At 42.0% G+C, this 132,041-nt stretch overlaps 1 protein-coding gene across 5 annotated transcripts; it reads left to right on the top strand.

Annotated features, from left to right (window-relative positions):
* Positions 1-56,047: 56,047 nt before the first annotated feature.
* Positions 56,048-120,245, top strand: irf2b (interferon regulatory factor 2b). 5 transcript variants are annotated; one of them, XM_060835202.1, is made up of 10 exons: positions 56,052-56,333; positions 74,323-74,432; positions 93,357-93,449; positions 99,782-99,881; positions 107,657-107,833; positions 110,287-110,333; positions 111,195-111,321; positions 112,945-113,109; positions 116,394-116,437; positions 119,085-120,242. In XM_060835202.1, the coding sequence occupies exons 3-10, from the start codon at positions 93,363-93,365 to the stop codon at positions 119,406-119,408; spliced, it is 1,071 nt and encodes a 356-aa protein (XP_060691185.1). In that variant the 5' UTR covers positions 56,052-56,333; positions 74,323-74,432; positions 93,357-93,362; the 3' UTR covers positions 119,409-120,242. The 5 variants fall into 5 exon arrangements, with proteins under 5 accessions (XP_060691201.1, XP_060691185.1, XP_060691166.1 ...); XM_060835183.1 differs by having other exon boundaries at positions 74,320-74,432; XM_060835194.1 differs by lacking the exon at positions 56,052-56,333 and adding an exon at positions 57,455-57,829 and having other exon boundaries at positions 74,320-74,432.
* The last annotated feature ends 11,796 nt before the right edge of the window (positions 120,246-132,041 follow it).

The raw sequence follows: 132,041 nt of genomic DNA, 5'->3' as shown, positions 1-132,041 counted from the left end.
CTGGTTTAAACCCACCCGAATAGCACCAGCAAATTTCCCACTCAGATATTAGTACCCCTCAGGTTCAAGTGAAGACCATCCTGTTTGTAGAGGTCCCACCTTCCCCAGAATGAGCCCCAATTATCCAAGCACCTGAAACCCTCCCTCCTGCACCATCCTTGCAGCCACGTGTTCAGCAGATATCCCTCCCTATTCCTTGCCTCGCTATCACGTGGCACGGGTAACAAACCAGAGATAACAACTTTGTTTGTTCTAACTCTCAGCTTCCACCCTAGCTCCCTGAAATCCTGCCTTCCATCCCTATCCCTCTTTCTAACTATGTCGTTGGTACCTACATAGACCACAACTTGAGGCTGGTCACTCTCTCCCTTCAGGACCCCAAAGATACGATCCGAGACGTCATGGAACCTGGCACCTGGGAGGCAACACACGAACTGTGAGTCTTGTTCGTTCCCAAAGGGTTCTGACCCTTTAACTATTGAGTCCCCAATGACCAACACTCTCATCCTTTCCCTCCTTCCTTCTGTGCAACAGGGACAAGCTCTGTGCCAAGACCTGGACCCCACTGCATATCCTGGGTAAGTCGTCCCCTGCAACAGTATCCAAAATGGTATACATGTTTTTCAGGGGAACAATCACAGGGGATTCCTCCACTGACTGTTTTTCCCCCTTCGAACAGTCACCTAGCTTTCTTCATGCCTAGGAGTAACTACATCCCTGTAACTCTTATCTATCACAACTATTCCACGTGACAGTAAGGCAAGGAATAGGGAGAGAGTGCAGTTGAACATGTGGCTGCAAGGATGGTGTAGGAGGGAGGGTTTCAGGTATTTGGACAATTGGACTGCATTCTGGGGAAGGTGTGACCTGTACAAGCAGGACGGGTTGCACCTGAACCAGAAGGGAACCAATATCCTGGGAGGTAAGTTTGCTAGCACTCTTCGGGGGGGTTTAAACTAATTTGGCAGGGGGATGGGATCCTGACTTGTAGTCCAGCAAGTAGGTTAGCTGTTTTTCAGGATGTCCAAGAATGTAGGGAGGCTGTGGAGAAGGTAGCACTGACAGGGAATACTTGCGGACACAGAGATGGGTTCAAGTGTGTACACTTCAAAGCAAGGAGTATCAGAAATAAGGTGGGTGAACGTAAGGCGTAGATTGGTACTTGAGACCATGACGTTGTGGCCATCATGGAAACGTGGATAGAAGAAGAACAGGAATGGTTGTTGGAGGTTCCTGGTTACAGATGTTTCAGTAAGATTAGGGTGGGGTGGTAAAAAAGGAGGGAGTGTGGCGTTGCTAATTAGAAATGGTATAACGGCTGCAGAAAGGCAGTTCGAGGGGGATCTGCCTTTGGAGGTAGTATGGGCTGAAGTCAGAAATAGGAAAGGAGCAGTCACCTTGTTGGGTGTTTACTATAGGCCCCCCCAATAGCAGCAGAGATGTGGAGAAACAGATTGGGAAACAGATTTTGGAAAGGTGCAGAAGCCACAGGGTAGTAGTCATGAGCGATTTCAACTTCCCAAATATTGATTGGAAGCTCTTTAGATCAAGTAGATTAGACGGGGTGGTGTTTGTGCAGTGTGTCTAGGACACACTTTTCTAACTCAGTATGTAGATTGTCCGACCAGAGGGGAGGCCATATTGGATTTGGTAGTTGGTAACTTGTTAATGGGTGAGCATTTTGGTGATGGTGACAACAATTCTGTGACTTTCACCTTGGTTATGGAGAGAGATAGGTGCGTGCAACAGGGCAGGTTTTACAATTGGGGGAAGGGTAAATGTGATGCTGCAAGTCAGGATCTGAAGAGCATACATTAGGAGCATAGGCTGTCAGGGAAGGATGTCGTTGAAATGTGGAACTTTTTCAAGGAACAGATACGACGTGTCCTTGATATGTATGTACCTGTCAGGCAGGAAAGAGATGGTTGTGTGAGGGAACCTTGGTTGACGAGGGAGGTTGAATGTTTAGTAAAGAGGAAGAAGGAGGCTTACATAAGGTTGAGGAAACAAGGTTCAGACAGAGCATTGGAGGGATACAGGATAGCCAGGAGGGAGCTGAAGAAAGGGATTAGGAGAGCTAAGAGAGGGCATGAAAAATCTTTGGCGGGTAGGATCAAGGGTAACCCCAAGACCTTTTATGCGTATGTGAGAAATATGAGAATGACAAGAATGAGGGTAGTCCGATCAAGGACAGTAGTGGGAGACTGTGTAATGAGTCGGAAGAGATAGGAGAGGTCTTGAATGAGTACTTTACTTCAGTATTTACAAATGAGAGGGACCGTATTGTTGAAGAGGAGAGTATGAAACGGACCAGTAAGCTCGAGGAGATACTTGTTAGGAAGGGAGATGTGTTGGGCATTTTGAAAAACTTGAGGATAGACAAGTCTCCCGGGCCTGACGGGATATATCCTAGGATTATGTGGGAAGCAAGAGAGTAAATTGCAGAGCTGTTGGCAATGATCTTTTCATCTTCACTGTCAACGGGGGTGGTACCAGGGGACTGGAGAGTGGCAAATGTTGTGCCCCTGTTCAAAAAAGGGAATAGGGATAACCCCGGGAATTACAGGCCAGGTAGTCTTACTTCGGTGATAGGCAAAGTAATGGAAAGGGTACTGAGGGATAGGATTTATGAGTATCTGGAAAGACACTGCTTGATTAGGGACAGCCAGCACAGATTTCTGAGGGATAGGTCTTGCCTTACAAGTCTTATTGAATTCTTTGAGGAGGTGACCAAGATGTGGATGAGGTTAGAGCAGTGGATGTAGTGTATATGGATTTTAGTAAGGCACTTGATAAGGTTCCCCATGGTAGGCTTATGCAGAAAGTCAGGAGGCATGGGATAGTGGAAATTTGGCTAGTTGGATAGAGAACTGGCTAACTGGTCGAAGTCAGAGAGTGGTGGTAGATGGTAAATATTCAGCCTGGAGCCCAGTTACAAGTGGAGTTCAGCAGGGATCAGTTCTGGGTCCTCTGCTGTTTGTAATTTTTATTAATGACTTGGAAGAGGGAGTCGAAGGGTGGGTCAGTAAATTTGCAGACGATACGAAGATTGGTGGAGCTGTGGGTAGTGAGGAGGGCTGTTGTTGGCTGCAAAGGGACTTAGATATGATGCAGAGCTGGGCTGAAGAGTGGCAGATGGAACTCAACCCTGTCAAGTGTGAGGTTGTCCATTTTGGAAGGACAACTAAGAATGCGGAATACAGGGTTAACGGTAGGGTTCTTAGTCAGGTGGAGGAGCAGAGGGATCTTGGGGTCTATGTTCATAGCTCTTTGAAAGTTGCCACTCAGGTGGATAGAGCTTGTAAGAAGGCCTATGGGGTATTAGCATTCATTAGCAGTGGAATTGAATTCAAGAGTCATGAGGTGACGTTGCAGCTGGACAGGACCTTGGTAAGGCCACATTTGGAGTACTGTGTGCAGTTCTGGTCGCCTCACTTTAGGAAAGATATGGAAGCTTTGGAGAGGGTGCTCCTGCCCCACCGAACTCATCTCCGCGTACCTCGACACGGTTCTGTCCCCTTTAGTCCAAGAACTCCCCACCTACGTTCGGGACACCACCCACGCCCTCCACCTCCTCCATGATTTTCGCTTCCCTGGTCCCCAACGCCTTATCTTCACGATAGACATCCAGTCCCTGTACACCTCCGTCCCCCATCACGAAGGACTCAAAGCCCTCCGCTTCTTCCTTTCCTGCCGCACCAACCAGTACCCTTCCACTGACACCTTCCTTCGACTGACTGAACTGGTCCTCACCCTGAATAACTTCTCTTTCCAATCCTCCCACTTCCTCCAAACTAAAGGAGTTGCCATGGGCACCCGCATGGGCCCCAGCTATGCCTGTCTCTTTGTAGGATATGTGGAACAGTCCATCTTCCGCAACTACACTGGCACCACCCCCCACCTTTTCCTCCGCTACATCGATGACTGTATCGGCGCTGCCTCGTGCTCCCACGAGGAGGTTGAACAGTTCATCAACTTTACCAACACCTTCCATCCCGACCTGAAATTCACCTGGACTGTCTCAGACTCCTCCCTCCCCTTCCTAGACCTTTCCATTTCTATCTCGGACGACCGACGCAACACAGACATGTACTATAAACCGACTGACTCCCACAGCTACCTGGACTACACCTCCTCCCACCCTGCCCCCTGTAAAAACTCCATCCCATATTCCCAATTCCTTCGTTTCCGTTGCATCTGCTCCCAGGAGGACCAGTTCCAATACCGTACAGCCCAGATGGCCTCCTTCTTCAAGGACCACAGATTCCCCCCAGACGTGATCGACGATGCCCTCCACCGCATCTCCCCCACTTCCCGCTCCTCCGCCCTTAAGCCCTGCCCCTCCAACCGCCACCAAGACAGAACCCCACTGGTTCTCACCTACCACCCCACCAACCTCCGTATACAGCGTATCATCCGCCGTCATTTCCACCAACTCCAAACGATCCCACCACCAGGGATATATTTCCCTCCCCACCCCTATCAGCGTTCCGCAAAGACCACTCCCTTCGTGACTCCCTCGTCAGGTCCACACCCCCCACCAACCCAACCTCCACCCCCGGCACCTTCCCCTGCAACCGCAGGAAATGCAAAACTTGCGCCCACACCTCCTCCCTTACTTCTCTCCAAGGCCCCAAGGGATCCTTCCATATCCGCCACAAATTCACCTGCACCTTCACACACATCATCTATTGCATCTGCTGCACCCGATATGGCCTCCTCTATATTGGGGAGACGGGCCGCCTAATTGCAGAACGCTTCAGGGAACACCTCTGGGACGCCCGGACCAACCAATCCAACCACCCCGTGGCACAACACTTTAACTCTCCCTCCCACTCCACCGAAGACAAGCATGTCCTTGGACTCCTCCATCGCCAGACCATAACAACATGACGGTTGGAGGAAGAGCGCCTCATCTTCCACCTGGGAACCCTCCAACACAAGGGATGAACTCAGATTTCTCCAGTTTCCTCATTTCCCCTCCCCCCACCTTGTCTCAGTCGATTCCCTTGAGCTCAGCACCACCCTCCTAACCTGTGGTCCTCTTCCTGACCTCTCCGCCCCCACCCCAATCTGGCCTATCACCCTCGCCTTGACCTCCTTCCACCTATCGCATCTCCATCGCCCCTCACCCGGGTCCCTCCTCCCTACCTTTTATTTTAGCCTGCCTGGCACCCTCTCCTCATTCCTGATGAAGGGCTCTGGCCCGACACGTCAAATTTCCTGTTCCTTGGATGCTGCCTGACCTGCTGTGCTTTAACCAGCGACACGTTTTCTGCAGAAGAGATTTACCAGGATGTTGCCTGGAATGGAGAATAGGTCATACGAGGATAGGTTGAGAGTGCTAGGCCTTTTCTCATTGGAACGGCGAAGGATGAGGGGTTACTTGATAAAGGTTTATAAAATGATCAGGGGAATAGATAGAGTAGACAGTCAGAGACTTTTTCCCTGGGTACAACAGAGTATTACAAGGGGACATAAATTTAAGGTGAAGGGTGGAAGTTATAGGGGGGATGTCAGGGGTAGGTTCTTTACCCAGAGAGTGGTGGGGGCATGGAATGCGCTGCCTGTGGGAGTGGCAGAGTCAGAATCATTGGTGACCTTTAAGCGGCAATTGGATAGGTACATGGATAGGTGCTTAAGCCAGGACAAATGTTCAGCACAACATCATGGGCCGAAGGGCCTGTTATGTGCTGTATTGTTCTATGTTCTATGTTCGTTGCCTCCCGGATGATCCGAAGTTCATCCAGCTCCTGCTCCAGTTCCCTAACACGGTCTTGGAGGAGTGAGAGTTGGGTGCACTTCCTGCAGATGTACTTGGATGGGACACTAATGGCATCCCTTACCTCAAACATCATGCAGGAGGGACATTCCTCTTCCTGCACTGCCGTCCCTGCTAGTCCCCTTATCACAAAGTGAAAAAAGAAGAGAAGCTTACCTGATGTGTCCCTGGTCTTTAAGGTTAGAGGAGGTGGTTGGGTGGGAGGCCCTACAAAGGTAGGGTCTCGGGTTTAGAAAACACTGGCTTATATAGCTGGATGGAAATAAAAAGAAGAAGTTCCTCCTTTCCCAGAAACCTCTGCTCTCTGATTTCAAATATAAAAGCTCAAGTCAGTGACTCCCCACTCCCGGTATTCCCCTGGTCCAAGCTCCCGCCCTTCGAGTAGCTGCTGCCACTGAAAAACAAAATGCTGCAACTTGCACATTTCCCTCTGAGTTGCTCTCTTGCATGTGGGTCTTAAAGGATTAATACTGAGGAGTGGCATCAGAACCATCCTCACTGATGTCACAAGGACTTGTAGAAAAATATAGCATCGGATTTCAAAGAAGCAAGATTAAACATCTGGTTGTCCTCATAGTCTTCATATCATGTCCATGATTTGGAGGTGCTGGTGTTGGACTGGGGTGTACAAAGTTATACAACACCAGGTTGTAGTCTAACAGGTTTATTTGGAAGCACTAGCTTTCAGAGCACCGTTCCTTCATCAGGTGATTGTGGAACAGAAGATTGTAAGACGTAGAGTTTATAGCAAAAGTTTACAGTGTGATGTTACTGAAATTATATGTTGAAAAAGACCTTGATTATTTGTTAAGTTTCTCATCTTTTAGAATGACCATGTTGGTTTCAGTTCTTTCATATGAAAATCCCAGAACTTTTTTTTAAAGTTACATTCTCAAGTGAAGAGGTGCCATGACAGCTTAGATAATGCATTGAAGATGTGAGGTGCCCCGTGTGAGACTGTGCCCCAATGTTCAGACTGCCTCTAGTCTAATAAAGGGATTTACAGAGTCTTGCATGGATTAATGCAGTTTTTGAGCAAAATAGAATGTAATTCTGTCAAGTACAAATCCACCCCATAAACCTCTAAGTGAATGTGTGTGCATGTTATGGGGGTATGAATGTCTGTGAGAGAGTGTGTATATGTGTGAGTGCAAAGGGGTATAGGTCTGTGAGAGGAAATGTGTGTGAGTGTGGGATTGTATGTGTGTGTATGAGAGAGAGCTTCCGTACAAGAGAGTGACTGTGTGACTGTAGGGGCCTGTTGTGTGTGTGTGTGTGTGTGTGTGTGTGTGTGTGTGTGTGTGTGTGTGTACATGTGCAGTACAGTGGGGTAACGTGTAGTGTGACATGAACCCAAGGTCCCATTTGAGACCATTCCCTTGGGTACCAAACTCGGCTGTCAGCCTCTGCTCCGTCACTTTGTGTAGTTGCCTGTCCCGAAGTCCGCACCAAAGGTCCGAGGTTGATTGTCCCAGACCGCGAAAGTGTACTCTGACTGGGAGGGAACACTCCTGGCTGTTGATTGTTGTGTGATGTCCATTCATCTGTTGCAGTAACCCCTGCTCGGTCTCACCAACGTACCATGCTTCAGGGCATCCTTGCCTGCTGTGTATGAGATAGACAACATTGGCCGAGTCACATGAATAGCTGCCATGTACATGATGGGAGGTGTCCCCACATGTAATTATGATATCCGTGTTGACATTCTGACAGTACTTGCAGCTTCTGCCATGACAGGGTTATGTGGTTTTGTCCTGAAAGCTGGCCAGTTTGCTCCGAATAATGATCTGTTTGAGATTTGGTGGTTGTTTGAAGGGGAGAAGTGGAGGCGTGGGGAAGGTCTTGGCGAAGTGCTCATCCTCATTGATAATGTGTTGCAGACTGCGAAGAACATGGTGTAGTTTTTCAGCTCCTGGGAAGTACTGCAGAATGAAGGAAGCCCTGTTGGTTATAGCTCATGTCTGTCTCCTAACGAGATCATTACAGTTTCTCACTGTGGCACGTCGGAACTGGCAGTCAATGAATTGAACGTCGTACCCTGTTTTTATGAGGGCGTCCTTGGGTACTTCCAAGTGCCAGTCACGTTCCTCCTCATCTGAACAGATCCTGTGTATGCATCGGGCTTGGCCGTAAGGGATGGTTGTTTTAGTATGTTTTGGATGAAAGCTGGAGAAGTGTAGCATCGTGAGGTTATTCGTGGGTTTGCGCTAGAGTGAGTTACTGAGGTACCTATCCTTGATGGAGATGCATGTGTCCAAGAATGAGAAAGATACTAAAGAGTAGTCCATGGTGAGTTTGATGTTGGGATGAAACTCATTGAAAGCTGTTTTGTTGTTTCAGTAATGATTAGGAGGTGCCAGTGTTGGACAAAGTTAAAAAATCTCACAACACCAGGTTATAGTCCAACAGGATAACATATTATAACATAGAAAAGATAAGTGGGAAAACGGAGGACTGGGAAGCTTTTAAAGAACAACAGAGGATTTCTAAGAAGGAAATACGCAGAGAAAAAATGAGGTACAAAGGTAAACTGGCCAAAAATATAAAGGAGGATAGTTAAAGCTTTTTTAGGTATGTGAAAGGCAAAAAAATGGTTAAGACTAAAATTGGGCCCTGGAAGACAGAAACAGGGGAATATATTATAGGGAACAAAGAAATGGCAGAAGAATTGAATTGGTACTTCAGATCTGTGTTCACAGGGGAAGACACAAGCAATCTCCCTGAGATAACAGTGGCTGAAGGACCTGAACTTAAGGGAATTTATATTTGCCAGGAATTGGTGTTGGAGAGACTGTTAGGTCTGAAGGTTGATAAGTCCCCAGGGCCTGATGGTCTACATCCCAGGGTACTGAAGGAGGTGGCTCGAGAAATCGTGGATGCGTTGGTGATTATTTTCCAGTGTTCAATAGATTCAGGATCAGTTCCTGCGGATTGGAGGGTGGCTAATGTTGTACCACTTTTTAATAAAGGTGGGAGATAGAAAGCAGAAAATTATAGACCAGTTAGTCTGACCTCAGTGTGGGAAAGATGCTGGAGTCTATTATAAAGGATGAAATTACAACACATCTGGATAGTAATAACAGGATAGGTCAGAGTCAGCATGGATTTATGAAGGGGAAATCATGCTTGACTAATCTTCTGGAATGTTTTGAGGAAGTAACTCTGAAGATGGACGAGGGAGATCCAGTAGATGTTGTGTACCTGGACTTTCAGAAAGTTTTTGATAAAGTCCCACATAGGAGGTTAGTGAGCAAAATTAGGGCGCATAGGGTATTGGGGGTAAAGTACTAACTTGGATTGAAAGTTGGTTGGCTGACAGGAAACAAAGAGTAGTGATAAGCGGCTCCATTTCAGAATGGCAGGCAGTGACCAGTGGGATACCGCAGGGATCAGTACTGGGACCGCAGCTTTTTACAATATATATTAATGATATAGAAGATGGTATTAGTAATAACGTTAGCAAATTTGCTGATGATACTAAGGTGGGTGGAAAGGTGAAATGTGAGGAGGATGTTAGGAGATTACAGGGTGACCTGGACAGTTTAGGTGAGTGGTCAGATGCATGGCAGATGCAGTTTAATGTGAATAAATGTATGGTTATCCACTTTGGTGGCAAGAACAGGAAGGCAGATTACTATCTAAATGGAATCAACTTAGGTAAAGGGACAGTACAAAGAGATCTGGGTGTTCTTGTACACCAGTCAATGAAGGTAAGCAGGTACAGCAGGTAGTGAAGAAGGCTAATAGCATGTTGGCCTTCATAACAAGAGGAATTAAGTATAGAAGCAAAAAGGTTCTTCTGCAGCTGTACAGAGCCCCGGTGAAAGCACACCTGGAGTACTGTGTGCAGTTCTGGTCTCCAAATTTGCGGAAAGACATTCTGGCTATTGAGGGAGTGCAGCGTAGGTTCACGAGGTCAATTCCTGGAATGGCGGGATTACCTTACACTGAAAGACTGGAGCGACTGGGCTTGTATACCCTTGAGTTTAGAAGACTGAGAGGGGATCTGATTGAGACATACAAGATTATTAAAAGGATTGGACACTCTGGAGGCAGGAAACATGTTTCCGCTGATGGGTGAGTGCCGAACCAGAGGACACAGCTTAAAAATACGGGGTAGACCATTTAGGACAGAGATGAGGAGAAACTTCTTCACCCAGAGAGTGGTGGCTGTGTGGAATGCTCTGCCCCAGAGGGCAGTGGAGGCCCAGTCTCTGGATTCATTTAAGAAAGAGTTGGATGAGCTCTCAAGGATAGTGGAATCAAGGGTTATGGAGATAAGGCAGGAACAGGATACTGATTAAGGATGATCAGCCATGATCATATTGAATGGTGGTGCAGGCTCGAAGGGCAGAATGGCCTACTCCTGCACCTATTGTCTATTGTTTATTTGGAAGCACTAGCCTTTGGAGTGCTGTTCCTTCATCAGATGGTTGTGGAGTATAATGAAAATGAGAGACTCAACAGGTCTTTTTCAAAATATAATTTCAGTTGCATCACACTGTAAACGTTTGCTAGAAATTCTGTCTTACAATCTTAACTCTACAATTATCATGTCCATCACATCAATGTAACTAGTTGCTAACATTAAATAATCTATATCCTGTTAACCACATGGAATTCTTCTAATTAGACCAGGAAATGGTTTTCCTCTACCACATTAGACTAAGCAGGCTCTGCAGATTCTTACACTTAAAATAGATGATATAGATAACCTTTCTCATGACCAGGAGCAGAGTAAATTGGTAAGCCCATACTATGCACCATCCTAATTTAGAACTGTATCATTGTTCCTTTACTGTCAAAATTCTGGAACTTTCTTCTTAACAGCACTCTGGTTGTTTCTATAATGGGCTGCAGTGGTTCAGGAAAGCAGCTTATCCTCACCTTCTCGAGACCAATAAATGTTGGTCTAGCCAACGCACCCTGTGTCCTCTGAATGAAAAAAGAAATTCTCTCATTCCTGTTGTGGCATATTGCCATACATAAATTAACTGATATACTTCCCAAGTTACAACAGTGACTATATTTCAAATGTATACTATTGGTGTTGGGTCATCCTCAAGTAATTATTTATTCACATGGAAACTTGAAATTCACTAATGCATGAAAGTAGAAGTGGTTTGATCAATTGCACATTGACATCATAAGAAGCACATAACAGGCTGTGAAGTACTTTGTAAAGAGTCATAGAGTCATAGAAATGTACAGCATGGAAACAGACCCTTCGGTTCAACCCATCCATGCCGACCAGATATCCTAACCCAATCTAGTCCCACTTGCCAGCACCCGGCCCATATCCCTCCAAACCCTCCCTTTTCATATACCCATCCAAATGCCTCTTAAATGTTGCAATTGTATCAGCCTCCACCACTTCCTCTGGCAGCTCATTCCATACACATACCACCCTCTGCATGAAAAAGTTGCCCCTTAGGTCTCTTTTATATCTTTCCCCTCTCACCCTAAGCCTATGCCCTCTAGTTCTGGATTCCCCAACCCCAGGGAAAAGACTTTGTCTATTTATCCTATCCATGCCCCTCATAATTTTGTCACCCCTCAGCCTCCAATGCTTCAGGGAAAACAGCTCCAGCCTGTTCAGCCTCTCCCTATAGCTCAAATCCTCCAACCCTGGCAACATCTTGTAAGTCTTTTCTGAACCATTTCAAGTTTCACAACATCTTTCCGATAGGAAGGAGACCAGAATTGCATGCAATATTTTAAAAGTGGCCTAACCAATGTCCTGTACAGCCACAACAGGGCCTCCCAACTCCTGTACTCAATACTCTGACCAATAAAGGAAAGCATACCAAAACGCCTTCTTCACTATCCTATCTACCTGCGACTCCACTTTCAAGGAGCTACGAACCAGCTCTCCAAGGTCTCTTTGTTCAGCAACACTCCCTAGGATCTTACCATGAAGTGTATAAGTCCTGCTAAGATATGCTTTCCCAAAATGCAGCACCTCACATTTATCTGAATTAAACTCCATCTGCCATTTCTCAGCCCATTGGCCCATCTGGTCAAGATCCTGTTGTAATCTGGGGTAACCCTCTTCGCTGTCCACTACACCTCCAACTTTGGTGTCATTTGCAAACTTACTAACTGTACCTCTTGTGCTCGCATCCAAATCATTTATGTAAATGACAAAAAGTAGAGGACCCAGCACAGATCCTTGTGGCACTCCACTGGTCACAGGCCTCCAGTCTGAAAAACAGCCCTCCATCACTATCCTTTGTCTTCTACCTTTGAGCTAATTCTGTATCCAAATGGCTAGTTCTCCCTGTATTCCATGAGATTTAACCTTGCTAATCAGTCTCCCATGGGGAACCCTGTTGAATGCCTTACTGAAGTCCATATAGAGCACATCTACTGCTCTGCCCTCATCAATGCTCTTTGTTACTTCTTCAAGAAACTCAATCAAGTTTGTGAGACATGATCTCCCACGCACAAAGCCATGTTGACTATCGCTAATCAGTCCTGCCTTTCCAAATATGTGTACATCCTGTCCCTCAGGATTCCCTCCAATAAGTTGCCCACCACTGAGGTCAAGCTCCCTGGTCTACAGTTCCCTGGCTCGTCTTTACCGCCCTTTTTAAACAGTGGCACCACGATCGCCAACGTCCAGCAAATATCTCAGCAAGAGGCCCATCTCTAGCTTCCCACAGAGTTCTAGGGTACACCTGATCAGGTCCTGCAGATTTATCCACCTTTAACCGTTTCAAGACATCCAGCACTTCCTCCTCTGTTATCTGGACATTTTGTAAGATGTCACCATCTATTTCCCTACAGTCTATATCTTCCATATCCTTTTCCACAGTAAATATCGATGCAAAATAATCATTAAGTATCTCCCCCATTTTCTGTGGCTCCACACAAAGGCTGCCTTGCTGATCTTTGAGGGGCGCTATTTTCTCCCACTTACCCTTTTATCCTTAATGTATTTGTAAGAACCCTTGGGATTCTCCTTAATTCTATTTGCCAAAGCTATCTCATGTCCCCGTTTTGCCCTCCTGATTTCCTTCTTAAGTATACTCCTACTTCCTTTATACTCTTCCAAAGATTCACTTAATCTATTCTGTCTATAACTGACATATGCTTCCTTCTTTTTCTTAACCAAACCCTCAATTTCTTTAGTCATCCAGCATTCCCTATACCTACCAGCCTTTCCATTCACCCTGACAGGAATATACTTTCTCTGGATTCTTGTTATCTCATTTCTGAAGGCTTCCCATTTTCCAGCCATCCCTTTACCTGTGAGCATCTGCCTCCAATCAGCATTTGAAAGTTCTTGCCTAATACTGTCAAAATTGTCCTTTCTCCAATTTAGAACTTCAACTTTTAGATCTGGCCTATCCTTTTCCATCACTGGCCCAAAAGTGCTCCCCCAATGACACTTCAGTCACCTGTCCTGCCTTGTTTCCCAAGAGTAGGTCAGGTTTTGCATCTCCTCTAGTAGGTACATCCACATACTGAATCAGAAAATTGTCTTGTACGCACTTAAGAAATTCCTCTCCATCTAAACTTTTAACACTATGGCAGTCCCAGTCTATGTTTGGAAAGTTAAAATCCCCTACCATAACCACCCTATTATTCTTACAGATAGCTGAGATCTCCTTACAAGTTTGTTTCTCAGTTTTGCTCTGACTATTAGGGGATCTATAATACAATCCCAATAAAGTGATCATCTCTTTCTTATTTCTCAGTTCCATCCAAATAACTTCCCTGGATGTATTTCTGGGAAAATCCTCCCTCAGCACAGCTGTAATGCTATCCCTTATCAAAAATGCCACTCCCCCTCCTCTCTTACCTCCCTTTCTATCCTTCCTGTGGCATTTGTATCCTGAAACATTAAGCTGCCAGTCCTGCCCATCCCTGAGAACATTCTGCACCCTCTCTGAGACATCCTTGATCCTGGCACCAGGGAAACAACACACCATTCTGCTTTTACTCTGCTGGCCACAGAAACGTCTCAGACTACAGAATCCCCTAACACAATTGATCTCTTGGAAGCCGACGTACCCCTCGTTGCATTAGAGCCAGTCTCAATAACAGGTGCTACACTCCCTGAGAATCCATCACCCCCTACATTTTCCAAAACAGCATACCTGTTTGAACTGGGTATATCGACAAAAGACTCCTGCCCTAGGTGCCTACCTCTCTTACCCTTCCTGGAGTTAACCCATCTATGTGACTGTATCTAAGGCATTCCCCCCCCCTTCCTATAACAGCCATCCATCACATACTGTTGATGTTGCAAAGGCCTGAGATTGTCAAATAAATTCTTATCTTTGTGTTGTATATTGGCTGAATATTTTAAGTAATACAACGTGTCCTTTTTTAACCAATTCAACCACAAGGTGGCACCAGAACTTCTCATCCCGAATCAAACCGTGAAGCAGTGAAGGAAATCCACAAATTACTGTCATTTTGATCTTGACACTTTCATTTGCTGTGGAAAATTCAAATTGCGCTAAGATCCACACTGGCAAAAAACAAATTTCTCATATTATAAAACTTAAAATCTGTGAATTTTGCTCTCTGTGTAATGGATTGCTTCTATTATTACTCCCCACTTCAAAAATGTGCTTATCAGCAAATGCACGATTCTAGGGCTGCCCCAAAAATTTGAGATTTAATCAAAAACCCACAAAGTCCCAATTTTCCTGTCCGATGGAATCAAGTTAACAGAAAACATTGACAGAGATCATGTTTTTAACAAGAAGTGCCATTTATTACAATAAATAAATGCTAATCACAAGTAAACAGTTTTGAACTATCTGCATCTGGTTCTACTAGTTAAAACTGATCCAAATTTTAAACCCCCCGGATGACATGTAAGTAGACAGACCAAGAAAAGGCCATCAATTTTATGGGTGGATGGAAAGATACCGCAGCTCAATAGCATCAATTCCTTCCAGAATCCTTGGTTTTAAAACTTTTGAACTTTGTCCGTGCCAGTCCAAGGTCAGCACCTCCACATCACGGTTTTGAAATAGTCCATTTTACAATTAAACCAGATTCAAAACTGTAGGAAATAAACTACCATCAACAAAATAATCTTGCATTTATATAGTGAATTTTATGATCATTGGCTGAGAATGCTTTAAAGTTTATGAAGTTCTTTTTGAAGTACAGTTGCTTTGTGATATTGACATGTGATCATGGTTAATAGTCTGTTAAAGATAAATATCAGGCAGGACATTAAGGATAACTCCCCTGCTCTACATTTAAATGGTGCAATGGGATCTTTTCCATCCACCAGAGCAGGCAGTTTAACCTCCCATCTGAAAGATGGTATGTCCAAAATAATGACACTGTCTCAGTTCTGCACTGGAGTATCAGGCTTGAGTTTTGTGCTCAGGCCATGAAGTTTTGTTTTAACCCAAAACCTTATGACTCAGAGATAAAAGTGGCAGGGCAGCCACAGTAACACTGCCATTTGGGAAAGTATGTTGGCTCTACATGTCGTAGAGTCATAGAGATGCACAGCACGGAAACAGACCCTTCGGTCCAACCCGTCCATGCCAACCAGATTTCCCAACCCAATCTAGTCCCACCTGCCCACAGGTGGCCCAAAGCCCTCCAAACTATTCCTATTCATAATACCCATCCAAATGCCTCTTAAATGTTGCAATTGTACCAGCCTCCACCACATCTTCTGGCAGCTTATTCTATAAACGTATCACCCTCTGCGTGAAAACGTTGTCCCTTAGGTCTCTTTTATATCTTTCCCCTCTCATCTTCAGCCTATTCCCTCTAGTTCTGGACATCCCCACCACAGGGAAAAGACTTTGTCCGTTTATCCTATCCATGCCCCTCATGATTTTATAAACCTTGACAAGGTCACCCCTCAGCCTCTGACGCTGCAGAGAAAACAGCCCCAACCTGTTCAACCTCTCCCCATAGCTCAAATCCTCTAACCCTGGCAACGTGCTTGTAAATCATTTTCTGAACCCTTCCAATAGGAAGGAGACCGGAATTTCACACAATATTCCAAAAGTGGCCTAATCAATGTCTTGTACAGCCGCAACATCACCTCCCAACTCATGCACTCAATACTCTGACCAATAAAGAAAAGCATACCAAACATCTGCTTCACTATCCTATCTACCTGCGACTCTACTTTTACTCCAAGGTCTCTTTGTTCAGCCACATTCCCAGGACTTTACCATTAAGGGTATATGTTTTGCTAAGAGTTGCTTTCCCAAAATGCAGCACCTCGCATTTATCTAAATTAAACTCCATCTGCCACTCCATAGTCCATTGGCCCATTTGTTCAAGGCCCCTTTGTACTCTGAGGTAACCTTCTTCACTGTCCACTATACCTCCAATTTTGGTTTCATCTGCAAACTTACTAACTGTACCTCTTATGCTCGCATCCAAATCATTTATGTAAATAACAAAAAGTAGTAAACCCAGCACCAACCCTTGTGGCACTCCACTGGACACAGGCTTCCAATCCGAAAAGCAACCCTCCACCACCACCCTCTGTCTTCTACCTTTGAGCCAGTTCTGTATCCAAATGGCTAGTTCTCCCTGTATTCCATAAGATCTAACCTTGCTAAGCAGTCTCCCAGGGGAACCTTGTTGAATGCCTTACTGAAGTCCATATAGATCATGTTCACCGTTCTGCCCTCATCAATCCTCTTCTTTACTTCTTCAAAAAACTCAATCAAGTTTGTGAGACATGATTTCCCACGCACAAAGCCATGTTGACTATCCCTAATCAGTCCTTGCCTTTCCAAATATGTGTACATCCTGTCCCTCAGGATTCCCTCCAATAAGTTGCCCACCACTGAGGTCAGGCTTACCAGTCTATAGTACCCTGGTTTGTCCTTACCAAGTTTCTTAAATAGTGGTACCACAGTAGCCAACCTCCAGTCTTCCGGCACCTCACCTGTGACTATCAATGACATAAATATTTCAGCAAAGGGTCACTCACAGAATTGCTGCCCCTCATGTGATGTACGTGCACCCACACTGTTGTTAGAGCTGGAGTTCCTGAATTTAGATCTAGTGACAATGAAGGAACTGTGATTTAGTTTCAAGTCAGGATGCAGCATGCTTTGAAGGTGAATTTTCAGGTAGTAGTGTTTCAATGTGCCTGTTGGCCTTTTTCTTATAGATGGTAGGAGTCAATATTTGGAAGATGGTAATGAAATAGTACTGGAGAATTGTTACAGTGCCAATTATGGATACCACTCATTAGGTTGAATCTTTTTGAAGATGGGTAGAGTGGAAGGGCTAGTTGGAACTAATAAAATGTTGTATGAGACCTGCCTGCCCGAATCTGTCTGTCATTTTACACAGACTGCGGAGGAGTTGGGCAGCATCCATTCTGTGGGTTGAGGAAGGCCCTTAAGTAACCAGGTAATGTCTGCTTGACTGTTTCCGTCAGCCTCTGCCCCATTTTAGATCACAGCAGAGGGAGTCCTGTACGAAGTGTATACACATTTTATTAAGAGAATTGGTGAGAGACATCAGGGAGCCTCTTTGGTGAGTTCCTATCAGAGATTGTCATTCTTCACTCTCTCTCCTCCCTCCTCACTTGGGCCTGGCCAGCTAGGTTCCCCCACACCCCTCCCCCCAAACCCGGGCTCACACAAATCTGACCTTCATGATCGCAAACCTTCCCCAGCAGGAACAACCACTCGAACCTGGTGTTGATCGGGCTCAGGAGCTGCGAGGTAATCTGATTGTCCAGCAACTCTCTATAACATTCCAGTCAGGGGTGGAAGTCTTGCCCTGAGCTAATTAACGCTCCAACAAGTCTAAACAGGCTGTGGGCAGTTGGGGCTTTTTCATGTGTTTGCCCCAGGTTGTCCATTTATTAGAGAAGGGGTGGGTGTGGGACAGGGATCATGATATCTTGCAACTTAAAGCTCATTGTTTTGACTGTGTATGAATGATTTTTAGGGTGTTAGATGGGTCACAAATCATATGGGCTCTTTTATCTTGGATGGTGTTAAATTTCTTGAGTACCGTTGAAGCTGGAATCATACAGGGATTCCAACCTGTGTCTTGTGGAGATGTCAGACAGGATTGGGCGTCAGGAGCTGGGTTACTCGCCTTGGCATACCCAGCCAGCAGGTACAGCAAGTAAATAGGAAAGTGAATAAATGTTATCAATTATCACATTGGGAATGGAACACAAAAAGAAGGAGAACTAAATTATGGTGAGACCACTTCTGGAGTATTGTGCACAGTATTGGTCACCTTATTTAAGATGTAAATACATTGGAGGCAGTACAGAGAAGGTTTACCTGAAATGGGCAGTTTGACTTATGAGGAAAGCTTGGATAGTGTAGGCTTGTATCCACTGGAGTTTAGCAGAATAAGAATTGTCTTGATTGAAACACACAAAATCCTGAAAGATCTTGAGAGCGTAGATGTGGACAGAATGCTTCCTTTATTTGAGAGAATCTAGCAATGCGCATCACATTTTTAAAAACAAGGTTTGTCCATTTGCAGTAGCTATTAGGAAAAATCTTTTCTCCGAGAGGGTCAAGGGTTGTTGTTACAAAACATTTTCCTTTGCTATAACTATGTATCTTTTAAATTAGAAATGTTCTAATAGTAGGAAGTTGAAGAAAGAAAGCCAATAGGAAAAGTGAGGGCAAGACACTAAAAGAATCGTAGGCCGATGATGGAAATGTGTGTAAGCACCACAGATATTTTTATACACTTGAGATCACTATGTATTGCCATCTCTTTACAAATTTGACATGTTCAAAAGGATACTGAAGGGTATTGCAGCTTCTATAATTAAATACACTTAGACATTTTTGTGACAGTCAGTTGCAGAAAATTAATAGCAAAAATATATTGTGTTCAAAGTTCCAAGACTCTAATATTCCGACCCCTCTCCCATCATTGCTCTAGGTGTTTCCCCAATAGCTTGAGCCACTCTGTGTTCCACCAGATAAATCAGATATTCATCATATAACAGACAAATCAGATGGAAAGAACCAAAACTTGTTGCACTCCGTAGGGTCAGGTCTCGAATAACAATGGAACTATAAAAGAATAAAACAAAAGTATGCCATCGTCTATGTGATGAGGCAATCCCTATATACCTTTCTTTGGAGGTTTCATTTTAAAACACACATACTCAGTCACAATGGAAACTACCGATGAGTTAAAGTAAATACACCTGGGGTCAATGTTTGAATTTATACATTATTTCCAACAGTATACTATTACAACTGTGTGCTTTATAAGATGAGGATGTTTTAGGACTGTATCTTTTCAATTATGAGATTATCATAGTTTGGTCCTGGATTTTAAAATGTAGGTTGAATTGAAGGCATCCTGTGACCTATGCTGGTGGTATATCTGACAGTAAATGGTTCAGTTGCTAATGATCAAGTGAAAGGCACAAAATGTTTAATTAAAAGGGAAGAATCAAAACTTTATACCTCGGGACAATGCCATTTCATTCTAAATCCACAAAGACCCTAAATCCCAGATATTGTTACACTTTCCAGGGACTCCAATAATTTTTGAACTTCCAGTCATTAGCAGAAATGTTGACAAGTCAAGATAAGTTGAAATAACTTTACTGTGTCGAGGGTTCCCCTCCAAGCAACTCACCAACCTGACTTGGAATTTTACTACTTGTTCCTTCACTGTCATGGGATTAAAATGCTGGAACTCTCTCCCTAACAGCTTTGTGGGTGTCTCTAAACTACAAGGAATACAATGGTTCAAGAAGGCAACTTATCACCAACTTCTCAAAGACAATTAGGGTTGGGCAATAAAAACTACTCAGCCAGTGGATTCATATATTTCATGAACAAATTGTTCAAAAAAAAGTATTTATGAGAAAAAATTAATTTCAAGTTCAACCAGAATTAAGAAAATATTGTAAAAAAATGTCACTCTGTATGTTGCTATGACAGGTTATAATCGCAGCAGGCTTCTATTTGAGCTTTATATTGAACAGGAATACACAATTAATTCACACATGTTTGAGGAAAATTCTGATATAGGGAAATAGACACCATAAGGAGGCTCCACTTTACCAGATTTGAAAGCCAACTCATAGAATCTTTATACTTGTGTGTAATGTCATTGTAGATTCATTCAAGCACATTCATGTGATTTCAGTGTTGCCACAATGCCACCTCAACAGTCCCTCCCTCCTGGCTTCATTAACAGGAAATGTGTTGAGATGGACAGCAAGTCTTAGCAGCTGATTAAAGCACAAAGGAAAAAAAAATTTACGATCGTCAGTTTTTTTTTGAAATGTCATTTATCTACCACTTCCAGTGAAACTGATACTGTTTATGTTAAATGGGGCATGCCAAACAGTTAACATTTTAGGTGTTAAAATGACACGATTCATTTATGGAAATACATGTTTCCAGATGTGCAGTTACAAGAAAACTGGTGAATGTAATCACAGGGGAATTTTTAAACTGACTTATTTTGGTCAGCCTGACTTCACACTGAGAATTCTTGTGCATGGCAGTTTGGAAGAAATGTTTTTAAACATCTAAAAACGGTGAACCTTCATGGGTTAATTTGGTGCTATGTGAAGCCACCCACGAGTGCAGGAATATGCTGGCATTTTGCCCAAACATTAAAGATAGTACCAGCTTAAAGACAGAGCCTTCACCTCACCCCTAGCTTAGTGAAAGATCAACCCCCAAGGAATACGTATTCATGAATCATAGGAGCCAAAAAAATCACACAACAATATAGTAATGAAGACCACCATCTGGCCCATCATGCCTCTTCAAAACAGCCATCCCTTCTTTTGACAATTGCTTTGAAAGTACAAACCTCTGGAAACAGACCTCCTTATTTACTGGGTGATGGTCATGCTACACAACTAATAATCCAGAGGCTTGAACTATTGAGACAAAAACCCCGGACAGATAACCCTTACCGTGATGTGGGCAATGGCACCCCAGTTGGGAAAACACAGCAAGAATAAAAAAAATTTGAACCTCAGCACTGAGAAGAAAATGTGCCCAATTTATCCATTAAGCTTTGAAAGGCCACTTAAAAATCGTGCTATTGAGGATGACAACCCTACTTCGATGCTATTGAATCTCTTTATTAGCCTGCCTCACCTCATTTCTGCACCCTTTCCAATTCTGCTCTCCTTTCCTGAGAAGCTAGACAGCACAAATGTAAACCAGATTGGATCACCAAGCAAAGAAGAAAAGACAAAGTGAGCAATAATAGTTGTACGGAGACAAGGCATATATGTACAGTTAGTCCTAATGTCAAAATATCATGAAAAGCAAGATAAAACACCGAGTAAGGTGGACAGGGGACGTGTTGGAGGAGAGGGTGGTGATCAGTATTAAATTGAGTTTGTGGTCTGTTGATGTTGTAAATGGTCCTAGCGGCGACACATGGCTGCTGCAGCGGAGGTGAGTTTGGGTTCCAGGCAGGTGTCTGCTTCCAGTGCAGATTCGTGGAGGTGTGGTCGAGATGAATTTGGACCCAGTAGAAGACCCGACAACGTGAGCAGTGGCTGCATCGGCAAGGTGGGCCCAAAGCAGACTCAGGGCATTGGTGGAGTCAAGTTTGGGACATTTCGGTATCTGGCAGTATCAGTGGTGTCTGCGTTGGCGAGGTCCAGTAAGGACTTGTAGTGATGAGGTGTTGGTGGAAGAGACATGGTACCAAAGAGTGGTGATTTTCGCTCCAGGAGAGATGCTGCATCTAAGGAGACTTATGCCTGGCCACCATGGATGGGAGCACTTAACAAGAAGGACTGTAAAGTTGGACACTCGCTTTACTTCTTCATTTTCTGTCTTTATATTCTATGTTTTGATTTGTTTGTCTATATCTTAAGATGGCGCCAGAGAATGCCGACACCATACATCAATATTCACTCTATTTTGTAACAAATAAATAATTGATTTATTTACTTGACAATAAATAAGTCAAGTAAATAAATCAATGTCAAGTCCAGATGACTATGAAGTGTTTAAATGTCATTTGAAGTATTGTTCCTCATTGCTTTGGGCAACATTAATAATATTAAGGTAAACAGGAATAGCACAGGAATTGGTGTTGAAGTAAATAACAGCCGTGACATAAAATGGCGAAACAGACGCAAGAGGCCACATAGTCTACTCTAGCTCTTATTTCACTCACACAGCAGCATTCTTTTTCCTGAGGTGGTATTCTCAGTTATTCAAGGGTCATTGAATCATGGATTATTCTATGATTCTACTACAGGACAGGACAAGGATCTCAGTCCTGAGTCTACCTCAGCCACAGCAGGGATCAAAGCCCCATTCTATTGTCAGAATTCTGAACCAAACATAAGTTGTTTATTGAGCCAATTCCTCTGACACAGCAATAAGCAATAAATAATTGCAGCTGTAACAGTGAAAATATTGTAGTTTGGAGCACTTTATTTTTCATGTAGACTGGACTGATCAAATTGGCAAAAGTTGTCTGGATGATAAGTTAGATGTATGCTACTGTATTAGTTGCCTGGAGCATTATGTTGTGGGACATGTCCGCTTAAATTTAGCATTGTGCAAACTGGCAGGTTTAATTAGTCATCTCATGGTAATCTCAAGATGGGGATCACCGCAAACTAAATTTTAACCGGATCAGCCACTTATATGCTCTAGTGCTGGTCCGAGGCTGGGAAATTTATTCAATTGACTCACTTCCTGAGCAATGTTTCTTCTATTTTCTGTTTGCACTGCATAGCATGCTTGTACAGTGAGATAGACGTGGTGTTTTAACATGTTTTAACATGCACTTGTTATAAAAGCAATGTTGGCTGTGCACTGCCTGTAAATTCCAGGTTACACTTTAGCTACACATTTGTGAAACTTCAAGGTAACATTGCTCCTGACTCCTAAAGCCCATCCAACATCTACAAGATACAAGTCTGAAGTAGGAAGGAATACTCCTCACTTGCCTGGATAAATGCAGCTCCAATAACATTCAAGAAACTCATCACCCATCCAGGACAAAGCAATCGGTTTGACTGACACCCTATCAATTACATTGGAACATGTAAGCAGAGTAAATGGGAACAGAAGTAGACCATTTGACTCTTCGAGGCAGCATCCGAGGAGCAGGAAAATCAATGTTTCGGGCAGGAGCCCCTCATCAGGAATTTTTGCCCAAAACATTGATTTTCCTGCTCCACGGATGCTGCCTGACCTGCTGTGCTTTTCCAGCACCACTCTGATCTAAACTCTGGTTTCCAGGATCTGCAGTCCTCACTTTTGCCCATTTGACGCTTTGAGCCTGTTCCAGCATTCAATATGATCATGACTGATCATCCAACTCAATGCACTCTGCTTTCTCTTACCCTTTGATCCCTTTAGCTCTAAGAACTATATCTCATCCCTTCTTGAAAACATTCAATGTTTTGGCCTCAACTGCTTTCGTTGCAGAGAATTCCACACATTCACCACTCTTCTAGGAGATGAAATTTATCCTCATCTCAGTCCTAAAGTCCTACCTGGAGTACTGCAGTGAATAACCTACCTTCTTACTCCCCAAAGCCTGTCCACCTTCAACAATGCACAAATCAGGAGTGTAATAGAATACTCCCACTTGCCTGGACAAGTGCAGTTCCAACAACACTCAAGAGCTTGACACTATCCAGGATAAAGCAGCCTATTTGACTGGTACCACATCCACAAGTGTCCACTCCCTCCAGAACCGACATTTAGTGGCAGCAGTGTGTACAAGCTGCACAGCAGAAATTCGAGAAAGATCCTTAGACAGCATCTTTCAAACCCGCAACCATTTCCATCTAGAAGGACAAGGGTAGCAGGTACATGGGAACACTAATATCTGCAAGTTTCCATTCAGGCCCCTCACCATCCTGACTTAGAACATAGAATATAGAACATTACAGTGCAGTATAGACCCTTCAGCCCTCGATGTTGTACCGATCTGTGGAACTAATCTGAAACCCATCTAACCTACACTATTCCATTCTCACTCATATGCCTATCCAATGACCATTTAAATGCCCTTAAAGTTGGTGAGTGCATTCACACCCCTACTACTCTCTGAGTAAAGAAACTACCTCTTCAAAGTTTGGGAGAAGATTTGTTGCTCGGGTGCTCGTTGTTGTGGTTCTGTTCGCCGAGCTGGGAATTTGTGTTGCAGACGTTTCATCCCCTGTCTAGGTGACATCCTCAGTGCTTGGGAGCCTCCTGTGAAGCGTTTCTGTGATGTTTCCTTCGGCATTTATAGTGATTTGTATCTGCTTCCGGTTGTCAGTTCCAGCTGTCCGTTGCAGTGGCTGGTATATAAGGTCCAGGTCGATGTGCTTATTGATTGAATCTGTGGATGAGTGCCATGCCTCTAGGAATTCCCTGGCTGTTCTCTGTTTGGCTTGTCCTATAATAGTAGTGTTGTCTCAGTCGAACTCATGTTGCTTGTCATCTGAGTGTGTGGCTACTAAGGATAGCTGGTCGTGTCGTTTCCTGGCTAGTTGGTGTTCATGGATGCGGATCGTTAGCTGTCTTCCTGTTTGTCCTATGTAGTGTTTTGTGCAGTTCTTGCATGGGATTTTGTACACTACATAAGTTTTGTTCATGTTGGGTATCGGGTCCTTCGTCCCGGTGAGTTGTTGTCTGAGAGTGGCTGTTGGTTTGTGTGCTTGTATGAGTCCTAGTGGTTGCAGTAGTCTGGCTGTCAGTTCAGAAATGTTTTTGATGTATGTTAGTGTGGCTAGTCCTTTGGGATGTGGCATGTCTTCATTCCGTTGTCTTTCCCTTAGGCATCTGTTGATGAAATTGCAGGGGTATCCGTTTTTGGCAAATAATTGTATAGGTGTTCTTCTTCCTCTTTTTGCAGTTCTGGTGTACTGCAGTGTGTTGTGGCCTTTTTGAACAGTGTCTTGATGCAACTTCTTTTGTGTGTGTTGGGATGGTTGCTTTCGTAGTCTAGGACTTGGTCTGTGAGTGTGTGGCTTTCCTGTATACCTTTGTGGCGAATTCTCCATTCAGTGTTCTCTGTACCATCACATCTAGGAATGGGAGTTGGTTGTCCTTTTCTTCCTCTCTAGTGAATCTGATTCCTGTAAGTGTGGCATTGATGATCTGGTGTGTGTTTTCTATTTCTGTGGTTTTTAATGATTACAAAGGTGTCATCCACATATCTGACCCAGAGTTTGGGTTGAATTTGTGGTAAGACTGTTTGTTTTAATCTTTGCATTACAGCTTCTGCTGTGAGTCCAGAGATGGGTGAGCCCATGGGTGTGCCGTTGATTTGTTCACATAAATGTCTTGCAAGCAATACAGACAAATCCATAGTTAAGTAGCATAAATAAGTAAGTAATAGTAAGTAATTGCCAGGGTGGGATGGATTTTGAGAATGCTGGCAGCCTTTCTTTGACAGCGGGCCTAGTAACTGGATTCTATAAATGGGAGCTTGACTTTTGTGATGGTCCGGGCCAGGTTCACCACTCTCTGTAACTGTCTCTGATCTTGAATGGTACAGTTGCCATACCAGGTAGTGACACATCCCAATAGAATGCACTTGATGGCACGTCAGGCAGGTGTCTTATGGGGTTGGAAGCATTTTGTGTTGGTTCTCCTTCCTGAGGCAGGTCTCTTGGGTCCCTCCATTTTCTGCAGGCCCCAACCCTGGGGCTCGCGTAAGCTGCCTCCAGCTGGCCTGGCCGCCTTCCTGGTTGGTCGGATGGGTTGTGGGCACCATGTGGTTTGCTGCCTTCACCCAGTAAGTTGGCTTTGAGGATCAGAGGAGCTTCAAACCTGTGAGTTTAGATAAAACATAGTTATTAGTAATTTTTAAAAGTATGCTATTCAGTTTAAAGAGTGTTGAACGATTTTAGGAAATAGGAAACTTAGCTCTGCATGCAGGACCTCGCAAGAAGTCAACCATATCCGGAGCCATCTTGCAGGGAACAAGGAAGTTGTGCATCAAGGGAATTCCTTCAGTAAAAATTGAAAGAACTATGGATGCTGTAAATCAGAGACAAAAATAGAAATTGCTCAAAAGGTTCAGCAAGTCTGGCAGCACCTGTGGAGAGAACGCTGATTTCTCTTCACAGATGCTGCCAGACCTGCTGAGCTTCTCCACCAATTTCTATTTTTCTATCGGAATTCTTTTAGTCATTGGTGGAGGAGAATGAAGAAGAAGGGCTAATTGAGGGTAACTTGTAGTCAATTCCACTCGACACAACTCAGACCTCAAGTCAGTCATCTTTATTCTACACATACAGTACTATCCGTATAACACAATACAACAGACCGATAGTCATCATGTTCTCCATTGCAATCAACTGTTCCTCAGCCACAAGGCATGTCCATTACCTGCTAGTTTGACCTCACCACATTCAAGAGGAAGTTCAGGACTAAATTGATGTCAATTTATTTTCTCGAAGTATTATGGTGGTTCCCTCATGGCTCTCTTTAATGACAAAATTAAAAATCACACAAAACCAACAGGTTTAGTGTGATTAGTATTTCAGATTATAGTCCAACAGGTTTATTTGGAAGCACTAGCTTTTGGAGCACTGCTCCCTAATCAGGTAGCTGACAGTGGGCAACATGTGTTTGTCTTCTACCACCTGATGTATTCTAGATAATTTTGCAAAGTCTTCTGGATTATCCAGGCATCTTTCACAATGGGTGATTGGCTGTCAGGCTCTGCGGGTGGTAATACGGGTGAAGTATCCCTTCTATACAAGATTTGCAGATGAATGGTACTTTAGCTGTCACAACCTTCTGTCAATCTGCAATACCTGGTCCCATTTGGCTGCACTTACAACAATGGTGATGAAGAACCTGCTGTGGAATGCAGTGTATAAGAGAAACATTATAGCGATGGAAGTTTGAACTATAAATTATTTAAATATATTAAAGTTTAGTGCAAATATTATGAACTGAGTATGACACAAAGACAAAGCAGGATCTTCTTTAGTCGACAACATAAAATATGAACTCTGGAGAAATGCTTGAAAAATGAACAAAACTATAAAATTTATGGGAAAATATAATTTTGTTTGAGTTAAGTTAAAGTTAATAAAGATAATTGTACATTTGTGTGTTACATTTTAAACTCAAAACCATGACTGGGCCCTTCAAAACAAGGAGGGATTAAATATGCTAAAACATGAGGAGAAGAGAATAGATTTCAACAAAAACAACCTTCTTTCTCTACACGGGAGGGTTGTTACTCAATTCAGTTTAACCTGTGCTCCTCAAGGTCAAGGGCAGACACTCTAACATTATCAGAGTCAAACATTATGGTGCTGGAAAAGCACAGCCGATCAGGCAGCATCTAAGGAACAGGAGAGTTGATGTTTCGAGCATAATCCCTTCATCAGGAATGGGGGGGTGGTCCAAGGAGGCTAAGAGATAAATTGGAAGGGGATGAGGCTGGGGGCTAGGTAGCTGGAAATGCATTTGGTAGATGAAGGTGGGGGTGAAGGTAATAGGTTGGAGAGGAGGATGGAGCGGATAGGTGGAAGGAAGATGGACAGGTAGGACAGTTCAAGGGCACGGTGCCGAGTTGGAAGGTTGCACCTGGAATAAGGTATCTGGAACATAAATTGTTTTGTTTAATTAAAATGAAAATAGTACCATTTACTTCAATATCAGTTTTTGGCAGTAATAATTTAATATTTGGAAAATTCAATAACCTCTTTCCTTCTTTTTATACAACCTAAAAGATGTTAGTGCTTTGCTAATATTTTGGTTCCACTAAGTAAGCATTGGTTTTAAAATATATTATGAAATTATATGAATGATCTGCATTAGCACCTTCTGGTCAGATAAGGCCATATTAATATTGTAAGTTTCAAAAGTTTATAGGCAATAAAAATCTGCAATAAAAGTTGTACAACAAGCAGAAATAGCCAATGACAGTTACATGAAATTTATTTAGAAGTCTGGTACAATATTTGTCTTGCAACAAATGCAAAAGCACAAGTGGCTAAAATAGTTTAAGAATGGAAAACATATGCAAATACATGTTCGAACTCAAGGCATATTTGGAGGTTGAAAGAATGTGCAACGAACCAGAGTTATGTTCTGAGGCTTGCAGATGTTCATTATTTACTCATTGGATGATTGTGTGCAAAATAGCATTAGCAGGCCTGATGACTATCTTAAAGGTTGATTTTCGGAACTTGCTCATTCAGTGGGGAGGTCAAACTCAAAGAAAATGAGCTTGGATCATGAAAGTTTAGGTTGTTAACCCTACAAAAGTTTGTGAGAAGCACAGTCACGTCTAATTGATTAAAAGCAAAATACTGCAGATGTTGGAAATCTAAATTAAACACAGAAAATGCAAGAGAAACTAAGCAGATCTGGCAACATCTGTGGAGTGAGAAACAGAATTAACGGTTCAAGTCCAGTATGACTCTTTTTTTCAGTTAACTCTGTGTGTCTTTCCACCGATGCTGCCAGACCTGCTGAGTTTCTCAAGCGTTCTCTATGTTTGCGTCTAATTAGACGTTGTTTACCTCTGCAGGTTGCAGGGTAAGCCAAATTAAATGAATACTGGTGAGCTCATGTGCCAGGTAATGAATGGGAGCTTATCATTGGGAACTAGTTGCTGTTACTAGAGGCTTACAGCAGCTAAATATGATAGTGTCAGCAAAGGTGGTTTTGGAAGTAAACCTGAAATGTCTATCACCTCCATGGGCTCACTGATGGTTATGTAGAAATCCTTCTTGATGAAGCATGGTGGAAGGAGTTGGTACTATTTAGTAAAGAATGCAGCAGTAGCATAGCAGTAGAGCAGAAGGTGGCTCGGGGCACTTGTTGCAATCCAACTATCTCAGGCATGACATCTCTGTATCAGATAAGAATTACTCACTGTACCAGTAAAAACCAGGGAAGCAGGGTTAACCATATTTTTAAGGGCCAGAGTTAGCATTTTGCAATAGAGAAACAGGCCATTCAGGCTAAAAGATCGATGCCAAATCTATTTATGTTCAACATGAGTCTCATCCTACTGTACTTTAACTCACTCGATGAGCACAATCTTTCTGATCCTTTCTCCTTCATGTACTTATTCAGTTTCCTGTCATTAAAACATGTCCCTTATAGTGGGTTGCCTACTGCATTATACTAATGAGTTTATATTGCTTACCATCAACGTCAGGAGCTGCACAATGCAAGTTTGACCCTGCCTTTAATCTGGAGGTCTTACTTGGCTCATAGCCCTGCTTATATACAAAATAGTAGCAGGAGTAGGTCATGTGGCCCTTTGAGCTGTGCCACCATTCAATATGACCATGGCTGATCACACAATTTCAGTATCCCACTCCCTTTCTCTCCCCATATCCCTTGATCCCTTAAGCAGCAAAGGCCACGTCCAGCTCTCTCCTGAATACATCTAATGAACTGAACCCAACAGCTTCTTGTGGTAGAGAACTCCACAGGTTCACAACTCTGAGCGAAGGAATTCTTCCTTATCTCAGTCCTGAATGGCTTACCCCTTATTCTTAGACTGTGACCCCTGGTTCAGGACTTCCCCAATATCGGAAACATTCTTCCCACATCTAGCCTGTCTTGTTGTTTCAGGATTTTATATGTTTCTATGCGATCCCCCCTCATTCTTCTAAATTCCAGTGAGTAAAAGCCCAGTCAATTCAACCTTTCCTCATATGTCAGTCCTGCCATCCCAGGGACCAATTCGCTGGATTCACTCAATAGCAAGATTAGCTCTTTCATTTTATTTCTTTCATTGAAAGGACATGTATTTGCGTGCTCCATGTAATGGACATCAGACTTGTTATCTGCATGCTCTTTCTTGGGTTTCATTGCATTTCTTTGGTCTCTTTATTCTTTCTCCTAAAAAAAACCTCAACCCTTCTATCCTTATATATTACAACTGCATCTCTAACCTCCCTTTTCTTCAATGTCCTTCACCATTTTGTCACCTCCCATCCTTCCCAAAATCCCATAGGTTGAATTGTATTGGGTACTGTGGTCTTTGTCCCTCAGCTGAAAGGTTGGTGTTGGAGAAGGTGGGGCTGAGGGGGACATGATCCTGACAGATGCCTTGCAACTATTAAACACTGAAACCAGCATTAGTTGCTTTAAAAAAGGGTTGCGTCCCTTCTTTTGCCAACCTTAGAGACGGTAAGCATGCCATAAGCCTTCTTCACCTTATCTACTGTGTTGCCACTTGCAAGGAGCTATGGACTTGTATGTAAAGATCCCCCTGTATATCAATGCTCCTTAGGGTCCAGCCATTTACTGCATACTTGCCTCTTGCATTTGACCTCCCAAAATCTGTCACCTTACTCTTGTCCAGATTAAACTCCATCCAATTTTCTAATTGATTTATATCCCGCTGTATCCTTTGGCAACCTTCCTCATTATGCATAACTCCACCAATTTTTATGTTGTCTACAAACATATTAATTAGACCCAGTTTTGACACGGTTAACCACAATATTCTCTCAACGGCTCTCCAGTCTTGTTCAGTTGCTCTCATTGAATCATAGAATCCGTATAGTGTAGGCCATTCAGCCCATTGCATCCACACTGACCCTCTGAAAAGCATCCTGCCCAAATCCACACTCCTACCCTACCCAAAGGTGTGCAGCTCAGGTGAATTGGCCATACTAAATTGCCCATAATGTTAGGTGCTTTAGTCAGGGGTCAATATAGGGACTGGGTCTGGGTGGGTTACTCCATGGAGGGTCGGTGTGGACTTATTGGGCTGAAGGGCCCGTTTCCATACTGTAGGGGATCTAATCTAATCTACAACCAGACATTTCCCATTGCCTTAACCTGCACACCTTTGGGCTGTGGGAGGAAAGCGAAGCACCCGGAAGAAACCCATGCAGATGCGGAGGAATGTGCAAACTCCATACAGATCGTTACCAGAATCAAACCCTGTGAGGTAGCAGTGCTAATCACTGAGTCACTGTGCCATTGTGATGAAAGGTTGGACTTATACATAATGTTATCATTTTTAAAAAATATTTGGCTTTCAAACTTATGGCATATGGGTGTTGGTCTATTTGTTTTCCATAAAGGGATTTAATAATTAACTTTTTAGAACTGTTTTTAAAGAATCATTCATGCTGGGTCTATCAGCATTTATTGCCCATCTCTAGTTCTCCTTGAGAAGGTGGTGAGCTGCCTCCTTTAACTGCTGTAGTCCATTTGGCCAAGTAGACCTACAATACTAGTAGGAAGAGAGTTCCAACATTTTGACTAGTTGAGTGAAGAAAACCTGGAAAGACAGGGTAAAGGCGAACAGAGACTAATGGAAAGTGAGAAGAGAGAGAAAGAAAGACTAATGGACAAAAAGATGGAATTAACTAAGCCAAAACTCCAAAGGGATAAGGAAATTGGACAACATTTGGAAAAAGAAGAAGTGAGTAAAGAAGGAAGAGGCACAAGCTTTGATGATTAATTTGATGCTAATTATGGATTTGATTTAACCAAGATACTATACATACTGACTAAATTTACGGAGAATGGATTTGAAAAGTATTTCACTTCATTTGAGGAGTTGGCTGGACAAATGAAGTGGCCAAAATGTGTTTCAAAGCATTATGACAGGTCCAGCTATTATATCTACGCACGTTTGGTAAAAAAAAGTCTTCAGATCGTGAGACTGTTAAAAAGGCAATACCCAATGCTTATGAGCTTGCCCCTGATTCTTATCAATTCAAGCTTAGGACTTCAAAAAAGGAACCTCAGCAGACGTTTGTAGAATTACAAGGGAAAAGGAAATGCGATAGGACAAGTGTTTTCAATGACTAAAGTTAGCAAAAATAAATCAGAACGTTGAGCTATGTTATGATCATGGATTAATTTAGAAACAGCATTTCTGCAAACTTTAAAATGTATTTATGAACATCATGATCCATAGATCAGCAAAGCAGCAGATACTTGTGATACCCATTCAGACAACTACAGGTGGGGAGAAGGTCATATCGGAATCCATGGTGAAACTGGGGCAATCGGAAATTTGAGAGCGGAAAAGTAGCTAATTTTAGACAACAAACAGAAGGATGCAAAATTGATAAAGGAAAAAGGCTAGAACGAAGAAATGGTATAATGAAAATGTCATGCTTCCAATATAATAAGTCAGGACATAACGAAGCTAATTACAAACAACAAAGGACAAAGAAAATTTACAGCCCAGGAACAGGCCCTTCGGCCCTCCAAGCCTGAGATGATCAAAATGTACTGTCTAAACCTGTCGGTCAATTCCTAAGCATCTGTATCCCTCTACTCCCCACCTACTCATGCATTTATCCAGACACATTTTAAATGAATTTACCATGCCTGTCTCTACCACCACTGCTGGCAACGCGTTCCAAATGCCCACCACCCTCTGCTTAAAGTACTTGCCGCGTGTATCCCCCTTAAACTTTCCACCTCTCACCTTGAAAGCGTGACCTCTCATTATCGAATCCTTCACCCTGGGAAAAAGCTTGTCTCTATCCACCCTGTCTATACCCTTCATGATTTTCTAAACTTCAATCAAGTCCCCCCTCAATCTCCTTTTTTCTAATGAAAATAAACCTAACCTACTCAACCTTTCTTCATAGCTTATTGCTGGAAGTTAAATCAGAATCTAAGTACTGTAGTAGAAACATCTAAAGGATCCTCAGGAAAAGGCAACATTAGAAAAGAATATAGGTATTAAAACTGTAGTGGTAGTACAAAGGTTACATTTTCTTATTTACTACTAGAGTGGGGATGACTCACAGAAATTCTTCTTCAAATGTTGGCAAAATGTTAGGAAAGTTTTTATTTCTCACTTATGGGATATGGATGTCACTGGCTGGCTGACATTTATTGCCTTTGAGAAGGTGGTGATGAGCTTGAACCATTGTGGATTTCCAGGATATTGATCCAGAAACGATGAAGGAATGGCAATACATATTTCCAAGTCAAGATGGTGAGTGGCTTGGAGGTGAATGTACAGGTGGTGGTGTTCTCATGTATCTGTTGCCCTTGTTCTTCTAGACGGAAGTAGTCATGGATTTGGAAGGTGCTGTCTGAGGATCTTTGCTGAATTTTGACAGTGCATCTTGTAGATAGTACACATTGCTGCTACTGAGCATTGGTTGTTCAAGAAGTGTATTCTTGTTAATATAGTGCCAATCAAGTAGGCTATTTTGTCGTGGATGATGTCAAGTTTTTGATTGTTGTTGGAGCTGCACCCATCCAGTATTCCTATCTTGTGCCTTGTAGATGGTGGACAGGCTTTGGGGAGTCAGGAAATGAGTTACTCACTGCAATATTCTTTGCCTCTTACCTACTCTTGTAACCATTGTATTTATATAGCCAGTTCAGTTGGGTTTTGTGCCAATGGTAATCCCTATGAAGAGTAAGGAAGGGTATTCAGTGATGGTAACACCATTGACTGTTAAGGGGCAGGGGTTAGATTTTCTCTTGGATGGCTATTACCTGTATTTATGTGAGCAGAAGACAAAGGAGCAGATGTAGGCCATTCAGTCCATCAAGTTTATTCTGCCATTCTATTATGTTTCTCAACTCCATTCTTTGCCTTCTTCCTGTAACTCTTGATCACTTTATCAACCAAAAACATATCTATAACTGCCCTAAATGCACTCAAAGACTTGGTCTCCTCAACCTTCTGTGCCAATGAGTTCCATACATTCACCACAGAAGGCTGAAGAAATTCCTCCCTAAAGGGCCTTCCCTTCTCTCTGAGGCTGTGCCCTCATATTGTAGTCTCTCTTACTAGTGGAAACATCTTCTCCATATCCACTCTCCAGGCCTCTTATTATTCTCACTCCCTCATCCTTCTAAATTTCATCGACCACAGACCCAAAGTCCATAACTACTCTTCTTATAACAAGCCCTTCATCTCCAGGATCTCTCTTGTAAACATCCTCTCATCCCCTGTAACACCAGCACAGTCTTCCTTAGATACAGGGTACAAATTTGCTCACAACATCCCTATATTGTAGGAAGCAGATGACCTATTATATTATCTGGACTGTTAATCCAGAGTTCCAGGTAATATTCTGGGAACCTGGGTTGGATTCCCACTGCGGCAGATGATGGAGTTTGAATTCAATTAAAATCTCAAAATAAGAGTCTGATGATGACCATAAATCCATTGCTGAGTGTTGGAAAAACCCATCTGATTCACTAATGTCATTTAGAGAGGGAAACTGCCAAACTTACTGGTCTGGTCTATTTTTGACTCCAGATCCACAGCAACGTGGTTGACTCCTAATTGTGCTCAGGGCAATTAGGGTTGGGTAATGAATGCTGGCCTAACCAGTGACACCCTCATTCTATGAATAAATTAAAACAAAGTGTGGTCTGACCAGAGCCTAACCCAGCTATTGCATTCTAGCCCTTTTGAAATGAAGGCCTACATGGCGTTTGCCTGCCTAACTTGAAAGTTAACCTGAAGAGAATCCAGAACTAGGATTCCCAAGTGTCCTTGTGCTTCAGATTTCCAAAGCCTTTCCCGTTTAGAAAATAGTTTAAACTTCTACTCTTCCCATCAAAGTGCAAAATCTCATACTTTTCCACATTGCATTCCATCTGCCACTTCTTTGTCCACTCTCCTAGCTTGTCCAAGTCCTTCCATGGTGGGAATATTACTTGTCACTTGCCAGTCCAAGCCTGGAAATTATTCATATCTTGTTGTATTTAATATGAGGAGTCATCTGAGGAAAGTGATTGGACTTAAATGCTCACAGGTCTCCAGATGATCTGCATGTTTTTATTTGTTCATGGGATATAGACATCACTGTCTGGGCCAGTGTTATTACTGGTTAAGAGTCAGCCATACAGCAGTGGGTCTGGAGTCACGTGCAGGGCACACTAGGTTAGGAGGGCAGATTTCTCAAGTGCTAGGCTGGTGAAATCACTACTATGTCACTATCCTCCTAAAGTGGGAGTTACTGGCTAAGCCAGCATTTACTGCCCATCAATAATTGCCTAGACATTAGTTAAGAGTCTCGAGTTACATGTAGGCCAGACATGGATGGCACAAATCGTTCTCTAAACAGCATTTGTGAACTAATTGTGTTTTATAAAAATAATTGGCATTTCTAAAAACGGCAGCTTTTTTATAAAGTGAACTCATATTTGACAATTTACTAAGGATGGAGTTTGAACCCCATATCCCTTGGGCATTAGCCTGAAGTTTAATGTTTTATTGCATTTAGTGACACTACCACTACCCCACTGCCTCCCCCAGCACTGCAGAGGCTCTTAAAAGAAGTGCTTGCACAGAAAGTAGATGCATTGGTTCCAATTGGTTTTTGTGTTCTTAACCTACCCTTTGTGAAGGCATTTCAAGACCAAATACTATCTCCAATACATATATGAAAATCCAGACTTGAACAAGTTACATACGAATGTGACTAAAGTTATAATTTTGTGACCATATGGTAACATTTGAGCCTCTTTCGTTTCTCAATTCTTTATTTGGTTTCGTTTTCTGTCAGAACTTTGCTATTTACCATACATTTGGATCCCACATTTTTACAAGCTCTATATGTTTATTTATTGACATCAGATTTTCTGATAACGTGCTTCAGTTGAGTACAGTACAGAACTTCCTGTGGTTGTGCGCAGGAAACATGCACATAGGTCTGTGCAGGCATGAAGCCTGTCTACTCACATTGAAACATTTTCACTAATCAAATGACTAACCATATGGTACAGCATCTGTCACTGTGTTTCTGGTCACCCAAGAGCTCAAACTCGACAAAGGTGCACCAATAGCCTGGCACATTTTGTGCTGACAATATGCAATGGGACAATTATCCAGTGACGCTTTATCTAATTGTAACTAGTGCACTTTGAGTGCATATTGAGCCATGCACGGGGAGTACGCTTTCTGTGCAGCAACAGAAATGTGCTCAAGCACCTGCCATAAATGGCACCTGCACATACTGTTGTTGGCAAAGATCGAAACTGAGCATTCTCTGCCTTGTTTGATGAGGCACAAATGTAGGCAGTGATGTGGCAGAGGATAAAGGTAGGCAGGGCAACCAAGGTCAAGTGGTAAGAATTTAAATTCAACAGAAGAGAACTAGAGTAAAACCTCCAATCTAAGATTACAATAGCAAGGAATCAGAAACAGTATATTAAGTCCTGATCTTATCACTGCTTCACACTATCAGTTGCAATAGTTTTAGACTTATTGCTGGTTGTTATGGAGATACAATACTCTGGCTCAGAGGCAAGGTGGAAGGTGTTGGGCAGCAAGGACAAATTGCTACAATTCTTCATGCCAGAATGAACTGTAAGCCTTCTAAGTCTACAAAAAAGCCACACCAGAAACCCTGGTGCAAGTGTCAGTCCAGATGTGGAGTTTGAGATTATAATGGTGATCTTCATAGAGTCCCTACAGTGTGGAAACAGTCGATTTGGCCCAACAAATCCACACTGACCCCTGAAGAGTATCCCACCCAGACCCATTCCCCTACCGTATTATTCTACATTTCCCCTGACTAATGCAACTAGCTTACATATCCCTGAACACTATGGGCAATTTAGCATAGCCAAGCTACCTAACCCACACATCTTTGGACGGTGGGAGGAAACCAGAGCACCTGGAGGAACCCCATGCAGACACGGACAGAATGTGCAAACTCTGCACAGACAGTCGCCCAAGGCTGGAATTGAATTCGGGTCCCTGCTGCTGTGAGGCAGTATTGCTAACCACTGAGCCATTATTGAAAATGTGTTGCTGGTTAAAGCACAGCAGGTTAGGCAGCATCCAAGGAACAGGAAATTCAATGTTTCGGGCATAAGCCCTTCATCAGGAATGAGGAGAGGGTGCCAGGTAGGCTAAGATAAAAGGTAGGGAGGAGGGATTTGAGGAAGGAGCGATGGAGATGTGATAGGTGGAAGGAGGTCAAGGTGAGGGTGATAGGCCGGAGTGGGGTGGGGGCGGAGAGGTTAGGAAGAAGATTGCAGGTTAGGAGGGCGGTGCTGAGTTGAGGGAGCCGACTGAGACAAGGTGGGGGGAGGGGAAATGAGGAAACTGGAGAAATCTGAGTTCATCCCTTGTGGTTGGAGGGTTCCCAGGCGGAAGATGAGGCGTTCTTCCTCCAACCGTCGTGTTGTTATGTTTTGCCGGTGGAGGAGTCCAAGGACCTGCATGTCCTCGGTGGAGTGGGAGGGAGAGTTAAAGTGTTGAGCCACGGGGTGGTTGGGTTGGTTGGTCCGGGCGTCCCTGAGGTGTTCTCTGAAGCGTTCCGCAAGTAAGCGGTCCGTCTCCCCAATGTAGAGGAGGCCACATCGAATGCAGCGGATGCACTGAGCCATTATGCCAATACCCTCCTCTCTGCTCAATGTTGGCTGCAGACTGTTGCTAGAGGCAACCTTCAAATCCAGATAGAAGTGAAGGCCAATGAGGCAGATACCTAATGCTGGATAACTGAGTGAGGAGGAAACATTTAGAAAACATAGCAGTGGATTCTCCTGACCTCGGGCTGAGGTCTGCCAGTCTCTATTGAAGGGTTTTCCCTGTGGTACTGAGATTTCTAGAGCTTGGCCTGTGTGGAAAGAGCTGTAATGAGGCAGGCATTTTCTGCATGGGGGAGTGGAGAAGCATTGTAACATTCTTACCTTCTGCCTCAGTTTCTGCATAACGTTGGCTTGTTACTGCAAAGATGGCCTTTCTTTGCTAACTGAAGTGTCTGTGATGTATTTCCCTTTGTAAAGGTCACAACTTCCTGCATTTTATTTTGCTGGTACTAAGTTCCACTGGAAGAAAGGAAGGAGGGAGGGAGGCTGCTCCCAGACTACCAGGGCCACTTAAGACAGGAAGTCTCAGTGACAGCTGGGCCAGATGGGCAGCACATAAAACCTCTTCTCTGGATCCTCACGTTTTTGAAGAACAACACAAGTGACCCTATCAGAGATAAAATACTGAGTAAAAGAGAAACAATGAGACTTTGATTTGATTTGTTATTATCCCATGTACCTGGGCTAGGTGTAAAGTTTTGTTTTGCATGCAGTACAGGCAGATCATACAAAGTGTATGTGGGTAACAGAACAGAGCAAAGAATACAATGTTGTGGCCGCAGAGAAGGCGCACAAAGCGTGAAATCAACATTAAATTTAAGATTTGAGAGGCCCATTCAGCATTTTCTCTCTTGGTTTCAGATTCCAGCATCCGCAGTAATTTGCTTTTATAAAGTTAGGAGGTATGGGATACAGGGAGATTTGGCTCTCTGGATTCAGAATTGGTTGGCTGACAGAAGGCAGAGAGTGGTTGTAGATTGAAAGTGTTCTACCTGCAGGTCAGGGGTGAATGGTATCCTGCAGGGCTCTGTTCTTGGGCCTCTGCTCTTTGTAGTTCTTATAATGTACTTGGCTGAAGAGGTTGGGGGGCACCTGACAACCACCTGATGAAGGAGCAACGCTCTGAAAGGAGTGCTTCCAAATAAACATGTTGGACTATAACCTGGTTTTGTGTGATTTTTAAGGTTGAGGGGTGGGTTAGTAAGTTGTTGATGACACAAAGGTTGGAGGTGCCACTGATAGTATCGAGGGCTGTTGCAGGCTGCAGTGCGACATTGACAAGATGCAGAGCTGGGCTGAAAAATGGTAGATGGAGTTCAACCTGGATAAATGCAAAGTGATGCATTTTGGAAGGTCAAACTTGAATGCTAAATATAGAATTAAAGACAGGATTCTTGGCAGAGTGGAGGAACAGCGGGATCTTGGTGTTCAAGTGCATAGATCCCTCAAAGTTGCCACCCAAGTGGATAGGGTTGTTAAAAATGCATATGATGTTTTGGCTTTTATTAACAGAGGAATTGAGTTTAAGAGCCGTGAGGTTTTGCTGCAGCTCTACAAAACCCTGGTGAGACCACACTTGGAGTATTGTGTCCGGTTCTTGTTGCCCTATTATAGGAAAGATACGGAGGCTTTGGAGAGGGTGCAAAGGATGTTTACCAGCATGCTGCTTGGACTGGAGGGTTTGTCTTACGAGGAGAGGTTGACTGAGCTCAGACTTTTCTCTCTGGAGAGACCTGATCGAGGTGTACAAGGTAATGAGAGGCATGGATAGAGTTGATAGCCAGAGACTTTTCCCCAGGGCAGGATTGACTGCCATGAGGGGTCATAGCTTTAAGGTGATAGGAGGAACATATAGAGGAGATGTCAGAGGTAGGTTCTTCACACACAGAGTCATGAGCACATGGAATACGTTGCCAGCGGTAATGGTGGAAACAGAGCCACTAGGGACATTTAAGCGACTGCTGGACATGCACATGGACAGCAGTGAATTGAGGGGAGTGTAGGATAGGTTATTTTATTTTGGATTAGGATTAATCCTTGGCACAACATAGTGGGCCGAATTGTCTGTACGTTCTACATTCTAAGTTCTATTATCAAAACACAGGATGAGGAAACATGGGTACCAATGTATTATAAATAGAAGTTTAGGATTTATATTGGGGAGCGCTAGTTCAGGCAAAATGGTTAATATGCAGGAGTGGTCTCTTGATGAGCCAGAATTACTCTGGAATGTTCTACAGAAGAACATGCTAACTAAGTGAATACACTCACTTATCTATAGCTACTTTCGCTTTGTTTATGGGCCAGTCTTTTAAGAAGCCTGAAATTTTAAGACATTTTAGCATATAAAACACATAGGGAGATTTACAATAAAACTTTGTGCCATCTGATGCCAAACCTTAAAACACAATGATGCTGATATGGTAACAAAAACAGGAACTGCTGGAGAAACTCAAGAGGTCTGGCAGCTAATATGGAGAGAACGCAGTTAACTTTTCAGGTCCATTGACTTTTTTTTCAGAATTGAAGAGTTGAGATGTTCTTTGTTTTATACATGATTGAAGTCTTCAGTGATAACCTTCGAAGTGCACAGCACAACTTGAACTGCTGCAATTAATAAATTAAATAGTAGATCAAAGTTTTAATCTAAGTGCAAAAACTACAGAAATTAGAAAATGTAGGTGTCACAGCACAGGAACGGGTGCAATCTTTTGAAATATTAATGTGATTCTTGCTCAGTGAAAATATGGTTTTAAGGCTTATATTTCACATTTGTAGAGAAATAGTTACTCAGAAACATGTCTTGATCAATGATCTAATGGTTTGCAATGTTGAAATACACTTTCACAAGGAGGTCTTGCATGCCAAAATGCTTAAGTAGTATTTGGTTTGTGTTACAAGTACAGCCACAAGTAATTTTTTCCAAATAACAAGCTAGTGAGGGAATAAAAACGTATAAATACAGGAAATGTTGTACATAAATATTACACTAATGTAAAATGAATCAACGTACCATTGTGAGCTTTATGTGGTACTGAACAATACATCATGGACCTTTTCGCTCATACTCACTACATTTACAGGACAACACATGCATAACTAGTTTTGTTGCTAGGTGGCAAATAATCTTTGGGTGAACATCCCCTATATACTATCATCATCCCTCAGTACTCTCTTGCCTGTGTGTCCAAACTTTACATTACTGAATGTACGGGATAAGAAAAAAGTGCTATGGATTTACAGGACAATGCAAAATAATAAAAGCCCCTTTCATGAAAGTCTGGTGGCGCAGTGGTAGCAGCCCCACCTCTGGGCCAGAAACTGCAGATTCAAGATTCCATCAGGACTTACAGGACATGGAAGGAATATCTCTACATATAACTAATCAATCTGGTCAGAGATGTTATTACACACCCCTGTAGCAGACAAGATTTGAAACTTGTTTTTCCTAGTTTAGAGGACATTACAACTGCACCATGAGCATCCTTGGAAGGAGGGTCTATGAGATGGTCCAACAGGCTTACATTTAGCCCATGAATCCTCTACCACATCAGCCCACAGCGGAGTGTGTGTGTGTGTGTAAGAGAGGGACACTCCAGTCCAGTTTCAACCATCATGTAAGTTATTTTCACCCCTGAATGGTGGGGTTAGACACAAAGTTAAAGCAATAGAAGTTTCAAGCATGATCACAAGCTGTCTCCAACACATCCAATCCTGGGATTAACCTAGCTAAATTAAGTCTGGTGAGCCAAATGTTCTGCTCTTACAATTAATTAATGGGCTCTGGGCGTCCCATTTGTTGGCCATCCCAAATTGTCCTCAAGTGAGTGATACTGGTTCCCTCTTTGAACATCATTGTCCATGTGGTGTGGGGCGGTGGCAGGGGTGGGGGGCACTAGGAAAATATATAAGGAAGACCATATACTCCTGCTGTGCTGTGATCACAAATTGCACAACAGAAAACAAAAATACGTGGGAGTATTACAAAAGGGAAACTTGCACAAGGCAGGGATTCACAAGAGAGGGGCCATACAAGAGAGACAGGTACATGAGAAGTATACAATGGAGAAGGGCCCATAAGAGAGAGGTGGACTAAACAGAAATGCGGATAACAGGGGAAACACTAGCAACATGTGCACAAAAAAAACTGCACATAGAGGTGCACAAGCAAAGGGGAGATGCACAAGGCAGAAGGAGGTGAACTAGAGAAAGGAGCACTAGAGAGTATTGCACTATAGAGAGAGGTGCACTAGACAGAGGTGCACAAGGCTGAGGTACATAAAAAAAAGAGAAAAAAGAGTGGTTTTGTGTGTACGCAACCAAATGAAGAGCATTTCCTCCATTCCCATTGATCCCTTTAGTGCTCAGAATCATACCTAACTCTTTCTTGAAAACACTCAGTATTTTGGCCTCAATCATTTTCTGCGGCAGAAAATTCCCCAGCCTCACCACTCTCTGGTTGAAGAAACTTTTGCTATAAAGAATGGAAATTTAACTGTGGAAAATTGTGTAAATTAACAATTTACAATACTATGGTTAAAATCCAATTGTAATAATCACACTTAGCAGAAGTGGTACAAAGAACCCTCTTTGGAGACTGGCTGCTCATGTCTGTACCTGACTGTGGAGATGCTTTTGGATTTAGACCTCTGAAGTTTGGAGCTTTGGTTGACAAAAACCCACACAACGACAGACTCAGACATTAGAAGATGAGGCAGCATCTCAGCGTTGGCAAGTGGACACTGGGAGTGGGATGGGACATGTATCCTGTGAGAAGAAGTACCTTCTTTCACCATGGACAAGTATCAAATTAGTTATAAACTAGCATAGTGCAGATCAATGAGACATTGTAAGGCAATGGATGAAATGGCTGCCTTCCTACTTAAGACAAAAGACTTCTCCTGAGCTGTTGTGATGAATTCATTTCCTTGAAGTTTCATAAATGTTCTCCTGATGGTATATGTCCTTACCCATGCCAATTAGAGTCATAGAGAGGTACAGCACGGAAACAGACCCATTGGTCCAACTCGTCCATGCTGACCAGATAGCCCAACCCAATCTAGTTGCACCTTCCAGCACCCAGCCCCATCCCTCCAAACCCTTCCTATTCATACACCCATCCAGACGCCTTTTAAATGCTGTAATCATACTAGCCTCCACCACTTAGTCTCGCAGCTCATTCCACACATGTGCCACCCTCTGAGTGAAAAAGTTGCCCCTCAGGTCTCTATTATATCTTTCCCCTCTCACCCTAAACCTATGCCCTCTAGTTCTGGACTCCCCCACCCCAGGGAAGAGACTTTGTCTATTTATCTTATCCATGCCCCTTGCAATTTTATAAACCCCTATAAGGTCAGCTCTCTTGGATTCCTCTATTCTCTCAGCTAATCCTTTGGCATGCCTGTTAATACCTCCAAACACTGGTGGTGCATTTCTACATTCTGTTTCTTAATGGGGATCCTGGATTTATTATCAGTGTCCAGCTGAGTACTGCTGGAGCAGGGTGCACCGGTGATGTCAACTCTCCACTGCTGCTCATGCAATATGTGCGCACTTGTGACTTGTGAATCAACATGTGGAACCTTAACCCTAACTTACTTCTTATGATAGTCTAAGCTCAGGAGAAATAACATACTCTGGTGAATCATCGTCAGGCAGGTCTGGAGATTTTTGATGCAAATAGAAGGCCTTCTCCTGAGTAAGTGCCATCTCAACAGCATTCCTGGGTACCTAAGGCTCGATGAGTAAGGAAATAGATTCAGTGTGCATGCGTTTAGAGATTTTTCTAATTCTGTCACTATTTAGTTGTGAGTTCCCAATGTCTCCTTCTCCAATTCACAGGGCCATAGTTGTCTCATGCATCTCCATGTCTTCTTCCTCTGCATCTGTTCACTATATAATTGGAGATGAACCACCTCCAGTTCTCTCCAACTCCCTCACATTTTACGCTCTCTTCTAAAATTGGCAGAAGAAGACCAATGAGTTTTCATCCAGATAAGACAGTGCATTCCATGATGATGAGTAGCCAACAGATACAAGGGCAGTTGAGGAAGTGTGTTAAGAGACAGATGCTGATGAAACTTAGGTGGGTGATGAAATGGAAAACATTTGGGAAAACAGAATAAAGTGGGGGGGCTGGTGTTATCACAAAGTGCCGATGGATCAGCAAATGTATGACTATTCATGACCTGGGCAGATTGTGAAACCAATTCCTGGATTTCAAAGAGTACAGAGCATCATCTTCCAGTTGCTATCCTCCTCAGCCATGTCTTCTTGGAGCAGGTTTTTCTTCCTCCTAAGGCTAGGGAAAATCATGTCTCTCTTGCTCCAACTGCACCCAGCAATAATTCAAGAGAAGAATCCTTGAAGTTGGATGCTGGTCTTTATGAATCGATGATGAAAATCTCTTGGCTCTTTCTCAACTAATTTTTGCTATGATCCGTAAATACTTCAGATTGCATCATGCGGGTGTGTGCATTGCACCCATTGTGGCTCAGAATCCAAATGAAATATTTAATGATTCAATCAAGTCTCAGTGAGACACTCAAGGTTGTTCAAAGAATTCACATTAACAAATCTCCCCCACTGCAAATAATCCACTTTCCATTAACACCATCCTGGTGTGATTGTGTTTGATGCTTTAAGACAAGACATTAAGTGAAAATTGTATATTATTAATATGAAAATGTCAAACTTGAAGATAAGTAATTTTGATCCTTGTCTGTTTAAATTTGCTTTGCATTGTCCTCATAAGTTTTTTTCTGGCTTGTATGCCAAGTCTGGATTTATGCCAAAACAGGATTAATCTAAAACTGTGCAACTCCTTTCCGAATTCTAGCAGATTCACAGTAAGTTAGCCAGTGGTGGAACAAACAAGAATATTTCAAAGGACAGCTCCTAGGCATTCACAGCACAGAAGAAGGCCATTTGGCCCATCCTGTCCTTGCTGGTCAACACAGTCCTGATGACATTAACTTCTTTTTCCTGCTTTCGGCCCATAGCTTTGGAGGTGATGGCAACACTAGTAAATTTTAAATACTGCTTAAAAGTTACGTGAATTTCAGATTGATCCTAATTTGTGGTCAATAATGTTGAAAATTGTACAGGCTAAAGACTATCCTTCAAACTATGCAAACTGATCCCCATCATATCCCTGTTGATAGCTATACTGCAACTATTGGTGTAATTTCAGAAAAGGCTTTTTGAATAATGAAATCAGGCCATTTATATTATACTAGCCATTCTTACTGCTTTCAACTCAGGTGAAGCACTTTCATTTAAAAATTGCAATGATCTTTGCTGATCACCCTTTTAGTCTTATTCTGTATGAGTTCTTAAATTATGGGCATTATTGACAAGTTTTCCCTAATTTTCCAGTGAGCCATTTTCTTGTACTGTTACTCTTCATTGGTGAAGATAGTTCCACATTGCTGTAAGTTAGGGAAGTCTAAGACCTTGATTCAGGGTCACTGCAGAATATCCAATCTATGACTCGTACTTTTCACTTTTCTCTCTTTCTCCCCTCCTTTCATTTATCTTGCTCTTCCTTTTCACTTTCACTCTTCCTTTCTATCCTCCCTCTCTTTTCATTTTCTCTCTCTCTCCATTCTATTCCATCTCTCTACTGCTCTTTTTTCTTATCAAGTCCTCTTCTTCCCTCTCCTCTTTGCTTTCCACCTTACTGTCTCTTTTTCACTTCTCCCGTCTGCTGTGTTTTCCAGCTACTGTGTGGAATCCTGAAATAATGTGGCCAGGTGAGAAGGGATTTCTGGAAAATTCTATAGAAAGTGGGGGAAATCACTGGGAAAATCAGATGATGCAAATTGAGGGTATCCTGAAAAAGAACTGGGTCAGTAAATGAGCAAGGGATTGCTGGAAAAATCTGATTAACTGGGAGAATCCCGGGGGAAAGATTTTGGTGACTGGCAGGTGTGTAATTCAAGTTCAATCAAATTTTCAAGATTGTAAGGAACAGGAACTGGTCACAGCTCGTCAATCAGAGAACGAACCCAATATCCCCAGTCGCTGTTTCCTGCTCATGAGTTTATTCTTTATCCAAGTCCATATACCACCTCCAACACTGTGGGCTGTGACTTGGCCTTTTGTGGTATGTTGTCAAACACCATCTGTAAGTAAATACAGCACATTTACTGGTTCCCATTTTATTCACTCTGGTTGAGACTGCTGAAAATACTGTAATAAATTAGTCAACACAATATCCCTTTCATGAAGCCACACTGACCCTGCCCATAGTTATCTGCTTGTGCCTCTCTCCCTTCTTGATTATGGGTGTCACATTTGTAGTTTCCCAGTTCTCTGGTACTTCTCCAAAATCCCACGATTTTTGGAAAATAAATTCCAATATATCCATTATCTCTGCAGCTACATCTTTTGGGATTCTAGAATGCAAGCCATCTGGGACAAAAGACTTATTGGACTTTCGTCTAATATTTTATCTAATATTACTTCTATAGTGATAGTGATGACACTTAATTCCTCCCACATGTTCTTTAGTAATGGTTCTTTTGAAATATCTTCCACCATAAAGACTGATGCAAAGTCTCTGTTTTACTCCTCTGTCATTTTCTCGTTTCCCATAACTATATCCCCAGATTGGTTTTATAAAGCGTATTAGCCAGCATCAGGGTTTGGGGGAATCGTAGTTTGCAAGGGTCAGAGTTTGGGAGTCAGGGGTTCAGAGGCCCAGGTAATGTTCTGGGGTACCAAGTTCAAATCCTACCATGGCAGATAGTGGATTTTGAATTCAATTAAAAAAAAATTTGTAATTAAGTGTCTAATGATACTGTGAAGCCATTGTCAATTGTCTGAACAAAACCATTGGTTCACTAATTCCTTCAGGGAAGGAAACTGCCACCCTCACCTGGTATGGCCTACATGTGACTTCAGACCCATAGCAATGTGGTTGTCCTGCCAGATGGGCAATAAAGGCTGGTCTCACCAGTGATGCCCTCATTCTGCAAAAGAATGATAAAAAGAAAATAAATCCACCAAATTTTCCAATTTAAGGGACTTTGTTGGTGGATTCAGATTTGCCAATTGGAAAATTCAATTTCCTTGGCCATTCCCAAGGAATCTGCTGCATTGGGGAGTTTCCATGATCCTGACACAGAACTCCAGTCTACACTGCTCCATCATGGCTCTCCAGACATTGGAATATCTGGGCCCATCATCATTTTGCCATTCCCTTCAAAGCAGTACTGCTAAGAGCAGGATGCACATGTACCTTAAAGGTTGGCACTTCTGACTCTAACTCCTTGGTGGAAGGTCCAAATATTCTCTCATAGAAATGCTTGGATTTCAAATTCAGATATAGGCTGTTCCAGCCCTATCAATCCTTGCTGGTGTTTACCAAACAGGCCTAATCACTCTCATCTTCCCTGTTCCTGCATTCATTTCTCCTGCTTCCTTCATTCACCTATCGAATCCAAAATATTTATTGCGTTTATGTCTTGATCATTCAGCCTAGAAATTAATTCCACACTTCCTCTATGTTTCTCATGCTCCAAATGTAGTTGCATTTAATCTCTCACGTGAGGTCACTTATTCTGGATCCATCAGTGACAGGTAATTCTTCTGCCATGCGATGGTTGCGTTCTTGTGCAAGCCCATGTTATAGAAAAATCACGCTTTAGAAACAGCACTTCAAGTGTTGGTGGTGTAATTGTGTTACAGCCAACACATTTCAAAAATTCATACTTCAGAAATGGTGTCCTTAATTCGTCAATCATGTTAAAGCGAGTTTGCAATAATGAAATGTGCGTTATACCAGAACTACCTGTAATTGAAACAGTACGTTATTTCATACTTTGTACAAAGTCACTTTGTAATTTGTATTGCTCTATTAAGAAGCCCAGAAAAGTTCATGTGAATTTTCTCCATAGGACAATATTGCAGAAAATCAGCCTTGTACTCACTCAAAATTCTTCTTATAATAGGGAGCTCAACGTGAAGTTGCTTGAGGCTTTATATAGTTCTGTAAAATTTCAAATTAATGAGGCATGAATACCTTGACATGTTAAGGTCCACTTCCATTCCTCTAATCTCTTGGTGATTTCTTTAACAAAGGATCCTGCACAGGACTAGATAAGACATGACATATCTATGGCCCACTAATGGGCTATTCCTGAGGACTGTACACATTGCTGACCTCCTTATCTTTGGTAAGGAATGTTCCTTTTAAAATAAATCTTCATGTTTGTTTTGACTTCCCAGCATTGCAGTTAATGATCAACTCTATTTTTCTGGTTACCTTTAAACTGAAACTTCCATTTGAGAACATTTTTCATAGTGTAGGACTCTATGACAACATAATTTTTTTTAACCACAAAGAATTTTCATAATTCACCAGTAGTTGGAAAGCAACAAAGAATGCTTTTTGTCTGCTTGGATGACCAGAATTGTGCTAGCCTTTCTAAGTATTGAGGCACTTATTATTATTGCATTTCTAGCCATGTTTTGATAATTCCTCCATACACCCTCCTCAAGTCACCCTTTGATTTTTTAATATCATTCATATGTATTTGTTGGTCTTGCCCAGTGACCTCCTCACAGGAAGCTAAAAGCTAATCCTTTAGACAGTAACTAATTCCTCTGGCCACTCCTGTTCTAATCATTCCTTTCTATCTCTCCTTATTATTTGGCTAGTCACTAGTTAATCTTTTCATTATAATTAAACAAGAACTATGGATGCTGGAGGTCTGTAACAAACAAAAACAGAAATTGCTGGAGAAACTCAACAGGCCTGGCTACATCTGTGGAGAGAGAAATAGAGTTAACATATCAAGTACAGTGACTTGAAATGGTAACTTTGATTTCTCCCCACAGATGCTGAGTTTCTCCAGCAATTTTACACAATTCTTCGAGTCATAGAGTCATAGAGTCATAGAGATGTACAGCACAGAAACAGACCCTTCGATCCAACCAGATGCTGACCAGATATCTTACACTAATCCAGTCCAATTTGCCAGCACTTGGCCCATATCCCTCTAAATCTTTCCTAGTCATGTGTCCATCCAAATGCCTTTTGAATGTTGTAATTGTTCAAGCCTTCACCACTTCCTCTGGCAACTCATTCCATACATGCACCACCCTCTGCGTGAAAAAGTTGCCACTTAGGTCCCTTTTAAATTTTTCCCCTCTCACCTTAAATCTATGCCCTCTAGGTATGGACTCCTCCACCCCAAGGAAAGGACCTTGTCTATTAGCTCTATCCATGTCCCTCATGATGTTATCAGGTCACACCTCATCTTCAATGCTTCAGGGAAAACAGCCCCAACCTCTCCCTATAGCTCAAACTTTCCAACCCTGGCAACAACCTTGTAAATCCTAATCCCCTTACCAAGAACCTAACTATCTCTGTCTTAAGTACAATGACACAGCCTCCACAGCCCTCTGCATCAATGAGTTCCACAGATTAATTACTGACTAGCTGAAGAAACCCCCCCCTCCCCATCTCAGTTCTAAAGGGTTGTCCGTTCACTCTGAGACTGTGTCCTCAGGTCTTCATCTCTCATACTAAAGGAAACACTCACTCTTATCCAAGCCTCTCCTTAAAGGAGGTGGAATGTAAATATTGGATGCATTGCTTGTCATCTTTCTAACTTCTCTGGTATCTGGAACTGGCATTTTGAAGGGTGGGAAATGTAACCCCACTATTTTAGAAAAGGAGAGAGGAACAAACCAAGAATTACAGACCAGTTAGCCTGATAGCAGTTATCAGGAAATTGCTGGAGACTATTAGAAATAGTGTGAGGATGTGATAACAGACACTTAGAAACTAGTGCGATTGCACACAGTCGGCATGGATTTGTGAAAGGGAGATCATGTTTGACAAACTTGCTGGAGTTTTTTGAGGATGTAATGAGTAGAACTGTTGAGGGGAAACAAGTATATGTGGTATACTTGGAGTTTCAATGAAGTTATATCTCATATTTCTAAACTCCATCGAGTACAGACCCCGAATCTTCAATTGCTACTCATATGACAAGTGAATCTATCCATATTTGCCCACTCATTCAACTTGTTTAACTCACCCTGAAGCCTCATGACAACCTCCTCATCACTCACAAACCAACCTAGTTTTGTGTTGTTAGCAAAACTGGAAAACTACATTTGATTCTCTTATCAAAATAATTGAAACATGTGAAAAGCTAGGACCTGAATACTGATCATGCGGGTACTCCGATCATCAATGTCTTCCACTCTGCAAACAACCCATTATTCTTACATTCTGGTTCCTGTCTGCTAACCAGTTCTGAATCCATGCCAGAATATTACCACCAATCCCATGTACTTTGATTTTGCACAATAACCTTTAATGTAGAACAAATCAAAAGATCTCTGAAAATCCAAATATACCACATCTAATTGTTTTGCTTCAACAATTCTATTTGTTACATCCTCAAAAAACTCCAGTAAGTTTGTCAGACATGATCTCCCTTTCATAAATCCATGCTGACTGTGTGCAATCTCACTATTTTTAAGTGCGTGTCATCACATCCTCTCATAATTTCTAATAGTCTCCAACATTTTTATGATAACTGCTATCAGGCTAACTGGTCTGTAATTCCTGGTTTGTCCCTCTCTCCTTTCCTAAAATAGTGGAGTTACATTTGCCACTCTTCAATCTGCCAGGACTGTTCCAGATTCCATAGAAGTTTGAAAGATGGCATCCACTATTTCCATGCCACTTCCATTAATACCCTGGCATATAGATTATCAGACTGTGGAAGGATATTAGCATTCAGGCCCATTAATTTCTCCATCAATTTTTAAGAAATAATTCCTTGAATTTCTCTTTCGCAATAGACCCTTATTTCCCTAGCATTTCTATGAAATTACTTGTGCCTTCTTCTGCAAAGACAGCACTCATGCAATTGTTGAATTGCTCTGCCATTTCCTTGTTCTCCATTATCAGTACTCCTGTATCAGACTGTAAGGGGCCAACATTTGTCTGCGTTATTCTATTTTTTAATATACTGAATTTGCAATTAGTATTAGCTTTGCCAGTGATGCTCTCATCCGGTGAATGAACAAATAAAACAATCTAATTAATATCCAGCCAGTGACTTACTGACAGTTAAATGCCCCCTACCTTGCAGTAAGTTAAATTTAAATCAAGACTTAAATGCAGATCAGTGAAAAGCACAATTCCTGCACTATTTGTCCTCAGATCACGTTTTTACATTTCAAAGGTAAATGATTTGTGATATCCCAGGTTTTATTGAGTCCCACATCCCAAAGTCCCACAGAAGTCCATTCTTAACACCCAGTCCGACCTCAATCCATTATCATCTCACATTCATAAAAAAGGACTTCAGCTGCTCCACATTCCTAAGAAGTCAACCATATTGTAATTCATTTTAAATGTGCAAATTTAAACGTGCACCATCTTTGTTCAACATAAAAATGATTAAACTTTTATAAAACATTAGTGAGACTACTTCATGTTACTAGGAACTTCACTGACACAGAAAGAGACTGGAATATGCCCTAAAAGCAGAAGAGATTAGCAGGAGCACTGAGAAGGGTTTTGAAAGAGTAAATACAGAGAAACTGTTTCTAGCAGAAGAGAGTTGCTGACCAGACGACACCGTTTGAAGATGATTAACAAAAATAGCAGAGGCCAAATGAGGAAGCATTGTTTTAAACAGAAACTTTAGGCAATTTGGAATGCACTGTGTGAGAGAATAGTCAGAGTCAGAGAGGTCTATCACACAGAACAAAGGCCCATAGAATCTGTGATTGTCCAAAACTTTCAGAGATTTAATGGTAACTTTTAAAAGGAAGTTAGATAAATAAGGAGGAAAGAAAAAGTAAGGCTAAAGCGTAATAGCAACCTTTAGGAATTGGCTAGTCCTATCAAAGAGCTGGAACAGATGTGGTGGGTTGAATGGCCTCTTTCTGCCCTAGAACATTTTCTTTCTATAGCAGTACATTTATCCATTAAACTTTTGAGGAGCCTTTGAAAATATAGTGCTATCTTTCCAAAACAATGTATCTGTGAACATGTGGCAGTGCTCTACATCATTGAGAAGGGATTTGGAGGGGGTGGGGGGGCAGGGGGTAGCGGAAGAAGTAACATAGAGGGTAATACAAGCAACAGACTTGTGAGGAAAGTATAGGATCATGGAATAAACACAACAGCCTCAGCGTGACTTGAGGGACAGGAAACCGAGTCATGATTAATGGGTATTTTTCAGGCTGGAAGAAGGCTTGTAGTGGAATTCCCCAAGGGTCTGGACAGTTGTTTTTCATTACAAATGATCCATTGGTGTGCAAGGGACAATTTTAAAGCTTGCGGATGACACAAAACTTGGCAAAATAGTAAACTGTGAGCATAGTGTAGAACTTCAAAGGATATTGATAAGTTGATGGAGTGGGCAGTTAGGTGATGTAAAGTTCGATGTGGAGAAATGTGAGGTGATTCACTTGATTCAAACAAGATGGAGAGACAAAACAAGATATAGTATTGTACTAAGTAGTGTGCAGGTGCATGGCAATCTCAGTATATATGTAAATAATTCATTACAGGTGGTAGGACAGGTTGAGAGAACTATTAATAAAGTACAAAGTATTCTAGCTATCACTAACAGAGGCAAAGAACATAAGTGCAGGAAAGTTACCTTGGACTTATGTCAGACTAGTGAGTAGGCCCAAAATGGATTCAAATAGGCCCAGTATGGACTCAAGTAGGCCCAACACAGATTTGAGTAGGCGGCACGGTGGCTCAATGGTTAGCTCTGCTGCCTCACAGCGCCAGGGACCAGGTTCGATTCCAGCCTCGGGCGACTGACTGTGTGGAGTTTGCACATTCTCCCCGTGTCTGTGTGGGTTTCCTCCGGGTGCTCTTCTTTGCTCCCACAGCCAAAGGTGTGCAGATCAGGTGAATTGGTCATGCTAAAATGCCTATAGTGTTAGGTGCATTAGTCAGAGGGAATTGGGTTACTTTACGGAGGGTCGCTATGGACTTGTTGGGCCGAAGGGCCTGTTTCCACACTGCAGGGAATCTAAAAGTCAAAAAGAGTAGGCTGAGTATGGACTCAAGGAGGCCCAGCCTCAGCACAGATTTGAGTAGGTCCACTAAGAACTTGAGTAGGCTTTGAGTGGACTTGGCTAGGCCGAGTATAGACTCTGAGTAGACCCAGCACAGATTCAAGTAGGCTCAGTGTGGACTCACAGCTTCACTGTCAGAGAGGATTTGGGTTCCTGGTGGTTTCTGCAGCATTGAGGCAATCCTAGTGCTGACATATGGCTGTTGTGGAGGAGATGAGTTTGGATCTTTGGCCGTATCTGTGATCAGTGCAGATTCTTAGTAGTGGTGGTGGTGAGTTTGGGCCCAGTACAAGGCCCTGTGGCAGCATTGGTGAGGTAGGCCTAAAAAGGACTCATGGTGGCAGGGGAGTCGAATTTGGGCCAGTGTGGTACCTGGTTACAGCTGCATTGATGAGGTTCAGCAAGGACTCATAGTGGTGAAGGCATTGGTGGAGGCGAGATGGTACCGAAGAATGGTGACTTTCGCTCCCGTGGTGGCAGTACGGTGAAGGGACTCACATCTGAGCCACTTGTATGAGGACTTAACCAAGACTGTAAAGTTGAACATTTGTTCTTTAATTCTTTATTCCCTGCCATTATATTCTATGTTTTGATTTCTTTTTCTGTGTTTTAAAATGACACTGGACAATAATTGAATTCCTGACAGGAAATTCCTGAAGAAGGGCTTATGCCTGAAACGTCGATTCTCCTGCTCCTTGGATGCAGCCTGACCTGATGCGCTTTTCCAGCAACACATTTTTCAGCTCTGACGTCCAGCATCTGCAGTCCTCACTTTCTCCTACAGGATAGTAATTACACCATACGACACTATTCACTGTATAATACACATGACAATAAATAAATCTAACTAAAATCAAATTTAGATGTCAGCTGGAATATGGGGTACAGTTCTGGGTGTCACACTAAAGGAGGTGTTGTGGTTCTGTTCGCCGAGCTGGGAATTTGTCGTCCCCTGTCTAGGTGACATCCTCAGTGTTTGGGAACCTCCTGTGAAACACTTCTGTGATGTTTCCTCCAGCATTTATAGTGATTTGTACCTGCCGCTTCCGGTTGTCAGTTCCAGCTGTCTGCTGCAGTGGCCGGTATATTGGGTCCAGGTCGATGTGCTTATTGATTGAATCTGTGGATGAGTGCCATGCCTCCAGGAATTCCCTGGCTGTTCTCTGTTTGGTTTGTCCTATAATAGTAGTGTTGTCTCAGTCGAACTCATGTTGCTTGTCATCTGAGTGTGTGGCTACTAAGGATAGCTGGTCGTGTCGTTTCGTGGCTAGTTGGTGTTCATGGATACGGATTGTTAGCTGTCTTCCTGTTTGTCCTATGTAGTAGTTTGTGCAGTCCTTGCATGGGATTTTGTTCACTACATTGGGTTTGCTCATGTTGGGTATCGGGTCCTTTGTCCTGGTGAGTTGTCTGAGAGTGGCTGTTGGTTTGTGTGCTGTTATGAGTCCTAGTGGTCGCAGTAGTCTGGCTGTAAGTTCAGAAATGTTTTTGATGCATGGCAGTGTGGCTAGTCCTTTGGGTTGTGGTATGCCCTCATTCCGTTGTCTTTCCCTTAGGCATCTGTTGATGAAATTGAGGGGGTATCCGTTTTTGGCAAATACATTGTATAGGTGTTCTTCTTCCTCTTTTTGCAGTTCTGGTGTACTGCAGTGTGTTGTGGCCCTTTTGAACAGTGTCTTGATGCAACTTCTTTTGGGTGTGTTGAAATGGTTGCTTTCATAGTTTAGGATTTGGTCTGTGTGTGTGGCTTATAAAGGTTTATGAATGTGTTGAGGAGAGTGCAGAAAAGGTCAGACAGAATGGTTCCAGGGATGAGAAACTTCAGTTAAAAGGAAAGAGACGTTAGGGCTGTTTTCCTTGGGGAAGAGAAGGCTAAGATGAGATCTGATAAAAGTTTTCAAAATGATGAGAGTCTGGAATGTACCAACTGCTAGCGGTGTTCCTTCTACCAGGCCTCTGAGGACAGTGTGTGGCACTGACTTCCGCCAACTGACATGTTAACATTGAAAACCATGGACCATCATCATAGAGGTGCATGAGCACAACTTGGAGGGTATGTCGCCTGGATGTTAGATGCAGGGAGGTTCAATAAATGTATTGCACAGGGCATTACATGATTAACTAAATTGAAATAATGTGCAGGGTTACGGTAAAAGACATTTAATTGGCAATGGCTGGAAAATGGCATTGGAAGAGTTAAGCAGTTGCTTTTGACACACAGAAACGTGATGGGCCAAAGGGCCTTCTTTTGGTGTAGTAGATTTCTGTGACTATGACTAAATTAAAAATGCAAAGACAGTGCAGACATGATGGGCGAAATGTTCTCCTTCTGTACTGTAATAATTCTGAGATGCATTGGGTAGGTAGCAATCATGTTGGCAAAGTGGAACATGATTTGATGAATTTAGAGGGATAAGGAGATACAAATGGAGAATGAAACTTACTGGGTAGCTCTTACAGCAGCCTGTACAGACACGATGGGTCAAATGGCCCCTTTCTGTGCTGCATGATTCTATGCTGCAGTGTATCCATCTGCATTTTTGATGATTCTGAAATGCAGAATACTTTGCTATCTCATCCGGAAAAAAAATAAGCAGGAGCAACAAGAAATGGCGAATGTAATCAGCTGAGGTGATTTTTGTGCTGCATGGAAAAGTACAGGCATGGTTGTAATGCAGGCCCATGGTTGAGATGCAGCCATCTGTTCTCACGTTAATGGTTAAAAGCAGCCTCAGGGAAATTACAACCTCTGGTGGGTGCATTACTGCTTCTGTATCTAAAAGTCCGTGGGTGAGAACATAGGCTGAAAAACGTTTTAACAAGCCACAGTTAAACTTTCTGGAGCTGAGAAAACAATGGTAGAGTTAAGCTCCCAAATAATGCAAGGGGACATTATAAAAAATGTTAAACAACTCAGTATGTAACAGTGTTTATCTGCTTCTCTCATTTTACAACCATTTTCCATCAATATTAATTTCTGCACCTATCCAAATTTAATAATCGGTTCCATTAATGTGAGCAAGCTTAAAATGTATTTTCTTTAGCAATTTCACAGATCAGTATCTTGTGAACAAGTAAAATGAAACTTTAACGGGCGTAAATAATCAAATTTCTAACACAAACAGGTTATCTTAAAGAAAGAAAGCACCGTGCAATTTTGTAGCCGTTAAGTTATTTTGTTTTAATCGTTGAAATCCATGTCACAGAAAAAAAAACCCAAATGTGCGCAGAAACATTGAGATGGATATAGTTCTATGGGTCGATCTGTGCAGGTCAGGGCCGTCCTCGGGAGTGGGTGAGTGGGTGAGTTAGTGAGGGATTTCTCTCTCTCTCTCCGTTCACTGTGGCCAAGAGTCTGGACCCCCGGACGAGATCTCCAGCACCAGACCGATACCCCCGCCCCAGCTGCGGCCACCAGAACGACCTCCCACCCCAGCGGATCTCTGAGCACCAAGCGGATCTGAGCACCAGATTCCCCCCATCCCAGCGGATCTGAGCACGATTCCCCCCATCCCAGCGGATCTCTGTCCACCAGATCCCCCCACCCCAGCGGATCTCCGAGCACCAGATCCCCCCATCCCAGCGGATCTCTGTCCACCAGATCCCCCCACCCAAGCGAATCTGAGCACCAGATTCCCCCCCGCCCCAGCGGATCTCCGAGCACCAGATTCCCCCCACCCCAGCGTATCTCTGAGCACTAGATCCCCCCACCCCAGCGTATCTCTGAGCACCAGATCCCCCCACCCCAACGGATCTCCGAGCACCAGATCCCACCCCCGCCCCAGCCGATCTGTAGCCACCAGAATCCCCCCCCCCCCCCTTACCCCGCGCCCACCCCCGACGCGGTGCGGGCCGGGACCCGGTCCACCCTCCGGACTGACGATCTGAGGAAGTGAAAACTGAAAATGGATTTGTGATGAACCGATCCAGCCCGTCAGACCAATGGAAGTTTGCAGAAGACTTCCGCAGTCGGCCGAGCGAGGCCCGCCCAGACGATGTTGTAAAATTGTTAAGGCACAAACACGAAAACAAATCGCGAGGGGAGGGGGGGTTGGAATTTCCAGCCTTTCGCCGCCTTCTTTTACTTTCGATCTAATTCTGCAACTGCCAGGACAGGGGGCTTGGGGTTTTGCCTCTTTGGTCGTGTCTGTGTGTTTCTTTCCCCCCTCCCACCACCCCCTTTTCCTCTCTCGACGTGACCATCCCGCTGTCAGCCACTTTGAAAACACCAGGGATCATTTATCTTTGGAAGTGGGGATTTGCAGGTAACGAACAGGTTTTGTCAAAAGATTCGAAATGCATAAAGCAGGAAGTAGTTTATTGTGTATTGCAACAATTTTTACGTGCATGAGAAATGTCAGCATTTTGTGTCTAAAAAGAAAGAAACATAAAGCGTCGAACCGCGCTGCAAAAGGAAAACTAAAAGTGTTTCCAACTTTTTTTTAAGCGCCGAGCTTTCTGTTTTTTTTTGGCAGTTTTAGTTTCGTTTTTACCATAAACACCTCTGCAAATGTTGGTAATTTAATTAATGCCGGACTTGGATCTTTGCCGACACAAACAATTTGATTTACCCAGTTTGTTTCTTTTACAAAATGTTGTTGATTTTGATTTTTTTGCGGGGGGAGGTTGCAGGGTTGAAATGCATTCGGGCTACTATAGGTCAACAAGTGCACTCTTAAAAACAAGTCTGATTCCTTCCTGCTGATGTTAAGAAAACTTGAATCCTTTTACAGTCTGTGTGTTTAAAATATGGAGGAACTAGCAATTTGGGTTTGTACGTTTTGGATTAAGGAAAACATCAGCAGGGCTAGGTTGCTAAATTATGGGAAGAAATTATAAACGGAAATGTGTTAAACGATATACTCTTGACAGTTCGATTTGGGAAATTTCAGATAATCCTGTAGTGGCGTCAAGACGTATTTATAGGACAACATTGCCAGTTTAACCGACATTAAAGGCAGAAACCCGCACTGGAATTGTCCTGACTTCAAAGTGAAAAAAAAAACGAGTAGAGGTTTGAGGCTGCAGTAATGCGGGGCTAGTTTGTATTTTTTGCAAGCTTTTATTAGTTTTAATCTGTTTTTTAACAAACTCACTTCCGCCTTCTGAGCTCTGGGCGCGTCAAAGGCGGCTTGGTGCTTTAATGGACATTTCCGAGAATGAATAGGACACAAGGGAATGTGATTGACAGAGGGAGCGGACAATGAGATGGTGCCGACCCACTGACTGATGGAGATCGCAGCCAATGTGCGTGTCTCCTGCCCCTTGTTAAACAGTCAAGCGAAGGTGAACAGATGCGGTTGCGTTACATAATTGGAGAATTACAGTGTTTAAAAAAAAACATATGGCAGAGTGAAAGAGGAAAAACATGTTTTTACTTGAAGTATTTAGGGGCAATACGATCCAAAAGCAGCGAAGTTGTATTCGTGTGAGACCGGAGTAAAGTGTTACAATTCGAGTCTCCATGTTACAAAGGCGATAAGCAAGCCCTGGAGAAAGTTTATCAGAAAAGGTTGAACGCTCTTCGTCAGGAAAAAGAGAGGCGTGAGATGTGACCTATTTAAAAGAGGTCTTTAAGACTATGAAGGGGTTGGGAAAGTGTGACTGGATATCTGCAGGGTGTAGTGGAGTAGCCCAGGATAGGCATCAGCAAATACCCGTAAGGACTAAACGCCGAGGCTGAGTTAGATTTACATGGTTGCGTTATGAAAAGCGCTACCACATGGAACTGCTGAGCTGAATAGTAGCGCACACATTTCAGGTAAAGCTAAGTAACAACACGGGGTTGAAATAAATAGGATTCCGTGATCGAGTGAACTTAAGTGCGAGGTAACTTTTGTGTGAAGTATAAACACTGGTATGGAGTTCCTAGGCCAAATGGCCTGTTCCAGTTTAATTATACCTGTTTAATATGGTCACAAAATAATTGAGGATTGAAGATTTAAATTTAAAAAAATTCAATCATGGAGAGGATTTTTTTTGTTAAATACAGTTATAAAATCAAAGTACATAAGTGTTTGCAAAATACTTGATGGCTCAGTGGTTAGCACTGCTGCCTCACAGCGCCAGGGACCCGGATTCGATTCCAGCCTCGGGTGACTGACTGTGGAGTTTGCACATTCTCCACATGTCTGTGTGAGTTTCCTCTGGGTGCTCTGGTTTCCTCCCACAATTCAAAAGATGTGCAGGTCAGGTGGTTGGCCAAGCTAAATTGCCCATCGTGTTCAGGGATGTGTAGCTTATTTGCATTAGTCAGGGGAAATACGGATCTCACTCTCTCTAGTTACAGGTCTACCCTGTAGTCAGTGGGTCTGTCCAGGATCTTAGGACCTATATGGTGGGTGCTTCTTAGACTTCCAAACATTCAGTCAATCAACCAATGGTGCATAGTGATAGCAGTGTGTACAATCCACAAGAGGCAAAACAGTAACTAAATCTCCGCAGTTAAAAATCACACAACACCAGGTTATTAGTCCAACTGGTGTATTTGGAAGGCCTAGCTTTCAGAGAACTGCTCGTTCATCAAGTTGCTGTGGAGCAGAATCACAAGACACAGAAGGCTCCTTTAGACAGTGTCTTCCAAACCTGCAGAGGGGCATGGATATGGTGAATAACCAAGGTCTTTTTCTCATGATAGTGGAGTCCAAAACTAGAGGGCATAGGTTTAAGGTGAGAGAGGAAAGATTGAAAAGGGACCTGAGTGACAACTTATTCACACAGAGGGTGGTGGGTGCATTGAATGAGGAGGTGGTGGGTGCATTGAATGAGGAAGTGGTGGACAGGCAGGAGGCTGGAAGAACAAAACAAGCCAGGCAGCATCAGGAGGTGGAGAAGTAGGGTTACACTGCCCTGAAGAAGGGTTACACCCAAAATGTCCACTTGTACCATCTCCTGATGCAGCCCGGCTTGCTGTGTTCTTCCAGCCTCCTGCCTGTCTGCTTTGAATTCCAGCATCTGCAGTTTTTTGTGTCTGTAGAGGAAGTGGTGGAGGTGGGTACAATTACAACATTAAAAAGCCATCTGGACGAGTCTATGTATAGGAAGGATTTAAATGGGTATGAGCCAAATGCTGGCAAATGGGACTAGATCAGTTTAGGATATGTGGTTGGCATGAACGAGTTGGACCGACACACTTCTTTCCGTGCTGTATAACTCTATGACTGCTACTGTCGAGAAGCCCAAACACAGCAGGTGAATGAGAATGACATCAAATTGAAGTTCCCTCCAAGCCACATGTAATCCTAACCTGAAGGTCTGTCACCATTTCTTCACTGTCAATAGGTCAAAATATAGGAAGTGGCTCTCTAACAGATTTGTGGTGTCTGTACACTCAAGAATTAAATTGGTTGAAGACGTTCCAGGGCAACTAGGCATGAGTAACAAATGTTGGCTGAGCTAGCAATGCCCAACTCTCCTTAATGAATAAAGCAGTGAGTTAGGGTTAGGGTGCAAAAAGCACTGAACATTGTGCAATCATCAGTGAACATCCTCTCTTTTGACGCTATGATAGAGGGAAGATTATTGACGAAGCAGCTGAAGAATATTTTCCTGTAGGGATGTACTGAAGCTGAGATGATTGATCTTCAACAGCTACTGCAGCTTATTTTGTGGCAGGTATTACTCCAATCATTGGAGAGTTTTTGCTTCAATTCCCATTTACTCCAGTCTTTCCTCGGGCTCCTTCATGCTACATTTGGTGAAATCTAGCCTTGATGTCAAGGGTGGTCACTCCCACCTTACCTCTGGAATTTAGCTCTTCAGTCCATGTTTGAACCAAAGCTCTAATGATGTCAGGAGTGGCCCTAGCAGAACACAACTGGGCGCCACTAAGCAGGTGCTGCTTGGTAGCATTGTTGATGGCACCTTCAATTACGTTAGTGATGATCAAGAGTAGACTGATGAGGTAGTAATTGGCTGAGTTGGATTTGTCCTGTTTTTTGTGTACAGGAGATATTTGGGCAAATTGCCACATTGCCAGTTGATGCCAGTGATGTCACTCTGCTCAAGTCTCCAGTGCCTCCAACTGTTTCTTTATATCACTTGGAGTGAATGGAATTAGCTGAAGACTCGTATCTGTGATGCTGGGGATCACTGGAAGATGCCACAGTGGATCACCTGCATGGCAGTTCTGGCCGAAGATTGTTGCGAATGCTTCAGCCTTAATGTTTGCATGAATGTGCTGGGCTCCTCTGTCATTGAAGATGGGGATATTTGTAAATCCTACATCTCCATTGAGTTGTTTAATTGTCCACCACATTCACCACCATGTATTTTTTTTATTTCTCATAGTCTACCGTTGGTAGGTGGAGAAGGTATTCTATCAGCAGCTGCAAATGTGTTGCTGGTCAAAGCACAGCAGGCCAGGCAGCATCTCAGGAATAGAGAATTCGACGTTTCGAGCATAAGCCCTTCATCAGGAATAGAAGACTCTATCAGCAGTCCTGGATGATGCCCTTAAGTGGGGCATTTAAGGGATTCATTTGGCATCCGAAAGGAAATGCTATCCACAAGCCTCAGGCTTAGTTGGGACAAGTTGAGATGGAGGAGAAAGTGAGGACTGCAGATGCTGGAGATTAGAGCTGAAAATGTGTTGCTGGAAAAGCGCAGCAGGTCAGGCAGCATCCAAGGAGCAGGAGAATCGACGTTTCGGGCATGAGCCCTTCTTCAGGAATGAGGAAAGTGTGTCCAGCAGGCTAAGGTAAAAGGTAGGGAGGAGGGACTTGGGGGAGGGGCGTTGGAAATGCGATAGGTGGAAGGAGGTCAAGGTGAGGGTGATAGGCCGAAGTGGGGATTGGGGGCGGAGAGGTCAGGAAGAAGATTGCAGGTTAGGAAGGCAGTGCAGAGTTTGAGGGATTTGACTGAGACAAGGTAGGGGAAGGGGGGGAAATGAGAAAACTGGAGAAATCTGAGTTCTTCCCTTGTGGTTGGAGGGTTCCTAGGCGGAAGATGAGGCGCTCTTCTTCCAGCCGTCGTGTTGCTATGGTCTGGCAATGGAGGAGTCCAAGGACCTGCATGTCCTTGGTGGAGTGGGAGGGGGAGTTGAAGTGTTGAGCCAAGGGGTGGTTGGGTTGGTTGGTCCGGGTGTCCCAGAGGTGTTCTCTGAAACGTTCTGCAAGTAGGCGGCCTGTCTCCCCAATATAGAGGAGGCCACATCGGAGATGCATCTCGGGGTTCAGCCAGCACCACTCCATCCAGTTCATTGCCCTCTTGCCTCCAAATGTGTTGGATGACATTTGCATTTATATAGTGCTTCTGACAGACTGAAATACTTAAGGTGTTTCAAAGAAGCATTATAGTTATGACTCCAAGCCACATAAAACGATATTAGGATGGATGACTAAGTATTTGATCTAAGACAGAATCGTAGAATCCCTACTATGTGGAAATAGTCCCTTTGGCCCAATAAGTCCACACCAAACCTCTGAAGAGTAATCCACCCAGACCCATTCCCCTATATTTACTCTGACGAATGGGCAATTTAGCATGGCCAATTCATCTAATCTGCATGTCTTTGGACCGTGGGAGAAATATAAAACATTACAGTGCAGTACAGGTCCTTGGGTCCTTGATGTTGCTCTGACTGGTGAAACCAATCTGAAGCTCATCTAACCTACACTATTCCATTATCATTCATATGTTTATACAATGACCATTTAAATACCCTTAAAGTTGGCCAGTTTACTACTGTTGCAGGCAGGGCGTTCTACACCCCTACTACTCTCTGAGTAAAGAAACTACCTCTGACATCTGTCATATATCTATCACCCCTCGATTTAAAGCATTGTCCCTTGTGCTAGCCATCACCATCTGAGGAAAAAAGGCTCTCTCACTGTCCACCCTATCTAATGCTTTGATCAACTTGTATGTCAGTATTAAGTCACCTCTTAACCATCTTCTCTGTAATGAAAACAACGTCAAGTCTTTCCTCATAAAACCTTCCCTCTTTACCAGTCAGCATCTTATTAAATCTTCTCTGCACTCCTTCCAAAGCTTCCACATCCTTCCTATAATGTGATGACCAGAACTCTGTGGCTGCAACATGACCTCATGGCTCTGAAACTCAATCCCTCTACCAATGAAACCTTACACATCGTATACCTCCTTAACAACCCTATCAACCTGAGTGACAACTTTCAGGGATCTGTATACATGGACAACGAGATCTCTCTGCTCATCCACACTACCAAGAATCTTACTATTAGCCCAGTACTCTGTATTCATATTACTCCTTCAAAAATGATTCACCTCATACCTTTTCTGCATTAAACTCCACTTGTCACCTCTTAGCTCAGCTCTGCAGCTTATCTATGTCCCTCTGTAAGCTGCAACATCCTTTCGCACTGTCCATGACTGCACCAACTACAGTGTCATCTGCAGATTTACTAACCCATCTGTCTATGCCCTCATCTAGGTCATTTATAAAAATGACAAACAGCAGTGCCCTGAAAACAGATCCTTGCGGTACACCACTAGTAACTGAACTCCAGGTAGAACATTTCCCATCAACCACCACCCTCTGTCTTCTTGCAGCTAGCCAATTTCTAATCTAAATGGCTAAATCACCTCAATCCCATATCTCTGTATTTTCTGCAATAGCCTACTGTGGGGAGACCTATCAAATGCTTTATGGAAATCCATATACACCACATCAACTGCTTTACCCTTATCCACCTGTTTGGCCACCTTCTCAAAGAACTCAATTAGGCGGAGCCCCAAGCAGACACTGGGAGAATGTGCAAACTCCACACAGACAATCACCCGAGACTGGAATCGACTGTGGATCCTTGGCACTGTGAGGAAGCAGTGGTTTTAATGGAGCCCCTTGAAGGATGAAAGTGAGGCTGGAGAGATGTAGAGAGAGATTTCCAGAGTCTGCGACCATGGTATCTGCAGACACTGGAGCAACTGGAAGTGTCAGAGAAGACCACTGCTTACCTGGAGGGTGGTGAATTTGAGAGGAGTCAGCAGGGCATGACTATGATGATATTTGAGAACAAAGTTGAGACGTCCTGGAGAAATGCTGAAACAGATGTTTGAAACAGGAATTTCTTCTGGGGGGCTTAGTTAGGAAAGTGTACCCAAAATGAGACACGTGGCGTATCTGTTTTTACTATGTGAATTTACACTCCAGTTTCCTGTTTAACTTGAGTGTAACTTATAAGTGGAAATAAAAAGGTAGAGAACAATGTAAACACTGGTGCCCAAAGATAGCTGTGTTCCCACACAGTACATTCCTCATTTAAGCTGGAAAATCAAGTTGTCAATCTAATGTCTTCAAGCTCATTGTGTACAGAATGTCTGAGAAGGTGAAGTTGTAGACTCTTTTAACGTGACTCATACTGGTGTCATAAAAATGCATGTTGGAGAAAAATCAATGAATAAGTGTGGTTCCTGACGAGATGTGAGAAAGAAATTGCTCCAAAAACAGCTATGAGAAACACAAAAATGATTTTGTTTCTTGGTGAAACTAGAATTCTGGGTTGAATTTTACATATGGGTTGAACCAGTGTACCAGTGAAATATTTGTGTTCATAGCTTTTGAGTTTGGGGAAAGTTGTCATAATGAACCAAGATGTACCTGAGCACACAGTTTGATAGCTTCATGGAAAAGAGCAAGGAAATTTAGGCATTACGGAATTCCAGGTAAAGCACACTTGCGTCCAGGTAGCCTTTATTATTTTGAGCCAGATATTTTCTTTATTTATATCTTTTGGGTTCAAATATACAAGAGAGTCCACTACCTTCTGTTTTGCAGTGAGTTTCCATTGATTCTTTACTCAGGTTTTGTCAGGAGAACTTCACAAATACTTTGTAAAGAAAACATCATTGGGACATGCTTACATGTGTTTGTGGGAATAAATATAGGGGAAAACAAGTTCTTAGAATTTAAAGCCTGAAGAGTGGATTATTGTTTTGCTTGAAAATAAAAGTGGACTGAATTTTCTCAGCCCTTCAGAGAATTGAGGGAGGGCTGGTTTTATGGCCCGCATAGGCCTTCAGAAGGACTTCTTGCCCAGGGCCTTTTGCCAGGAGCAGCAACAGCAGCACTTTTTACTGGGACACTGGAGTATTGGGTGGCCAGTTGAGCCAATTTATGTCCACATTGTCTGCATTGGGATGGCCTGCTGCTGTGTAACTCTCTGCTGATGAATCATGACCTCTTCACCTCTGCCCCCAAGTACCATTTGTGCTATACCATCTGTAAGAAGAGAGAGAATCTTAACAGTCTGCTCTTAATGTTCAATGGCATTGGACCACTACTAATACCCTTGGTAAGGAGACCATTGTCTAGAAACTGGCCAGCCAGATGAATACTGTGGCAGCAAAAGCAGATCAGAAGCTAGCAATGAACTCTCCTCTAGTCTCCCCAGTGCCTTTTACCATCAACAGGACAGAAGTGAGGTGTGTGATGGAATACCCATTATTTATCTCAATGGGGGCAGATCGGTTTAAGTTTGATACCATCCAGGATAATGCAGCTTGCTTGATCAGCATGCCATCCGCTCCCTTAAACATTCACTCCTCACCATTGCACAGAGGAAGCAATGTGTGCCATCTACAAGATGCACTGCAGCAATTCACTAAGGCTGCTTTGACTGCACCTTTTAAATCTGAGAGTTCTGCAGCCTAGAAAGACTAGTACTCATCAAAATACCACCAACTGTAAGTTCCTCTCCAAGGTGCACACTATCCTGACTTTGAAGTATATCACAGTTCCTCCACTGTTTCTGTGATTGAAATCCATGAACTCCCCTCCCTGCAGCACATTGGTGGATGTAAACCCGATAGAATGCAGTGGCTCAACATGGCAGCTGACTGCCACCACCTCAGGGGTAATTAAAGATGGACAACAAATGATGGTCTACCCATGTCTCATGAAAGAATGGGGAAAAAAAACCTAGAGGTTGATAGTCTGACCATAGCTTCCAAACAAAACCGTTGTCTTTAAGGCAGCTTCAGCCACAGGTACCACTGATGCTGATGTAGTTAAGGATGCGGGCAAGCTGTCCTCCTGTTACCTGGCCACTTCTAGCAAAATACTGCTCTGGGGTCCCTCTAGAATTGGGTTGCCAGTTGCTTTTGGTCATGGTCAGCAGATCTTTATCTTCTGCTGATCTGTTCAGGCCAGTATGTCCATAAGAGTCCTGAACTCAACCTATTTTAATGTGGAATCTTGTGCATCTCGCCTTTGTTCAGTCCACCTCTGGCCATTTTATCTTCAACTGCTGGACTCTGAAATCTGGAAACTCCTTTTCCTAACCTCTTTCTCTTGTGATTTCTCCCTGAAAACACTATTTAAAAGATGGCTAATTGAGGTTTTTAAACCTAGAATTCCTACCGTGTGGAAGCAGGCCCTTGAGTCCACACCAACCCTCCGAAGAGTATCCCATCCAGACTCATCCCCCTATCCTATCCCTGTAACCCTGCATTTCCCATGGCTAACCCACCTAGCCTGCACATCCCTGGACATTATGGGCAATTTAGTTATGCCAATTGACTGACCCTGCACATTGCTGGATTGTGACTGGAAACCAGAGCACCAGAGGAAACCCACGCAGACACTGGGAGAATGTGCAAACTCCACACAGACAGTAACACAAGGCTGGAATCGAACCCTGGGACCTAGTGCCAACATGCCCTAATGTTTGTTGAATGAACAAACCAATTGTCAAACTGCGAGCTATGTATGTATTTTTAATATGATTTACTCCAAATTTGGATTCATGTACTTCTAAGTTAAACATATGTGTTTGTCTGCGTGTTTGGTGTTAACAATTAGCTTTTCAAAACTACAGTACTCAAAATTCCAATCAAAAGGGAATTTCCAAAGGTGTCTATGGAACTACCCAAAAGGCTGAGGGGGTCAATTTTCCAGACTCCTGTTTTTTACAGTCTGCGTTGGGAAGCCATTTGAGAGAAGCATGTATCAAACTCTGAAGGGCTGCAAAGTATTTCAGTGGAGTAACATGCTGAGCAGCACTGCAAAGAAAAGAAATTTACTGGAATAAAACATTTTTATTATTCATAACATAAGTTGTGGAAAAGAAGAAAATAAATTGAAGCTGACTTAGGCATAGTATAGCATTGAGAGCAGGATATGTCAGGAGCATGGTAACAATTAAGAAAAAACTATCAAAGTATTAAAAAAGTTAAGAATTTCTTTGATTTGGAAAGGAACTGATCTGGGTTGCGCTGGAGGTGTAGGCAAGGGGATAGAGTTTTTCTTTCTTGCCTGTCTTCATTTTTGTTGTAAATGAACTTCGATTTTATTGTTAAAACAAAATCTGCGACATTGTGTGTTTACGTCTTGGTAGGAGATCACCTCGGTAACACTCTTTTTGTTTTCTTTCCATTCATGGTCTATCCAATCAGATTACTGTTGCAGATCTGACTTATCAGTTATGAACATCAACTAGACATTATTACATTACAGATGTGACCATGAGATCACAGTAGAGTCCTAGAAAGAGACCCTTTGGTCTAACAAATCCATGCTGACCAGATATCCTAACCTAATCTAGTCCTATTTGACAGCATTTGGCACATATCCCTTTAAACCCTTCCTATTCATGTACCCATCCAGATGCCTTTTAAATGTTCTAATTTGTATCAGCCTTCACCACTTCCTCTGGTAGCTCATTCCATGCACCCACCACCCTCTGTGTGAAGAAATTGCCCCTACGGTTCCTTTTAAATCTTCCTCTGCTCACCTTAAAACCAATGCCGTCTAGTTTTGGACTTTGCTAATCTGGGGAAAAGACCTTAGCAATTCACCCTATCCATGTTGCTCATGATTTTATAAACCTGTACGATGTCACCCCTCAGCCTCTGATGCTCCAGGGAAAACAGCCCCAGCCTATTCAGCTTCTCCCGAGAGCTGAAACCTTCGACACTGGTACCATCCTTGTAAAACTATCCTGAATCCTTTCAAGTTTCACAGCAATAATTGGGATCTCATGGCTAGGATCTTTGAGTGCTGCTGAGGCAGAAAGGAATTGTTTTGTGGGGAAGTTTATTGTGCAACATTTGAAGATGGTTTTGAACGTTGCTAAGAGTTTTCTGAAAGTGAACGATATAACATTGGAATACATGAACTCTCTGACTCAAGCAAAACCGAGGCATTGGCGGATTATTGATGTTAGAATTGAAAGCCGGATCTTGTCAGGATGGGAACAGTCAAGTGGTTCTAGAACATTTAGCATTAGGAGAAAGGAGGCCTGAATCTGGGATGTCACAGTATGAATTAACTTAGAATATATTTAACAAAGGAAAGATTGGAATTAGAGGAGAGAGAAATGAAAAATGGTGGATTGCAGATAAAGTGGAAAGAGACCAATAGTGGGAAATGGAATTAAAACATCTTGAACTCCAAAGACAGAAGAAAAGTAGAGAATTTGAGTTAGCAAAAGAAAAGCTTTGATTAAAGAAAGGTGTATAGCATTGACAGGGCCAGCTGTGACAGTGTACACCACTTTGTCTGAAGAAGTTATTTGCCAAGTATAAGACTGTCAAAGAGGCAAGACTCGATGCTTATGAGCTTGTGCCTGAAACTTATTAATTGAAATTTAGCACTGTAAGAGAGAAACCTAGTCAGATGTGTGTAATTTGCAAGGGAGCAAGAAATTATGTGGGATCAGTGGCTTCGATTTACTCAAGCTAGAAAAAGAATCTTGAAAATGGAAAGACAGTTTTAATCGTGAAAAAAATTCAGAAACAGAATTCCTGCAAATTTTAAAAACTTATTAAGCTGAACATCCAGTATTCAAGATCTGAGAAGCAGCTGTTCTGGCAGAAACCTATGATACTTCTCATAGACAGTTATGCTTGGGGGAAATCCATAAGGAAACTGTACAAATAGCAAATTTGGTAGATGGATGCGGAACTAATTTTAAAGAACAAACAGAAACATATCAAAATGATAAGGGAGGAAGGCTAGGACTGCAATTTGGTATGAGGAAATTAACGTATTATATTAATGAACATTCATTGTATTAAGAGAACAGGTGTGCCAAAGCAAATTGCTGGAAGTTAAATGGGAGACAAATTTCAATAAAAGGAAAGTCTAAGTACTATTCAGAGAAGGGGACAGTAAGAAAGGAAGTAGTTACAAAACCTGTAGCAGTGACACAACGAGAACATATTTCCTTAGAATGTACTAAGAATTGAGAAATGGCACTGAATAGCCATGAAAATTATGTTCTGGTGATTCACAAAGAAAGTAAGACAGCTGAATGTTCTGATTATGTAATCTCCAAAGGGGAAGTATTTGTTAATGTTTGCAATCTGATATAATCATTGAGAGACATTGGAGCACCTCAGTCAATAATGCTGGCTGATAATTCTCTTCCTCTTCCAGAGGGGTTAGTGAAGAAGAAAATATACATTGGGGTTTACAAATCAATCTCATTATGCAGAATGTGATTAGAGAGTGACATGCTGAATGGAGTAGTAGTAGTGGGAGTAGTAAAAGGAATATCCTAAGGAGGGAATTGACTTTATTTTGAGAAATAATCTGGCAGGTTCAAGATATTGGCCTGCCCAAGAATTGTAGAACACCAGTGAAGGTTAAAGTTTTTGAAATGTAATACAAAGAATATCATGAATTATTTCCTGATTGTCAGCCAGCTAGATTTAAAGCTCATAAAACTAAAGAGGAAGAAAAGGAGTCTATGAAACAGGAAGTTGATTTGGGAATTCAGTTATAAGGTATGTTTTTCAGAATTTAACCTGACTGTTTGATTACATAAAGCCAATTTGATGATAAATTTGGCTAAGAGTGAATTTGCAAAGACCAACATTTTGGGCCATATTGTGGGCAGTACTCCCTCTAATTAATTTTTGGTGCATTGGCCCACCCAATGGGCATGTGTGGAACCTCTGAGGAATCTTGGTGTGGTTGATCATGGAACAAGGCTAAATAGCACGAGGAGAAGCAAATGCACAGGCTCTTCTGGATTTTTCTGTTCCATGAGACCCACTGTGAAATTTTATTTGATATCAGCATAAGTGGATGTTGGATGATTAGCAAACATTCTGAAAAAATGCAAAAGGTTTGGTTGATTGCCTTGAGAGAATTTGAATGGTATTCTTACGACGACAACAACAGCCAGAGTTAGCTGTGCTGAATTATGTGGAACTATTCAAACAGGCTGTTGATGCCAGCAATGTCAGTGTGGGAGCTGTTTTACTACAAGATGATGATATGGCAATTGAATGACCTGTCAGTTAGTTTTCAGAGAATCTGAACACCTATCCATAGAAATATTCAACTGTGGGGGGAAAAGAAACATTGGGTCTTATGTTGGCTCTGTCATTTTGAAGTTTATATTAGTAAGAACACAGAAGAAATTGCTATTTATATGGACTTCTATCCTTTTATTTTTTTTTTAGCAAGGTCTCAGGACAAAACCTTAAGGCTTGAGTCTAATTCTCCAACCCTATAATTTTAAAGTTTTTAATGTGCCTGGAAAAGAGAATCTCATTGCTCACCATTTCTTTGACAGTACAGGGACTGTATACCAGAGCTGTTCCGCTCATCATATATTTAATGTTAAAATGTTCTGACTTGTAGAATAACATAGAATTAGCCATAAGATCATTTTGATGTGCAGTGAAAATGCCTCTTTCAGATATGTCTTCATTCTTTAGGGGAAGGTGTGATGAAACTCAGTTTTATGTATGTGTATTTTAATGTCATTTACTGCATGTTTGGATTCTTGGTATTTCATGATAAACATATGGATTTGTCTGTGTGATTGGGGTTAACAATTAGCTTTCAGAGAAAAACTACAATACTCATAATTTGAAGTTACCTAGAGTTCCTAGGGAAATACCCAGAAGACTTGAGTGGAGAACTTTGCAGATTCTCACTTTATTTTCAGTCTGTGCTGGGAAGTCCTTTGAGAAAGCAGCATATGTCAAGCTGTCTTGAGCTCTTGGGGTTCTTGTGGCACAGTGGTAGTGTATCCACTTCTGGGCCAGAGTGTCCAGGTTCAAGTCCCCATCTGCTCCAGAAATGTTTCATAACAGATTGATTACTTTTTCTTTGTACTGCAAAGTCTTTTGATGGAGTAACACGTACTAATCAGCAATCATAAAAAATGGAATTTAAAGCAATGAAATTATCTTAGAACAAGAAGTTACATTCATCCCAGACCAGGGTGATCAGACACAGTCAGTGGTGAAATTCTGAATTTTCTTTTTTTTTAAAACAAAAGAAAACAAATTGAAGCTATCTAAGGGGAAAAAGCACTTGTAGAAAGCCAAGTCAGGGTCAGACTAATGATCATTTAAAAACAGTTCTCTATAGTTCTTGAAGATGAATTGAAATTGTAAACATTTCCAGCCCAACAAAGTATTAAAAATAAAAAAAAGTCTCTCTCGCCCGGAGATCAGGTGGACTGGAGCTTTCTAGAGGTACAGCAGAAAATGTTCTTGCAATATCAACAACATTTGTAAACTGTACCAGGGTGAGCTGGTCCTGCTACAAAGCTGTTGTTTCTGGTCTACCTTGAAAGATTGCTTGAGCTGTTTCTGCTGTGTTTAAAAATCTTATAAGGGAATGGAGTGTTTTTTTTTCTTGCTTGTCTTTACTTCTGTTGTTAATAAACTTTTGCTTTATTTCATAATTAATACAAAAACTGCAGCATTACATGATATTATTTTAGTAAAAGATCACTTCGGTAACAAAAATGTGGGAAAAAAAAACTTGTATCCAGTCAGGTTCCTGTTTGGGATCTGACTTGTCTAGTACTAATATCAACTACACATTACCCCATAACAACTGGGGCCACTAGCTGATCATGCAAACTGGGATAACAAGTGTTGTTGTAAGTGATGAAAACTTTGTCATCATATATTAACATATTGATAACCTATAGCTATATCTTCAGAAATGTCATACTTTAAAGGAAAAGCAAATGTAAACAACAAGTGTACACCTTTTCAGTCTGGATAAGCATAAGCATAAGCATTTCTGTGTCATGAAATGTTTTTGCATATATTGTGAAGACCATAAGAGAAACTGCTAAGTTTGATGTACTTTTCACCTATCTATATTTTTAAACTAAAGTAATCTTATTGCCTTGGCAGGTTTCCTCCAGATTATTTTGCACACAAAACCTTTCATAGAAATTACTTCATATAAAGAATTGTGCAATAGAATATCAAAACACACATGTTTCACATTTTTGTCTCCTGTTAATATGATACATTTGAAAACAGACGGAAGAAAAAACTGGAAATGGCTAATGTTTTGACGAAACAGACCACCACTTAGACCATTGCTTTATATTCAACTAGACAGTCCCCTGTATTGAACAATTCTGCTAGCAATATTCTTGTAAAGTTTGCTCAGTAATAAGGAACAAGCCCTTGCCGCTGGTCAGTTTTACAGTATTGTTTTCTGAAGAAAACTTGAGTGAAACTTACAACTTGGGAACTCTTGAGAAGTATGTTTAATATGAAAGCAACTTGTCTGTTGTGCTAACTGTGAAGTATTTATTGACTTTGTATGTCTAAGTTTCATTGTGGTGTTGCTACAGTCCCCAATTCAGGTTAAAAATGCAGAGTGCATGTGTGTCCTTTTTTTAATGTAATAAATGATTATGTAACAAAATGTTTGTGTGATGAGAGTTGTGTATTTTCTTTGTGAGAAAGTTATCCAGCAGATTTTATGTTACCTTTAGCGTTTTGCACTTTATTTTACCAGTTGTTACTTGTAAATTGCATTTTGTTTTGAATGTTTTAATCTTTCTTTCCTGACTATCACTTCCATCTTTCTCAGGATATTGCTGTGTGACTGTTATTAAGAAGGTAACTTTTTTGTAGTTTCCATTGTACATTACTTCCGTAAATTTCCCAGTGACCAAATGTGAGCAATTACTTATATGACATATGATAGATATAGAACATTACAGCACAGTACAGGCCTTTCGGCCCTCGATATTACGCCGTCCTGTGAAACCACTCTGAAGCCCATCTAACCTACACTATTCCATTCTCATCTATATGCCTTTCCAATTTAAATGTCAGTAAAGTTGGCAAGCCTACAACTGTTGCAAGCAGTGCATTTCATGCCCCTATTACTCTGAGTTAAGAAACTATCTCTGACATCTGTCCTATATCTATCACCCCTCAATTTAAAGCTATGTCCCCTTGTGCTAGCCATCACCATCCTAGGAAAAAGGTTCTCACTGTCCATCCGACCCAATCCTCTGATTATCTTGTTTGTAATTATATGTAATTTAAATGTAATTCATTATCTTATATGTAATACATATTCTTCCCTTCTACCTAGTCACGCAACTGATGGCCTCCGATTAAAAAGGCTACCTTCTTGTTACATTGTTTGAAAATGTGGTTTATTTGTTGTATTTGCATAAACAAACTACTGTAAACTGGAGCAGCGTTTACTTCAACTTGGGCTACAATTGTCAGCATCAGTCTGCAGGTCAAAATAAAACTATTTCATAATGGAAATAATGTATCTTTTTTTAGTCCAATCCTTCAACTTCAAATCCTTATTTCCACCACGTGGGAGTATTGATAAACAATTGAATATTCTTGTCTACACTGTTTGTAACACATAAACAACTTAAGTCTCTGAGTTTGGACTCTGGGCTTGGCTGGAAGTGAAACATTTATTAAGTTACAAGTTTCTTAAATCTGCTGTCTTTTGTGCTGCTTTGATGTAAGATCTTTACAAATACTAAAATTGTTTTCAACAATTATATTTTTTTTCTACTCTTGTTTAGCAACACTTACTTTTCATTTAACTTGAGTGCGTTCAAAACTGTCAGAGCAGCCAGTACTATAACTTTTCCAAGTTTTGAGATTGAGTGCTTATTTCCCCTTTGCAAAGCAGCATAATTTTAGCAATATGCCTAGTGCATTTTAACCGGGGCTAGTTATAACCGGTTGCAATTTTGAACATACACAACAGCCATTTTTGTTCACAGTGGTAGTATTTGAGGAGGACATTAGATAAATCAATAAACTGGCCAATCCATATCATGTTTTCAGATGATGGCCAGGAGTCTGGAGCCAATAATACAGAAAATGAAGCAACTTTAAAGTAGGTAGAAACAGAATGAGGCAACGTTGTATGTGTGTGTACATAAAATTGGTGAATTATGTATCTGATATACCTTGCTACAGGTAATAATTTTCACATAATTAATTATCTAACTTTTCAACGAAGGTTTGTTGTGACCAGGAATGACTGGTATTGAATGCATTAAGTTGTTCAAATCCTTAAGTAGTATTTCCCATGGAGTTTAATTTCTATTTAAAAATTGTTAACAAATGTTGGTATTCTAATTTTACGTAGGCCTGAAGGAAGCACCAATCCTGTGGTGTTGTGTATATTAATAACAGATATTGTGGCTGAAGATTTGACAAGTGCTTAAAAAAAACACAGGGACCACATTCTATAATTTATATGTCAACTCACGTTTTGCTGTTGCAGTGTTTAAGCAGAAATGCCATTGACATGCACAATTGAAACAATCACTGGCTAGGTCAACCTGGATACAGCTCGACACCCACAAAGGCATTTACTTGTTCAGGTGGCTGATGCTGAAACTGCATTTCAAAAGCAGCCTGTAGTGGAACAGTTGAGAGATACTTTCAATGCTGACTATGTATAAAATAATAAGCAAAGTTCTTCTGTTGGTCATATTATTTTTAGTAATTTGGGATAAGTATGTTACTACTTGTAAACCTTAAGATCTAGGTGACAACCGGAACCAATTCTCCTCACCTGCAACATTCTAGAATGTACCTGCTTTGTTGTTCACTTGTTAATGTTAACTGTTTAGTGAAATATGTTTTTTTTCAAAAGTCAGACTTGCCTTCCTTACCAAGAACCTTACCTGGGGCGGCACCGTGGCTCAGCGATTAGCTCTGCTGCCTCTCAGTACGAGGGACCGAGGTTCGATTCAAACCTCGGGTGACTCGGCCTGTGTTGAGTTTGTACGTTTTTCTCCGTGTCTGTGTGAGTTTCCTCAAGGTGCTCTGGTTCCCTCCCACTGTTCAAAGCTGTGCTAAGTTTCCCATAGTGTCCAGGGATGTGCAGGCTAGGTGGACTAGCCTTGAGAGATGCAGGGTTACAGAGTTGGGGTAGCCGCTCTTTAGTGGGTCAGTGTGGACATGATGGGCTGAATGGCCTGCTTCCACATTGTAGGGATTCTATGACTCTGTTCTTACATGGGGCATCATTTACTTAAATATTGTTTTCATCTTTTCCAGCAGTGAATGATCCACATCTCCATCACATCCCAGATCTGACAGAAATATTGCCCTTTTCCTGTATGACACACTCTTCAAGTCAGATACAGTTCTGACTGTACATTCAGTCACAGGTAAGGAAACCGATAAAGCAACCTCAATTTTGCTTTAAATTTCACAGAATCTTCATTTACACCAGCATCACTGTACTTGCCTTGCAGGTCCTTTAATAATAGAGCCTAAAGTATGGTTCGGAGTAGGCAGGCTTCCATTCGTCATGATAAGGAAACTAAATTACTAAGATTTGTTTTCAATTCAAAATTATCGAGCTGATCTGAATATATATTGTGAAACTAAAGGCTTTTTCTTTCACCATGTCAGTGATGTTGTTTCAGAACATCGAGGGTGAAATTAATCTTCAGTAGCAGTGTAAAAGGGGCACTAGTGGTTTAGCAACTTGTTTGGTTGATCTTCTACTTTTTAAAGTCAGTGGAAACTGGAATCAGGCAATTAAAACAGGCTGCTGATTCACTACCAGCTACATGTTGCTCCCAACCAGCAAAGATTAATTTCATTCCAGTTAATGTCTCGTAAATCCTCAATTTAATAAACTGAAACGTTTTGTCTAAACTCAGCCTGCATTACTTTTGTCACACTTTATTAAGGATGTAATTTTTTTTAAAGAAAGGCTTTGTGAGCAAACGTAGATTAAAAAGTGTAACTGTTGAGTTTTTTGAGAACTTTTCAGCAAGATTTCATTTCGTCAAGATGAAGGAAGATCGTTTAAGGATCGTAAGTGGAATAGTTTTTCCCCTTTCTGTAGATTTACATGCTGAGTATTTCCAGTTTCTATTTCAGATTTTCAGCAGCTGCAGTTTTTTTACATTTGCATTGCTTTCTTCCATTGCATTCTGGTTGGGGTCTCGCAGATTAATTAGAACAGGGATTAGTTGTAGAGTAAAGCTGACTCAACGTACTTGTATTTATCCTTGCCTTGTTCTGCTGTGATGTCACCATTTCCAACAGTATTCTCTGTATCTAAATTAGAGTGGTGCTGGAAAAGCACAGCAGGTCAGGCAGCATCCAAAGAGCAGGAAAATTGACATTTCGGGCAAAAGTCCTTTTGCCAGAAATGTCGATTTTCCTGCTCCTCGGATGCTGCCTGACCTGCTGTGCTTTTCCAGCACCACTCTAATTTAGACTTTGGTTTCCAGCATCCTTGTTTTTATCTAATATTCTCTGTATGTTCAAAAGACCCCTTTATGGAGGACTGTCAATTCAATCCTGAATTACCGCCTCTATTATATTTAAGGAATCAGCCTTGATAAGCAGCACTTTTTATCCCCCAAACAATGTTGGTAACTTTCCTCAGTGAAAATTATTCAGGCTATCGACCAGTGCTCAGTAGAGCAGGATGGTGGATCCATGGTTAGCACTGCTTCCTCACAGTGCCAGGGACTTGGGTTCAAATCCATCCATGTGTGTGACTGTCTGTGGAGTTTGCGTGTTCTCCCTGTGTCTGTGTGGGTTTCCTCCATGTGTTCCAGTTTCCTCCCACAGTCCAAAGATGTGCAGGTTAGGTGGATTGCCAATGTTAAGTTGCCCCATAGTGTCCAGGGAGATGCAGACTTGGTGGATTAGCTATGGGAATGTAGGATTACAGGGATAGGGTGGAGGTTGTCTGGGTGGGTCACTGACCTTTTCAGAGGGTCAGTGTGAACTGAATGGCCTGCTTCTACACTGTAGGGATTCTATGATTATAGTGAGCAGGACTGCAGGGCATAGGTACTGCCTGTTATCTGATGCTTATCAAGAGAGAGTAAAAGAATGACTGATTTGCAAAGTATAATATTTCAAACTGTTCTTTTGGAAACTGGAATTATTGGGTAGTACAAGGTGTGGAGAGAGTGGGATAGATACTTTCATACACCCAATATGTTAACCCTTTCTTTTAAACCCTAGTGAACCTGTTTTGTTGTTCATCGGTGCTTTCCCGTGGAAGTGATGGACAGTATTTTATCTTGAACTGCTTCATACAAACAGCAGGCAAAAAGAAGTAATGCTATTATTTTCAACTCTGACATCATTCTTCTTCAGGAGCATTCCTTTCCACAAAGATACACGTTTGTTGTTGTCTCATTCCTTTGTTATAATTCTCTTTTGCTACCGTGTTTTACTTTGTTGGTTTCCCACCCCATTTAGTAAATGTGGTGATGTCATCCCACATCAATAATACCTTAAAGCTGAAGCTTGAAAGTTTAAGTATGAAAACTTACCTTTTTTCAGCTATTCCCCTTGTGCTTTGGTATAACTCAGTGCTGCCCAGTCACTATTTGCCAGCGAATTCTCTTTTGGCAGTTTCAGAAGGTGCAAAGGTGTAATTCGTCAACAGAAATGTACCTTGAAAAAAAAATCAGGTCACCTATATGATTGAATTGTTCAAATGACAGTGGGGAAGATTTTTGTCTTTTCCAGTGTATGTGTCAGGATTCACCTGGACATACGAACACACACACAATCGGAGCAGAAGAAAACCATGGAGTTTAGAAGGATGAGGAGGGGATCTCTTTGAAACTTGTGGTTGGATCGGAGTTAGGAATACTGCAAGACCTGGATAGAGTGGACATGGAGAAGATTTTTCTACCAGTAGGAGAAACTAGGACCTTAGGGCACAGCCTCAGAGTGGAGGCACCAACCCTTTAGAACTCCGGTAAGGAGGAATTTCTTCAGCCAAAGGGTGATGAATCTCTGGAACACATTGCCATAGAAGGCCATGGAGGCCAAGTCATTTCGGATTGAAATTCTTTATTAGTAAAGGGATCAAGGGTTATGGGAGAACAAAAGAGAATTGGGTTGAGAAACATATCAGCCATGTTTGAATGGAGGAGTGGACTCAATGGGCCTAATAGCATAATTCTGCTCCTGTATCTTATAAGTAGACTTGATTTGTCCCCTGAAGCCTGCTCTGTCATTTAAAAAGATCATGGCTGACCTGTTGGTGTTTTGAATTCCATGTTCTCCTCCATCCCATATCTTTGTTGCCTATCTTCAATTCTACATATTCTTACTCCTGTCCTGCTGGTCAAAGTCTCCCTTAATGATCACAATGACTTGCCTTCGTTCAAAGCCTGTGAAAGAATCATCTTTAAAGACACACAAAGTTTGCACAATTCACATGTGTCTGTATGAATCTGTTTGGAATTAATTCCTCTGAGCAGAAAAAACCCTTGATTATTCATCAAATGAATAAATTGATTATAGTATTGTGTGGAATTTGCAATATTTAGTGTTAACAGCAGAAACAGGAACATCTTCAGCTTTTGAATGATTGGAATCAGATGATGGCTGAGATTTTTCTAATAGATTTGGACTACTTTATTTTATCCAAATCTGCCGGGAAACATCTGTGCAAGACATTTTTTGCTGAACGTGCTTTCATGTCTGACCAATCATAGTATGTTGTTGAAACAGTTGATTAAGCTTTTAAGTGGCCTTATGATTCTTTCACCAGCCTCTTCAATGTGCTTTCTATGCTTAGACATCTGAAAAATGCTGAGTTTTTTGAGGGATGTACTAGAAAGATCATTGTGAACCGATACGGCTGAATTCTGCTTTGTTGTACTATTTCCTATCTGTGCAAAGGGACAGAAAGGTCTCTATTCAGAAATTGCAGGCGTTTGATAATTGAAGATGTTAGTTCCATTATTACAGATAAGATTTGATTAGACACGTTGAGGGAATGAAGGGACATGGGAACAAGCTGTCATTGGAATGCTGACAGGTCTGTTTCTTCTGTCATTTTTGCGTAGTTTTCTGCTAAACATCTTTTATGCACATGGCCTAGTAAAAGTTAGTGTGTGAATATTTTCTCAAAACAACCAAATCCAGCTATGTGTCCTATTAGTCAGCAGTATGGATGAATTCAGTCTTCAATTTTACGGGCATAGTCAATGGTTGTTGAGTACTTGAGGTATTTCTGTTTAGTTGCAAGAAAACCATGATGTGGGGATAAGGGTAATGATGCCACAGTTAATGAAATATAATTGATTAAATAGCCAAGCAGCTGAGATGATGTGCTTCAGTTGCTAAATGATATGGTGCAGATAATGTATCAGTTGTATCCTGAAATTCCAGTCTGGAAGCAGTTTCTTGTGACTATATGATCATCTCTGAATGACTCCCTGTTGACTTCAATTTTATTGGTACAGCTTTCATCCTTTTTTTGACTCTTATTTCATTTAACAATGGTGGCTGCAACCGTTGTGTTTCATTTGTTCTTGGGCTGAGCTTCCAATAGGTATTGGTTCCATCATGGCAACTGTTGACTTGAAGCACTGTGACATTGCCTACCTCAGCTTGTCTGCTGCCAAAACTCCCTATCCTGCCCTTTATACTTTTAGACTCAACTGTTGGTGTTGGACATGTTGCTGTTGTTCACCATTTTCATAAATGATTGGGACTTGGGAATTATTTGTGAATTCTGCTAAGTTGAAAGTTTTATTAATACAAAAGGGAAGACACGAAGATATAGGAAGATGCTAAACTTGCAGAATGAGCACACGGGGTTGACAAAAGAAATTTAGTATCTATAATTGAGAGGTAGTAATTATTGACAGGAAGAAGATGATCGTATGTTCAGGTACAGGAAGAAAAGACCCCAGGCTTTTGAATACAGATACACAAATCATGAAAAGTATGAGTTAAGGCCATAACAAAAGAAAAGACAGGGATTCCTTTTTAGAGGGGTCAAATTGAAATACAGATTGTTCTGTTATAACGCGGATTTCGTTAATACGAATTTGCTCTAAAGCGATTGACGGACTGGGAACACAGTCTAAAGCACATCCTTTTAAAGTGTGTATTGGTTATAACATGATTTTGGCCCCATTAGTTTCAATGCTGCTGCTATTACGCAATTTTCTTATGACATAGGATTGCACTAGAATGGAGCTACTGTGTTATAACAGAACCGACTGTATTGAACTTCGGTTAGACTTCACTTAGTACTGTAGTGCAATTTATTGTATCTTCATGTCATATAAAGGATAGAGTGGCCTTCGAGAAAATGCAAAACAAATCTAATGGATCTGAGAAATTGGGAATGGTGAAACTGACTTGGGCTGTTTTTTTTTTCTAGTGACCAATAGACTAATGGCTGACTTGATAAGCATTTAAGATTATGAATAGGTTTGTAAGATCTGTGCAGAAACAAAATTTCCCATGAAGGTAGAGACCAGAACTAGCGCTGTAACTAAAAGGTTGTTAATAAATTCAAAGGGAATTCAGGAAAAATTCTTGACTGAGAGAGTGGCCAATAGATGGAAAACATTACCCTAAGGAATGCATGGGACGATTGGTGTAAACACACTTTAGGTACAGGTTGATGAATATGTGGTGGTGATGAGGTGAAATTATGGATGGAGGGCTCTGTAGATTAGAAACACCAGCATGGAGCTCTTGGGCTGAATGGTCATTGGTGTCCTGGAATTACAAATTTATGCCAAGTAACAAAGCCAACTGTTTCACTGCTCATTTGACAGACCTCTTACCTTGTACTTTTTCAAATTTGAGGTAATCCAAAACTCCATTGCATGCACTCTAACTTGTTCACCCATCATCTCTTGCTCAGTGACCCACATTGGCTGCTGCCACAATGCCTTATCCTTGTTTTCAGATTTCTCCATTGCCCTATCTCTGCAATCTCCACCAGCCCCTACAGCTCCCCTGGATCTCAGTGTTCTCCAATTCTGACTTGTTGTTCATCCCCAATTTTAATCAACCCACCATTGGTGACTAGGTCTTCAGCTGTGTAAGCTCTGGAATTCTTTCCCTAAACCTTCTTGCCTCTCCACCTCTCTCCTTTTTAAGACGCTTGCCTTTGAAAGTGCTGTATCAGTAGAAGCTGTTACTCTTGTTGTAGTATTGACAGGATATGAAGTACCACATTGATATCCTTAATTAGACCATAGGATATAGGAGCAGAGTTGGACCATTCATCCCATCCAATTTGCTCCACCATTCAATCATGGCTGATAGAATTCTCAGCCCACTCTCTGCCTTCTCCCTGTAACCTTTGATCCCCTTACCAATCCAGAAACTAACTCTCTCTATCTTAAATACACTCAATGACTTGGCCTCCACAGCACTCTGCTACAATTAACTACCCAGTGTCTAAAGAAATTCCTCCTCATCTCCGTTCTAAAAGGTTCTGAGGCTGTTCCCTCGGGACCTAGTCTCTCCTCCTGGAGAAAATGTCTTCTCCACACCCACTCTGTCCAAGCTTCTCAGTATTTTGTAAGGTTTAATGAGGTCCCTCCCCCATCCTTCTAAACTCCACCTAGTATAAATCCAGAGTCCTCAACCACTCCTCATATACCAAGCTCTTTACCCTCAGGATTATTCTTGAAAACCCTCTCTGGATCTCCCTGCAATAATGATTGTATGGTAATGTTGGCAGAGTTGGAGAGCCCTGTCGTAATGCGTATCTCTTTACGATGATGTGACTGTAGACTGAAGCTACTTTTGCCACATCTAGGTTGAACCATCAGGCCTGGCATGAATCTGAATCTGGACTGCTTATCTTCATAATTGACCATTACACCAAGCGTGCAATGTATGTCTGAGGTGGTGTTAACAAATATAACACATCTGGCAGAAAAATTCAAACACCTGACAGAAGAGATGATGTAAATTTGAAAGAAAAATGTTTTTTGCCACATTTTTGAAGCAGATTCAAAGGGGAATTGGAGAAGCACTTGAGCAGAAAACATTTTCAGAGCTATGAGGATAAAGGACCAATTGGATTTTCAATTTTCTCTTTCAAAGAACTAGCACAGGCAGGATTGCGAGCTTCCATGGTTTAACACTGCATGATTCTAAGAGAAAACATAGGAATGTGAAAGAAACCTCTCAATGAAAGTTAAACTGAACTTCAAAATAACCAAGAAAATTCGGAGGAAGGAGAATATTGAAAATGAATAGCAGTGAGGGGGAGGTATGATCTGATTGGAAGCATTGGTCGTATGTAGGAGAGAGAGGAAAGAATAAGCCTTTGAGGCAATTGCTACATTTTAACAATGTATCCAACAGGTCTGATTGAAACTGTTGTGGCAGACAGTCACAAGTGTTGAACCACTTCATAGGCTGAAACTTGGCACTTTTCCTTGTTAGAGGTAGATGTGTTGCAATTTTGGATTCCCCAGCTGCCACAACCAATAAGATGTACTTATCATCTTAAAGATAACAAGCCATGAGCTTCCTGCTTTGTTAATAGAAGTGAACTTCTGTTTCTGAAGTGATTTTTGAAAGTGCTTCTTACAAACGTCAGTGAAATTCTCCATTGCCTTTGATTTCCTTTGATTGTTGTGCCTTTGTCAATACCATGGGGTTGCGATGTTTTATTTGGCTGTACAGAACAAAAGATTGGAACAGACCAAACTAAAGTCTAACGGGTGTATACTGTCACCTAGCCACTGATTCAACACAAGAGTTGTGCCAATCAAAGAATGAAAGAGAGATAGAGTGTTGAGAGTTTATGAAACATTAACCACCGTAAAACATGTAACTCCTAATTTAGGCCATTTAAAAGCTGTTCTAAAGCTACGGTGTTTTATTGGAATATTTGAACATTGTGAATGTAACATTCTTGTGTTGTCTTATGTTAGATCAGGAAAGTGACTGTTTTAACAGCTTGAACTTGGTACTGTTTAACTTCCGACATAGCAACAAATGGTAATTTATAATATGTACGAGCAAATTTATCAGAGGTGATGGTAACTGAGAACATATTCCACGTTCAATGAAAGACGTTTTAAATGCGTGCATTTTCATCACGGATGGGTGAAACCTTCCATATTTCAGTGCCATTTTGGACACCAGTGAATTTTATTTTTTAAAATGGGGAACCTTTGTGCATGTGGAGGTGATATATACTGGTACTAATCACAAAACACAGACATGAATTAGCTATTGAGCAAAATATTTTACCAAGATACAAAAATGAAGCAGAAGTAGGCAGTTTATTTTCTTGAGTATGCTTTGTCAATCAATAAGATCATGGCTGATCTGTTTGTCTTTCAAGTGCTATATTCACATTTATCCCTAATAATCCTTCATTCTCCTGCCAAAAGAACCTGCCTACCTCAATCCTAAAAAGATTCCATGACCCTCACCTCCACTGTCTTCCAAGGTAGATCTTCAAAGATGTACAACTGATACAAACTCAGCTGATGTTGCTACTGGAGAAAAATGGAAAGAACTGCGGATGCTGTAAATCAAACAAAAACAGAGGTTGCTGGAAAAGCTCAGCAGGTCTGGCAGCATCCATGAAGAGAAATCAGAGTTAAGTTTCGAATCCACTTCTGAGGAAGAGTCACCGGACTTGAAATGTTAACTCTGATTTCTCTGATGCTGCCAGACCTGCTGAGCTTTTCCAACAATTTATGTTTTTGTTGCTAGCAGACAAGTCAGATACCAGTCTGAAATCTGTCCTGATAATATGCCATTGTTTTGATGGTTTTAACAAGGTGGTCTCTCACTAAAACATAGGCCCGCAATTTGCAGAAATCCAAATCTGCAATTATAAAAAGTTCGTTACACAAGTGAAATCAGATAAAATAGAATAAACCAAACTATTTCCATGTAGCATAGAATCATAGAATCCTTACAGTGCGGACAGGAGGCCATTTGGCCCACTGAGTCTACATCGATCTTCTGAAGAACATCCCAACCAGACCCATTCCCCCTACCCTATTCCCGTAACTTCACACTTACCATTGCTAATCCACCTAGTCTGCACATCCCTGGACACTGGGGTGATTGTGTTTAGCATATTTAAAGATACAATCCCATTAATCCATAAAGGTGCATTTACATCCACCTTTAAACAAGGAGACTAGAACCGTACACAGTATTCAAGCTGTGATCTCACAAAGTTCCTATATAACTGAAGCATAACATCCTTATTTTTATGTTCAGTTCTTCCTGTGCTAAAGGATAACATTCCAGGAGCCGCCTTGATTACGTGCTGTACCTGCATACTAATGTTTTGTGACTCATGCACTCATATACCTACATCCTTCCATACCTTGGCAGAATGTGGAGGAGAAAAGTGTTCTCTGATTATCCTTTCGATCTCATGGGGACTTCATTAAATGACATGGTTTTGAGTAACTGCATTCAGATGCTTTCACTCTCAAAATACAGTGATTGAAATTTTAATATTAGAAATTGATGCATTCATGTTGGTTTACTGTGCTCTGCTGGCTATGGGAGTTTATTTCAAAGATGTTTAGCAAAACAAAATTGCCTAACTAGTACCAACCCACTAACATGTTGTTTCAGATTGACAGGCATGGTATTATTCCTTTTATTCCTGATGAAGGGCTTTTGCCCGAAACGTCGATTTACTACTCCTCGGATGCTGCCTGAACTGCTGTGCTCTTCCAGCACCATTAATCCAGAATCTGGTTTCCAGCATCTGCAGTCATTGTTTTTACCTAAGCATTGTATTAGTCTATTTCCCCAATACCAAATAAAGTAACTTTGTGTTATGCACTAATGAAAACCCTGTTGATAAATAGATCTCTCAGAATAGAAAGAAAGCATTTGAACATTATATTTAAGACAATATGATATAGGAGCAGAATTTGACCCATCGAGTCTGTCCCACCATTTGATCATGGCTGATGTGTTTCTCAACCCCATTCTCCTGCCTTCTTGCTGTAATCTTTAAATCCTTTACTAACAAGAAGCTATAGCACAAAGTCACTGAGAAGCTTATTAAGTACTTCTTAAAAGTATAGTCACTGCCGTAGCATAGGAAACACAGTTGCCAAATTGCACAAAACAAGGTCCTATAAATGTGTAAAGTCATAGACCTGGAGTTTCTTGCCTCCATCCATATGATGAGAGGAGGGGGTTTGGAAATACTGGACATGACCCGATTCCTGGTTTAAATGTTGGAAGGATGCCTGTAACCTACATTCCCAACCTGCTGAATTCATTGTAGACTCGGCATCTTGTATCCCATCCCTGCAATTTTCAAGGAGTCATGCACTTCCTAGACAAATTGTGAACCATCATCTGGATTCAGGAATCCATTCAAAGGTAAATTTAAAAAGTCTTATCCATACCCTGTATGCCCCATCCACGCTATCTGCCTAGGATGCACCTTTATAAAGAGCAATCATGCAAGATATTTGACAAGAGTTAAAGTACAGTGGAAAAAATTCACAAAATTTGCTTTGACTTCTACTGTTTCTACAGCCTTACAAAAGTTTACATCTCACTGGATCATTATATTAGCAATAATAAAAGCTTTACCCACTCTCAACCTTGGACAAGGGAGATCATTGAAAGAATAATTTATTATAACCCCAAACATTCCTCTGCTGAGTCATAAAGTCATAGTCATACAGCATGGAAACAGACCCTTCGGTCCAACCAGTCCATAATGCATTTTTGAATCTTGGAGCTCAGCCAAGCATTAATCATAAGCCCATCTGAGAACTGTTTCAGCAGAATTAAATTCCCAGAAAGCATGTGATCCATACAACAGTGAGAAATTATCTTGATTTGGACCATGCAAATATAAAATTAGGTTCAGTGGAAATGAGAAATAACAAAGGAACAAAGTCATTGGTGGGAGTGGATTGTAGGCCTCCTAACAATGCTATACTGTAGGAAGGGGAACATCTCAAGAAATAATGGCAGCCTGTAAGAAATGTATTTGCAATACTTGAGGGAGATTTTAGTTTTCGTATGGATTGGACAAATCAAATTGGCAAAAGTAGACTGAGATTTGAGTTCATGGACTGTATTCAGGACTGAAAAAGGCACGAACAAGAATTTAAGTGGAATTTTTATCTTATTCACTCATGGGGTGTTGATATCACTGGCTAGGCTAGCATCTATTGCCCATCTCTCATTACCCTTGAATAGTTGCTTGCTAGGGCAGTTAAGAATCAATAATATTGGTGCGGGGCTGGATTCACATGGAGACCAGACTGGGTAAGGATGGTAGATTTCCTTACTTAAAGGACATTAATGAACCCCAGATGGGTTTTTATGTCAGCGGTTATGTGGTAGAATATCTTTTAATTCAAGACTTTTTTTTTAATAATGGGAGTTTAAAGTTCATTATCTGCCATGATGGGTTTCACACCCTTGACCCCAGCAAGTTAATCTGGATTACTAGTCCTGTAATGTTATAATTAGACCAATACCTTTCATTGTAAGTAGAAAGATAAAATTCCATAGAGGCAGTAGCAGCTGTTTAAGGAGATATTTTATAACTGTCAACAAAAAAGCATTTCATTGAAGGGGAAAAAAAATCCCTTCTAAAAAGATGTCCCATCTGTATAGCTAGCTAAAGAAGTTAAGTATGGTGTAAAATTGAATGTTGAAATTGTACCTGTGTATAATGCTGCAAAGATTAGAATTGGCCCAAAAGACTGGGCAAGTTTTAGAAACCAGCAAAGAATGAGTTTAAAAACAGAGAGAAATTGAAATGTGGGAGAAAACTAGCAAGAAATATAAATGCATTTGCGAAAGCCTTCTGTATATAAAAGGAAGAGAATAGCAAAGATATGTATTCGTCACTTAGAAGTTTAGATTGTGGAATTAATAATAGGAAACAAGGAAATGGCAGAGTGTTTGAGCAAGCATTTTGTATCTGTCTTGACAGTAGCTGACACAGAAAGCAGGCTAAGTATTTAAAAATTGACTTAAAAGGAGGAGGAACTTAATAATTCACAGTTATCAGAGAAAAAGTTTGAGGAAAATGAATAGGATTAAAGACTGGACCTGATGGCCTGCATCTTAGGGTTTTAAGAGAAGGGACTGCAGAGATGGTGCATGCATTGATTGTAATCTTCCAACATTTCCTCGATTCTGGAAAGGTCACAGCAAATTGATGAATTGGAAATATAATACTAAACTTGCTAATAATACAAAGGTAAATTAGAAAACAAATTAGGAGCAGGATATAAAGAATCCTCAAAGCATTACAGATATTTTAAAAATTGGTAACTGGAGTAGCAGGAAAAATCAAAAAGTTATTTAGTTGGAGAGAGGTTATAGAATATAGCCGAGTAAAAGGATCTGGATATTTATAAATCACAAGATTTAGATTAAACTTACAGTGTGGAAACAGGCCCTTCGGCCCAACAAGTCCACACCGACCCGCCGAAGCGCAACCCACCCATACCCCTACATTTACCCCTTACCTAACACTACAGGCAATTTAGCTTGGCCAATTCACCCGCACATCTTTGTGACTGTGGGAGGAAACCGGAGCACCCGGAGGAAACCCACGCAGACACGGGGAGAACGTGCAAACTCCACACAGTCAGTCGCCTGAGTCGGGAATTGAACTCGGGTCTACAGGCGCTGTGAGGCAGCAGTGCTAACCACTGTGCCACCGTGCCGCCCTAAGATGTAAGCATATAGTTGCAGTAAGATATTAGGAAGGTGAATTGAATGTTGGTCTTATTTGCAAGGGAGAAAGAGTATAAAAGTAGGGAGATTTTCCTCTGACTGTGGCTAAGATTACTGAGACATCACTGAGAATAGTATATGAAACTCATGAACTTTTCACGTTTTTTCATTTAGTTCAGGGGATGTTGGGAGTTGTTGGTTGGGTCAGCAGTTATTAATAACAACAAAAACAGAATTTGCTGGAAGCACTCAGCAGGTCTAGCAGCATCTGTGGAGAGAAATCAGAGTGAATATTTCAGGTCGAGGGATCCTCGGAACTGCCCAACAGTTATTATCTATCCCTAGTTGCTGTTGATAAGGTGGTGGTGAGCTGCCTTCTTGAACCACTGCCATCCATTGCTATAACAAGGAAGGAAGGGACTTCTGGGATTTTGACCCAGTGACAGGGAACTGCAATTTATTTCCAAGTCAGGATGGTGAGTGACTTGAAGGGGAACTTACATGTAATGGTGTTCCTGTATATCTGCTGCTTTTGTCATTCTAGATGGTACTGGTCAGGGGTTAACAGGTGCTGTTAAGGAGCCTTGCAGAATTTCTGCAGTGTTTTTTATAAATGGAACACCACTGCTACTGAGCCTCCATATGGAGGGAGTTTTCTTTTGTGGATATGAATGTTTTTGGAGCTGTCAGCCAGCTAAATAGGGAGCATTCTGCTTTGATGATTCAGTGGCTATGTTACTTATTGCAGCATTCCTAGCCTCTGAACTGTTTTTGTAGCCACATTAATTATTTGCTTAGTCCCTTGCTGTAACACCCTTCAGGATATTGATAATGTGGGAACTAGTGATGGTAATGCCATTGGTTGTCAAGGGGTGACGGTTAGATTTGATCTTGTTGGAATGGTTATTTCCTGGCAATTGTGTAGTGCCGATGTTAGTTGCCACTTGTCAGCCAGGCCTAGATATCGTCCAGGTAATGCTGTATTTGGACATGGACTGCTTTAGTATCTGAGGATTCATGAATGATGCAGTCATTGGTTAGACCTCACTTGGAGTACTGTGAACAAGTTCTGGACACCTTAAGATGGATGTATTGACCTTGGAGGAAGTACAGTGTAGGTTTATACAAATGATATCTGGGCTTCAGGAGTTTAGTTATAAGGAGAGTTTGTATAAATTAGGCATGTTTTCTCTTGGACATTGGAGATTAAGGGATGATCTGATCAGAGTCTTCAGGTTATTAACAGGTTAGATTAAGCTAAACTGGGGATTCCAGAACAGGGAGCATAGCCTTAAAAATTAGGCCTAAATCATTCAGGAGCGATATTAGGAAGCACTTGTACACATAAAGGGTGGGAGATATTCAGAACTCTCTTCCACAAATGGCAGTTGTTGCTCAATCAGTTGTTTAATTTTAAATTGAAGATAGATAAATTGTTATTAAGGAAATGACTAAAAGATACCAGCCAAGGAAAGGATCAGCCATTATCTGAATGGCAGAATAGGCTCTGGAGGCTGAATGGCCGCCTCCTGTTCCTGTGTTCCAATGCATTTGCCTTGGAGCAAAGTGATATCCAGGAGCTCTCATACACTGTAGCTGTAACTCGTCACCAGTCCTGCCATCCTTAACGTGTTCTAGTTAAATACTCAATTATGTTATTCAGTTATATCTTTACTTATGTTTATGCATTTTGTTAATGCTAAATTGTTTTGAAACTGCATACACCTCTAGTACCTACCTGATATGCACCAAATAATTAGTCTGTTCTCCTGTAGCAGAGTAAGCTCCAATTCCTAAAGTCTGAAAAAGCTAGAAAGAATGAAGGCAAATGATTACTGCTTTCCTTTTCTCCGAGCTCCCTTAATCACCCAATTCCTAGCACTATTTCTTGCACAAGACGTGGGCTGGGGTGAATTCTCCTCACAGGTGGAAGAATGGTACAGTAAACCATTGTACCAGCTCCTTCCCTCACTCAAAGTGAATTTATTTGGAACTTGTCACGTTATCACCGTAAAGGTTAATCAGTTTCCGTTGCAGTTATCATTGAATAGTGTATTTACTTTCTTTTTTGGTGATGCGATAACAAATGAAAAGAAATAAAAGTAGTGCAAGCTGACAGTGCAGTAAATACTTTATGGTTGGATGTTGTTCAGGATCCTATGGCTGATTTTCTATGATTTTAGCTCTGTTTCTTTTTAATATATACCTTTCTGTTTCGATCTCCAGAGACCAACATCTCTGATCTAATTTGTTTTAGTACTCCCTAAGTCCCTATGACTCTAGAAGCACAGATAAGCTATAATTGCAGCTTTCAATTAGCTTATGATTGTACACCTGTACATTTTAGTCTTCCTTTTGGTAGTGAAGATGGAAATATTGACTTGCAAAATGACAGATTAATTTCCATGGTGTCTGACGAAGGCTGATTTTAAGGCTAAATTTAAACAACCTGTGGTATTATAACCAGACTCAACTTTGGTGTCTGACTTTGTCATTATAACCTGGTTACTTGTGTGTTTAAAAAACAGGAAAGCTTTGATAGGGAATAAAAATTAGAGTGGTGCTGGAAAAGCACAGCGGGTCAGGCAACATCTGAGGAGCAGGAAAATCGACGTTTCGGGAAAAAGCCCTTCATCAGGAATAGAGGCAGGGTGCCTGTGGAGTGGAGATTTTCCTGCTTTTTGGATGCTGCCTGACCTGCTGTGCTTTTCCAGCACCACTCTAAACTTGACTCTAATCTCCAGCATCTGCGGTCCTCACTTCTACCTAGGGAAGAAAAAAATTACTGATTCCAAATTAGTGTTTCGTTATCACAAGTCACATCACTCAAGTGAACTGATAACGAAAATTAGTCTTAATTTCTGGACATTTCATCCAAGCATACCTCAGCAGATTATACTTTGCGCTGTCGATTTTGTGTAACCTGTAAGCATTTCAGGTGTCCTGTGTTTGGAACCATTGTTTCGTTGTCTGAGGAAACACTGTTTCCTGCATCAATAGAAATTACTGCAAGCATGGCAATGTAAAGGAAAACTTGAAATGTGAAACAAAATAGGAAATGCTTCAAATCTTCGAGCCAGTCAGCATCCAAAATAAGAAAAATAGGATGCATGAACAAAGCTTGCGTGCCTGTGGTCAGGAGAATCGAAATGGTCTACTTTATGCACTTGTTTTTCTGGGACTGAGTAGTTGTGATGAAAGCCAATCAGGAACTGTACTGCTCACAATTTCCAGGATAGGGGAAGAAGCTGTAATTGCAAAATAGGCTTCAAAACAAGCTTAGTAGTGATGATTTCCCTGAGTCATCCAAACATGGGTGGAGGTTTCTTCTTATCCATAGCGATTAATGACGGACAAATTTTCTCCTTCCATGCATGTCCACTCAAGGATTATGGAGCTACTTTAAATATTTAAAGTGAAATAAATTTATGTTCTACCGAGTAAAATATGGAACAAGACCTGTTTGCAAAGTCTATCAATGTTCAGGACATAAATAACCCCCTTCCACTCCACTTTTTCTCAGCACTTCTATTTATAGCTCTTGTAGGTGCACATTTTAGTAATAGGGTATAATTTGAAGTTTAATTTATATGTTATGATCTGTGAAAAGGGATGCCAATTTTGAAATCCCAACTGTGACATCAGATTTCTGGGAAATCAGGCTGTGATTTCAGGTTGCTAAGGAAATGCACGCTGATTGGGGGCGGGTGTGTGGGCGATGTTCCCCCCAGGGATTAAATTTTGTCAGGTAGTCATGGCAGGCAGTTTATGAGGATCCATGTCTGTAAGACTGCTGATAAACAATGGAACCTGCAACCTGGGGGTTCAGCAGCTTGGGAAAGTAAAATATCGCTATTGTTTTTGTATAGTTGGCCATAGCGTGTACAGAGATGTTATCGAGTGGTCAGATAATGAATCTCCACCATCAGTACTGTTGTGAGCTGGACTAAATAAGTGCTACAGAATAGTGGCGTTTTGTTGTTGAATATATCTATAGAATTTGGATAAAGTAAAACTAGGAGACCTAGGGTAGAATTGTCCCCTTCCTGGTGTTGGTGAGAACGGGAAATAATTGAGGGTGAGTTTGCCCTGGAGATAATCCCGCCCCTTTGAAACCTCTACATTTAAGTACTGGGGGAGAAGATCCATGGGTGACTTTCTTGACTTCGATAGCTGATTAATGACAACTTTAAGGACCTCAACTTCCCACCTCCCCTGTTTCCTGCTTCTCAGGCAGGTGTACAAGATGGATAGTTTGCCAGCCAGGGTGACCTGTCTGCCAGTATTGCCTGGAGGTGGAGATTGGGTTCCAGGGCCCTCAGTTGAAGGCCTGGATGGTGGACAAGGAGGTAAATGCCATTCCTCTACCCTTTTCCTGAGCCACAAGAGCCACTCTCACCACATCCCTTATCTCAAGAGAAGAAGGAAAAAACACTTTGGCCCTGGCTATTGGTCCTTAGGACTCAGAAGCTGTTGGCCTTTGGCTTCAGTTCCTTCAGTGTCATTGGGTCAAAACTGCACTTGTCAAGCCATGAATACTGGGGCCCCAAGAGCAGATTGGAGGTTGGGAATTCTGCCATGTGTAACCCACCTCTTGATTCCCCACAACCACAAGGAGTGTAATGGAATACTGCCCACTTGCCTAGATGGATGCAACTCTAACAACACTAAAAAAAACTTGAAACATCCATGTCTCATCAGCCCGCTTGATCAGTAAAACACCCACAAACATCACTCCCACCACCACCAACACTCAAATGAAGCAGTCTGCTCATCTGCAAGCTACCCTGCAGAATTTCAGCGCAACTCCTTAGACAGCACCTGCCAAATCCATGACCGTTACCACGTTGAAGTACAAGGACACTAGTATGTGGGAACCATCCAAATGGTGTAACATCCTGATTTGGAAAGATATTGCTTCTCAAGAGCAACTAGGGATTGGCAGTAAATGTTGGCCCAGTCAACACCATCTGTATTCCATGAGCAATTTTTTAAAAAAGCTTTAATGCATCCCTCAGGAATTGCCAATGATCTTGTTATTTAAAGCAACAAGGACATGTACACTTATTCTTAACTCAGCAAATCAGGAGACAGGTATTCTTTGGTTCATTTTTCATGGTGGTCCCTGTCCCTTGACCAATCAGAGGCAATCCTAGTTTAGATTTGAACAAAACTTGGCAGTTAACTGTCAGTATTCATCTATCTGGCGCATTGCCCGTGGCCATGCATTCTAACAATCAAAGTTCATCTATTAACCACTCAGCACTCACTCCTTATAGAATAAAAAAAGTTATTTCCCCTCCACAATGGTATTTCATGCAAATTATCCTGATGAGAGCAAGTCAAAAGGCTTTGATTCAATGTCCTTTTTCAGCAAAGTTTAACATCTTTATCACTAAATGATGATATCTACCTTTGTTGTATCGGCTATGTAAATCAGTTATTTTGTAATTCATAGTTTGTATTGAATATAATTTACCAGTTAATTCTTGCTTAATTTACATTGATTTTGGTTTGATTCTTTGAGTAAAAGTTATAAAAAGTGAAATCTTGGCACTGTTGGGGCATAATGGTGGTGTCCCTATCTCTGGGCTGGGATCTAGTCCTGTCTGTAACATATGGATGTCACAATATGTCTGAAAAGGTTTAAAAGATTTAAAAATTAAAACTCATCCATTAGTTTTTCGCATCAAGGTTGCTTGATAAATGTCCTTTTTGAGTTTGTTGATTCCATGTGAATAGCTCTTCTGAAATGAATCTAACTATTCCTATCAAAACCACATCAGTCTTTGGAAAGGAATGCTGCAAATGTGTTGCTGGTCAAAGCACAGCAGGTTAGGCAGCATCTCAGGAATAGAGAATTCGACGTTTCGAGCATAAGCCCTTCATCAGGAATAAGAGAGAGAGAGCCAAGCAGGCTGCGATAAAAGGTAGGGAGGAGGGACTAGGGGGAGGGGCGATGGAGGTGGGATAGGTGGAAGGAGGTCAAGGTGAGGGTGATAGGCCGGAGTGGGGTGGGGGCGGAGAGGTCAGGAAGAGGATTGCAGGTTAGGAGGGCGGTGCTGAGTTGAGGGAACCGACTGAGACAAGGTGGGGGGAGGGGAAATGAGGAAGCTGGAGAAATCTGAATTCATACCTTGTGGTTGGAGGGTTCCCAGGCGGAAGATGAGGCGCTCCTCCTCCAGCCGTCGTGTAGTTGTGTTCTGCCGGTGGAGGAGTCCAAGGACCTGCATGTCCTCGGTGGAGTGGGAGGGGGAGTTAAAGTGTTGAGCCACGGGGTGATTGGGTTGATTGGTTCGGGCGGCCCAGAGGTGTTCTCTGAAGCGTTCCGCAAGTAAGCGGCCTGTCTCACCAATATAGAGGAGGCCACATTTTTGGAAAGGAATGGGAAGGATCTAAATGTATTAATGAAATCACTTAAGAATCATTGGGTTCTACTGTCAAATCCCTTCTTTGCAACCACTGTACCAGTGGATTCCCTTTGATTTGTAGGGAAAAAGACAGTCTTCCCTTTTGTCGCTTCAGTTTTCCTTCCCAACAGGAAGAGCAATGCTTTACAGCAGATACCTTAAGCACTACTTAAGTACTGAGCACCTCTCCTGCTTTCCATTTTATTGTAGGTGGCAATGCCAGTGGAGAGAATGCGTATGCGTCCATGGCTAGAAGAACAAATAAATTCAAATAAAATACCTGGTTTGAAATGGCTAAATAAGGTAAGGACTCCAGTATATTCAGAAAGCCAATGCAGATTTAATGCCATGGAAAAACCTCTTTGATTTATCCAAACAATTTCTTGTGTTTGAAGCTGCAGTAGGATCCCACTATTTTATTGTGGAGGTAAAGATAGTCTGTTGAGACTGAGAGAGTGAGTCACCTGTCGTGTTTTTCTTTAAAGTGCCAGATTGAGAGACTAATTCAGGAATTATCCATATGCTGAGGTCCTGTTGGCCCTGTCTTTGGAAATTACATTCCCAGTATAACTCCAATTCCATTGCACCATTCCACTGCACCAGTCTCTGAGAATCTCCTCAGCTCTTGCTACCAGTGGTGGTTACATCTCCAGCAATTTGTTCCAGTGTTCTTCCAACATATCTTCTTTAATGCTTGCTTAAGGCCCACTATTGGCTAACAGTTTTTTTTCACCCCACCCTAATCATTGACTTGTTTATTTTTCCTTTGAATTGCCTTTGGTTTTTTTCTCTGCATTGAAAGTACAGTCATCATTTGCGCATTATAGCAATTGATGAGTGATCAATCACAGCCTTAATTTAGAGAGGAAAGTGCTAAGAGTTTTGCACTGTTCCACGTTTTCCTCCAATCTTTACAATGTGCTCTGAGGCTGCCCAAGTGCATAGCTCATTACCCCAGCATTTACACTTGGGATCTTGCCTTGCATTTGTTTGGCACTCATTGCTGCCGCATCACCGTCGATGCATCTTCATTGCCTGTCTGCTGCTGGAACCTGAGCATCTCCTGCCAGTCAGCTTGATCCCCATCCCTATCTCCCACTGTCCTACTCAACAAAACATGTCTGCCCTCTCTTGGACTTGCATTATAAAAATATTATTTACTGCAATTCTATTTCGTTACCTGATCCCCAAGGTGAACCTCTCTTGGGTGTCTTTTTTTCTCTTGGTATATTGGCATTTGAAGTCTCACCAGCTCAATGATTGTTCTCACTATGTGCGTCCCTTTGACATGCATACCACTTCTTACAAAGTCTCGGAGACACTGGCGCAAAAATCATGGACCTCGTATATCTCTAACAAAAGGCAGGAAATGCTAGAAACACTTGAGGGGGGAAAGAGAAACGGAAAAAAACGCCTTGTGATGCTTCATTCGAACTGTACTAATATCGAAATGCATGGATTTTAAGTATGTTCGGAGGCAGGGAAAAGGTGATAGGTAAACGGTAAAATAGAATGTGTCTGTGAAAGATTATGAGTGATTTATCCGAGAGATCTAGAATAGTATAGCACAGAAGGAGGCCATTTAACTCATTGGGTGTGGCTGATATTTCAAGAAACAATCAAGCTAGTCCCAACCTCCTCTTTTGCCATTTCCGTAAAATTGTTTCTGCTTCAAATTATTCAATCCCCTTTTGAATGCTCCTGTTGAATCTGTGTCAACCAATCTGTCAGACTGTGCATTCCAAATCCTAGCCACTCATTACATCAGAAAGTCCTCATGTTTTTTCTGCTCCTTTTGCAAATAATCTTAAATCTGTGCCCTCGATAACAGAGCTTCAGAGTTTTTTTTAAAATTGTATCTCAGGCCTTCAACATTTTAAACATCTTCATCAAACCTTGACCTTGTAACTAAGTAGAGCAACTTCATTTTCTCCATACTTTGATCCCTCATTCCCTGGAGTCTCCTAGTAAATCATAGTTGTAACCACCCCACAACCTTTACACCTAATTGGACCTGTTACACCAGAGGTGGTTCAAATTGAGTTGTGGGTTCAGAAAAGATTTACAAGATGTTGTCAGAGTGAGGATTTGAGCTACAGGGAGAGGCTGAATAGGCTGGGGCTGTTTTCCCTGGAGTGTCAGAGGCTGAGGGGTGACCCCATAGAGATTTATAAAATCATGAGGGGCACGGATAGAGTGAATAGACAACGTCTTCTCCCTGGGCTGGGGGAAGTCCAGAACTAAAGGGCATAGGTTTACGGCGCGAGGGGAAAGATCTAAAAGGGACCTAAGGGTAACTTTTCACAGAAGGTGGTGTCTGTTTGGAATTAGCTGCCAGAAGAAGTGGTGGAGCATTTAAAAGGCATCTGGATGAGTATATGCATAGGAAGGGCTTAGAGGGATATGGACCAAATGCTGACAAATGGGACTAGATTAGATTGGGATATCTGGTTGGACTGAATGTCTGTTTCTGTGCTGTACATCTCTATGACTCCATGACTTATAAAGCTCAAGATTCTAAATGCTTTATTAACTGGTTTGTTAAATTGAGTAAAATTGATAAATTGCAACAATAGTGAAGTTTTTGGAAAATAAGAACTCATGGTGTTATAGATAACTTATTAACACGGATAGAAAACTAAATGACAAATGGGAAGCAGAGAGTAGGCAAAGATGGATCGTTTTTAGTTTGGCAAAATGTTACAAGTGGTCTGCTCCATGGAGCGGTACAGGGGGATTCCTGCTGTTTACAATTAATATGAAGGACCAGATGAAAGGAAGGAAGAAATTTGTTGATGGCAAAAAGACAGGTAGAAAAAGGAATTATGAAAGGACTGTAAAAAGATAGATTTTGCGAGTGAGCAAAGATTTGGCAAGTGGAGTATAATGTGAGAAAATATTAAATTGTTGATTTTGGCAGGAAGATTGAAAGAAAGTGTGATATATAAATAGTGAAAGATTACAGAGCTCTGAGACACAGAGGAAATTGGGTGTCCTAATGTGTGATTCACAAAAGGTTAATATGCAGTTGCAGCAAGTAATTGGGAATGCTAATAGAATGTTAATCATGTATGGCAAGGGAATTGGATACAAAAGTAAGGAAGTTATGCTCCACTTGGGAGACTACAGCTGAAATACGGTTGGTCACCTTATTTATGTAATTATATAAATGCGTGGCACCACTTCAGAGAATGTTTACGAGTAATACCCGAAATGGATGAATTGCATTATGAGGAAAGATTTCACGGGCTAGGTTTTTATCTGTTACTGTTGAGAACAGTAAGACTCTTTGGAACTCTCTTGTTATCGATAGGTCGTCTTTGTGAGACTGTAAGTTAAAGGGCGTGTCAGAGTCCTGCCTCTTGTGCTCAAAGTGGTTAAGAATTGGCAGTTCAGTCACTTAAATAACCAAGGTAGAAGCTTGTGACTTTGAGGAATATCTTTATCAAATTGAGGGACAGTTGACAATTAAAACAAAATGTTTACAGTCAAAGAGCTGATGGGGAAGGAAAATCTGACAAAGAGAGGAATGTTCCTCAGCCTGGGAATATGATGAAGGAAGATGTAGACTCTAAGGGGCAGGACTTGAATCCCAACATCATTGTAGGGAGACCTCCAGCACAAACTGCAGGTAATACCTCCTTCACCTGAAGTGACTCTGGTACAGCCAGGCACTATTACCAGTACATGCTGCTGAGAGAAATTGGAAACAGTGGTAGAAATCTAAATTTGTTATACTCAACATTAAAAGGCTGGAAAGTTCTGGCCCATTTCTGACCCCTCAGCTTCACTTCTGGTATAGTTTTTGCTGGTGTATGCAGAAAGAGCTTTGGAATTTTAGCCATGAAAGGTTTAAGGAGAAATTAAGATAAATATTGATGATGAGACTGAGCTGTCAACAAAGTTCTGTTTCAGAGTATGTGCTGGAAAAGCACAGTAGGTCAGGCAGCATCCAAGGAGCAGGAGAATCGACAGTGGGAATGAGCTGATGGGAATGCTCATTTCTGTTGAAGGGCTTATGCTGCTCCTCCGATGCTGCCTGACCTGCTGTGCTTTTCCAGCACCACACTCTCGACTCTGATCTCCAGCATCTGAAGTTTTCACTTTCTCCTGTGAGAGTGTGCAGCTTGTCCAGTCCAAGTTAGCTATTATTTTCTACAAGGGAATTCTATTATATTCCCAATTCCTCTGAGAGGGGATTCAGTGATTGGGAGTGGATGGGGAAGAAGGTCATAGGAATTTCCCTGATTCTTGAAAGTGGGAGGGCTGGAACAGTGGTGGTAGGCTACATCGGGAAGACTCCCTGATACATTCTCACGGTCAGGGATGTCTGCGGGGTGGGGTAGGGGTTTGGAGGGAAGCAAGATTGGGATGGAGATCACTGTTCAGAGCAGGCAGCAATTTAACATAGTGGAACCCACATAGGCATGGATTTGTGGCTCGGCTAATTTCCTCCATAATGGGACTACAGACTGAAAAGGTTTCCCCAACCACCCACTCCACCGAGGGGGGGGGGGATATGATTTTTCTGGAGGGGACTCTGTTCTGTGAGACTTGCCGACATTGCCCCTCACTATTTAGCTTCCTCTTCTGAGGATGTCTCCATGTTGAGGCAGCCTCATGGTTTCTGACCTGAGACCTATGGGGTTAGACTGATGGGACGGAGATCCCACTGGCCTTGTTGGATGGTATGTGACAGCTCATTGGGGACTATCTCTCAGAAGATTTCTGAGTCAGTCTCGCTGCCACAAGTGTAGGCTTAGTCCTTCCCCCATTTGTTCCTGATGTAGGGGTCTCTTAAGGTTCTGTTGGTAAAGCAGCCTAACCCTTCCATAGAAGCTGACCCAACATTCCTAGATTTCCTCAGCAGAGACAGTTGTGGATCTATAAAGGTGAAAGGCCACAGTCCCACCCGACCATAGAGCTGCTCTCCCATTATCGAGCGACAACTCTTGGTGGTTTAACCTGAGGGCCACCGTGCCTCAGGCAAGGGGAAGGGTTGAGAAGGAGAGTCCTCTGTGGTAACTTCAGCTGACGTTGCAAGTCAGCCATTCAGCCAGCTGAGCTAACCGGCTCTGAGTGGATTAATAGGAATTGTGTGAATACCTTGGCCACCGTGCAGGTTTAAGTACACGAAATGTCTAGTAGGAAGAACACTGGAGACATTTGGCCTCACGTTGGCTGTTTTCTATTACATTGTGTTGTTGAGCACAGGATCACTGTGATCATATAACACTTCAAGCAGACCGTAATAGAGAAAACCGATAGGAACAACCATTATGCCTCCAGAGCCATGAATACTCTGGGTTATAAGTGACATACATTAGAGAGACACTTCTGCCCTAACAATGAAAGGCACTGCATGCTCTTTGCATTGTTTCCAAGGGAGATTTATCAGTTATACCTTTTGCTGATGTTATGTATTTGGTTGCTCAGAAGAGATGAATGATCTTTAGCAGATCTTTTCAAAGTTGCCACCTTTGAGTGGCAAGTTTCCCACCTTCATAGATTATACAAGATTAAAGGTATTATACAAATGCACATTGTTGAGCATTTGTAATAACAGGTGTAGCATGATTAGTCAACTTCCTGTTGTTCAGAGGATGTTTTGTGTGTCAGGCCAAAGCTTCTCACATCCACAAGTTGTAGTGGTGACTCAGTACTAAATTGCAGAATTACAGGATGAATGATCGCATTGTTTGCAGTAGATTCTCTCTGCTGATTAAACACACACCTCAAAGTCAGGCTTTGAACTGCCAAAGCATTTGAAAATATAACAAGACTACTATCGTGTATTTATTTATTTATAGAAACATGTTAGGTGTTACATTTTGGCAAGGTACCTCAGGTAAGGACTTGGTAGGGTCCAGGGAGCGATTTCAAGCAAAGAGATCTTGGGGTGTAGGTTCGTAGTTCCTTAGAGTCACAGGTAGCTAGGGTAGTGATGACGGTGTTTGGTACACTTGCCTTTATTGCTCAGTGCATTGAATACAGGATTTGGGCTGTCATGTTGTGGCCTTACAGGATATTGGTTGGGTCACTTTTGGAATACTGCTCCGATTCTGATCTTGCTACTGTAGGAAGGATGTTGTGAAACTATAAAGGGTGCAGGAAAGATTTACAAGGAGTTTGCTGGGATTAGAGGGTTTAAGCTACAGGGAGAAGCTGAGAAGGCTGGGGCTATTTTCCCTGGAGCGTGAGAGGCTGAGGGGTGAATTGTGGGAGTACCTTCATCACAATCTGCAATAGGAGGAGGCCAGTTACCACTTTCTCAATGGTAACTGGAAATATACTAGAACAATACATGCCAAGAACGCCCATGCCCTGAGAAATTATACTTTTAAAAAAATGTTTGATGATAGTTGTGTTGTTCATATAATGAGCTGAAAATGTGTTGCTGGTTAAAGCGCAGCAGGTTAGGCAGCATCCAAGGAACAGGAAATTCGACGTTTCGGGCCAGAGCCTGATGAAGGGCTCTGGCCCGAAACGTCGAATTTCCTGTTCCTTGGATGCTGCCTAACCTGCTGCGCTTTAACCAGCAACACATTTTCAGCTCTGATCTCCAGGATCTGCAGACCTCACTTTTTACTTGTTCATATAATGGCCTTAAATTAACTATGGTGTTACTTTTCTAGGAGAAGATGATTTTTCAGATTCCATGGATGCATGCTGCTCGACACGGATGGGATGTGGAGAAGGATGCTCCTTTATTTAAGAATTGGGCTGTTCATACAGGTAGATAAATACAAGTGGACCCATACATTCATAAATTAAAAGCAAAAACAAGTTGGGAATAATCAATTAAAGTCATTGAAATACATTTTATGTTGATAATTTGGGAATTGTTTTCTCAACAAAAATAATGCTTTCAGAGCTACCAGCCATCTTTCCCCAGTTAGGAGGGTGGAAATGTGGTCAAACTGTAATCAAACCATGTGAGTGAGAAAGTTAATTACTCTCAGTGGAGAAACTCAGTGAAATAATATCTAACAGACTCCGAAAACATGATGGCAATTACAAAAAAATGCTGGACTAGCCAGTGAGGCTTTTGTGCCATAAACGATTTTTTAAAAAATGCTCTGGCTGAAATTGTACAAAATCACAGAACCATTGAATCAGAGAATTATTACAGTGGAGAAAGAAGCTACCCAGCCTGTCAGCTCAGTGTTGGCTCTCAACTAGAGCAGCTCACCTAGTCCCACTCCCCTGCCCTCTCCCTATAGTCCTGCATAATCCTGTTCAGATTCCTTTCCTACTGCATCTTGGGAGCCAAGATTGAATTTGCTTCCACTCCACCCTCAGGCAATGTATTCCAGATCCAATCACAATATTTGTAAAAAGAAAAATGCTTCCTTTTTTTTTCTCTGAGGAACTCCCTTCCTCAAAAGGCACTGAATGCAGAATCTTTAAATATTTTTAATGCAAAGTTAAATCGATTCTTGATTACCAAAAGGATGAAAGATTATCGCAGAAATGGGCAAATGACTGGTTGAGGTTGAAATCAGATCAGCCATGTTCTTGTCTGAATGGTGGAGCAGGCTTGAAGGGCTGAATGGCCTACTCCCGCTCCTTATTATATGTTTTTATGCTCACATCGCTGTTGTTTCTTTTTTCACTCACCTTCTCTATGAGTCCCTCTAATCCCTGACCCTTTCAACATTCAGAATAATTTCTCCCTGTTTCTTCTGTTGACACCCTCATGACAATGAATGCCAAATCTCCTCTCAACATTCTCATTAAGGAGATCAACACCAGTTTCTTCTACCTAATTACGTAAATGAAGTCCCTTATCTCTGAGAGCATTCTAATAAACCTTTATTGCACATATCCTTCTTAACGTGCATTGGCTAGAACTAAACACCAAACTCCAATTGAGGCCAAACCAGGGATTTGTTAAAGTTCTCCACAACTTCTTTGGTTTCATATTCCATGTTTCTATTTGTAAAACGCAAGACCAATATGATTTTTTAAAAAAAAAATGTTTTAAAGACCAGCACAGCCTGGCACCTGAGTATTAGATATTTCAAAGTAAGAGTTAAGTACTGACGCTGTATGAGCTGATGCCTGTTTTCGTGAAAATCAGAAAGAAAGTAGAACATTTGGGTGAATTTTCCAAGGGAATGTGTATGTAAACATAATGGGTTCAGGAAAAAAACACTGGTGAGTTTTAGAGATAAACTAGGAATTAATTAATTTTGTATAAATTAATAGAAAATAATCATGACTTGCTTGTGTCAGATGCCTCATCACTATTTTAATAAAAGTGGTAACCATTAAATAAAGAAAGAACAAAGAAAATTTACAGCCCAGGAACAGGCCCTTCAGCCCTCCAAGCCTCAGCCAATCCAAATCCACTGTCTAAACCTATCACCCAATTCCTAAGCATCTGTATCCCTCTGCTCCCCACCTACTCATGTATCTGTCCAGATGTGCCTTAAATGAATCTACCGTGCCTGCCTCTACTACCACTGCTGGCAAAGCATTCCAGGCACCTACCACCCTCTGTGTAAAGTACTTGCTGCGTGTATCCCCCATAAACTTTTCACCTCTCACCTTGAACACATGACTTCTCGTTGTTGAATCCCTCGTCCTGGGAAAAAGCTTATCTCTATCTACCCTGTCTATACAAAGAACAAAGAAAATTTACAGCCCAGGAACAGGCCCTTTAGCCCTCCAAGCCCGAGCCGATCCAAATGTACTGTCTAAACCTGTCGACAGGTCAATTCCTAAGCATCTGAATCTCTCTGCTCCCCACCTACTCATGCATCTGTCCAGACACATCTTAAATTAATCTACCATGTCTGCCTCTACCACCACTGCTGGCAACGTGTTCCAAACGCCCACCACGCTCCGTGTGAAGTACTTGCCGCGTGTATCCCCCTTAAACTTTCCACCTCTCACCTTGAAAGCGTGATGTCTCGGTATTGAATCCTTCACCCTGAGAAAAAGCTTGTCTCTATCCACCCTGTCTATACCCTTCATGATTTTGTAAAGCTCAATCAGGTCCCCCCCCCCAATCTCCTTTTTTCTAGTGAAAAAAAACCTAACCTACTCGACCTCTCTTCGTAGCTAGCACCTTCCATACCAGGCAACATCCTCGTAAACCCTCTCTGCTCTCTCTTCAAAGCATCCACATCCTTATGGTAATGTGGTGCCAAGAACTGTACACAGTATTCTAAATGTAGCTGAACCAATGTCTTGTATAATTTTAACATGACTTGCCAGCTCTTATACTCAATACCCCGTCCGATGAAGGAAAGCATACTATGTGCCTTCTTGACCACTCTATCCACCTGTGCAGCAACCTTCAGGGTACAATGGACCTGCACTCCCAGATCTCTCTGCCCATCAACTTTTCTCAAGGCTCTTCCATTCATTGTATAATTCACTCTAGAATTAGACTTGCCTAAATGCATCACCTCACATTTATTTGGATTGAAAGCCATCTGCCACTTTTACGCCCAACTCTCCAGTCTATCTATATCCTCTTGTATTCTCTGACAGTCCCTTATGCTTTCTGCTACTCCACCAATCTTTGTGACATCTGCAAACTTGCTGATCATACCAACAGTGCCCTCTTCTAGATCAGTTATGTATATTACAGACAACAGTGGCCCCAATACTGACCCCTGTGGAACACCACTGGTCATCTTTCTCCATTTCGAGAAACTCCCTTTAACTACTACTCTCTGTCTCCTGTTGCTCAACCAGTTCTTCATCCACCTAGCTAGAAACCCTGCACACTATGTGACTTCAGTTTCTCCATTAGTCTACAATAGGGAACCTTAGCAAACGCCTTACTAAAGTCCATGTATATGACATCAACAGCCCTTTCTTCTTCTAATAACTTGGTCACTTCCTCGAAGAACTGTATCAAGTTAGCAAGGCACGATCTCCCCCGCACAAAACCATGTTGTCCATCACCGATAAGCTCATTCCTTTCCAAATATAAATAGATCCTATCTCTCAGTACCCTCTCCAGCAACTTCCCCACCACCGAAGTCAGGCTCACTGGCCTGTAGTTACCTGGAGTATCGCTACTACCCTTCTTGTACAGGGGGGCAACATGAGCAACCTTCCAGTCCTCCGGCACGTCACCTGTATTTAAGGATATCACAAAGATATCTGTCAGGGCTCCAGCTATTTCCTCTCTCGCCTCCCTCAGCAATTGGGGATAGATCCCATCCGGTCCTGGGGATTTGTTCACCTTAATAACCTCTAGCATACCCAACACATCTTCCCTACTTATGCCAATGTGATCCAGACTAATCAAACTTCTGTTCCTAATCTCAAGGTCCATCATGTTCCTCTCCTCAGTGAACACTGATGCAAAGTAATCATTCAGAATCTCACCCACTCTCTCAGGTTTGGCACACAGCCTTCCTTCGTTATCTTTTAGTGGACCAATCCTTTCTCTAGTTACCCACTTGCTTCTTATATAAGAATAATACCCTTCATGATTTTGTAGATCTCAATCAGGTCCCCCCTCAATCTCCTTTTTTCTAATGAAAACAATCCTAACCTACTCAACCTCTCTTCATAGCTAGCACCTTCCATACCAGGTAACATCTTTGTAAACCTCTTTGCATCCTCTCCAAAGTGTCCACATCCTTTTGGTAATGTGGCGACCAGAACTGTACACAGTATTCCAAATGCAGTCAAACCAATGTCTTGTACAATTTTAACATGACCTGCCAGCTCTTATACTCAATACCCTGTCCGATGAAGGCAAGCATACTATATGCCTTCTGGACCACTCCATCCACCTGTTCAGACAACTTCAGAGTACAATGGACCTGAACTCTCAGATCTCTCTGCTCATCAACTTTTCCCAAGGCTCTTTGATTTAAGGTATAGTCTGCTCTAGAATTAGACTTCCCAAAATGCATTACCTCTCATTTTCCTGGATTGAACTCCATCTGCCACTTCTCCGCCCAACTCTCTAGTCTATCTATACTCTCCTGTATTCTTTGACAGTCCCTTATGCTTTCTGCTACTCCACCAATCTTCATGTCATCTGCAAACTTACTGATCAGACCAACGATGCCCTCGTCCAGATCATTTATGTATATCACAAACAACAGTGGCCCCAGCACTGACCCCTGTGGAACACCGCTGGTCACCTTTCTCCATTTTGAGAAACTCCCTTCAATTACTACTTTCTGTCTCCTGTTGTTCAACCAGTTCTTTATCCACCCAGCTAGAGCACCCTGCACACCATGTGACTTCACTTTCTCCATTAGTTTACTATGGGGAAACCTTATCAAATGTCCTACTAAAGTCCATGTATATGACATCTGCAGCCCTTCCTTCATCTATGAACTTGATCACTTCCTCAAAGAACTCTATTGAGTTGATAAGACACGATCTCCCCCCACACAAAGCCATGTTGCCTATCGCTGATAAGCCCATCCTTTTCCAAATATAAATAAATTTTATCCCTCAGTACCTTCTCCAGCAATTTTCCCACCACTGACGTCAGGCTCACTAGTCTGTAGTTACCCAGAATATCCCTACTATCCTTCTTGTACAACATGAGCAATCCTCCAGTTCTCTGGCACCTTACCTGTGTTTAAGGATGCTACAAAGGTATCTGTCAAGGCCGAAGCTATTTCCTCTCTCACCTCTCTCAGCAACCTGGGATAGATCCCATCTGGTCCTGGGGATTTGTCCACCTTAATATTCTTTAGCCTATCCAACACGTCTTCCCTCCTTATGTCAACATGATCCAGAGTCAACAAACTTCTATCTTTAATCGCAACATTCATGTCCCTCTCCTCAGAGAACACTGATGCAGAGAATCTCGCCCATTCTCTCAGGTTCAACACATAACCTTCCTTCCTTATCCTTTAATGGACCAACCTTTCTCTAGTTACCCTCTTCTTATATAAGAATAAAAGGCCTTGAGATTCTCCTTAATTCTGCTCGCTAAAGTTATTTCATGACCCCTTTTAGCCTGCTTGATTCCTTGTTTAAGCTTGGTCCTACTCTCCCAATTTTCCTCCAGGGCCCATTCTGTTCTTCACTGCCTGGACCTTATGCTTCCCTTTTCCTCTTGGCTAATCGCACATTGTCAACTGTCATCCATGGTTCACGAGTCTTGCCTTTCCTATCCCTTATTTTCAAAGGTACATGCCTATCCTGCACTATCTTCAACCTATCTTTGAAAGCCTCCCACATATCAAATGCGGCCTTTCCTTCAAATAGCTACACCCAATCCACATTTCCCAGCTCCTGCCTAATTTTGATATAATTGGCCTTCGCCCAGATTATTACTCTTCCCCTAGGACCACTCTCATCTTTGTCTATGAGTACTTTAAAATATACAGAATTGTAGTCACTTTTCCCAAAGAAATTCCCCCACTGCAACTTCTACCACCTGGCCTGGCTCATTCCCCAACCTCCGGTCCAATATGGATTAATAGCGTCATTAAATTCACAATGAGTGGAATTTCTTACAAGTATCTTGTACATTTGCATTTGTGTAAAAAATGAGGTCTGCAGATGCTGGAGATCACAGCTGCAAATGTGTTGCTGGTCAAAGCACAGCAGGTTAGGCAGCATCTCAGGAATAGAGAATTCGACGTTTCGAGCATAAGCCCTTCATCAGGAATAAGAGAGAGAGAGCCAAGCAGGCTGAGATAAAAGGTAGGGAGGAGGGACTAGGGGGAGGGGCGATGGAGGTGGGATAGGTGGAAGGAGGTCAAGGTGAGGGTGATAGGCCGGAGTGGGGTGGGGGCGGAGAGGTCAGGAAGAGGATTGCAGGTTAGGAGGGCGGTGCTGAGTTGAGGGAACCGACTGAGACAAGGTGGGGGGAGGGGAAATGAGGAAGCTGGAGAAATCTGAATTCATACCTTGTGGTTGGAGGGTTCCCAGGCGGAAGATGAGGCGCTCCTCCTCCAGCCGTCGTGTAGTTGTGTTCTGCCGGTGGAGGAGTCCAAGGACCTGCATGTCCTCGGTGGAGTGGGAGGGGGAGTTAAAGTGTTGAGCCACGGGGTGATTGGGTTGGTTGGTTCGGGCGGCCCAGAGGTGTTCTCTGAAGCGTTCCGCAAGTAAGCGGCCTGTCTCACCAATATAGAGGAGGCCACATCGGGTGCAGCGGATGCAATAGATGATGTGTGTGGAGGTACAGGTGAACTTGTGGCGGATATGGAAGGATCCCTTGGGGCCTTGGAGGGAAGTGAGTGTGGAGGTGTGGGCGCAAGTTTTACATTTCCTGCGGTTGCAGGGGAAGGTGCCGGGGGTGGAGGTTGGGTTGGTGGGGGGTGTGGATCTGACAAGGGAGTCACGAAGGGAGTGGTCCTTGCGGAACGCTGATAGGGGAGGGGAGGGAAATATATCCTTGGTGGTGGGGTCCGTTTGGAGGTGGCGGAAATGGCGGCGGATAATACGTTGTATGCGCAGGTTGGTGGGGTGGTAGGTGAGAACCAGTGGGGTTCTGTCTTGGTGGCGGTTGGAGGAGCGGGGCTCAAGGGCGGAGGAGCGGGAAGTGGAGGAGATGCGGTGGAGGGCATCGTCGATCACGTCTGGGGGGAATCTGCGGTCCTTGAAGAAGGAGGCCATCTGGGTTGTGCGGTGTTGGAATTGGTCCTCCTGGGAGCAGATGCGGCGGAGACGAAGGAATTGGGAATATGGGATGGCGTTTTTACAGGGGGCAGGGTGGGAGGAGGTGTAGTCCAGGTAGCTGTGGGAGTCAGTCGGTTTATAATAGATGTCTGTGTTGAGTCGGTCGCCCGAGATAGAAATGGAAAGGTCTAGGAAGGGGAGGGAGGAGTCTGAGACAGTCCAGGTGAATTTCAGGTCGGGATGGAAGGTGTTAGTAAAGTTGATGAACTGTTCAACCTCCTCGTGGGAGCACGAGGCAGCGCCGATACAGTCATCGATGTAGCGGAGGAAAAGGTGGGGGGTGGTGCCAGTGTAGTTGCGGAAGATGGACTGTTCCACATATCCTACAAAGAGGCAGGCATAGCTGGGGCCCATGCGGGTGCCCATGGCAACTCCTTTAGTTTGGAGGAAGTGGGAGGATTGAAAAGAGAAGTTATTCAGGGTGAGGACCAGTTCAGTCAGTCGAAGGAGGGTGTCAGTGGAAGGGTACTGGTTAGTGCGGCGGGAAAGGAAGAAGCGGAGGGCTTTGAGTCCTTCGTGATGGGGGATGGAGGTGTACAGGGACTGGATGTCCATAGTGAAAATAAGGCGTTGGGGACCGGGGAAGCGAAAATCCTGGAGGAGGTGGAGGGCGTGGGTGGTGTCCCGAAAAATAAGGCGTTGGGCTTATGCTCGAAACGTCGAATTCTCTATTCCTGAGATGCTGCCTAACCTGCTGTGCTTTGACCAGCAACACATTTGCAGCACATTTGCATTTGTGCACTGTCCTGATTTAAATATGTAATATAAGACTGTTTCATATATGTTCAATTTTAACTAATGGAGCTTGACTGACAAATAAACAATAAATCTTAATTTTAGTGCTAATGGCTGTTCCCTTGTTTGTTTTTTCTTTATACTGACAGGAAAATACCATCATGGTGTCGACAAACCTGACCCTAAGACATGGAAGGCCAATTTCCGCTGTGCCATGAACTCATTACCTGACATAGAAGAAGTAAAGGACAAAAGTATCAAAAAGGGGAGTAATGCATACAGGGTGTACAGAATGCTACCAGCTACTGAAAAACCAAATAAAAAAGGTACTTGATGAGCACTTGGTTTTCAAACCAAATGTACAGAATTTTTAATGGACAATTGAGTTGCTTCCAAACCATGATTCTGTCAGGGGATTCAGATGATGTTAGTCTGATAGTTGATAGTTTAAGTCTATGATTTGAACTATGACATTGATTATGCCATTGAAACTCAATGCTTATTATTAGCACATAAATGTAAGAATTTTTGGTAATGTGAGGAAATGAACCAGTCTAACTTAACCATCTCATATTCAATGAGGAGTAGTATCCACTTGTCCCTTCTCCTAATTTTCTTCTTGAATTTACTTATGCTATCCATCTCAGTGAACTTTGTTGGTAACTCAGTCCAAATGGTATTGGGAAGAGTTTGGAATATGGCGGGGTAGTGGTGGAGTTGGAAGAGAGTCTTGAAATTACTTCTGTCAACAATCTTAGCACAAATTGGGCAGACCGGGGCAGATGTAGTTCAATGTAGAAAAATGTAAACTGCAATTCAGATGTTGAGTTTTATTAAAGGTTAATTTTGAGCCAGAATACGAAAGCAAGTAAGTTAATCTATAAATTGTACTTACAGCATTGTGCATAGTTGTAGTCACTGCTAAAAATATATTGCAATTATTGAAAAAAAGAAAGTAATCAGATGATTGTGGAAATGCAGAGGTTGAATTATGATGAGCAATTTGGAAATTAGACATATCCTTCTTGGGAAAAGGAAGTTAAAAGATTATACCAATGCAGCTTTTCAGAAGGATGGGTTTTCCTGCAGCTTTTCATTTCAGGGTGGAAAGGTCAAGGGTCTCATGGTGGGTAAGAGGAATAGTTTGTTGGGCAGGGAGAAAGCAGCACATAATCCCCTACCTCTTGGAATCCACCCTTCCAGGCCTCTTTCATCTGCCGAGATTCCGGAGACCTGGGAATGGAAAATGGAAATGAAGGGGAAAAGTGAAATGGTTTTTGAAGTGAAAGCAGGCAGCTTTGTGATATTATTTACAGGATCTAACAACCAGCATGAGCATATTTGGTTGGCTGCCTTTTGCTTAGATGGAAGTAAGGAAATCCAGTTCCTTTTTGAGACTTGTTGGGTCTGAACTACTGACACCAACTCACCCATTTTTGGGTTGAACGTTCCAGTGAAATATAAACCTATGGACAAAATTCCCTGGGAAATGACGGAAACATTCATTCTCAAGTACAGATTAGGTTGGTTACTTTCACAATTTTGGAATATCGAATGAATAATTTGAGACATGGCCTGTGGTTAGTGTAGCACACAATCTGGAGGAACATTTGCCTTTAGACTGATGCTGTCTCACATTTTGCACCATTGGGAGTTTTTTTCCAACTCCTGTCTGCGTTTGTGGTACGCCAAATGATGGGTATTGATTTGTGTAATTTAGTTAGCAACTGTGTTACCTTGCACCATATGATGAGCAGGATGGAAGACAGCCAACCAAATAGATCTTGGCTTTGACTATCAATTTTTATATAACCAGGATGAAATTTTTTGCAATGCTCACATAATCGATGGTATCGCTCCACAACACAAGCTCCTTTGTTCAACCCTGACTGGTCACATTCCATTGCATTGGCCCAGAAATACAGGAACTGTCCCACTGCCTGGAGTAATTTCAATCTGAACAATGATGTATGTTATAACTATTACTCCCAGACATTTGTGAATCTTCCTTTGTAACAATGACGTTAGTATTTTTAAGTCACGGCCTGTTCATATATGGGAAGTTCTCAGTTTCTGCTCTATGTTTCTGATTGTAGCCATGATGTTTAGTTGTATACAGGCATTTAATTGTATTTTAATTATACAAATTTGTTTAGATGGACTGAATGGCCACTTGCAGTACCCTAATGACTCTAGTTATATTGATGTCCTTTGATTATCACATACCTTAACCTTTAGCTGTATGTTTAAATTGTACCCATTTGCATTAGTTCTGACAATGAACTTTTGTTTCTTAAATGACCGTTAATCTTATTATGATATTTAGATCTGCTATCACTGATCTGTCTTTACCTGTATTGCATGTTCATTTCTTTGAGTTGAAATTTGGGTTGATATCTCTCTCAATGGAAATAGGTTTCATTCTGCAAATTAGGACAGAATTTTGAAGTTGCAGAATGGCCATCATGTTCAATCTTTGATCTTTGCTATTGACTACTAACAGTCGGTAGAAAGCTGCTTTGAACAACACTTTGTACTTTTGCAAAATGTGTCATTATTGTATTTTGGTTTACAACGTAAAAAAGTTCTGTAAGAGGTGAGAATGTACATGAGTTACTGTACAATGGGTGACTGTTGAAAAGGATAAATGTGTGTGGATATGTATTTTACCTGAGTATTTCTCCCTAGCCATACCCTTTTTAAGGATTAGCTTGTGTTCAGAGCTGCCTGTCTCCAGTCAGACTATTTTCATTCTGAAATATAAAATATTTCTTCACAGGAAAGAAATCAAAGGTGGAAAAGGAAGAAACAAGTAAACCAGCCAAGGTAAACTGATGGATATTGACTGTGTTGTATGACTGTGCTGAGTTAGTGATTTGAATCTGCACAGAGATTGGGAACCAATCTTGTGGCACCACATATATATATATATATATACACACACACACACACACACACACACACACACACACACACACACACACACACACACACACACACACACACACACCACTCTGCAGCATGCAATGAGGCAGTTCCAACAAATGTAGGGAATCTATCAGTATCCCGACTTCAGCACAGAGGATACATTTGCTGTTCTAAACAAATGCAGGGCACAGGTAGAGAGTCACCACAAACTGGATATTTATATCTTTTAAAATAAACAATGATTTATCAGCAAAACGACTGTACCCCAGAGAAAAAAGTGCTCAGCAAATATTAAATGAACACTTATCATTTTTACTAAAGTGAGAATAAAATGGTTAATGTTTTCAATGAGTTGGTGTAGAAAACCTTGCATGTGTTCGCAATCTGGAAAATGGCCGATGAGTCTATCTCCCTGCCTTCGTCCTCCTCTGGTACTGCCCAGAACTGGATAGTACAGGGTGTGATATGCCAGGCCATAACCTGTCATTTAATTACTGCACCAACCTCAGTTATAATTTTAGCAGTTATTAAAGGCCACTCTTGTGTCATCATGTTTTAGCATTGAGGTCAGTGAAGGAGTAAAAATAGTCTATAGGAAGTTTGTTATAAAGTGACAAAGTTATATAAACAGCTTTGTGATTCATGAACTTCTGAGAAGATTTTCACTAAAATAATGTGAGAAGGATATCTCATGTCTGGGGGCTTCTGTGCTGTTTACAATTAGACTGATTTGTTTCTTAAAAACTTTCTTTTTGGTAGTGGAAAACACCAAGTTTTCCTTTTGAAGAAAATCAAGTATTGATAAACAGTCATGGTCTCTACACAAACTCCAGTCCTGTAGTCAAAGAAGATGCACAAGTTCACAGCACTGTGGGCAGTCATATGGGTGAGTTTTGTACATACTTGATTAGACCAGAAAAGTCCATTGTTTAAATGCCAAGATTATCGCCTATTAATTTATATATTTCCATGGCCTTTGAAAAATATATGGCACAGAGAAAGCTATTTATTGGAATTAAATGGGATATGCTGGTATGTGAGAGTTAGCAGGTTAATTGTATTATACCGCAGTCGAGCTAACAGCTCTCATGACTCATCTGTTTCAGTATCTCCCAGCAACCAATGTTGTCTCCCCAACACGGGTAGCAACAGACAGTGTTGATCCACAAGGAAAGATCGAAGTGCAACCTTCTAACTGCAGAACAGCATAAAACTTAGAAGAGTGAGCAGTGGAAGTGGATTTTCATGCACCAAACTGTTTTGTAGTATGGAGGGCATAGCCTTGCATCTGTGTCACACCACACAGTGAAACTATTGTCTTGAACATGCAGCCATTATGACGGTCATAATCTCTGAAAGTACAGAATCTTCCATACTGTGGTTATGTTCAAGAGGTTTCTTTTATGAAAAAAAAATGGCTACATAATGACAAATAAAAGTAATGTAGTAGATGCTATCATCTTCATCTGTTGAGCAGTTTGAGTGTCCTATCAAATCCAAAGTCAGATGTTGTGACGCAACTCACACTCCTGTGGCTCTCTAACTTTAATTGTGCATTTTCTGTTGAGACTTCTGTTGTATATAGTATTGAGGAATTTATTTGAATGCAGAGTCAGATAGCAGGCTCAACAGCAACTCTGTTCCAATTTGATTGTGACTAATGCAACTGGTAATCCTGATTTAGTATGAAGAAACTCCTTATGCGTTTTCAGCATGATTTGTGGAAGTGATGAAGTACCACAGGGCTCTCTCTCAATGTCTCACTGGGGGAGTCACAGCACTTGTGGCTGCTTGCCATTATAAATGAGAGGTTTCTCAGAACGTGGGAAATCAGACATATGTTGATATCTGACCTAAAGACTCACATCTTGAAATGTGCCTCTTTCATAATTTTTAGTCATACTTCTGTGAAAACTACAATTTTAATTTGAAGAAAATTCCCTTACCAGCTTAGAATTATACAGTTAAGCTTTGCAAGGCCGTACTGTGGGATTGGAGGATATTGGGCAGCAAGAGAGTGGAAGGTCAGGTCACCTGCTCCGTAATGCTCTAGACATTGCTTAGATTGATCCTAATGACTTACAGATCAGGAGCAGTATACATAAGTGACATTCATGACTGGTTCTCCAATCCACACTCTTGTTGAGCAGGCTTCTATAACAGGAAGGTACTCAGAGTTCACTGTAAATTATGTAAAAATCTACCTTGTCTGAATTCTGCATGGAACAGGGAACCTAATTATCATAGTTTAAAGCATGTGCCAGCATATCAGCTCAATTGAGAGTTTAAGCACATCTTTGTTTCTTTTAAAGAAGCATCAAAATGAGTGTATTGAGGTTTTTGGGTACTGTGGAGCTGCCGTGGTGGAGTGGTTCATAGCCTGAGTGGGGAAGGGAATTGTAAAGTTGGTGATATCCTTTGTCAGGAATGAAAACATGCCTTTTCTATGTTGCATGAGACATTTGCTTGCAATGATATGCAATCTGATACAGTGTGATTCCTTTTTAAGAACTTGGGCATTCTCCAAGTCATAGTGTACTGGAAGAACCAATGATTGTCAGCAATCCACCAGACGTCTGCCAAGTTATAGAAGTGACCACAGAATGTGACGACCAGCCTATCAGCACAAGCCAGCTATACCCGTTGCAGATCTCCCCAGTCTCCTCCTATGCAGGTTAGTGTTACATTGTAACCATTCAACATTGTCAGTTAATAATCCCAGATATTTTACAAGGAATGTTTATGCACTTTAAGCAAAAAGGTTGGAACATTTTTCAGTCTGGCAAAGCAGAGGTTGCACTGACAGACCAAGTGTAGTTGTTTGTAGAGGCACGTCTCAAACTCCCAAGGAAGAGCTGGGAGATTACTAGTGGGTCATTGATAGTGCAGTGGTCACAAAAGCTGCCCCATTGATACTCGCGGGTTCAGACACCAGTCGTACTGAGTTAACTATTCTCAATCAACGCAGCAGAAATGAAGGAGATACAGTTATCAGGAGATCTAGAGTCCTGCAGTTCTCCATTTTTTTTTGGAGGGGGCAGAGGGTGGAGAGGTGCTGGATCAGGAGTGGGTGCACTATGCCTTGATGGGGACTGGGGGCCGAGCCATCAGTACTGGGGCCTGTGATTTCTGTCCTTGGCTCCGTTAACAGGTTCAAGGCTCCTGCAGCCTCTTAGTGACAAATGTTGGTGCTAGCGGGTGTATGAATGAGCTGGGCCACCTCACGGTTGTACAGGAAACCATTCCAGTGGGCAGAGTTAACAGGAATGCATGGATGGTCGGGTCACTGACATCAGGGGGACAGACACAATTGTTTGCAGCAAAGAGCAAGAAGCCTAGTGCCAGTGTTTGGGATGTTTGGTCTGGGGAAGAACCAGTAGTCGCAAAGATCTAGTTGTCATGGACTCTCTAGGTACTAGTGAAATAGGCAAACAGGTTGTGGTCAGGAAAGGTTATGAGATGTTAAGGCCTATATTAAAGTGCAGAATTGCAAAGCTTTTTGATTTTACTTCCTGTCTCATGGTATGGTTTGTTTGTGGTTATATTATTGGATGAGTAAACATTAGTCCAAATCCCACTGAGGAGTTTAATTTCAGCATATTAGATAAGTCTGGAATGAAATAAGACTGTATCAGTACTCATGACAGTGAAATGATTTTTGTTGTGAAAATCCTTCTGGTCTAGCCTCTGTGTAAATCCAGACTCTCAGCAACACAGTTGTCTTTAACTGTTCCATGCAATGGCCAAGAAAGCTACTGGGTTCTATTGTGATGATACTATGGCTTTAAGAGGTGTATTTTCTCTCATTTTTGGAGTAGTTTTAAGACAGAGTTAATGAACTGTCTATTTGAATCTGATAAAGTGAACAGCTTGTGAGGGCTTGGGTTTTGTTTCATGTTGGAACAATAGAAGCAGCCTGAATGGATGTGGTCAACTCCCACAAAACCGGGATTTTCAGTTTTAGTTTTCGGCAGCAGTTGTTGCTGGGGTCTCAGCAGAGTTTAGAAGCTGTAGTATATCTCTCCCTGCTCCACTCTCTTTCAGAGTTGTCGCTTGATATTTTTTCCTCCTGCTGGAGTTGCATGTGAGGCAATATGTTTTTCTGAATTTGCCTTTGGCCAGGGTGTGTTTATAGGATTTTTTAAAAATTTGGTGTTTACTAGAACAGTTAATTGGTAGTAGTTACTGTCTCAATTATTTTATTAAACCTTTCAATAGAGTTACAGCTAAGCCAGTTATTTTATCTTATTTTTCCTTTGTTGTATTTTGACTGTAGTTTATGGATACTGTGTGTTTTGCTTCAAATCTGCTAGTTTGACCATTTGAAAAGCATCTGGAATGCAACACCTTATGCTTGCTTCTAAAATAAGAAAAATGTAGGATCTAGACTATCCTCTGAGTATCTTGAGGGGGTATAGTCTGGTCCATATCGCTATTTAAATGGTTGGTTACAGTGAGAAGGTTGTTGCTGAACAAGTGTTGTTGATGCCATCTTCCATCACTTTACAGGTGATCAAGAGACTGCGGGGGGCAGGGTTGGTCTGGTTGGAACAGCTTGGCTAGTGGGTTCCGAGGAAGGGTCACTGAACCCGAAATTTTAAATCTGCTTTCTGTCCAGATGCTGCCAGACTTGCTAAGTTTTCCCAACAATTTCTTTTTTTTGTTTCTGATTTCCAGCATCCACAGTCATTGGGCTTTTTGCTAGCGCTGCAGCAACTTTGCTGTTCCTTCACGTGTCATTGGAATACCCTCCCTAATGGCATTGTGGGTGAACTGGCACCAAACAGATCATAGTGGTTCAAATAATAGCACATCACAGAACGTTAGTGAGACCACATCATGAATACTGTGTGCACCTTTGTTCTCTTTAAGGATATGTAACTGCATTGGAGGATTTCAGGGATTGTTCACTAGGTTGCTATCTGTTGCAGAATGGGTAGGTTGTGGTATGTGGGAAAGTTAAACAGGTTTTGTTTTCTTTGACATTTTAAAAGAGTGGATTTCTGCCAGTTGCTCCAGTTTCCTCCTGTAGTCCAAAGATGTGCAGGTTAGTTGGGTTGGCCATGGTAAATTGTCCATAATATCTTGAAATGTGCAGGCTAGGTGGATTAGCCATGGGAAAGGTGGGGTTACTGGGTGAGGAAAGGGGGCTGGATATGGCTGGGATACTCTTCAGAGGGTCAAATGTCCTCTTTCCGCACTGTAGGGATTCTTTGATACTGTGGTTCTAGTTTAGAACAATAACATATTGACATTCATAGCAATACATAAAACAAGATCTTTAGCACTTTTATAAAAATAAATGTGTGGTCTTGCTATATAAAAACCTGAGGCCTATGTTTCTACTGTCTTGTTTGCAGCTAGATTGAATAGTGGAACAAGCAGTCATTCAAAGAGAGAAATGAAAAGAACTTGGGAGAATATTATTTCATTTAAAAGAATACAAACTTTTCATTTTAATTGCCAATTGGCAGCCATGTGACCTTCCAACACAACGTTTGACATTTATGTAGTATTTGTTGTTCCTGCCTGCAAATCTGCAATTGGCAAGGCTCCATTGAATATATTTGGCAGAATTCCTCAACAAAATCAATTGTTCAATGAACCGTTCCAGTAGGAAATGGTTCAAGAATCATGTGGTGCCATTTAATGGGTATTATGAAGAGCGTTGCTATGTGTGGTCGTTTTGTTAACCTCCCGCATAGCAACAGCTACACATTTTAGCTATTCAAGATTGACCCATTCAGAATCTTGTCTGTTTGTCGAGCTTGATGGGAGTACTGCTTGTTTTGCAGAAGCAGATTTTTGCACAGACAAGGTGTGACTGTTAACATAATGGATCAGAGTTAATGCTGGATGAAGAGCTAAGTGTTGTTTTGATGAAAATGAAATTATCTGCAAAATGAGGCTGAAGGGCAATTGATTTAAATTAGTTTTCACTTTTTGTTTATTCAATAGAAAGTGAAACGGATAGCGTCGGAACTGAAGAAGAACCTGATGAGGTCAGTAAGGAACGTGTTGTTTTGAAGCCAAAACAAAAAACAGAGAGAAAGTTTATTTTTTTGAAGGCATTGACCGAGCTGGTACAGACCTCTTCTCTGTATTCCTCCACCTTGGCAACATTGCTGTATTTAAACTATCCCCCTCCACTGCTGAAACCTGTACTCACTGCCACTTTACCTCAACAGAAGGTCAGAGCCTCATAAGAGGTCAAATTTGAGCCTTCTGGGAGAAGGCAATGAGCAAGTCAATAATAGTGAAAAACTGAATCCCATCTTTGAATGATAATGTCGGTCCTGATGGCCAGTTATTAGCACATTGTAAAGTGTCAATTTTTTTGCCGATATTTCTTTCATACTCCGCTCCCTAGCTAAGACCATTAAACTGTAAGATATAACAGCAGAGGGAATTGACTTAGCTCAGTTGGCTGGATTGTTGGTTTACATTGCAGTGCGATGCCAACAGCGTGAGTTCAATTCCCATCACTGGCTTGAGGTTACCATGAAGGACTCTCCTTCTCAACCTCTTCCCTCACCTGAGGTCTGGTGGCCTTCAGGTTAAATCACCACCAGTCGCTTCTCTCTAAAGAAAGAGCAGACTCTGTGGTCTGATAAGCCTTTAGCGACATGTCAGCAACATGGAATGAATGGCCTAATTCTGCTCCTATCAGGTCTACTCTGCCATTTGATCATGGTTGCTATGTTTCTCAACCCCATCCTGATGTCTTCTCTGCATAATTCTTAATCCCCTTACCAATCAAGAACCTATTTATCTCTGTCTTAAATACACTCAGTGACTTAGAATCCAAAGCCCTCTGGAATGGGTTCCACAGATTAACTGCCCTCTGGCTGAAGAAATTCCACCTCATCTCAGTTCAAAAGGGTTGTGCCTTCACTCTAATGCTGCTCTCTCATGCCCTAGTCTCTTCTACTGGTGGAAATATCTTCTCCATGTCCACTCTATCCAGGCCTCTCAGTATTCTATAAGTTTCAATGAGACCCCCCCCAATCCTTCTAAACGCTATTGAGTACAGGCCCAGAGTTCTCAACCTCGTATCTCATTAGACAAACCCTTCAGCCCCAGCATCATTCTTATAAATCTCTTCTGGACCCCCTCCAACACCAGCACATCCTTCCTTAGATAAAGGGCCCCAAACAGTTAATAGTATTCCAAATGCAGTCTGACCAGAGCCTTAATCAGGGAATATAGTGTCTCATTTATACCAGCTATGGTCAAACTGAGATAGTAATACTTAAAATTTGAGGGGTTTTTTCTTCTTGCAGGGTTTATGCTCAGATTTAATGGATTGCGGAAGATTCAAACATATCGGCCTGAGGAGGCTCTTGTGATGCAGTGGTGCTGACCTTACCTCTGGTCAACGATGCCCAGGTCCAAGTCCCACTAATGCCAGAGATGTTGTAGTAGTTTCTCTGAGCAGGTTGACTAGAAAGCATCCAGAAATTGTTAGGATTGTGGGATACAGGCCAGGCCAGTAAAGCAACCTGCCCAACTTCCATTGAAACCCGGCAGGGTTTGGTCAGGCTTCCTCACTGGTCTGCATCGCAGACCTGTCTGATTCCTGAAATTCCTTGAGAGCCTGACAGGTACCATGGCAATTCTACTTTTGTAAATTGAATTTAGACAGAACCTCCCTTCTCCCTGATAGTACAGAAGCGAGCCATTTTGGCTCAATCAGGCTGGTGTTCCGTGAAAACCCCCTCCGCTCTGCTTTCTCCTACCCTCACTTGAGTCATACATTAAAGACACAAGCGAGGAGCAGTCTTTTGAGTCTTTGTTTCCACCATCTCTTGAGGAAGATAATTTCAGAGTCTTTAAATATTTTTAAAGCTGATTTTTAAATACATTCCTGATAAGCAAGGTGGGGCTGAAAGATTAGGAGGAGTAGGCAGGAATGAATTTGAATAAGCTTTATTGTCACACGTACTCATGAATGCTGTGAAAAATTTACTTATAGCGCCACCTTAGATAGGTAGGTACCTGGTTACAGTTCCTTGAGTACAAATTCTGAGGAAAAAAATTTGAAATAAAAAAATCCAGCATTACAGAAATTCAAAAATACAAAATCATAGTAATAACTTAGAAAAATAAAGAAATAAAAAGTTCAGAATAACAATGCTTCCACCATAATATAACAAACAGAAAAAGAAATTTTAAAAAGGGGTTGAGGAGTCAGATCAGAACATAATCTTGTTGAGAGACAGTGTTGTCTAGGGACCAAATGATTTGTTCTCCCTTCCCCTAATTTGTACGTTCGCCTCACTGTGTCGGCTTCTAATTTCTCATTTAAGTTCAGCTTCCACTTAAGTATGTCTGGGAATTTCCAAATCCATGTTGTAGCAAGTTCCACATTCTAACAACTAACGATATTTCACCTGAATTTCTTGCTGGGTTTATTGGTGACTATCCTATAACTACGATCCTTTATTTTGCCAACTGCACAATCTTCTGCACATTCACTTTATTAATTATGTTAAAGACCACTTGTCAGCCTTCCTATTTCCGAAGGAAGTGCAATCCTCCTTCTCGGTCTTTCTCTGACAGTTACAGCTTTTCATTTTGAGTGTTTGTAAGAAGAACATTATCGCCGTTGTGAAGAAATCTCATTTTCTCCTTTGTTTGTATGCTTAGGGGACTGAGAGCACAAATCAAGACCAGTCACAATGGCAGCAGAGCAACATCGAAGGCAAGGAGTTTCTGAGCAACATCGGCATGAACACTGCATTTTCCCCATCCGCAAGTCCCACCGTGACCTCGAGCAACTTCAGTTTCAAACTCCTGACCAATGGCTCTGAGAAAGCACCCGTTTATACCTCTGCCACATGCACCAGCCTGTCAGTCAGCATCTCCACATCGTCTGTGCCATCGCAGCAAGCTTCTTTAAAACACCGTGTGGCTGAAAACCGAGCGACTGTCATCATGAAGACATCAGACTTAACGCGAGGCAAGAACTGATGAATCCACTATTTCCTTGGGTGTAATATCTCCTTGTTCTGGTGATGCCTTAACTGGGATAAGCTGCACTGTACCATAGATGGACCTTACAGGCCTGTTGGACTAAAAATATATAAATATATATATATATATCTATATAACTTAAAAGAAAATGTGCTGCAGAACTGGAAATCACTTGGTTGCCTTTGCCTCAACTGCCATCTCCAGTTCATGAATTTTAACTCAGGACATTATATTGAATGATTTTCTCTGTTTTCCTGTTGCACTTTGCTGTTACTTCAGTGACAGCAAGAGGCTGACCCTTGCCTCAGCCTTGAATGCATGTCTGAGCACTCGAGACAGGACCAATATGATACACCCCCAATCTCCACGTGCCTATCAAACCCACCTGCAGCAGGGGACAAAAAAAAAATGTGAACTGCTTTGACAATGTGTAAATTTTTTTATACTCTTTGAATGTGCATATGTATATAACGCAGGAGAAATTGAATTTTACTGCTTTTTGCACCTTAAATCTAGGCTCGCACTTAACGCTGTCACATTGCTGGCAACTACATGCATTTAGAACTTAAAAGATTCCTGTGGTTTGGAGTTTATGGCCTGATCTTATGCCTGCTTACACTGGTCTCCTTCGCTCAAGCACAAAACTATAATAAGCAGTGCGCAACAAAAGTAAAGTGGCTTGATTAAAAAGGACTGGTTTTAATTTTTTTCTAAAGCAAGCTTTTTTTTATCGTATGTAAAGGGATTATTTTATTCAGGGTAATTGAATTCTGAAGTGAACATAAATCTTTAAATTTTTTTTACCAAAATAAATGTTGTTTCTGTCTTTGTTTATCAGCATAAACATCTGTGGTAAATTGATAATTTTTTTTTTACAAATTTGTAGCAATTATAGACTCCAATAAAATGTAGCCTCTACATCAGTGACTAGATACGATGTCTGTCGCCATTATGCTTTCTTCCAAATGTACGTTAATCTCACAATATATAGGTTGAATCAAAATATTTCTAAGCATGCTGTCACTTGGAATTATCAGTATGATTTTGGAGACCTACAGAAAACATGGAAAAATGCCCAGTGACCTCCTGCAGAAGTTGTTATTTTTACCAGGGACCTTCTGTAAGCATTGACACTTTCCCCAGGGACATGCTGCAATATTGCTTCATACCTTGAGTAAATATTAATGGGAGAAAGTGAGGACTGCAGATGTTGGAGAACAGAGGCAAACATTGTGGTTCTGGAAAAGCACAGCCAGTCAGGCAGCATCTGAGGAGCAGAAGAATCGACGTTTCGAGCATAAGCTCTTCATCCTGCCTCACACTTGTTGACATAAATATTGGTGTACAAAGGGTACTCCTGTGAACATTGACCCACTTTTAAAATGGGGCTGGAGTGGTTCACTTTTAAAATGGGGCTGGGTATTTTCCTTGGCAAAATCAGAAATCACATGACACCAGGTTATAGTCCAACAGGTTTATTTAAAGTCACAAGCTTTTGGAGTGCTGCTTCATTTAGTGCTCTGAAAGCTTGTGATTTTAAATAAACCTGTAGGGCACTAACCTGGTGTCGTGTGGCTTCAGATTTGTCCACCCCAGTCCAACACTGGCACCTCCACGTCATAGTTTCCTTGAGGCAGAGAAAGGTGCAGAGGAAACCTAATTGTAGAAAATTATGAGGAACATAGTGTCAATAGGAATGAACTTTTGCCCTTAGAAGAGTTTTGTACAATTGTACAGTGCAGGAGAGGCCCATCAAGTCTGTACTGCCAAAGTTATACTGCATCTGGACTCATTTCACCTTCCAGTGCTAGGCCCCATAGCCTTGAATGTTGTGACATCTCAAGTGCTTTGTTAAATATTGTGAGGTTCTTGCCTCAACTGCTCTCCCAGGCAGTACCCAGGTGAAAAAAGTTCAAATTTCTTCTAAACCTTCCACCATAAAATTATGCCCCCTTACTGACTAAGGGGAGTAGCTGTTTTCTATTCACGCTGGCCATCCCCCAGTTACTATGAAGCATAGAGAAAAGGTTAGAAGCAGGAGGATTAGAGGGGATTTAAGGAGAATTCTTTTCATTGAGAGTGTAGTGGGTATCTGGAACTCATTGCCTGAAAGCATGGCAGAGGCAGAAACCATCACGACATTTAAGAAGTATTTAGGCAGTCACTTGAGGTGCCATGGCATTACAAGGCTATGGGCCAAGTGCTGGGAAATGGGATTAGAGATGATAGGTGTTTGCTGATCAGTGCAAACGTGATGGGCCAAAGAGACGCTTTCCACCTTGTAATAGTTCATAATTCTATGACCTCCAGCACCCCTTCAAGTTTTGACTTGCTCACTTATCAATGCACATCCAGAGACCTTGCACTAATATCTACTCAGGGAATCTCGGTGGAAAATTGTTTGCTGCAATTCCATGTGTCTTGCACAGTCTTCTGTCCACTAATTTTAATGAATGGAAAATTGTTTGTGGACCCTAGTCAGACCCCTGTGGAATGCTGTGTTCAGTGTAACAACTTGCCTCAAAAAAGATTTATTGACCTTGCACTGTGTGCAACACAGACTCACTGAAGTTGGCTGGATAAATGGCTTGCAATGCAGAGTGACATAGACAGCCATGGGTTCAATCCCTGTACTGGCTAAGGTCACCCTGAAGGCACTGCATTCCCAACCTCACCTGAGGCACGGTGACCCTCCGGTTAAACTCCGCGCTCTCTGATAGTGATTTCTTAGTGGTGAAATCCAGAAGCTGTGTTTCACATAGCGGGGCATGGAAACCTGCAGCTATCTGAGCAAATAAAGGTCTATTTATGTAGGCAGTGAAGCTGTCAAAACTGAGATCAATAGATTTTGTGAGGGTAAGGATGTTGAGGGAGAAAAAGCAGCAAAATGGATTTGAGGAATAGATCAGCCATGATGTATCTGCAGCTGTGAACTCATTGAATGGTGAAGCTGACTTGATGGGCTGAATGGTCTACTTCTGCTCCTCCATCTCATGGATGTTAATGGATGCCTGGAAGGGTTCCAGGGCAGAATGGCCTACTCCAGATCCAACGTTCCCCAGTCAAAGGGGAACTGATCATCATGCATAAATTCACAAATCAACCTGTCAACACAGTGAAGGGAAGCTTCCCTCAACTTCAGTTTTAAAAAGTAAAACTGCCCTGTCTTTATAGCAATCTCTCCTCTAGACTACGTTACGATATACTAAGAATCCTATATTTCCAGAGACCATTAGATGCCCAGTAATGGGTTTACTATAAGTATACAGATTGAGACCAGTGTTTGCAAAGAGCACAGTTCAGGAAATCATGAATCCATAGCCATTGGTTTGTGATCTATTATGGATGGCATCCAACTTCCTGCCTCATGCCTTGTCAGATTATTACTCACTGTCTGGAGCACCTGATTGTAGAATCACTCCTAGTTCAGTGCCCTTCCAGATATCCTCCTGCCCCACCTGAATAACCACATTTAGATGTAAACATCATTGCCACTTCCTTTGAACTTACACCATCAAAACTTTCATGATTTAATCTCTTTCCTCCACAGACCTTCCACGTTGTTGTTTTCATCCCCTTCCCCTTTTCACTTGCTCAAAAGATTCCTCACTTCTCTCTATAAAAGTTCATTAACCTCTCTGCACAGATACTACTGGATCTGATGAGTATATATGGCATTTTCTTTTTGTTTTAATTTCAGATTTCCAGCATTTCAGTATTTTCCTTATTATATCCTTGTCCTTCTGATACAAACTCTGCACTTGATTATATCTTATAATTGTTGAGCAGTAAAAGAAACCCTTCAGCTAATTGTGCCTTTGTTTGCTTTTTGAAAAAGCTGTTGAGTTTAATCCTACTTCCCTGTTCATTCTCCACATCTCTGCAGTTTGTTCTCAGTTAAAGTGCGTGTACAACTCCCTTTTGAAAGTTCCCGTTCAATCTGTTTCTGCTACCAGACAGTTCAGCATAGCACTTAGTTAATAAGAAAATAAAACGGATAGCAGAAGTAGATGTACACAGACAGATGTTTTTTTTTAAAAATTACCAAAATGCAATGATAATTAAAAGAGAGAGGTGCAAAAGCAGAATGGATAGGCTTGCTTGGTTTGAAAGACAAATGGTCAAGATATTTTTGCAGCTGGACTATTGACAGTAAAACTACAGTCATGCCTAACATGTTGACTTAGGATACACGAATGCTTCTAAACATACACAAAGTAGACTAGACTACAGATACACAGGCAGGTACATGAACACCTGTTTCCAGTGTAATGTATTAATTCCATGTGCCTGGTGTTTGCCTGCTTATTTTGCAATGACGCAAATGACCTTGTACTCTATTGATTTAAACAGTTCTTTCAACTACGCTGCATCTCCGTTTTGTTTGCTTTTCAAAGGTTACCGTCTTTATTCATTGTGGTTTCTGTTTGCCCAAAACCAACTACAAACTAAATAATTACAATCAATAACTAAGCACAAAAAAAAGTAAGCAGTTACTGAATAAATTTCCTGTAACTGAATATTTAAAGAAATGCTCTACTTATATATAGCATTGACATCCAACTCTTGGACTTGAAATATCATCAACTTCAAACCAGCAAATCCCTTCCAGGTAATTCCTTACTGTTTAAGCTCAGCTCAAGGTGATGTTAAAAGGTGTTAATAATTCTGCTATAATCATAAGAAGGGAATGTGTTCAGAGTTAGCTGGACTGCACTGTGAAATGAGTTAGCAGCAAAGGTTGTTGAGGAACAGTTATCATCACCAATCACTCACTAATAATTATGATTGCCTGTAGAAAATTCCACGTCAATGTGTCCTTATGTGGCAGATAAGCCCAGATCTAGAACCACACATCCACCCATTTGGTAGGTGTTTCCAGGAAGTGGAATTCCTCCTTTCCTTGAGATCATTGGCATTTATACAGAGGTTTCCTCCAAGTCAGATTCTTCTGAAAAAAGGGTCTCTCATGTGCTGACATCTATGTTGCAATTCATGAGTGAAGCCTTCAAGGAGTCTTTGAAATCTTTCCTTTTGCCTCCTCTACTTCGAGTGCCTTCCTTAAGCTGGGTGAAGACAATTGGCTTTGGTAGTTGGAACTCAGGCATCCGAAGCATGTGGCTAGCCCAGTAGAGTTGGTTTCGGATGACCATGACCTTGATTCTGGTGTGATTGGCTCCTTCAAGGGTGCTGATGTTTCCCCCAATCCTCCCAACTGATGCAGAGAATCCATCTCAGACAGCCTTCATGTTACTTTTCAAAGGTCTTAAGGTGGCATTTATATGTAGTCCAGGATTCTGAACCATGTAGAAGAGTCTGAAGGATGACTGTACACATGGATTTTGGTATCAGGACAGATGTCACGGTTTTTGAAATCTTATATCCTTAGGCATGTGAAGGTGGATTGCAAATTAGATGTGATGTTGAATCTCCACATCAATGTCAGCCTTGGATGACACGTAGACTCCCAGGTTGGGGAAATATCCCATGTTTAGGAGGATTTCTATGTTGATCTTAATGGAGGGTGGAGTGGAACCTGACTTGGTTGGTAAAGGATTCAGGTCTTCTTGAGGTTGAGGCTGAGACCAATTCTTCAGTATACTTCCGCAAAGGCCTTAAGCAAAGCTTGAAGATTCTCTTCTGCAAGAGTAGAAATCATATCATCACCAGCAAACTGAAGTTCCACGAGGGATGTAAATGCTGATCTCTTCTTGGATTTCAACTGGCTATGGTTGAAGAGTTTTCTGTCCACCGTGTAGACAATGTCCACACCACTGGGAAATTTGTTCATGGCAAGAAGAATGATGGCGATGAAGATGGAGAAAAGAGTGCAGATGATGACATATCCCTGCTTGAACCCTGACATGACCTCAAAAGATTCTGTCATTTTACTGTCAGTGAGGGCTGTCACTGACATCTTGTCATGGAGATGGCAGAGGATGTTGATGAAATCCACTGACACCTATGTCTTTGGCAGGGTCTTCCACAGTATTTCCCCACTGACTGATAGAACCCTTAGCCAGATCGATGTTGACCATGTTGATTTGTTCCTGGCATTTCTTTTAGATTTGCCAGCAGTGAAAATCACGTCCGTAGTTCCACGGTTTGATTGGAAGCCACACTGACTTTCGGAAAAGATTTCCCACAGTCCACTTTGTGTAAATGGTGGCAATGACAGCATTTCTGTGATCAACAAGGGTTTCTTTCTTGTCCCAGATTTTCAGGAACAGTTGGTGGAGATGACAGTTAAGCTGGGCTCCTCGAAGTCTGAAAATGTCCACTGGAATCCGTCCACTCCTGCGGCTTTTCCATTCTTCTTGTGTTTAACAGTAGCTTCAACTTTTGCCACACTACGTGGGAATCCAAATCATCATTGATGGGAATTTCCTAAACACACCCTTGTCGATGATGTATTGTGGCTTTGAAGCCAAGGGTGTTGGGGCCATATATTGCCTTGGCATCACTGAAGAAGCACTGGGAGTTGTGCTTGTCAGCACAGAGTTACAGTCCTTAGCTTTCTCAGTCTAACATTAGGTCTTGATTTTCCTTGCTGTTCTTTGTAATTCCACCTTTGCTGTTTGATGATTTCTGCTCCTTGTCTCGCTGCTGATGTCAGGCACAGAGAGCTTTCCTCTTCTTGTCAGAGAGGTCTTGGATGATATGGTCATTCTTATTGAACCAGTCCGAGTGTTTCCTGGTCTTGTAGCCAATGGTTTCTTCACAGTATGAGGTGATGGCTGTCTCTAGCTCTTCCCAGATTTTCTCCACTCTATTAAGATGATGTCTTTGGAGATTTGGTGCAGACATTGTTGGGAGTTCATTCATCTGCTTGTCTCTGAAGACGTTCAATGTTGAACTATCTTATGAACTTTTCTTTTACCTTCAGTTGCTTCTGGTGGCATTTGATGGACAATGAGGAGCAGATGAGAGCTGGTCTTCTGTCCAGTAGTCATCTGCACTGGTCATCACTTTGGTAATGAGGTCATTTTCTAGGTCTTGAGATCATACGATGATGTAATTGATCATATGCCAATGCTTTGTTTATGGATGCCTCCAAGAGGTCTTGAATATATCTTTTTGACAGAACAGTGTGTTGTTGGTCATAACCACCTGGCGTTCTGCACATTTGGAGAGCTGGGCAATCCCATTGGAGTTGCAATTTCCAACTCCTTCCTTTCCAATGTTTCCTTTCCAGAGTCAGGAGTCCTTTCCAACACTAGTTGAAGTCTCCAAGGATGATAATTTTATCTTCCTTAGGGATGTTGCTAAGTATGGTGTCCAGGCTGGCATAGAAACCATCTTTGACCTCCTTTGTGGCATCAAGAGTTGAGTATTAACACTCACAATCATTGCCTGCTGGTGCTTGGCAAGTTGTAGACAGAGAGTCATGAGGCATGCAGTAATGCCAAAGGGAACTCTGAGATGTGGTTAACAAGTTAATTCTTGATGATTAATCTAAATCCATGTGTCTTCGGTTAATTCTTGAGATTCCCTCTCCTTCACCGCCCCCCCCCCCACCCCCCACCCCCCCCCTCCGTTGTGACAATGTAAACTCCCGAATTCTAATAACTGTTTATGGATTGGAAATATCAACAAAGATAAACTATGACACATGCATTGAAAGAAGCAGGAATAACTCTTTTTGGAATAAGCTGTTTCTTAAGATGAGAGGGACAGCAAGAAACTGTTATAAAAATGAGTTACAACAACATGAGTTGACACTCCCTGGGAAGACGGAACATAAATGAGTTGTTTCCTGTGAGAGAGGAGATGACACTTATTTGATAATTTGCTGCTTTGTGACAAATGGGTAATTAGACCTGCCTGCAGAAACTATGTTCTGAAGTAAAAGAGTTAATTGCATGAAAAAGCTGTGCTTTAAACAGACAGCTAACCCCGGATGTAACAAGAAATAAAGGAATTATGTTTGATGTGAAGGCAAGCTGTAAACATGAGATTTCTGAAAGTGTAATCAATGTTGGGAATAAATAAATCTAAAAGATCATCAATAATGTCATATTGCAAACTTTAAAAAGAGAAAATTGTATAAGAATCCAACAAAGAGCAACTCAACAGCAGAACTTTGACGACCAACCCTGCAGAAGGACCAAACCCTGGACACTTCCAGAGACTGACTACTATTGATTGAACTCCTGGTCAGCTTTCACCATGAATCAGTAATAGCTACATTGGGTTGCAAGCTTGTACTTGCTTACTTGAGGAGTCTTAATAAAGTTGAAATTATTATTTCATTATTTCATTTCTTAATAGTTAGCCGAATTAAAGGTAACTTGAGTAGTTTACCCACAACACCTCTGTCTGCTCTTCAGGTCTCCTGGAAAGTAGTGATGTCAATGTTGTAGTTCTGAGTTCACAGGCAACAAAGGCAGTTCTTCATTCAGGACCATTGTTTTGTTCAGTATCGATAGGGGTTCCTACACTCCAGGTTCTGAGATTGAGTTTGACTTTGGTTTAGAGACTGCAGGCAGCTGAGCTGCTGGGTGTGATTTAGCAGCCAGGGTAGTGAAGGTAGCACTGACAGGGAATACTTGCGGACACAGAGATGGGCTCAAGTGTGTATACTTCAATGCAAGGAGTATCAGAAATAAGGTGGGTGAACTTAAGGCATGGATCGGTACTTGGGACTACGAAGTTGTGGCCATCACGGAAACGTGGATAGAAGAGGGACAGGAATGGTTGTTGGAGGTTCCTGGTTACAGATGTTTCAGTAAGATTAGGGTGGGGTGGTAAAAAAGGAGGGTGTGTGGCATTGCTAATTAGAAATGGTATAATGGCTGCAGAAAGGCAGTTCGAGGGGGATCTGCTTTTGGAGGTAGTATGGGCTGAAGTCAGAAATAGGAAAGGAGCAGTCACCTTGTTGGGTGTTTACTATAGGCTCCCCCAATAGCAGCAGAGATGTGGAGAAACAGATTGGGAAACAGATTTTGGAAAGGTGCAGAAGCCACAGGGTAGTAGTCATGGGCGACTTCAACTTCCCAAATATTGATTGGAATCTCTTTAGATCAAGTAGATTGGACGGGATGGTGTTTGTGCAGTGTGTCCAGAAAGCTTTTCTAACTCAGTATGTAGATTGTCCGACCAGAGGGGAGGCCATATTGGATCTGGTACTTGGTAACTTGTTAGTGGGTGAGCATTTTGGTGATGGTGACAACAATTCTGTGACTTTCACCTTGGTTATGGAGAGAGATAGGTGCGTGCAACAAGGCAGGTTTTACAATTGGGGGAAGGGTAAATATGATGCTGCAAGACAGGATCTGAGGAGCATAAGTTGGGAGCATAGGCTGTCAGGGAAAGATGTCGTTGAAATGTGGAACTTTTTCAAGGAACAGATATTACGTGTCCTTGATATGTATGTACCTGTCAGGCAGGAAAGAGATGGTCGTGTGAGGGGAATCTTGATTGACGAAGGAGGTTAGATGTCTAGTAAGGAGGAAGAAGGAAGCTTACATAAGGTTGAGGAAACAATGTTCAGACAGAGCTTTGGAAGGATACAGGATAGCCAGGAGGGAGTTGAAGAAAGGGATTAGGAGAGCTAAGAGAGGGCATGAAAAATCTTTGGTGGGTAGGATCATGGATAACCCCAAGGCCTTTTATGCGTATGTGAGAAACATGAGAATGACGAGAACGAGGGTAGGTCCGATCAAGGACTGTAGTGGGAGACTGTGTATTGAGTCGGAAGAGATAGGAGAGGTCTTGACTGAGTACTTTTCTTCAGTATTTACAAATGAGAAGGACCGTATTGTTGAAGAGGAGAGTATGAAACGGACTGGTAAGCTAGAGGAGATATTTGTTAGGAAGGGAGATGTGTTGGGCATTTTGAAAATCTTGAGGATAGACAAGTCCCCCGGGCCTGACGGGATATATCCGAGGATTATGTGGGAAGCAAGAGAGGAAATTGTAGAACGGTTGGCAATGATCTTTTCGTCTTCACTGTCAATGGGGGTGTTGCCAGGGGACTGGCGAGTGGCGAATGTTGTGCCCCTGTTCAAAAAAGGGAATAGGGATAACCCCGGGAATTACAGCCCAGTTAGTCTTACTTCGGTGGTAGGCAAAGGAATGGAAAAGGTACTGAGGGATAGGATTTATGAGTATCTGGAAAGACACTGCTTGATTAGGGACAGCCAGCATGGATTTATGAGGGGTAGGTCTTACCTTACAAGTCTTATTGAATTCTTTGAGGAGGTGACCAAGCATGTGGATGAGGGTAGAGCAGTGGATGTAATGTACATGGATTTTAGCAAGGCATTTGATAAGGTTCCCCATGGTAGGCTTATGCGGTAAGTCAGGAGGCATGGGATAGTGGGACGTTTGGCCAGTTGGATCGAGAACTGACTAATCGGTCGAAGTCAGAGAGTGGTGATAGATGGTAAATATTCAGCCTGGAGCCCAGTTACAATTGGAGTTCCGCAGGGATCAGTTCTGGGTCCTCTGCTGTTTGTAATTTTTATTAATGACTTGGAAGTCGAAGGGTGGGTCAGTAAATTTGCAGAAGATACGAAGATTGGTGGAGTTGTGGATAGTGAGGAGGGCTGTTGTTGGCTGCAAAGGGTCTGAGGAATGGCAGATGGAGTTCAACCCTGTCAAGTGTGAGGTTGTCCATTTTGGAAGGACAAATAAGAATGCGGAACACAGGGTTAACGGTAGGGTTCTTAGTAAGGTGGAGGAGCAGAGGGATATTGGGGTCTATGTTCATAGCTCTTTGAAAGTTGCCACTTAGATGGATAGAGCTTGTAAGAAGGCCTATGGTGTATTAGCGTTCATTAGCAGAGGGATTTAATTCAAGAGTCGTGAGGTGATGTTGCAGCTATATAGGACCTTGGTAAGGTCACATTTGGAGTACTGTGTGCAGTTCTGGTCGCCTCACTTTAGGAAAGATGTGGAAGCTTTGGAGAGGGTGCAGAGGAGATTTACCAGGATGTTGTCTGGAATGGAGAATAGGTCGTACGAGGATAAGTTGAGAGTGCTAGGCCTTTTCTCATTGGAACGGCGAAGGATGAGGGGTGACTTGATAGAGGTTTATAAGATGCTCAGGGGAATAGATAGAGTAGACAGTCAGAGTCTTTTTCCCTGGGTACAACAGAGTGTTACAAGGGGACATAAATTTAAGGTCAAGGGTGGAAGGTATGGGGGGATGTCAGGGGTAAGTTCTTTACCCAGAGAGTGGTGGGGGCATAGAATACGGTGCCTGTGGGAGTGGCAGAGTCAGAATCATTAGTGACCTTTAAGTGGCAATTGGATAGGTGCATGGATATGTGCTTAAGCTAGGACAAATGTTCTGCACAACGTCATGGGCCGAAGGGCCTGTTCTGTGCTGTATTGTTCGATGTTCTATTCTATGTTGTATGTTCAATAACTTGGCCTTCACAGCCCTCTGTCTTCACAGCCCAATGAATTCGCTACTCACTGGCTGAAGAAATTCCTCCCCTAAAACAACTCTGTTCTAAAGGGTTGTCCCTTCGCCCTGTGGCTTGTTCTTGGGTCGTAATCTCTCCAATTAGTGGAAGCATATTCTTCATGTTCACTCTGTCCAGGCCTCTCAGTATTCTCCTTCTAAACTCTATCAAATACTGATCCAGAGTCCTCAACCACTCCTCATTGCCAAGCTCTTGATTCCTCGGATCATTCTTATAAACCCCCTCTGAACCACCTCCAAGGCTAACACATCTTTTCTTAGATATGGATCCCTGAATTGCTCACAATATTCCAAATACGGACTGACCAGAGTTTTATACAGACTTAGCAGTATATCTCTGCTCTTATACTCTAGCCCTCTTGAAATGAATGCTAACATTGCATTTGCCCTCCTAATTGCCAACTGAACCTGGATGTTAACCTTAGGGGAATCTTGAACCAGAATTCCTAAGCCCCTTTATGTTTCAGATTTCTGAAGCCTTTCCACATTTAGAAAATAATCTCTGCCTCTATTCTTCCTACCAATGTGCATAACCTCACTCTTGCCCTCATTGTATTCCATCTACCACTTCATTGCCCACTCTCCAAGCCAATCCACTATGCAGACAGGCAGGAGGCTGGAAGAACACAGCAAGCCAGGCAGCATCAGGAGATGGAGACGTCGACACTTCAGGCATAACTCTTCTTCAGGACTAGGGGTGGGGTGTAGGGGGAGCTGCAGAAAAAGGGAGTGATGGGGGCATGTGGTGGTGGGGACAGTGTGAAGACAGGCAGAGGATACAACCTGGTTGGTCAATGGGAGGAATGAATCTGGTAGGTCGCTGGGAGGGGGTGGGGCAGGGAAGGGCTTGAGTGATGGGGAGGGAGGTTATTTGAAATCCGAGAACTCTGCTGAGTCCTCTGGGCTGTAGGCTGCCCAGGTGGAAGATGATGTATTGTTCCTCCAATTTGTGGTATGATTCGTTATGGCAATGGAGGCAGCCAAGGATGGTCATGTCAGAAAGGGAGTGGAAAGGGGAATTAAAATGGACAGCGACTGGGAGTTCCAATTGGCCCCTATGGGCCCAACTGTGATGCTCGGTGAACCGTTCCCTAAGTTTAGGTTTGGTCTCCTCGATGTAGAGAAGACCACATCGGGAGCACCTGATGCAGTAAACTGGATTGGAAGAGAAGCAGGTGAACCTCTGTCTCACCTGC

This window comes from Hemiscyllium ocellatum, chromosome 2, assembly GCF_020745735.1.
Source record: "Hemiscyllium ocellatum isolate sHemOce1 chromosome 2, sHemOce1.pat.X.cur, whole genome shotgun sequence".
NCBI classification, from domain to species: domain Eukaryota; kingdom Metazoa; phylum Chordata; class Chondrichthyes; order Orectolobiformes; family Hemiscylliidae; genus Hemiscyllium; species Hemiscyllium ocellatum.
Note: the sequence above shows the minus strand (reverse complement) of the source record. Positions and strands in the feature narration are given on the sequence as shown.

Coding starts and splice junctions, on each gene's coding strand:
- irf2b (XM_060835202.1), top strand. CDS start 93,363: ATGCCAGTGGAGAGAATGCGTATGCGTCCATGGCTAGAAGAACAAATA. Junction 93,450..99,781: donor GTTTGAAATGGCTAAATAAG/GTAAGGACTCCA, acceptor TTACTTTTCTAG/GAGAAGATGATTTTTCAGAT. Junction 107,834..110,286: donor TGAAAAACCAAATAAAAAAG/GTACTTGATGAG, acceptor ATTTCTTCACAG/GAAAGAAATCAAAGGTGGAA.